The 144,179-nt window shown below is 32.5% G+C and overlaps 10 protein-coding genes and 1 non-coding gene across 15 annotated transcripts; 6 read left to right on the top strand and 5 right to left on the bottom strand.

Moving 5' to 3' along the window:
• The first annotated feature begins 2,214 nt into the window (after window positions 1–2,214).
• Window positions 2,215–15,850, top strand: LOC101221786 (methylcrotonoyl-CoA carboxylase subunit alpha, mitochondrial). The gene is made up of 16 exons (XM_004146921.3): window positions 2,215–2,833; window positions 4,225–4,346; window positions 4,692–4,839; window positions 5,234–5,371; window positions 7,455–7,550; window positions 7,628–7,687; window positions 8,058–8,150; window positions 8,230–8,341; window positions 9,832–9,936; window positions 10,155–10,291; window positions 10,868–11,102; window positions 11,185–11,348; window positions 12,238–12,354; window positions 12,438–12,683; window positions 12,793–12,888; window positions 15,620–15,850. Exons 1-16 carry the CDS (start codon window positions 2,504–2,506, stop codon window positions 15,626–15,628), a joined length of 2,208 nt encoding a protein of 735 aa, XP_004146969.1. The 5' UTR covers window positions 2,215–2,503; the 3' UTR covers window positions 15,629–15,850.
• Window positions 15,851–22,141: 6,291 nt separating this feature from the next.
• On the top strand, window positions 22,142–26,412 carry ATMRK1 (serine/threonine-protein kinase STY13). Its single transcript, XM_004146945.3, has 6 exons — window positions 22,142–23,187; window positions 23,667–23,788; window positions 24,189–24,397; window positions 24,488–24,662; window positions 24,826–24,960; window positions 25,893–26,412. Exons 1-6 carry the CDS (start codon window positions 22,836–22,838, stop codon window positions 26,094–26,096), a joined length of 1,197 nt encoding a protein of 398 aa, XP_004146993.1. The 5' UTR covers window positions 22,142–22,835; the 3' UTR covers window positions 26,097–26,412.
• A 1,285-nt stretch (window positions 26,413–27,697) lies between these two features.
• LOC101221323 (homocysteine S-methyltransferase 2) lies at window positions 27,698–32,411 on the top strand. Its single transcript, XM_004146919.3, has 7 exons — window positions 27,698–28,079; window positions 29,075–29,131; window positions 29,209–29,438; window positions 29,661–29,790; window positions 30,036–30,239; window positions 30,713–30,784; window positions 31,853–32,411. The coding sequence occupies exons 1-7, from the start codon at window positions 27,897–27,899 to the stop codon at window positions 31,991–31,993; spliced, it is 1,017 nt and encodes a 338-aa protein (XP_004146967.1). The 5' UTR covers window positions 27,698–27,896; the 3' UTR covers window positions 31,994–32,411.
• A 715-nt stretch (window positions 32,412–33,126) lies between these two features.
• LOC101221559 (histone-lysine N-methyltransferase, H3 lysine-79 specific) lies at window positions 33,127–35,830 on the bottom strand. The gene is made up of 3 exons (XM_004146920.3): window positions 35,683–35,830; window positions 35,206–35,375; window positions 33,127–33,965 (listed from the first exon to the last, which is right to left on the bottom strand). Exons 2-3 carry the CDS (start codon window positions 35,354–35,356, stop codon window positions 33,538–33,540), a joined length of 579 nt encoding a protein of 192 aa, XP_004146968.1. The 5' UTR covers window positions 35,357–35,375; window positions 35,683–35,830; the 3' UTR covers window positions 33,127–33,537.
• A 721-nt stretch (window positions 35,831–36,551) lies between these two features.
• LOC105436270 (RING-H2 finger protein ATL39) lies at window positions 36,552–37,001 on the bottom strand. The gene has a single exon (XM_011661470.1). It carries the CDS (start codon window positions 36,999–37,001, stop codon window positions 36,552–36,554), a length of 450 nt encoding a protein of 149 aa, XP_011659772.1.
• A 13,586-nt stretch (window positions 37,002–50,587) lies between these two features.
• Window positions 50,588–55,647, top strand: LOC101221082 (type I inositol polyphosphate 5-phosphatase 4). Its single transcript, XM_011660974.2, has 13 exons — window positions 50,588–51,545; window positions 51,654–51,741; window positions 52,163–52,234; window positions 52,400–52,487; window positions 52,560–52,664; window positions 52,765–53,380; window positions 53,477–53,670; window positions 53,787–53,895; window positions 54,006–54,154; window positions 54,252–54,544; window positions 54,629–54,706; window positions 55,050–55,156; window positions 55,252–55,647. Exons 1-10 carry the CDS (start codon window positions 51,516–51,518, stop codon window positions 54,475–54,477), a joined length of 1,677 nt encoding a protein of 558 aa, XP_011659276.1. The 5' UTR covers window positions 50,588–51,515; the 3' UTR covers window positions 54,478–54,544; window positions 54,629–54,706; window positions 55,050–55,156; window positions 55,252–55,647.
• A 15,288-nt stretch (window positions 55,648–70,935) lies between these two features.
• Window positions 70,936–83,153, bottom strand: LOC101207269 (pentatricopeptide repeat-containing protein At1g03100, mitochondrial). 3 transcript variants are annotated; one of them, XM_031889035.1, is made up of 3 exons: window positions 82,731–83,153; window positions 79,623–82,476; window positions 70,936–71,471 (listed from the first exon to the last, which is right to left on the bottom strand). In XM_031889035.1, the coding sequence occupies exon 2, from the start codon at window positions 82,393–82,395 to the stop codon at window positions 80,005–80,007; it is 2,391 nt and encodes a 796-aa protein (XP_031744895.1). In that variant the 5' UTR covers window positions 82,396–82,476; window positions 82,731–83,153; the 3' UTR covers window positions 70,936–71,471; window positions 79,623–80,004. The 3 variants fall into 3 exon arrangements, with proteins under 3 accessions (XP_031744895.1, XP_004146992.1, XP_031744896.1); XM_004146944.3 differs by having other exon boundaries at window positions 82,839–83,153; XM_031889036.1 differs by lacking the exon at window positions 70,936–71,471 and adding an exon at window positions 71,472–71,599 and having other exon boundaries at window positions 82,839–83,153.
• A 2,890-nt stretch (window positions 83,154–86,043) lies between these two features.
• Window positions 86,044–90,170, bottom strand: LOC101207029 (sucrose-binding protein). Its single transcript, XM_011660973.2, has 6 exons — window positions 89,541–90,170; window positions 88,639–88,811; window positions 88,016–88,096; window positions 87,639–87,914; window positions 87,234–87,546; window positions 86,044–86,366 (listed from the first exon to the last, which is right to left on the bottom strand). Exons 1-6 carry the CDS (start codon window positions 90,073–90,075, stop codon window positions 86,212–86,214), a joined length of 1,533 nt encoding a protein of 510 aa, XP_011659275.1. The 5' UTR covers window positions 90,076–90,170; the 3' UTR covers window positions 86,044–86,211.
• Window positions 90,171–94,346: 4,176 nt separating this feature from the next.
• Window positions 94,347–99,249, top strand: LOC101220847. Of its 2 annotated transcripts, XR_970093.2 has the most exons (4): window positions 94,347–94,698; window positions 97,462–97,650; window positions 97,865–98,260; window positions 98,334–99,249. It is a non-coding gene; the product is annotated as an uncharacterized LOC101220847 (transcript). The 2 variants fall into 2 exon arrangements; XR_004218296.1 differs by having other exon boundaries at window positions 94,352–94,698; window positions 97,865–98,621.
• A 623-nt stretch (window positions 99,250–99,872) lies between these two features.
• LOC105436157 (pentatricopeptide repeat-containing protein At3g22470, mitochondrial) lies at window positions 99,873–102,336 on the bottom strand. The gene has a single exon (XM_011660971.2). The coding sequence runs from the start codon at window positions 101,899–101,901 to the stop codon at window positions 100,045–100,047; it is 1,857 nt and encodes a 618-aa protein (XP_011659273.2). The 5' UTR covers window positions 101,902–102,336; the 3' UTR covers window positions 99,873–100,044.
• Window positions 102,337–117,099: 14,763 nt separating this feature from the next.
• Window positions 117,100–139,411, top strand: LOC101220609 (protein SPIRRIG). 2 transcript variants are annotated; one of them, XM_031888454.1, is made up of 20 exons: window positions 117,100–117,567; window positions 117,649–117,946; window positions 119,940–120,009; window positions 120,163–120,248; window positions 121,208–121,343; window positions 121,425–121,481; window positions 121,870–122,046; window positions 124,450–124,641; window positions 124,811–124,876; window positions 127,238–127,352; window positions 127,553–128,730; window positions 128,876–129,572; window positions 129,659–129,761; window positions 129,867–130,981; window positions 131,256–132,906; window positions 133,030–136,077; window positions 136,215–136,523; window positions 136,658–136,964; window positions 137,263–137,409; window positions 137,570–139,411. In XM_031888454.1, exons 2-20 carry the CDS (start codon window positions 117,759–117,761, stop codon window positions 138,743–138,745), a joined length of 10,818 nt encoding a protein of 3,605 aa, XP_031744314.1. In that variant the 5' UTR covers window positions 117,100–117,567; window positions 117,649–117,758; the 3' UTR covers window positions 138,746–139,411. The 2 variants fall into 2 exon arrangements, with proteins under 2 accessions (XP_031744314.1, XP_011659272.1); XM_011660970.2 differs by having other exon boundaries at window positions 117,100–117,946.
• The last annotated feature ends 4,768 nt before the right edge of the window (window positions 139,412–144,179 follow it).

Here is a 144,179-nt window from a genome sequence, read left to right as displayed (position 1 = left end):
AACAAATACAAGTAACCCTTTTAAAGAAAACTAAAACTCAAGCTCCATAACTTCAATGCCTAGCAGATCAGCAACTCACCTCCTCTTAGCAGCTTTCTTGACTCGCTTGCCTGGAAGAGGAAAACTTAAAACATAAGCATAATGCTTAGTAAGTGATATTTTAGGAAGAGATTTTGGAGAATACAAAAATATAATAAAAACTTTCACTTTCAGAAATGTCTCAACGCCTTATCACGTGCTAAACACACATAGACTATTGTGATGATTCTCATTTCACCACCCGTGTCTATGTGAACCCTCGTTCAAGTCCAGTTGCTCGACAATAGACTTGAATACATACCACTCAACGTGTTTGTCCATCCTTCTACCAAATGGACCCACTTAATGCAAGACAACTACTTTTGTGTGAACATAATAGTTAGCTCTTAATATGAATAAGGCTAATAACTTACTCACATACAAGCATTATAAGAAATACTTTTAACTCATAAAATTATTTTCAAACAAACATACTTTTCATATAAATCATAAGTAAAATTACAAGTAATATGGTTTATGTAACAATATAACAAAACTTTGAAAGGAATAGTTAGAAAACTTTGCTTCTTCTTTTACAAGAATCACTCACGAACCTTAAAAGACTTCCTTCCCTTCTACTCCATTCTTATTGCCAGACCTTCCATCTTACCTCTTCTTGCTTGGTCTTTCTTTTGACAAAGTTTTGGTTAGAGCTTATTTGTGACTTTTTTCTTAAGCTTACAAAGTATCTTTATACTAATTCTAGACGAAATTAGTCATCATTAAACTCACATAAGCTTAGTAGCTCCTTTTCTTTATGACTTACACGTGTAGGTTTAATATTTTCTCTATTCATGCTTAACTTTTAACCTTACACGTAACATGTTAACTAATTCAGATTAATGGATCTCTTCAAACTCCCTAACCTCTTTTCCTCACCTAGCTCAAAACTCAGTTTTTCCTCGTGTAGAGCCTAGCCAAAACGCCTAACTACACATTCCCCGCATCATCTAGCTAGAATGCTTGTTTTCTTCAAAGCACCAAAGCTTTAAACTTAATATCTACAGCCTCCTACCTCTCAATCATTGTTCCCAAAGTACGGGTTCATAGTACAAGAACTGTATTGATTGAGGTATGCTCATTTTGACATGTGTATTTGCTACATTGGATAAATAGAAGTGCTACGAGACTTTGTATAACTAAAAATATAGCTAAATTCATAAATGTTTGAAAAAGGAAGTAGTTGTGGAATGTTTCATTGATGACAGAGGAGAAAAAAATCAATGGCACATGGGGGTGAATACAATAGTTGGAAGGTTTGATCATTCCATCATCAATTATACTACAAAAAAAGCGTTTTTAGTTGAAACTTAAGTTAAAAGAAGGCTGTGATCATTTTTTCAATCTCTCATAAATTTATTTCTATATGTATCTCCAATTTTATTTCTCCTACTCATTATTTTAACTATTATTGCCTCTCTTCTTATTTTTCTCCTGGATGTTATACATTTGAAAATCGTAGAAATCATCTTTTGAGATTATGGGAAGAGTTGAAATCATCAATAAAATCTTGTTTGAAAAGATTGGTCTACAGAACTTCCAAATATTAAAATCATTTAAAATTTTAGACTATCTACTATTGTAACAATAAAAAATGTGGTAGACTCATGAAATCTCATTATTCCAATTATACTAATGCATGACCTAAAATGTGTGTATAGCCTATTTTCTCACATACGACCTTTTGGTTTTTAATCACTGTTGTGTTTGTAAAAACGTATATCTAGCTAACTTCTGGCTGTATGGAGATTACTCTAATTTTGGTTAGGGTTTGGTAAACAAGAGTGACAAAATGGGCCGGCCCAAAAGAAAATAAAGCTGTTGGTGGGTTGGCATAGGTTTCCCTTTGTAAATCCTCATCAGATAAGAATAATAATCTGACAGCTCATTAGCTGCCACGTCAGCTTCATCCACATCCACGCCACCCGTAGAAAAGTCAACCAATTTATTATCTGCCACGTCATAAGATGGTGTATGTCCATTCTCAGATATGCTCTTCCATTGTTTTACCAAACACGTGACACATTATCTTTCCTTTCAAAATACTTCTCTATTTCAAGCTTTTAGATTTAACTCTGTTATGCTTCTTTTTCTTTAACAATATAAGCGTACCATGCTTAGTTAACCTTGTGATCTGTTCAAATACAATACAATGCCAAGAAAAAAAGAAACCCATCAACCTAACACCTGAACATCTTTTAATAGTAAAGGGGACGAGAGTTCAATCTCTAGGAGTATTGTGAGTGCTTTTAACAAAATTTTTAAAACGGGAAAAGCGGTATCTTTATTCTTTGTAGTGTAAGATAAGAACGAACTAAATTTGTTTTACATAATCTTCAACTTCCATACGTAAACTAAATTTCCCATTTCTGTTTTTCTCAATTCAATTCTTTTCCGATCCATCTGTTCAACGTCCTGGCCCTCAATGGCCTCCATCATCTTCCGTCGGAAGCTTCCGACCACACCTTACCTTCTCCGATTCAGACTATTCTCACACTCCAATTCCAACACTACCCAGCCTCCTCCGCGCATCAACAAGATTCTCATTGCAAATCGAGGTGAGATAGCATGCAGGATCATCAGGACTGCCAGGAGCTTGGGTATTCAAACTGTCGCGGTTTTCAGTGACGCTGATCGGGATTCACTCCATGTCAAGTCCGCTGATGAGGCTGTGCATATTGGCCCTTCGCCCGCGAGGTTGAGTTACTTGAATGCCCCCTCCATTGTTGATGCTGCCTCCAGAACTGGTGCGCAGGTGTGTATATGGTAGATGGGAAGTTGGAATATATTGGAAATGCTTGAATTTTTAACTTAATCTCAATGTTTTTTTTCCTCTAGTTTTTTTTTTCTTTCTGTTTTTGCTGTATAGAGTTACTGTTGATTTATACTTGAATTTAGTATGCTATTTTTATGTTCAGTACTACTCAAACGGAATTAGGAGAATGTATTTTATTGAAAGCAACTGATATGGTCATTAGAGTCTCGAGAATAACAAAGAGGAAACAATATTCTTGGTAAATGGAGATTTTCACTTCTTGGAAAAAGGTTCTCAGATGAAGCTTTGATCGTTTTAAATAATATTCTGTGTTGGCATAGGGGGAAACTTTGTGTGTGGGGACATCCTCCAGCCAAAGGCAAGGACCTAGTGACTAAAAGTGTGGAGCCTATGCCCTGTTCTTGTTTGATTTTTATTTGTAATTGTGCGTTTTACACTTTTTAGGTACGTAGTTTTTGATTGATTGAGTGAGGGACTGTATAGTTGGGTAGTTTAATTTGTTCACCAATTTATTGATAATATTTGGCAAATTGTGTGCGTACGAATATGCTGCTATAGAAATCCTGATTACCCTAACATAGGTATGAAATCATCTGTGTGTGGCGGCATATGGAGTGCCAAGACTATAAAATGTGGAAGATTTGAAATTTGTGACTTAAGCACTTAAGTCTTCGTGCATATTTTTTATCCAAGCCTATACAACGAAAGCTATAGGCATGTAATCGTCTGTGTTTAATGTTGCCTATCGCTGGCATATTATTGAAAGCACTCAGTGTTTCCAATTGCAAAATACAGGCTTGCAGGAATTAAAAAAAGAGAGGAAATGGTATAGCTGACTTTGTACACGTCCATACTGGGAAACAAAGGAACTTGTGAAATGCAGGATTCACTAACAGACATACTGAAACAAATCCCATAGAAATGATAAACACTAACCACTAACATTTTCTGCATTTTAAAGCTGATAAGTACTGCCTAACAAAACACAACAGCACATATGTGTAATCACTTCTTTCAGACATTTGGCTTCTACCTAGCTTGGCATAGGGATACTTGTGATAGACCAGCGTGTTTTTTCTCCATATACCCTTTTGCGAGGATGGTCAATGTTATAAAATACAACATAATAGTTACTAACATGAATAACTAATATACTATATTTGTGATTGCCTTCTCAATTGATTCATACCAAATAAATTATGTTATTACTAATTAACGCCATTTTTTCTGTGGCAACATCATCTTTACATTGTCTTCATTGTTTATGAATGTCACCAATTACTTAACTCAGATTTTCTGAGATGGCTATGTCCTTATTCTGATTACATAAAGCATGGGTTTAAGAGTGGGCATATTATTTTGGTACATAGGCTATCCACCCTGGCTATGGGTTTTTATCTGAAAGTGCTGATTTTGCACAACTCTGTGGAGATGAAGGCCTTACATTTATAGGCCCACCAATATCTGCAATTCGGCACATGGGCGACAAAAGGTTTGAGAAATTTAATCTCCTTTTCTTGATTTTTTCCATATGCTCACGTGGTAGTAGGAAGTTCTTTAGATAACTGTCTGCAGAACATAACGTTTCCTGTCAAGTTAACTTCATGTTCTTCTTTCTCCTTTCCTTCCTTTCTTTCTCCCTTATTTATTTATGTATATTTTTTTAATTTAATTTTTTATTCTTTTTCCCTAAATAAGTCTATAATGTGTTAAATATGCATCCATTTCTCGCCATGTGAAGGGTCACTGCTTGCTTAGAACCAATTTTCCTTCTCTATTCTTGAGACATAATTGTTCTACTTGCCAATCAACATGTTATTTTACTACTCTTCTTCAGTGCGTCAAAGCGAATAATGGGTGCAGCTGGTGTCCCGCTTGTGCCTGGGTACCATGGTACTGCACAAGATATTGATACTATGAAGTTAGAAGCAGACAAAATTGGGTATCCAATATTGATAAAACCAACTCATGGAGGTGGGGGGAAGGTGGGTTATTTCTTTGAGCTTAGACATTGTAAACTTTTTTATGTCTAAAAAAATCAGAAATTGTGGAAGATTTGCTGTCCATTCATGTTTGAGTGTTTGATTGAGAGTTGGTGAAAATCAAGTAATATGAGGCTGATGACTGAGAGTGTTCCACATGCCTCAGAGACCAAAAATATCAACAATCAACCTTTACGACCACAAAGTGATAATTAGAAACAGTTATATGTGGGAAAATATGTATGCAAGTTCAAACTGCGAACCAAGCTACAAGAATCAATCATCCAAACAATACGATCCTTCCATTTTTATTTCCAGGCTGAGAGTACAGCATTTTTTTTTTCTAATCATGATATTATGTGAGATTTCTTACATGAAATGATGAAATATATTTTAGGGTATGAGGATTGTACATAGCCCAAATGAGTTTATTGATGCTTTCTTGGGAGCTCAACGTGAGGCTGCAGCTTCTTTTGGCATAAGCACAATACTGCTGGAAAAATATATCACCCAGCCAAGGCACATAGAAGTCCAGGTATTGTTCTTTGCTTTGATCGTTTTAAATAATAGTTTCTCGACATTTATCTGCTAATGTAGGAGAGTCTTTGTAATGTCCCCGCACTAATATATGAGTACATGTTTTTTTAATTAGAAACAAACTTTTCATTACCCAAAGATATCCTTCCTCACACCAAAGGTGGGGGAGATGAGATACCATCACACACCAAAAGGTTACGAAAAAGATGCCTAACTGGTGTCAGTTTGGGATAAGCTATAATTACCATACAATTTAGAATTAATAGACCAAGTAGAAGAAAGAGGACTGACTAGGGCCCAAAACACCTCCCTGCTGGACTCATGATTGTTGAAGATTCTTGAATTCCTTTCAAACCAAAATTTCCATATGTTGTCATTTAATGCTACAAATTCTCATCAACGAAGCTTTTTTTGGCTAATATGGTTTGAATGTTGTTGCATCCTTTAAAGACAAAGCTACCGCTTTTGACATCTTTTCAGAACATCTTATTTATATTGCTTTATCTTAGTTGTATAATTTTAAATCTTCTTCATTTTTCTAAGTTATATAGCCTTACTTCTCTTGTAGTTCATTGGAAGTTCTTTTGTAGTTCCTTTAGCATGTTTGCTATTTTTTCATCCCATTCATATATGTTTCTTTAAAAAATAGATGATGAAGAAGAAGAAAGCACATAGTCCACAGGAGAGTTTGACACCCTGGATTTCATGATGAATTCTCTTGTAGCCTCATATCCCACCCTCAGTTGCATATTCTTGACGAGAAGCATGGGAGGATTTGAGTTATAGTATTTTTAGTATCTTTTTTCAGCAAAGATCGAGGAGAGTTTTTTGAATTAGTTTGGGATCTCATTGGTCCTCTAAGTTGATAATGTTGTAGTATGCTCATGGAGTTCCTCCAAATCTAACTTTTTGTGACAGAGAGAGGTTGTTGCCTGTTGCCTGTGGGAAACTGGCCCTTCCATGTTCTATGGAGAAAAGGATGAGCTGTTAAGAATTAGAGCAGTTTTTCTCAATGGAAGTGGTTGTTGTGACAGAGGGAGGTTGTTGGTTGTTTCCCGTGTATTCTTTCATTTTTTCCCCAACTAAAGTGGTTTTCATCAATAAAAGAAATAGAGGAGCAGTTGGTCAAATTTAGTATGGGTTGTACGCATACGGTAGATGGAGTCAGCAGCACTTTTAGTAACCCTGGGGAAGATGATCAAGCTTGTGGGCTGCTTTTATTTTTTGTTCCTTATTTTTCCTAGCATTAGTCTCTATACATTTTGTCAAATCAAGAAGTGAAAGGATGTTTAGGATTGGGAGCTCTTGGAAGAAGGAGCTTTGGGGTGTGACCGTGTGAGTTGGTCTCTTCTTGTGTTGGTGTCTCTCTCTCTGCCTTGGAGTTAGCTTTATAATCATTTCTTTTTCTTTTTCTGGTTTCATTTGCACCTGGTGTTGTTGGGTTGGCCTATTTTCTATTTGGTCTTTTCTTTTGCACCTGGTCTTCCACTTAACAAACTGGTCCTCTTATCAGAAAGTAGGACACTTTTCCTCAATAGTCACAAACTTCCCAAAGTATATCAGCTGACCCACTTAGCAACTTCCCTTGGACTTTAAATTGCAGATACATAATAAATGAGAATGGTAAGCTAGTTTGGTAAGTAGGAAAGGAAACCTTTCTTAATTTGACAAGGCATCTCCATCTCTGTAGACCCAAAAGACATTTTAAAAAGACAACAAAATTTATTATTCATTTTTTTAAGTATGCTTTTGAAGTGGTAAATCGAGGGATAATTTCCACCAATCATTTACTGAAAACAATAGGCCATCAAGACCAATACGTCGACCAATCATTTACCAAAACAATAGGCTATCAAGACCAATAAGTTTCCTATAGGCAAAGTTGCACAACCATGCTTCAAAATCAATAAGATCATGGAACAAGGAGTTTCCTCACATAAGAACCCTCTCATTTAGTCTCTTTCATTTTACATCTATATGAATAAAGAGACCTGTTTCCTTTTCAAAGAAAAAACAAAAATTCGAACTTTCTCCTTTTTGTTTATGCATTGATCTTTAGTCCTCTAATTTTGAAGCTGTAGATTTTTGGGGACACACATGGGAACATTCTGCATCTAAATGAGAGGGATTGCAGTGTGCAAAGAAGACACCAGAAGATAATTGAAGAAGCTCCAGCTGTAATGAGTGTTTTTCTTGGTAATATATTTTCTTTGTATTTTTATTTCAATTGTAACTAAACTATGCATTGGTGCAGCCAAATGTTTTGGATGACTTCCGATCCCATTTGGGTGAAGCTGCTGTTTCCGCAGCTAAGGTGAGATCTAGTTCCTTCACATGTAATGTAATCGTTAGTAACCGAGAAAACAATTCTTAAGATAGTTGGACTGAGCTTTTTTCATGTCTATTTGAAGCATGAGCATCCATTGATTGGCACATGAGAGATGCTCTGATATCTATTGACTACTAAGTATAATAACTAATTTGGGTGCTTCTTTAGTACTTATCAAGGCAGAGGGTGATAAATATTCTTAATTCCCTGGTTTAGAACACCTCTTTTGTTCTCTTTTTCATTTTAATTGTGTAAAAGTCTTGCCATTACAGTAGGTGAGTTTTTTATTATTTTCCCCTTTTTAGGGATTCGAAGTGTACTTTCCTGATATGAATTTTCAATTTGGTGCATAAAGGCAGTTGGTTATTACAGTGCTGGGACAGTGGAGTTCATAGTTGATACCATCTCCGGTCAATTTTATTTCATGGAGATGAATACTCGCCTTCAGGTTCCTTGATTAAGCTTCTCAAATTCCTTTCGCAAATTATAATGGACATTATTTGATGTCAATTAGCTTTTGCATGCAGGTTGAACATCCTGTTACTGAGATGATAGTGGGTCAAGATCTTGTTGAGTGGCAAATCCGTGTTGCAAATGGAGAATCACTTCCCATAACCCAGGCACAAGTGCCCTTATTAGGTAGTCTCCTTTATCTTGAAATGCTGATGCACGAGTCTTCACTAGATTCTGCAATTAGTATTACTATAGCTACGTAAATACGGAGAGGCTAACATTTAGCTTTGCATTTGACCAGTTGACATTTATAATTTTTTAGTTTTTAGATAACTTATTGGACACAAAATTGAAAGTCCAGAGACTCATTAGACATTTTTAAAATTCAGAAATCTATTAGACACTATATTGAAAGTTCAAGGACCTATTAAATACAAATTGTAGGTTAAGGAACTAAATTTGTAATTTAACCTACAAATTTTGTTATGAGAGGTTTTCAATTGCTTTCTAAGTTTCTTTTTTTGGGATACAAATCTATTTTCTAAGGACTATGTTGGAGCATGATTTCATAAAGCATCATGGGTTGACTTAGTATTGTGAGGTCAATAATCAGGAGGAATGAGATCAAACTCTTGTGTTCTCCTATTGAGGATTTAATACTCCGGCAAGTTTTCTTAGGAGTCAAATGTAGTAAGGTTGAGCAGTTATCCCATAAGAGTACACTTGAAGATTAAAAAAAAAGTAATTACTTAAAATTTCTAAAAGACAAATCACACTAAATGTAGAACATTTGTCATTGTTGTGTAATACCCAAGCATATTTGTCCAACAATCCATGAGGATTCATATTTTCTTAATTCGCATATGATTTCATTAGCATCTTGTCGACATTGGCATGACTCTACTTGTTAAAGGTATATACTCTCAACTGAGAGCTTAGAAGTACGAGTCCTCAACCAATGAAGAATTGCCATCCTGTAAAGCGTTGGTTCAAATGATACCTTTAGACTTGAAGCCTAAAACAATTATATTAAAGATAAAATATTTGTATATGCTGCTCGTTAACAGATGTGGAAATGGAGGGATGTAATAGCCCCAGCCATTTGATTATCAATTGACCCAAAAATTTAAACGGATGGGTGAAGACAAATTTAATATTATATCATCTAACATTTCCCTTCACATTTGGGCTTGAAATATGTAGAAAACACAAGTGAAAATAATATTAATCAGGAAGAAAATAATATTGTACGAATTTGAATGTAGGACCTCTTGGACCACATGTTTTGATACCATGTTAAATCATCGATTGACCCACAAGTTAAGTTGATATGAATGAATGCTAATTTAATATTATATCATCTAACACATTAAAGTATTAATCCTGACAAAATGACCAATTGTGGTACCATGTAATTGTTTATTCTCTAGTTTTGGAAGTCTTTGATAAATTTCATGAAACACATACATTTGCAAATAGTACTTCACTTTATTGAATATATGGATTTATTTTTATTTTGTTAATCTTCCAATCATATATATGTGTGTACATATATATATTATTGAAAAATAGAGAACTTTTCGTAAATTTGTAAATTTGTTTCATATAGTTTACTGATATAGCGTATGTGCTCAATATTGTGGATCTTGATGAAGTCAGATTTGTTTTGTTTTTAGGTCATGCTTTTGAAGCCCGCATATATGCAGAAAATGTGCCCAAAGGGTTTCTTCCAGCTACTGGAAGTCTTCACCATTACTGCCCTGTTCCTGTTTCACAGTCTGGTAGAATGTTTTACTTCTCTAGTGTCGCAAACTCAATCTTCAGTTTCTGCAATTAGAAAGTGTTTTTATTGAAACATCCTAGTATATTTCTTAGTAATGTTTGATTGCTTGCTACCTTTTACTTGGAATTTTCGTTTTCACTTTTTGCGTTCCATATTTTCCTTTTTCTTCTTTCCTTTCTTTGTCTTAATCTTTGAAATCAACATCTCTTTTAACAGTTCGAGTTGAAACTGGGGTTGAACAAGGAGATGCTGTTAGTGTGCATTATGATCCTATGATTGCAAAGCTTGTTGTTTGGGGAGAAAATCGTTCTGCTGCCCTAGACAAACTAAAGCACTGTCTAACAAAGTTTGAGGTAAATCTAATCATAATTAGTTTGCTTTGTGGAATTTTGTATTTTGCTATATATTGACAAGATACAAAACTGTTCATTGATATAATGTAAAGAGACTAATGCTCCAAGATTACTATTCAACTTGATTTGAGATGAAATACATTTTTTAGTTGAAAACTTCTCAATGTCACTGCCAGTATTTCAATGAGATAATCAGATAATATTCCAAGCAATTGGCCTGTTAAAGGAAATAAGAACAATTTGGAACTCGAAGCAGTGAAGGTGGTAGACTTGGGTGCCTCAATGGCTGCTACAGTTATCTTATAGCAGCTATTGATCAGGTTCCCTTCATGGCCAAATTTACTTGACATTATCATTTGATTGAATGTAGTTATCTTGGTGACCATCTAATGATTCAATATATCTGCAACTCTTGTAGGTTTATGCCTAAAGCTTTTTTGACTTTGGCTTTTACTTTTAATTGACAGCAGGCTAAAATTGTCTTCCACTCTTCAGTTAGTATTTTGTAGTTATTCTGCAACTCTTCAAAAATCCAAATTCATCCATAATCATTGAGGTCCATCGCTTTTTCATAAGGTTGCAGGTGTCCCAACCAACATAAACTTTCTATTAAAACTTGCAAATCATCACGCATTTGAACGTGGGGACGTGGAAACTCATTTTATTGAGCACTATAAAGATGACCTCTTTGTTGATCCTTCTAATCTTTTGATGGCGAAAGAAGCATATGAAGCTGCTGGATTCAATGCCTCTCTCGCTGCTGCTTGTATTGTCAGCTTGGAGCATTCTAAGCTGGCTGAAAACTTTTCTGGTATTGCAAGTTCTTATCTATTTTTCTGATCTTAATTGCTTTAGAAAGCTGTTCTTAAATTGAAAATTATACATCTTTTCAGGGAATGATTTGCATTCAATATGGTACTCTCCTCCTCCATTTAGAGTCCATCATTGTGCTAGGTGCACAGTAGAATTTGCGTGGGAGAATCAATATGATAGCAGTGGCTCAAAGCCGTTTCCACTTACAATCACCTACCAGCAAGATGGGGGCTTTCTAGTTGAGGTATTTGTACTCTAAGAGGCATGCTCAATTAGTCATGTAATTAAGTTTTTTGTGCTTTTTCCTTCTAATTATTGTATTGTTGTGAAACAAAATACTTTATTTATTTATTTAATTTTTAAGTGAGAACAGCCAAACAGTTTTGGTCCCTGGTAAGGCAACTCGTTAACAATTGCCAGAGTTCCTTCACCAGACTTAAGAGGTTTTGGACAAGTCTTTGGTGACATTGCACATTTCAACGTCTTTTAAGACCATTACCAGAAGATACAAATATATCTATAAGATGATTATACGTGACATCACAAAATATCTTAACTTAGGTTTCAATCTTTGAGTAAGTTAGGAACTTTTTTTGGTGGCTTTGTGTCCTTTGATTAACACAAGGCAGAGTGATTAGGATAATCCATTTAAAATCCCTATTTTCTCATTGACATGCACAATGGGTTGGGAAATATTATATCAAGAGATGAAATTTTCTCTTTTCTATTCTGTGGAAAGTGAAAACCAATTTATGTCTTGAATAATGGAGCTTCCACCATCTTGTTAGCCTTTGGAGGGCTTTGTTCATGAATAAATTATGGATGACAGTAGTTCATTCAAGGGCCGATAGTTATGGATTTTAAGGAGTGATATATGAATATAGGGGTAAAATGTAATTTTATGCACCTATAATTATGGATTGATTGCGAAAGGTTGACTACTTGACTCACATTTGGAACTTGTTCGTGTGGTTTTTCTTTTTGGTGGCTCTCCTATTTGGTTTCAACTTGTATTTATATAGGATCTGTTTTCTCACGTTAACTATTCTCAATGATAGCAGCTCTCTTGTAAAACAAAATAAAAATTATATTTATTTAATTCATGAGGCTGTTTGTTTTCAACATGTGTACAGAGTGGAGAAAGTGGTTCTTCTGCGGTTGAAGTTAAAGTATCCCACCTCGGAAAACATAATTTCAGAGTTGAAGTTGATGGTGTTATCATGGAAGTTCGCTTGGCTATTTACTCAAAAGTAAATGATAAATCTTTTCCTACGTCAATTATTTTTTCTCCACCCCATCTCCTTTTGTATTAACGGAAATTTTTTAAACTCAGGATCAGATAAAGCATGTTCATATATGGCATGGGTCACGTCACCATCACTTTAAACAGAAGTTGGGGATTGATGTAGTAGATGAAGATGAATCACAGCATAAGCCTGGTTTTGAGGCAACATCCAACCATCCTCAGGGAACTGTTGTTGCTCCCATGGCTGGTTTAGTCGTAAAGGTTCTAATGAAAAATGGTGATGAAGTTGGAGAAGGGCAACCCGTGTTGGTCCTTGAAGCAATGAAGATGGAGGTTTGTTGAACTGCCTGTTTTTTTAGTTTATTAATTATTTTAATGTTTTTTTATTTACTTTTATCCAAAAGCATAAGTTGTAATAGTTCCACTCTTGAAATTGCCTCAGCACGTTGTGAAAGCGCCCATAGCAGGACAAATCTATGGCCTACATGTCGCACCAGGTCAGCAGGTTACTGATGGGAGTAGTTTGTTTAGTGTTAAGGTAAGCCATTTACCGTTATAACTATTTCATGGATTATATTTATTATCTTTCGTGGGAAATTTAGATACATACATGTTCATTGTAATGAAATTATGAAACTTTTTTTTTATCCATGAGTGTCTGGGCCAATTTATGCACACCTCGCCTAATCTCACGAAACAACCCTCCTTATCCTACAATATTTGGGTGTTAAGAAAACTCATAGGAAATTAATTCTTAGGTAGGTGGCCACTATGGATTTTACCATAACCTCTTAGTTTGTTATTGAGGCCCTTTTTACAACTAGGCCAACCCATGATGCTTAATGAAATTATGAAACATAATAAGCAATAAGCAGATCGTAACTGATTATGATTACTGTTGGAATCCTTTCCTTATTTTCTAAATACTTTCCTTGTTAGAATTCTAGAATATTTATGGAAAGATTGCGAATATTTTCCTTATTTTCTAAATATTTTCCTTTTTTATTCCCTTGTATACTCTATTTATTCTCTCCTGTACCTATTGTATTATTCATTAGAAAATAATAATAACAAACAATCGTGGTTTTTTTTCCGGTACTCAGGTTTCCACGTAAATTAGTGTGTGCTCTTTGTCTCTCCTTTCAATAATTACCATCCTTATGCAAACCATCCTTCCGAAGGTTATTGCAGCACAATTTTGTATTTCTTGTATGCATGTTATACTGTCGGCCTTTTCTTTTGGTTCCTATCTTCGAAACTTTTTATTCTAAGAACTTCCGTTAAAGAAATATGGAAGGACAACGAGTGGCTAACATGAATTGAACTCCAAATAGATTTGGATTTAAAAATACTCATTCTAAAAGAGATCAATTATATACAACTCTAGCTTCTACCTACTGGTATACTCATCCAGTTGTTATTAACAATGAAGTAGAAAGAGGAGTATAGCAAAAAGCTGATGGGATAGAATAGAAGAACATGGAAATGCAAATCTCCAAGTCCAAACTTTTGAACCATTGAAAAACTTGAAAAGCACAATGTTCCATTCTTTGATTGCAAAGTTTAAAAGAAAATGCTGTTACTTCCCAACTAAAGTTGCCATAACATTATAATTTAAACTAGTCTCCATATAGTTAGACATTCTCAGTGCAGATGGGGAGCCTAGACTTCATTTACTCCTAAAGAGAGCTTGAATTGTATGAAGTTGGGCTTTAGAGGGAAAATTCTGTGGCAATGGATTTCTCAAGGTTGATTGTTGAGTAAACTATTTTGCAACTACCTTAGCTTTGTCCCACACTGTTCACATCAACTTTGTTTTGAATGATTAAAGTCCGCTCACTTTCCTCAAATTTATTTCCAATAAGTTAGTATTACTCCCAGTTGCCATTTTTCTCAAGGGCTTGAATTTCCTCTTGATCTTTCAAAAGCTTGAAACTGTGATTACTTTCATTTTTGGATGAGAAAAAAAATGATAGTTAAGACAAAATCATACATACAAAAGGGGAGATGAGGTATCGCAAAATGCCAAAGATTTACAAAAAATACTCTCAATTAGCTGATATATATAAAAGATTGTTATTAGAAAAGAGATGTGTTGGCAACATTTTACTTATTTGGAAGCCCTCCGTTTAGTTGGGGTGTCCTGATGGGCTTGTTTTTTATGCCCTTCTATTATTTCATGTTTTCTCAATGAAAGTTTGTTTTCATAAAAAAAATTTAGAAAGAGAACACTAGATGTAGAGATCTTGATAAATTCCATACCTTGTCGAGACCATTCATTTTCTCTCTGGTTCCTCTCCACAAATTCCATAAGGTTGCCAATAATAAACATTAGATTTCAAAATATGGCTTTTATTCTTGAAAGTAGATCCCAAATTAAGTTGAAAAATACCCTCGTCATTTCTTTTGAGAAAACACCAACTAAGCCCAAAACACTTTAGAAGTCTTTCCCAAGAGCAAAACAAGAAAATATGGTGTTTTTCTCCACTCATCTGCACACCACACACCAATTTGAAGATATAGAACAATTTGGCCTTCTTCTTTTAATAACACCCCCTGTATTTAACTTCTCTTGTACAAAGACCCGTAGAAAGGGCTCACTTAGAAATTTTAGCCCTCCAAATCAACTTTGATTGATAAATTATCTACAGGAGTCCGGTCAGTGCATACCTTCTCAGTTCTAGGAATTGACCGAAAATTGGCTATCCTTGTTAAGGATTCAAGATTTCAGTCCTTTAAAGCAGATGGAAAGAGCGACACGTTGATTATACATTAAAATATACTATAGAGGGTAAGACTAGTTGTCAATCCCCCTACTATCAAAATCGTCTATCTTTTATGCTTTGTAGCCTACACTAATGTTTTCCCGGGTGGGGGTGGTCAATGGTTCTAATCCTTTTCTCAAAATTGGGGTTGAGGTTGCGAAATAGGCCCATTGTGCTGTTGCCACCAATGTTGGGAATTGATTTGGCTGACTTGCTCAAGGGACCGTTGATTGTGGATTTGGAAATCACATGAATCTATTTTTCTTTATTGTTCATCAATCCATTGTTGTAGATGCACTATGTTGGTTTGAAGGCGTTAGCCTTGACCATTTCCTACAAGGATAGCATTCTGTCAGTATTTTGACCCATTTTTTAAATGTGGCTTAAAAATATTTATGCTCATTTTTGAAATGTTGTTACTACTTTAGAATTGGTCTGTAATATTATTACTTGAGTTAGACTGAGTTTTGATTAGACGTTGAAATGAAATTGTGGTTGGTGCAGAAAAACTGAAATAATGGAGCATCGTCTTTCCTGGCAAGTGGCAATGGCAATGTTTTTAAGGTACGGCACATTCTAGCTTCTTACTGTGACGACGATTGAAAGGGTTCCTCCGTCACCTCAGCTCTTTTCAGTTGAAAGAAATCTTGAATATTATCATTGTGAATAAATAAAAAGTCACCTATCAATTTAATAAAGTAAATTATCACACTCAGCTTCTCTTCAACACATCAATTCTCACTCTTCTCTGACTATTTCCTTAACTTGTCATATTATTGCACATCATCGTGATTCTAATATCGTTTGAGTCTTACCCTTCTTTTAAGGCCATCATGTGACATGTCTATTTAGTTATTTAGTTCTATAGTTTGAAAAACATTTAATAGATGTTTAAGCTTTTAAGATTGTGTTTATTGAGTTTAGCAATGTGAAATATACATTTCTTGAACTTTTTTTTATATTCGTGAGTGTCCAGACCAGCATATGCGCACTTTGACTAATTTTGTGGGACAACTCGTTTGACCCTACAACATTTGGGTGTCTAGAAAGTCAGTTTCTAGGTAGATGACAATCATAAATTAAACACATGACCTCTTAGTTAGATATAAAGTCTATGTCTCTCATTTTAGCCTTAGTGGCCACCATACATATTTCGAACGCTATTTTACTTCTTAGCTAGTACGTGTTTGAGATACTGCTTAACACTGCTTTTTAGTTGTGCTTTTAAATTAGAATCACTCTACCTTTCTTTTCTCACAAACAAGTGCCTTTTTATTACTTATATTTACTTCGTTGTTACTCTGAAGACTTTGACTTGTGTTAGTTTATAACCAGTTCCAAATTAAACAAATATTATTGTTATTTGTTGGTATGGAAAATTGCACTCGTTAGTTATTGTTGCAAATCTTTTGTGGGCTTGTTTGAGCTGCTTCTCTAGATCTAGTCTCGCTTTTTTATTTGACTTGTGTGGAAGTTCCTTGCATCGATATGGTCTCAAACTTAAAACACTTTGATGTCTAAGTTAATAGATATAGTATATTATTTTTTATAATTACATTAAAGTCGGTCAAAACTCTCATTGAAAAAATGTTTACACTTTCCATATGGAGCCTTGGAATGAGGCTATTTATAATGTCATTTTTCTAACATCAGCTCGTGGTTGTGTAACAATGATGTGAACGGTAGTTTGCAGTGCTTGAGGCTAGAAGGCATCAAACCAAGAATTTCTTAGCTATTTTGTGATTGGTAAAAGTAGGTTAGATGGTCAACCTGGAACCCCAAGCTCTAACTTTTTCTTTTTGTGGTATGTACTTTTCCATGTCTGTCTCCTAATTTTTCTTGGGTTCAAACTCAACTCTCACGATTATTAAATTTAAAAGAATGACCAAATGATTCATGATTTATCGAATCTATTCATTTTACTTCCAACATAACTTTTTTGTTGCTGCAGTCCCAAAACCACTCCATCACAATTTTTTTCTTAAAAAAAGAAGAGTTCATATATGACCATATTATTTGTATTATGTATACACTAGAATTATTGAATTTCAATTGAGGAAAAAATCCTATAGACGAGAGAAGGCAACATTGAATAATAATAATAGAGATTTGAATTCAAATCACAAGCAATAATTCAAACTTAAGCTACAACTTTTCAAAGGATCACTCATTTCCATTGACCACAAAACCTAATCTCCAACACTTTCCCCACTTTTATTTTCTCACATCATCTTAATTTGTTGAGTTCTATCCTTGTGATTGGAATCCAATTATCAATATTTTAGATGATAATTGATTTCTTATTTACTAGATTGCATTCCCACTCGTAATTTGTTGTCAAATAATTAAATATCTAAACGTTTTTTTGTTTTTAAATTTTTTGAAATAAGTATGAATAACATGCAGGCCTTATGGGCAGAGAATATTGATTCTGCTTTATGTTTTCAAATTCATTTAGTATAGCAAATATATGATTTTCTAATTTTGTAATCTAAATAAAACTATTTTTTTATATTTTCAATTTATTCAAAATTTGAATTTTAAATTCTGAAATGTGGGATTAGCAAAGAAAGATAAAAACGTTTAAATTTACAATATATATATAAGAAAATTTTATTTAAAGAAAGTAAAAAATACGTTATAAATGACATATTATTACAAAATAGTATTTATTTTAATATTTTCTTCACATATATTCTAGTGAGAAAACAAATTAATAATAGTTTAAGTTTAGCTAAATATTATTGGTAGTTTTATGATTAATAAATATATCATATCAAATATATTTTAAACAATTGTTTAAATCAGAGTCTATTTTCTAAAAGAGGGAATATTTATCTTTGATTGAATCCTTCCTTATCAAACAAATTTTTGTATTTAGATTCTATATCAAACATGTTCTTAATTTCTCTTATTGCATAAACATTCTCGTGGTAAATTTAACTTTTATATAGAAAGTCAATTTAGTTTAGATCGTATAAATTATATATTAAAAGTTTGACAAAAAGACATCGTTTTTATACACCAATTCACTACAAAACATTTATTGCTTTGTTATGCTGACCAAAAGCATACGAAATTTCTGTACATAATATATATATATATTCAACATTTGGTTCAACAAAGTTGATAAAAGTAATAATTAAGGGGAAAAGAAAAGAACAGCAATCTCAAATTTTCAAATGTAATTTTGTCCAAATCATAAATAGGGTTGAGGTGGTTTTAATTGTTTTTTTTTAAAAAAAAATTCATTCAACAATTTACATATCTTCAAATGAATTTTATTTTATAGCAAAAAAACCATACTTTAGAACTTAAATGAATAATGTCTATAACAAAATAATTATGAAGAAGAAATAAAAGTATATATCAACAGTGACAACAATTTTCCTATATATATATATATATATATAAGTATAATTTGGATTAATAATTAGTGATGATTTATTGTTTAAAAACTCAATCTAATTTTAGAAAAACTTGAGATTTGAAGCAACCAAGATGGATATAATTGTAGGTATTGAATTTATATAAGAATTGAAATGGATTGGATTGATGCAACTTTAGGAATAAACTAATATTTATGAATAGTGCATAAAAATAATATAGTGGATTAGAATATGATGAAAGGGGTATGTATTTGAAAGGTTAGGAGATGACTTTTATATTTTAAAAGGATATATATTGTGGAAATTAATAAATTTCATTTTCATCCATTACTTTACAAATGCTTTCAACAATTTTATGGATGACTTTTTGAATTGCTATTTGCTACTAGTGGTAGTGGGTGTGTTTGCTTTTAACCTTTTTCTTTCTTTCTTTCTTTCTTTTCAAAACAAAATTCAATTTATACCTCTAAATATTGCTATTTTGTCCCTCCAAATTCAAACGTTAATAAATTTTAGACAACCCGTTGAACCCTAAAATAGTTAAGCGTTAAGGATAGGATGTTTATTTAGGTAAGTGACTGGAATGGATTGAATTCATGACTATTTAATCCTTTTATTGAGATAAATGTCTTCTTTTTTAATATTTTAAATCTAGAGAAATTGTATCATATGACAAAAACATTTAGAAAAAAGAATAGCTGATAACCCTCTTTTTTGCATATTATTGATATCAAACGGTTATCAAAAGTCTATCGGAAGGTTATCATATGGTTATTGACTTTTTAATTTACTACTTTTGCAATTTAGAAAATGTAATAATATGAATTCTATTATCATAATTTTTTTTTTTTTTTGTTATTTTTGCAAGTGTCCCATAAAACTATATTGTATAAGATTTCTTTAAATGAAGATATCAACGTAATATCTAAAAATGAAATGATGAATAATAATGATTTTTCATTAATACGATGGAGTTTTTCTACATGATGATTTTTAATTGTTAACTTTAAACCTAAATCTAACGGGTATTAAACCTCTCATTTTGAGGCCAATAACAAAAAGACGAGACTAGTTAAACTGTGCTAATTGTTGCTACTATTAGCATATTGATATAATATGAAATTTATCAATCACTCATTTCAACTTAATCTTATTTAATGAAACCTAACATCAAGAGTATAAATTAAAAATAGTATCATATATCCACGTTAAATTGCATGTAATTTAGAGTTTTCCTTTCTATTTCTATTATATTGTTACAAATTTCAAAAAGATATTTTCTTTTTCAAATCAATACTTTTAAATATGAAAAAATATCAGAGTTTATTTACCATGAATCACACTAGATAGATCAAGATAAATAATTATCTTTGTCAATCTGTATTATGATAAACACAGTTAATAGTCTTATATCTTAATTTATTATGCATAATCGAATCTATATAAATTTTAAACTGTGATAAACGAGTGTATTTGAAAGTTTGATTATTTAAAATAATATTTGGAATGGGAATTGAGGAGAAGGAAGAGAAAATGAATTAGAAGTTAAAGAAGGGAAAAAATATGGTTTGAAAAATAATGAAATGTAGAATTTTGGTATTTTGTTCTAAAAGGGAATATGCTCAGCATCTTATTTTATTATCAAATTCCATTTACACCCTTCATTCATTTCCCCTTTTCTTTTCATTTTCATTTTTCCACCTCCAACCTTCCTTTGCTCTCCAATTTAAACATTTTTCAAATTACATTTTCTCAATGTAAGAAAACTATAAGTTAATTGCTACATTTTTTTTTAATAAATTAAAAGTTTGAGTTGACAAAATGTTATTTAATTATAGAAGGGTTGATGATTAGGCCTCATATATAAAAATGATTGTTGAGTCATGCCCCCATTACATTACATTTTATTCTATTTTATTAACAAAAAGCTAGGGGTATGCTTACAAATTACATACATAGTTTTATTTTATATATATATATATATATATATATATATATATATATATATATATATATATATATATATATATATATATATATATATATATATATATATATATATAAATGTGTCACTTTCCCAAAAAAAAAAAAAAGTCTAACCATTATTATTTATTAATAATGACTTTTCTATTTGTTAAATGTTGTTGAAAGAATTGGACATCCTCACAAATAATGCTTATGTAGGTTTTACTATATATGCTAATATCTCTTCAAAATTCTTAGACCATGACTTTCTAGATTCCCCAAATATATAACATTCAAAACCTCCCTTTTGCTCCTTCCCCACACCACAAAATTATTCACATATAAATCCTACTTAGTAAGTTTTTAATTCTTCATTCATGTGCTCGACTTCGTTTGATAACTTAGTAAAACTTTTGATACCTCTAATTGACATTAAATATGAAAGTTAAAAGAACTTAGTAGATAATATATATCACCAAAATGAATAACATAACTCAAATGATGTGGTGGATGTACTATCAATCTCAAAATTGGAGGTTCGATTCTCCTAGTCCACATAACACCTGATAAGACTTTTACCTAACAATTTATCCAGTCTAAATAAAATCAGTTGTTACTGAATATGAGTATGACTTGTTTGACTACATCATAGACTAGAGTTTCAAGTTTGAACAAATTTCTTTTACCTCATGTTATTAATTGAAATAATAAGAATAAGGTGGTGGGTTTAGATATCATTTTGGTCTTTATACTCAATGAATTCTTTAGGGTTAGCTTTTGAACTTTCAAAAGTTACTTTACACACGCTTTTGGATCAATTTTAAATTTAGTATATTGCAAATTTGTTGTTAATTTATAATGTTATTATTATTTAACCAATTTTGAAGAATTAAATTTAAGATATACTAATGTAGGAATTAAAATTAAACCATCCAAAAGTAAAAAGCGACAAAAACAATATTTTCTCGTAAAAATAAGGGGCATATTTAAAAATAGAAAAAAAATAAAATATTTACAAGTTATGAGATTTTATCAATGATAGCAATTTGATAAACTTTTATTACTAGCTATGAACGTTAGTGATAAAAGAATATGATTGACTATCAAATATTATTTGTTATTAAAAATTTGAGGGAAATGATTAAGCGGGTTTGAAATGCAGTAAGGCATCCCATCAAATTATGTATACTTATATTGAAATATTAGAATTAATTTAGAGTTGAAAAGATGAGATGTAATTGGTAAGAAAAGTAAAAGGGAGAGGGAGAGGGAGAGGGAGAGGGTGATTTAAGGAATTTCATAAAAGAAACCAAATGTTGTACGGAACATCCAAGAGGAATAAAAGGAATAAATAAAACAAAGAAAACAAGAATTAAATAAAATACCGTTAAATCCGTTGAAGGCAAGGCGTGGCGTATGCGTTTCATAAGCCCCAATTTTGCCTTCTTTTCTTTTCTTTTCTTTTTCTTTTGGAAACAAAACTTCTTTTCTTTTGCTTAATCCTTTTTTCTAAATTTTAAGGGAAATATAAAATCTCCTCTTTTTTTCCCCCCTTTTTCCATTTTGTCGATTTTGTTATTGTTCTTCCTCAATCTACTTTTATTTTTATTTTTATTTTTATTTTTATTTTTATTTTTATTTTTCCCTTTTTCCGATTCTTTACTCTCCATTTTTTTGCTCTGTGAATTGTTGTCCACAAAAGCTGCCTCTCCCTTTCGCTTTCTTTCACCAATTCAACAATACCCATTTCTCTTTTCTTCTCTATTTCCCTTCTTTGGCTTCTTCATTTCAACCCCTCTTCCATATCTGTGAAGGGGTATTTGCCTCCTTCATTTCTGTTATTCTTTCTTTCTTTTTTATTGTTTTTTCTTACGATTCTGCATATGGGTTGATTTTCTCTAGCCTTCTTTATCGCCAAATTCGCAGAATTTGGTCGAAGATACTCAAATTTTACAGTTCTTAGCTCCTAGATTTGTGGGGGTGGCTGCTGGCTGGAACAGTATTTGCAAGTCCAGTTTTTTTATTTTTCAGTACCATAATATTTTATTAAACGTTTGAGTTCCTTGGTTAACCTTTTTTTATATAAAAGAAACAAAAGAAGGGCTGAGAGATTATTGGTTGTTTGTTTGTTTTTTTTTGTTTTTGTTTTAGTTGATTTCATGGTGGTTTCGTTGAACTGGTAACTTACTGATTTTCTTCTTCTTGTCATCTTCATCAAGGTTTTTTGACCAATTGCTTGGTTTGGTTTTTATTGTCTTCCATGCCTCTGTAAAAGTTCCCCAGTGTTTTCAAAATTTGCTTTGTTATCTTTTATACTCTCTACTTTCAATCCATCTATCTATCTATCAATAAAGCTTTATTAAAACATGGATTTAGCGAATGGGGGCGAGGCCGGCAAGGCTCTGGTGGCTAATCAAGTAGCTGATATTGTTTCTGGTAAATCTAGAAATACCCAAGAGAATGATTTGGGTTCAAAGTTGGGGACAGGAAGCAAAAGCAATAGGGATATGGTGTTTCGTGCTGATAAGATTGATTTCAAGAGTTGGGATATTCAGCTGGAGAAGCACTTGAGCAGGGCTTGGTCAAGGGACAGGGAAGTGCCTGCTAAAAAGGAAGAATGGGAGATTGACTTGTCTAAACTTGATATCAGATATGTTAAAGCTCATGGAACTTACGGTACTATTTACAGAGGAAACTATGACGGCAACGATGTTGCAGGTAATTTCGACCTATTTTTAGAGTATTTTTTCACCATGTCGACAATCGTCGTGATAATTGACCATTTGTTCTTGATTAGATATGGAGCAGTTTTCAGAGGAAACCACGTGTTCTTGATTAGATATGGATTTTTTTCCTTTATCCTTCTTGTTTGCATGTACTAAATAGCCAAATCATCTGCGAAAGTATTATGATATCCTGATATATAACTTTTCGAACCTGACATAGCTAATTATGTTTAATCTGATGGGGTCTACTTATGTCTAACTTGAGTGCAAAACAACGTTGAATGTGGTTCCCATTTAGGTTGTCTGTCCTACAAGAATACTGCTCTAAAAGTTATAGAATTGATAACATTTTGGAAGTACTTTCAGCTCCACACATAAACGTGTCCTGCTTGTTAGCTTATTATTATTGGACAATTTCGTCAAGTTTTGGTTTGTTTTATCGATTTATGACTGATATTCTGCATACTGCAGTGAAAGTGCTTGATTGGGGGGAGGATGGTGTTTCCTCAGTCGCTGAAATTGCTGCTCTTCGAACATCTTTTCGCCAGGAAGTTGCTGTATGGCATAAGCTTGACCATCCCAATGTTGCAAAGGTACAACTTCAAGTATCTTTTACACGTAGAATACGGTATCACACTATGTCAAACAAATCAAACCATTCATTGTTAGTCTAATGATGTTCTTTACATTTTCATCCAACATCATAGGCATGCTTAGAGATTATGCTAACAGGGAAGGCTTTGATTCTTTACATTTGATGCTTGCACTATCCTAAATGTTCAGATTCTCAAGATATAAATTTCGTTTTACATGATTGGTTCTCTTGCCTAACTTTTAGAATAAGAATCCATTCAAGTTGCTCCTGCTGAAATGTCTCACTCTCAAGTCTCAACTAATCTTTGTTGTCTGTTCTGGGGTTTCTGTGTTATAAACTTTGTTTCTTCACTGTGTTTGATATGTGAAGATCAAATAATTATATGAAATTTCTGTTAGTTTTATGGAGCATCAATGGGGACGTCAAACCTTAAAATCCCTCCCAAAAGCTCATCATTCGACAGTAACCAAACTTTTCCTTCAAGGGCTTGCTGCGTTGTTGTTGAGTATCTTCCAGGTGGAACCCTAAAAAGCTTTTTAATCAAAAATAGGAAAAGGAAACTTGCATTTAAGGTTGTGATTCAACTTGCATTGGATCTTTCTAGAGGGTAAGTTAAAGTTATCTTCGACAAATCACTCCAATATGCCAATGTTTTGGATTTCACGTTTTGAGGCAATTGCTTATTTCGATTTTGCAGTTTGAGTTATCTACACTCCAAAAAGATTGTACACCGTGATATTAAAACAGAGAATGTTCTGCTAGATGCTCAGAAGACTCTGAAAATTGTTGACTTTGGCGTTGCTCGAGTCGAAGCACAGAACCCAAAGGATATGACTGGAGAGACTGGCACCCTTGGTTACATGGCCCCCGAGGTTTCCTTTTTCTCTAAAATCAAGTTCTAGAATGTACTATTAAGAGATTATGATTGATGTCTTGATGAATGGTCGTCGTTAACAGATCCAATTCTCATTTGGGTTGCAATTGTTTCCTCTTGTTGTGTGAATAAAGGAATCTAACTAACATTTTTTTCAACAGGTCCTTGATGGTAAGCCTTATAATCGGAAATGTGATGTTTACAGTCTTGGTATATGTTTGTGGGAAACATATTGCTGCGATATGCCTTACCCAGATCTCAGTTTTGCTGAAGTGTCTACTGCAGTTGTGCGGCAGGTATGTTTCTTTTATAAACTTCGCAATTATTTTAGATCTCATTTGATAACCATTTGGTTTTTTAAAATGAAGTCTATTTTTTTATTAATTTCTTATCGAAGTTTGCATCTTTCTTAAGTAAAAGAGTTGAATTATTTGTCAAATTCCAAAATTAAAAAAAAATTCTAAAAACTACTTTGTTTAGTTTTCAAATTTTGGGTTTGTGTTTGAAAACATCGATAAAAAGTAGTTAACAAATCATGAAATTTAAAGGTGAAAGAAGTGTTTGTAGGCTTAATTTTCAAAAAATAAAAACCCAAAATCAAATGGTTACCTTAGTTTTCTTCAAAGCTTGTGACTTCTTATTGTTTATACTAATTATACAAAATGGTGTAATTCAACTTCCAAAATAAATTCTTAATATATCCTCATTTTGAGTATTATTTGGTTGATCTTTTGGAGTGAGGAGGAGGTGTAGCTCGGCCAGTCTGAATTGGCCATTGACTAAAATTGATGGGCTAATCAATAGTTTTTCGTCATAATTGGCAACTAGTCTCATGACCTATTTAGAGAAGACTGTCCTTTTAAGACTTGGATTGGACATTTGATGATCATCGAAATAGACAGAAACATTAGTTTTTGCTTACTAGTTTCCCATCTATGGACCTTTTCTTTTGCTTCATGTATTCAAAGATTTTATTAAATAGAAAATTTCTTAGTGGTTTGCTCAAAGAGATCAAATTATAGGAGGAACTTTAGCTCAAATGTGAAATGGGAGAAAATTCCTTGGTTACGTTCATCTTTTCCCAATGTTTATAAAAAACATTAAACTAGCCTTGTTTGAAATCCATGTTGACAAAATTTGTTAAGATGATGAACAGTGTTGTATTCAAGATAGGGTATTTGGAGTGTGTTCTGAAGTTGAATTCATGCTTAATAATTACTTGCAACAGAATTTACGACCAGATATCCCTAGGTGCTGCCCAAGTTCGTTTGCAAATATCATGAAAAGATGTTGGGACGCAAATCCAGAAAAGCGACCCGACATGGATGAGGTCGTAAAACTGTTGGAAGCCATTGATACAAGTAAAGGGGGTGGCATGATTACTGAAGATCAGATTAGCTGTTTCTGTTTCCGCCCGGCTCGTGGTCCATAAATTTCGACATCTTTGCTACACCATTTACTTGCAGTTGAAGATGGTTCAGAGAAGTCATTGGGATGATCCATCATAATACTCATTGGTTCATACAATACATTTCTCAAGGTCATGGCTTTGGGTTTCATAGTATGAACTTTTGATGCCAAATAGAAATTTAGAATAATCATATGTCAAACCATTCGTTGGTGTAATTATGTTTTATTGCATAGTTTTGCATTCTTATGAATGTTTAGTTACAAGGAACAGCTGATTGGCACACACACACATATATATATATATATTTTTGGGCTCAAACTGATTTGGCATTCTCATACTCATTTTCCTTTTCCTCCTTTGTTAACTCTTTGCTTTCTGGTGGACATAGGTACATATTTGGACTGTTCAGTGCATATCTAGTTAGGTAAAAGGGATAAGAAAAATTAGTGAAAACAATCCTAGCCAATGTTCTTTAATGTTTTTTGGTTTTAGACTCTGGAAAATACACATGTCAGTACATTAAAAAGAGTCTAAAAAGTACTTTCTCCAAACAATGAATTGACTTCAGAAGAAGTGTTATTTTTATTGATTCTTTTAAACCGTAGTTGAAGTCCATTAATATATTTTTAAATAAAGACTTACACGGAGTGATTTCTATGTCCAAATTTGACATTTAGGAATATTTTTTATGTGACTACATTTAGAACTCGAAAACAAGTTGTATAACCTATAGAACATACCCTATTTAAGTAAGATGTGTTACGGGAGTAGTTTGTTTGTTTTCATTCCCTCTTAGAAACAGTTGCATGCTTTCATTGATAATGAATGAAAAAAGGGACACAAAATCGGAAGTTAAAGGGTTTCTATTTTAAATGTTACAAAGATAGTAAATAAATAAATAAAAATCAAAGTTCAAAAAGAAACATGGAAACCATCGTGAAACTCAATCACTAGGATACCTCACGAAAAAGTCATTAGACCGGTTCCAAAACAAAGCACGCACTACAACAAAGTACAAAAAAACGACTTTTCTCTATGAAATGTTGATGGAGAAGGAACTTCCCATTCTTCATATTAATATCATTTCCCTTGTACAATATTTCATTTGTTGTGTTGTGTGCTGCATTTTGATGCTAACTTCCAAGGGTTGTTTATTTAAAGGATTTGACTTGGAAAAATGTATCCACCACTAGGGCTAAGGTCGTCCATTTCATGCCTTAAATCAAACAATTTGGATTCCTCATCAATACTTAATAACAATCATAAATTTGGAAGCCAACCTGTGTATTTCAAATCAAAATCCTTCCAAATTGAAATCAACTACACAATTTTTTCTAAAATATTTCAACCTTTAAATTAGCACACATTGACTTTTTTCTTTGCTAATGGTAAATAATTTCAACATATTCATATTGCTTTTCCATCATAAGAAATACTATTTTTCAAACTTATTTTAAATGATATAATTTGTTTATTTCCAGCATAATTATTTTTTTGATGAGTTCTGTAATAGACATGCTTATAAAATTTCTAAATAAATGGATAGAAGTTGAATTTTTTTGGCTTTTTATTTTGTTAATTTTGTTAGTTATTTAAATTTAATAAAATTGATTCTGGATGTTTCGATTGTGTCATAAATATTTGGATAAAAATTAAAAATCCATTTATGATTAGATGAGTTGGAAGTGTTCCTTCTGACCTTCTCGAATCTTTGATTAGCCTAACGAATCTCTGACGCCTTACTATCAATTTCATACTCAATATTTCCCCCATTCCTTCCATCCTCCATTCTTTCCTTCCACTCATTGATCTTTTTCTGCAATGGCCCATTCTACTTCCCATGCACTGTCATCGGCATTCATGACTCAATTTCTCAGAAATGCCGGTGGAACCGCCATTGTTGATGGTGGTTTGGCCACCGAGCTCGAACGACACGGCGCCGACCTTAACGATCCTCTTTGGAGCGCTAAATGTCTCCTCACTTCCCCTCACCTTATTCACAGAGTATATCTTCAGTTTTTTGGTTTCTTAATTGCTTTTGTAATTCTGTTTTCGTTCAAGGAAAAAATATATATAATGTTGATCTTAGTATAATCAGAATTGCTTTCTCAATTTTTAATTTTTATTCTCTAATTCTTCTCACCATCTATGTTGTTTTGAAAAGTCAATTATAACACTAATCTTTAGGATTTCGCTTTCACTTAATTATAATGATTGATCTCTAGTTTTTTAGGTGGGTGGAGCTTTTTTCTGCTCATATTTCACCCCTTTCATGAAAATAGCTTTAGTTTGTAACCAATTTAATTCTGTTTTCAGTGTTTTGTTTGTTGAATTTACAAATTTGTATTCACCCATTGGGTTTGGCTCACTTTTAGGTTTGTTTGAGAGTGCTGAAAAGTTCTTTTAGTTTTTAGTAAATCACTTTGTTGTTTCGTTCTGTTGCTCTTAAAAGCATTTCATGGTCGCTTTGACTTGATGAATTTTAGTGGAAAGAGTTACAAAAAGGCTTTTTAACATGGTTAACAGCATGTTCAAACGTAGATTTTACTGCCTTCATTGTTGTATGGGGGCAAAAGTAGGAACAAAGTAACAAGACAGATGACACAACTCCTTCTATATGGTGCCTTTTCAGCTTTTTCTTCATTTTCATACTTCATATAAATATATTTAGCATTTTTTATGATGTCATTTGTCAATAAGAACCTTTCTCGTTTTGGCTTTTTTTTTTTTTTTTTTGGGGGGGGGGGGGGGGGGGGGGGGTGTCACTTTGCTTTCTTTTAAAGTATTGATAATTTTCTATGATGTTATTTTATTTGTCAACAAGAACCTTTAGAAGTGGGATATAAAGCTCTTATGGACTGAAACTAATTATAAAGTATGAAATGATAAAAAACAATGCAGTCAAGTAAAATGGTGGTCAATAATAACAATAGCACGTATAAATTATAGTTTGAATTTCAATTGAATTTTACGCATCATTATCGCATTGTGTGGTACAGGTACACATGGATTACCTTGAAGCAGGGGCGGATATTATCATCACGGCATCTTATCAAGTAATTCTCCCATCTGATTTTTCTAATGATGTTTCTATCATAAAAATGTCAAACCAATTGTCATTTTATCTCCCCAGGCCACCATCCAGGGATTTGAGTCCAAAGGATATACAACAGATGAAAGTGAATCCTTGTTAAGAAAGAGTGTGGAGATCGCCTGTACAGCACGGGTTAATTATTATGACAGGTGTAATACAAGTACTCCTGATGAGAGTCCAGATGGTAGAATTTTCAAAAAACGTCAGATACTTATAGCAGCTTCTGTGGGGAGCTATGGAGCATATTTGGCTGATGGGTCTGAGTACAGGTGAGTCGATTTATTATTATTATTATTATTAGTTTTATTTAATCTAAATACTAATTCTAGAGGGATTTTACCTCGATATATGAAGTTTTATTTGGATGTTTCAACAGTAAATGCAACCTTCTATCTATCAATTTTTTATGCCAACTATAACCAACGTAAAAACTTCTGTCTAATTTCAACTCATAAGTGATTGGATGTTCTTTTTGTTTCTACCCTTTGTAGTGGTATTTATGGTGATAGTATGACACTTGAGGCTCTGAAAGAATTCCATAGGAAAAGAGTAAAAGTGCTTGCAGAGTCAGGGGCTGACCTGATTGCATTTGAAACCATTCCCAATAAGCTTGAAGCTAAGGTATTTGATCCTAATGCATCAAAACTAACAACCATGTCATCTTTTAATGGGGGTGCATCGTGAACTTTATATATTTTTCATATCTGGGACCATCTCCTTTCATTGAAATTTTTAAGTGCAACATGCAATTTTTTAAAGATTTTTTTTTTTTTCTGAGATCATGATCACTTTACTGGTACTTTGTCATTGCATGCTGTGTAATTTGGACATTGATTGGTTGATCATGCATGCTGCTATGTGTACAGGCATATGCAGAACTCTTGGAGGAAGAAAATATAAGCCTTCCTGCATGGTTTGCTTTCAACTCAAAGGATGGCATCCATGTGGTTAGTGGTGATTCTTATTCAGAATGTGTTTCGATTGCTGAATCATGCAGAAATACCGTTGCAGTTGGAATTAACTGTACACCACCCAGATTTATTCATGGTCTAATATCTTCCATAAAGAAGGTAAAATATCCCATTTTATTTTTTAATTGAACAATCTCAATTAGACAATGCACTTCTGTCGAAAGTACAACATTTGAGTTTAATGTATTTCATTTGTCTATCACATTTGTTCCAGATAGTTGAATGTTAGAGCCTTTTCAAGGTTAATGCCAAGGGATATATGCAAACTTTTATTGGCTTTTCATTAATTTCTGTATAAAATTAAAAATTGGAAGAAAAGAGAAAAATTTACCATTTTTTTCTGATTATTTGTTTGTTGCATTGATGTCCTTTCCTCTTCCTTTCTTGAGTTTCACTTGTTCTTCACTCGTGAGATAAGTTGAAATGTGTTAATTTCTTTTTATTTTTATAGTTATCTTGTATCTATTGATGGCATGGTGTGAGTTCGTTTTTTTTATATTATTTTGAATGGATACATCCTTAGTTCCTTACCGGGCAAGCAGCAGTGGCGAACTAATTTATTACTCTTTCAGGTCACTACAAAGCCTATAGTGATATATCCAAATAGTGGTGAAAGTTATGATGCTGATCTAAAGGAATGGGTGGTAAGTTCATTTCATAAGTATCGTTATCTCTAGTCTTTTCAGATATTTCTTTAGTTGAAATTATTATATTTCTCCGATGCACTTTCCAAAACTTTTTTTGAAGAACAGATAAGAGATTGGTTTCATTAATTTTTTGCCCTTTACCGTGCCGAGATGCTAACGCATGTCGATCACAAAAACTACTTATCCTCCATCTAATTTTTTTTTAAAAAAAAATTGACCTTCCGAAGAAGGTGAAACAGTGTTTGTGGTTACATAACAAGCCTGTTGGAAAATTTAAATGGAATTACATTTTATAAAGAACACGTAGCCAGGCCAGAGCTGAAAAATGAATCAGGCAAGGTGGAATTTTTGTTCTCCCATTTTTTTTCCCACCCCTGTGATTGAGCTAGTAGTTGCTCAAACAGCTCGCTTGCACCTCAATCGATTCCATTAGACAACCACTTGGTTCTATTTCATTAGTGTCTAAAAACTTGTACGATATTTAATATTTGGTTGGTACCAGATTGCACATTGGCATATACATTGAATGATTTGGTTTGTTTATATGAGTGAAATATAAAATTCTTCTATACTCCAAACAACCGTCCACCCTGTTTGTGTAGAGATCGTTCCTAATAGACCTAAGGCTAATCGTTGATGGTAATTTGTGTACAATGCTAGTAAATGATCTAGATTTGCAATAATCAACAAACATGCATTTGAACTATCAACTTAGTTGAGGTCTGAGGTTCAATCCCACTTCCCATATGTTGACTAAAGGAGTGTGTTCTCTTCCTTAATTTACAATTATAACGAAAATTTATTTTATATATTGAAGTTCAATTGTAATAATATTTCGCTGTTTGAAAGAGTTCTAACATACATAAATAAGTTCCATGAATTCTTCTCTCGTTAAAAATTGATCTTAATTTCATTTCTGAAGGGACAGGTTTGTTATCATTTCCGACAGTCATTCTGTACTAAGTTTAAAACTAGAAATAAGAGGAATGAAATGTTAACTTATCTCTTAACTGTGGTATTTGAAGAATAGCCCTGAAATGTAACTTTTTTTACTACGTGCTGCAGCAAAATACTGGGGTCTCTGATGATGATTTTGTATCTTATGTAAACAAATGGTGTGAGACCGGGGCATCGATATTTGGAGGTTGCTGTCGAACCACTCCAAATACAATCAGAGGAATTTACAGGACCCTTTCAAAGAGATAAGAAAAACCATTCTCTAACATAACGATTTTGGTGCATTTCAAGGAGTAATATTTTCAAGGCAAGTCTAATCTGAGGATGACTCTTGGATTCTTATGTGGCAACTTATCTTTGATCGAATTTTGACGGTAACACTTGGCTGATGAATGTAAGGATTGCATTTTCTGGAGTAGATTACTTATCTCCTTTCCCCCCTCCTCCTTTTGTTGTTCTTAATTTATCGAACCTGCATTGTCCTGATTCATGAGATCATTTTTTTGTACGTATATCATTATCCGGCTTATGTTTCATTGTATGGTGCTAAGGTTTTGGGGGAAACATTGCATGGATGCATGGGTAAAAAAGGGAGTCATTTCAATGAACACACACAGGTTCATTTGAATGTGAAACTATTATCTTATCTGATGGATAGGTTTCAACCTATGATTAGTAAGTTATAAAAGAACCATCTTTTTCTTAACACCTTCTATGAAGAGGATTGAAATTCGGAAGGGGAGTAGGTGGCCACTTGGGTTAGGAAATTCAGGAACTTCTTGTCTTTTTTTAGTGGGTTTGGACCTTTTGTCATTGCTCTCGAATAGTAACTCCCAATGCTTAATTCCTAATAAAGTATTCTGTCAATTGAAGTAAGATGTGAGAAATCCATGGATATGTGATAAATTGACTTTCGACAATACTACGAAGCTTAAGAAATCTTTGCAATTAAACTCTAATATAGACTTTAATTTACTTTAACAACAAAAAAAAGTAACTCAGTATTTGATTAGGCATTTTAGTTTAGTGCACGAGTTAAATTTGAGTTGAAAATAAAGAAAAACAGTGAGCTTGAATATAATTTGTGATACTAAACCAAATTGCAATGATTGATGCATTTAATCGTTAAAAGATGAACGCGTAGTCTGAAAAATATAGGAAAAAGAAAATCAATTTTAATCCCAAGGCTATTTAATAAATATTTTTTTAGTCTATTCTTTCAAGAGTTTTGAATTTAATTTTTTTTATATACAGTAATAAAAATTATTTAAAATACAGCAAAATTTTCATATTTTATCGATGGTATATGTACTGTAATCTTGACCTTTACTTAGAAAGGCATTTTTAAGTTCAAATAAGTTATCACTCCAAAATCAACAAAATTATAGAGAAAAAACAGCCTTAGAGCTAACCCCCTTTTTCTTTTTTTGAGATCATCAAACAATCATCTTCAACCACTAACTTCCTGAGTGTAGCTCCAAAAGAGTTTAAAACCCAAGTTCTTGGTGATAAACAGCTTCTTTCACCGTCATATACAACTGTTGGGTTACTGAAGCTTTTTTATCCATGACCATAAAAAACATCATTCTTGATACAACTGAAACTAAAAATGGTACAAAATCAGCTATACACAATTTTCATATGCACCTTAAATCCATGCAGATGATAGTTGCCTCTACATATGGGGACAAAACCTCAACGAATAACATTTGTAGACATCTTGCAGTGCATCGACTTCGGTTCCTCTCAGCTGCTTTTTTCTGGGTAAATAACAAGTTAGTTGCAATGGATGGTCAGGTATCAAAACCTGAGTAGATGCCGCTCTCCCTCAACATTCTCTTTTCTTCTTCAACATAGTTTTTCCCCCTGCTCGCTTGACCAAGCTCTCTTTTCCTCTTTTCCTTTTGGGAGAAGGAAACATTCTTCTTCTCCTTCTCCTTCTCCCTCTCTTTCTCCTTTTCCTTCTCCTTCTCCTTCCGAGTTTGTGCAGTTAGCAGCTGTTCTCCATTTTCCAATGCAGCCCTTGTTCTCTGTCTCTCTTCATACGACTCTTCGTTTTCTCTGTTTTCCCGAGTTTCCCTGCCATTAGACCATGACCAATCTTGCTTCTCATTCTCCTTTGGAGGTGGTACTTTCAAGACTGATGGACCACCTCTGTAGCCGTGGCGTTGCAATGTATCAAAGTCCACGGCAACACTTTTCCGCTTTCCTCCAGGTTTGACTGAAAACAAGTAGCAGTATACACAACCATGAGAAACCCAATGGCTTTCTTTTTTGGTACTTAGAATAGAGAGATGTAGCAGATATTACGCAGCATATTTTCTCAGTTTTTTATGTTCGAACTACATATTCAATGAGTTGTTCATTGCTCACGTTCAAATCTTCTAGTTCTAGCCCCTTCGTGTTATTTTTCTTCCTTTTTCTTTTTTTCATTTTTTTGAGAAAAAACACTTTCATTGTGAAAAAAAAAAAAAAAAACATACAAAAAACCCAACCCACAAAAGGGAGAGCCTCCTCTATGAAAAGGGACACCAACTATTCAAAATAACACCTATAGAATAGTTACATTTACAAAACAGGCTAAAAGATAGAAGCCTAGAGAAAAACATGATAACGAACAAGAGACCAAGTTTCACTAGGATCCTCTCCACCCCTTCATGCCCATAGTACTTAGAGAAATTAATCAGCCTTAGTGCCTTACAGGAAAGTCAAAGGGTCCCAACTCTTCTTATAAGTATTCACAGACCAAGATTATTCTATTTTTTAAAGCGGAAACAAAAAATTCATTGATATAATGAAAAGAGAGTACTATTCCAAAATACAAGAAATATAATGAAAAGTGACTACTACTCCAAAGTACAAGAACTCCAAAAATAAGACAAATATTGGAGACAAACACAACTAATGAAGAAAACCATAAACTAAATAGCACAAAAATCTTAGAGAGAGAGTCCCACAAGAAACTAAAGACAAACTGAAGCAAAACGTACCAAGCCAAACAAAGAGAAATATCAAACCAAGATTATCTAATGAACCAAAATATGTTATGCATTCACATCTTCGTTTAAGTGAGCCTAGTCCTAACAATTCAACTTCAACGAACTCAGGAAAACTTGAAATACTCATCACTTTAAGGCTCAAAATAATTACCTTTATCTCATATATATATATGACGCCCAACAATTGAATTATGGAAAGCAATATATTCAGAAGAAAAGCTACGGTCATGCACTTCAAACAAAATGTAGCATGTAGGGCAAAATGGCTAGCATTAGAGCCCCCTTGCACCAGTGTATAGCTTACTTTTTTCATTACTTTCTGACACAATACGGATTACTTTATTTACAGAAAATGCAAACCAGAGAGACAAACAATTAAACGGATTCCATGAAGCTTTAGATTACAATTTCATATTCAAGAGCGAGTACTATAAATATTCCCAAAGTAAAGCAAATAATAACCTTCAGTGTCTTTTTCTTTAGAGGAACGGCCAGCTTTAACTCGAAAGCTTGCTTTTGTCTCGCCATTATCTTCATCGCCGTCTGAATCCGACTGTGATAAAGATGAGGAATTGTCCTCTTCATCATCACTCCATGGCATTGCCCTTTTCATGGCAAAGCAAGTTGAGAATCTGAAGAAAATTATAGTTCATTCAAATCAATCAGCCAGTATCCAAATAAAGAAAAAGAAAAACCCAGCCCCACAATCACAATACTCAATTGAAAAGACCCAGAATCAGGAAAATAATTGAATTGAAGTCAACTGCAGTACACAGAAGAGAGCGAGTTGCTTCATGAAACCAGGGCAAAACTTAGCAAAATAGAGTTCTTTTGTAAAGCTGAAAAGCATAAACTGGGAAAGAGGAAAGGGTTGGTGCAATTTGAAAATCGTATAAATTACAAGAATCATGGAGAAAGATAGAAGGAAGCGAGTATTACCAAGTGGAAATTGGAAGAGCGAAGCTGGCGAAGGGATTGTGAGAATTTGGGAAAGGAAAGTGAAGCCCTTTTCTGAGTTCATTGGGCTCACGCTTTCCTTCTTATTTTTTCTTCAAATAATAAACTATATATATATATATTAAAAAAAAGACCATATACTAAACTATTGAAAACTTTCATAAATTTTTTACTCAATTTACAAAGTTTATGAGCATTTTCTTCAACAATTTAACCTATTAATTATCAAGTTTGTAAATGCTTGTAGATTTCAGTTTTAGGAAAATGTAGATGAAATATCTATAACATGTCCATGTACTTTTTCTAAAAGTTTTAAGAGTAAAAAAACTAAATTAATATTAAATATGTTATGCTTTTTAAACTATTTATAATAATTAATAAATAAAATATTTTATGATTTTTAAACTTTTTAAACTATATAACATGTCCATATCTATCTATTTATTTGTGACATATCCGTCGGTTTAACATAAAATTAGTTTTCTTACCATAAAATTAAATAGGTATTCTCTTCTTTAGTGGTAAGTGGAAATGTTAATGTATAGATGAAACTTTACTCAAATAAAGCTTATGAAAATGTTGAATTTTTGTTGAATCATATAATATTTTCAATAGTTTTGTGATTTATACTTACCATCAAATAAAATTTTTCAATTTTGTAGATACTATCATAAATGAAGTTCTATCTAATAAATAATTTGCTTTAAGATTGTCTAATTAACATCGTTTCATTCAATTTAACTCAATGTAGCTGCAAAACATTAGGAAATAGAACATAAAAGAACTCTATATATATAGTATTTACTACTTTGCTTGCTTCATTGTGTTCACAAAGTTGATTAGCATCGAGATTAAATTTGGTTGATGAAAGGGGTCGGTAAAGATGAAGAAGAAGCCATGGCATTTCCACCGTGATCAACGACTACCACACAAACGGAGGTACGACAAATTGGACAATGGCCATCCACCTTAAACCATCGGTCAATGCAGTCTTTATGAAACACATGACCACACGTCTTCATCTTTCTACACTTCTCTCCTTCCTCAATTTCACAAAGGCAAATCGCACATTCTTGTTCGTCGCCTTCAACTCCGTTGTAATGAAAGATTGGTGCTTCAATGTCCAGATTCTCCGGCAACTCTTCCCCGTCAGATTTGGCGGATCGTTTTCTACATAAAATGAGAATGAATGAAAATAGCACAATGAGAAGAAGCATGGGGACCGTTAGCAAATCCATAATGAAGCCAGGAAGTAGGATCAGTGAGTGCAACGACGGTATAGGCGACGGTGACAACGGCATGAGGGACGGTAAAATATTTGGAGATGACATTTTATTAATTGTAATTCAGCTTGAAATTAATTTTGTGAATAATGAGGAGGGTGATTTTTGAATTTATAGGTTTTGGAAAAGATGAATTAAATTAGTTTCCCAATGGGAAATGGGGAATTATATCAGTTTCCTAATGGAAAATGGAAATGAAAATTGTTAGAATTTAATTAATACATAAATCCAATGTGCACTTTTTATATCCTAATTCTTTTTCTAAAGGGTTTTTTTCAAAAACTATTTACACTTTATAAAAGTTAGTCATAGTCACACTTTTTGCTATAAAATATAGAGATAACTGTGAGAATGACAAAATTTAATATAAAAAACTTAAAAATATCAAGTTTGAAAAATATTAAGAATTTTGGCAAAATTGGTGGTTACATAATTTTTTCGATTTTTTTACTATGATAATAGATCTTTTCATATAGAATGTATTTGTCAAATAACACACCATCTTTGCAAACTACAATTAGTTTTGAAAAATATTGACTAATTTGGATTAACAAGATTTTTCCTATATCCCTAAATATATGTCTATAATTCATAACAAATTTTTGGATTTTTAGTATTTAAATCAAATTAATTAACATTTATTTATTTAATTCAGGTTTAATAAAGATTTTGCCTACAAAATTGCTAAAAGAATTTCAACCGTTCCTCGTTCATTAGATTTCATAATATTTTGAATTCAAATATTATGAAATATAATCCCTAAAACAATAACAATCTTTGCTTCATTATTTTCATATGATAATAAAGTACCTATGGTTAATAAAAAAAATGGTTACCAGAATTTCAACCATTTCCAAATCATTATATTTCATAATATTTTGTTTTCAAATATTACATCATATCCTTAATGGCAAACATAAATTAAACATTTCGTATTATTTATATTTCAAATTATTTATAAAAAAAAATCAAATAATACATAATATGTATGGTTAATAATAATTTAAAAACAAAGTTTTATCATCACTACAATCGTGCTAATTATGATTATACACTTATTTTGATTGATTTTTATTAAAAAAATAATTAATTGTGTCTCTTGTATCGGATAATTATTTTTCGCATCGTGTTTTTTAATTACACTAATATTCATATTTATTTTAATTAGACGTTTTATTTTGTATGTGACGTTTTATTTTCAATCATCATTGTTATGCATGTGCAATCAAGAAGTATAATACGTGTGTTATATCTCTTTATGTAGGATAATGCGTGTTTTACTTGTATTTACATGATACAAACAATGAGACCAAATATTATATCATATAGTATATTTACAAACTTTTGAAAAATATTAACTAATTTAAGATATTTTCGAGATTGACAACCTCATTAGATTGACAACCTCAAAAATATTAACTTAAATATATGCCTACAATTCATAACAAAATTTTGAATTTTTTATATTGAAATCAAATTAATTAACATTTATTTATTTAATTCATAAAACTCATGTTTAATAAATATTTCTCTTAAAAAATATTGTTAAAAGTTTTTCTAACTATTCCTCTCTCATTAGATTTTATAGTATTTTGAATTTAAATATTGTGAAATCTAATTCATAGTTATTTTAATTTATATTTCAAATTGTACACTTATTTTGATTAATTTTTATTTTTAAAAAAAATTAATTTATTGTGTCTCTTTTATTAAAAAATGTGTATTTTGCTAACAAAATTTAGGGAATGTTAACTAAATTTGCTATTGACTATTTTCAAATTTGTTATATTTTAAACAATTTATTAAATAACACCTAATATATATAGCTTTTAATAAAATTTTGAATTTAAATTTTAGGATTTAATTATGTCTGAGTGGCTTTTTTGAAATTATTTAAATCTTCTTCTTTTCGGTTTTATTAGAGAAAAGAAAATAAAGAGATTTGAGAGAAACAGCCAACAAGAGATAAACACAATATAAAAGATAATTTTTTTATTGCAAGAGAAAAGAGCTCAAATGAATCTCGAATGTATGAAGAACTCACCGATTTGAGTGAACGAATTCACCGATGCATATCTTGCATATAAGTTTTCAATTCTATGGTATAATTTCATGATTTCATCTTTATTGTAATATCAACAATGGTCCCATTTTCAACTTGAAGCTTTCGACTATGGCTGTTCGATAGGTGTAAAGTCAAACCCTTTTATTGAATGTGTCTCAATTTTGCAATTACCCATTTCAAATGAATTGCATCTTTTAGACATATTTGTTCTGTTTAGGGTAGAGATAAATTCTTTTTAATTTTTTTTCTTTAAAGAACTAGTAATAACACGTTAAATGTCAAAGCTTTATCAAAATTTTAAACTATGCTTTTTAAAAAAAATTATAATATTTATTTTTATATATAATTATAACTTATTTTTAATTTTTGTAGAGTTGTTTAGAGTTAAAAAAACATCATAGAAATTGTGTTGATAAATTATTTGTTTAATAGATATATTAGGTAGGGTAATATACACCATAAATCAAACATTTTTAAGGATATTTTCTTTTGATCATGTTCTTATAAAGTATATTTTTCACAAAATACAAAAATAAAGTAAATTATCTTTATATTTTTCATACATGGTACAAAATACAAAAATAAAGTAAATTATTAGAACAATACATTTTTAAATAGAAAAAAGGTTTGTTGTAAGTATGTGTATGTGTTTTTTTTACGTATTGTTAATAATTTTTTTTATACTAATAATTATAAGTTATTAATTATCTATTTTTCTTAAAAACAACCCATAATTTATGAAATACAAGAAAAATAAATCCTAGAATCATCCATTCAGCTTCACGTGCAATTTTTAAATCAAACTGCTATAAGTAGTTGAAATGCAATCACCATGAGTAGCAATTAATTGACATCATCAATAATAAAAGTCCTTTGCTCACTATTTTTTGAGTACAAACTTTTAAATAAGTTGTTTTTGATATTACTCTAATGACTATTGTGTATATACTTACCTTAATCAACAATGCTCCAATACGAAAATCCCTATTAATTTTGCCAGCTAGAGACCTTTGGTAATGAATTTACCATAAAACTAAAAAGTAAATTGAAACACAAAATTAAACTTAAGGGTATAATGAAAAAGAAAAAATGTATCCACATTCAGGCTTTTATATATACTATAGATAATGAACACGTCATGACTAAGCCAATTTGAATAGTAAAAGAAAAGATTTAAACATCTAACTTTCTAACAGAGAATATAATATTATCTTATTAATTATGTTTAAATCGTACTATTACTAGTAAAAAAATTGAGATCAAACCTTAGACTTTTTCGAGTTAAAAAGCATACTATTCTTCTGAACTTTTTCAAAAAGAAAATAAACATCAATTAAAATATATTTGAATTTTGAAGTTGCAAATTTGTAGAGTAGCATAGAATATTGTGAAATGGTTTTGCTACTTTTAATGTTGGGCCTGTTCCAACTAGGCTTTAATATAGCCCATTTGGCCCACAACAAATTTAGCTTTTCCATTTCTTGATTAATCACATTAATCCTGCTAATTATTGTGACAAATATGAGATCTTTTTTTCCCTTTCGAAATACACTAAGTATTGTTTCTAAGAAGTAAGAATGATGTAACACACTTAAATATATAATTATAAGATAAGGTTTTATTATTATTTTTTCCCCTAAAGGTCGTATTAGTTTTTTAAATTGCTTGATTAGTAATGTTTTATATTTTATAATCTTTAGTGTATAGTTAAATATATACATATATATAAATTTGTTTTTAATTAAAAATATGACACTTTATTTTTAAATTTAACGACTATTCAAATTTTAATGTTTTTTCTTTAAAAAAATTCAAGATATGTATTGTGCATTCTTCTAACAAAAAAGAAAAAAGAAACTTTTATTTATGATTTGAGAAACAAAATTGAAAACAAAAACTAGAAACTTGATATTTGTTTGCCTTGTGAAATTTCATAGAAGTGAAAAATAAGAACAATTATATCAAAAGCACATTTTAAATTCTTTTGCACTTTGGTAAAATAACTATAATGTGAGCATAAAATGAATCAACCATAATTATTACAATATTTGTGTTTTCTTTTAGAAGTTTAGCAGAGGTTTAAAGATAATTGATAACAATTTATGCAAGTGTAAATTAAAAAAACGTTTGAAAAAGAAAAGAGAGAACTGTATCCCAAATGGCAATCAATTTAGGTTTGAACAAATTAAATGTGGATTTGTTATAAGATATTAAAGGCACATGAAATTTGGCTATATATGTGAAAGTGATTGAAAATTGACACTGACAGAGATGCATGTAACAATCAAACCTTGTATTTATGTACATTTATATATCAATTTTCAAAATGTACCCAAATCATTTGGTTCTAAATAAAGACAAACTAAATTAAATGCAACTTATTTTTTATTTCAAAATTTATATACACCCTTCAACAACAACAACAGATAAAAATATATAAACTCAACACTTCAAACTTCAAAAAGTTTTTGAGTTATACACATGTGCATATTATTTTGATAGTAATTATTTAAAATAGTAAATGACATATTTTCACAACAACATGTCATTTCTACCTTAAGGATAGTTACATTTGTTTAAATACAGTAAATCTCTCATTTTGTTAAGCAAACCCGATTATGTATATGTGTGTATATACAATACCCCTAATATGAATACCTAAATCTTTGTCCTTTCTTCTTTTGTCTCTCCCATCAACTACTTCATAGGTAAGATATAAAATATAACTTAGTTTATAAAATGGTAAAAGAAAAATATGAATTTGATCTCTAGTAAGAAATAGTGTTGATGGTTTGAATTGTTAAATTGAGAAAAAGAAAGAAAGAAAGAAAGAAAGGATGAATATTATTCAAGAGGGGGGCATTAAATGAAAGATGATGGACAATACCTGTTATGATTTGATAGGGGACATGGGTGGTGATGCAGGTTTTATGACATTGAATTGGTATCGAGATAGGGACAGAATTTTTGCTATGGTCAATGGACTTTCCCTCTATATATATCATTACCTATTTATTTCTTCTTATTTCTTTTTCCTTTTTATATTTCTATCCATTTATACTTTATACTAAATATATTTCCTTTTCATTTTTTCTCTCCTTGGTGAAACCCCTCACATCAATACCATCAAAACAAAATCATTTTCTTTTCTCTCAACAAAAATACCAAAATAAATCAATTCTTGTTTTTTTTCCCTTTTCCATTCTAATCCCTTTTTTTTTCACTCTCTACCTATTAATACTTGCAATTTTCTTTAGAAAATTTATTTAAAACGATAAAATTATTGAAATACAACAACAAACCATTTATTTTTTTTTAATTTTTATTTATGTTCTCGTGTTAACCCTCCTTCTAAGTTTTGTATTTGTGTGGTAATTATAAAAGAATAATAAGAAAAAAAGCTAAAAACAAAAGCTTTTAATTATGATTTGTTAATTGAAAATTCAAAACATGTCATACGACAAATTTCCTTCTAATTCCAACTAAATTCAACTATTTTAATGAGTTTTTAAAATTTTATTATGATTTAACATGCTCACTTTATCTTTATCACTAATAAATTATTTTGTTTTAGTTGTTTAAATTTGACAAGTAAAACTATTTTAATTCTTAATTTGATCGTTCCTACTTAATAGAAACTCAATTTAGTTTGGTGATTCGTAAATAATCAACAATTTGATAGAGTTACAAATGCTTGTGCACGTAAACATTTATTGATAATTAGTTAAATGGATAAAGAAAAACTTGTGTCAATTTTGTATATAATAATTTATTAACCAAATTAATGTCAACTATAGCTAAAAGAAAATAAATATGTCATGCTAACTAGAACAATTTGTTGACGTTTTGCAGTCATCAATTATAAACAACATTTTCAACCAAAGCTTATTTATCCATGCTTTTCAAATGACGTAATGTAAAGAATTAATAATTTTTTGACTGTAAATACATTAACTTTCTTTTTGTTTACATGTTACGACAATTATCATGAAAGTTAATTAGCATAGATTGTTTTTCAATTTGCAATTATTTTTAAGAAAAACGTTAAACTTTTCAAAATCAAATTTGATAATAGTGGTTTAGATTTGGTTGTTTAAAGGATAATAATTAACATGTGAAAATAGCTTGAGATGAGTAGTTTGCAAAAAATGTATATATATTAATAAAAAAACAATATATAAAAAAGTTTGATGGGATTGTTTTTTAAAATTTAGAAACTAAAATAGTTATTTTAGGAACAAAGGAAACGTTTTCAAAATCTTGGATTAGCATAACTTAAAAGCTAAAGTTTTATTAAAATTTAACTAAATTTTATTTTATTAACATATTTTTGACGTGAGATATATATTGTCGCTAACCCAATACATAGTATACAACTTAATTACCTATCAACAAAATTACATCAAAATACTAAAACATAAAATATAATTTCAATTTCAATATGATTTATAACTATAATCAATACTATTTCTTTATAATTTTTACTATTTACATTATTTTTTACTATTTATTTTTTTTTGAAAGTAAAACAATTTAGGGATATTAGCGGAATGGATAATTTTTAAAGAAAGGAAAAAGAAAAGGATTAAGTCACCTCAGGGGTAAATACGTGAATTGGTGCATTGATGGTGGAGAAATAGAAGAAGCACATAAAAGGGTTACGGGGATTGTACGGTCCATTGGGCCGGATATGATATGAGGTCCAATAATTGACTATATAATAATAATAATAATAAGGGGAATTGTTATTATCGGAATTTGAAAATTTTCTACAAAATCTGACGTGGCGATTTGTTTTGAACATGGACCATAACATCCAATTCTACAAACTTTTGCACACCTTTATTTGTAATAGTAATAAATGAAGAAAATTATATATACTTTAAGGAAATACAAAATTTATTTCAAATGATTTAATTTATAGCAATAATGCAAAAATAGAAAGAAAAAAACACACACACACATATATATATATATATATCTATAAGCACAATCCAATATAAGTGGTCAAAAAATCCAGTATGTCACAAATCCCATCTCAAAAGGGGGGGGAAAATCACAAATTACCTAAAAGAAAAAGACAACAATAGAAAAATATATCTAAGATGGCTGTAAAACTATTTTATTTATTTTTACATCACAAATGTTGAGGTTATTTCTAAATTCAAGCTAAAAGAGTACAATGAATTCTCTTTTTTAAAACATAGCCTTAGAATAGCTGTATATTATTTATTTTAAATTTTGGAGCAATAATATCCAACAATAATATATGATTACACAATTCATATATATATATATATTAAAGGGAAAAGGAGTATTATAAAAAAAAAAAAAAGTTGTAGGGAGTTAATACAGTAAAGTGACACATGAGATATGGTTTCATTTCCCTTCAATTTTTTATTCTTATAATTTTAGAAGTTTTAATTATATATATATAACTCAAATTTTCTAGTCTCGTAACATCATAGAATAAACATAATATAATGAGGCTAGGCGAGATGAAAGATAAATTGAAACTTAACACCCGTCCAACCTAATATATATTGAATATATCAACTAAAAAGAGTCAATAAATTAACTTTAATATCAAATTAAACATATTAGTTTAAATTCTTAGTATCCTACCAAATAAATTGAATCGATATCAATTGTGGAATCAATCAAAATTTTTAATTAACTCTTATAATAATCCAATTGAAATTAAAAGCATAGATAAAATGGTATATAATATTTAGTGTATTTATTTATCACAATGAAAAAACATAAATAAGTATTATTATTATTATAACAAACATTAAATTTGAAAGAGGAATGTCACAAGAAGATAAAAAGAGGGGTAGAAGAAGGTCTCCATCAAAAGCAACATCAACCAAAACCAAAGGGGGTGCTTTGGAAATACCCTAAAAAAATATCCATATTCTAAATATAATGGTGATGAAAGGGACTTGAGCATAAAGCCCATTCACAAACATCAAAAAAACAAAATTATAATGAATAATAATAACATATATACATTTTTTAAAAAAATGCTCCAATTAATTTGATAATTTCTATGTGTTAAAGCTGATCAAAAAGCAAAAGGGAACAGAAAGAATACAAAATTCAAAGTCCCAAAAGAATAGGAATTGGGAGAGAAGAGATAATGAAGATGAAGAAGATATATGTATATATATATATTTATTCATTTATACTTTCTTTGTTACAAAGTATCAATCAAAGCATCGTATTTTCAACACATTAATTCCCTTAATCTCTGTCCTAAAATATATTCCCCTTTTCTGCTTTAAATTAGTAACTCTAAATCACCCCTTTGTTGTTCTTTTTTCTAATAAATAAAACGAGATTACATTTACCACTAATTTGAAATTAAACAATATATATATTATCACGTCATGCTTGAAAATATTTCTTTAAATTTTTCGTCAAATTAAAATAAATTAACTCAACATCTTTTTTAAGATCAAAGTTTCATTTTTCATCCATATATACAATTGTTGCACTGTTCAAATACTTTCAATCATATTTTGTCAAGATAGATGGTGTTTTTTTTTTTTTCATTTTAAAAGAACAATATTGACAATAATGATAAGTTCCACTACAAACATTATTCTATACTATTGATTATATATATGTATGTATATAGACTTATAATTATATTATTTGAATTAAATCCCTTTCTTATGTGAAGTAGATTGATTTTAACAATCAAATTATGGTTCTTTTTCCGAATAACATTGTCTTGGTTTTAGTTATATTTTACCAATAAAATGCTAAACATCAAATGAAACATTTATAGAATGAAATGTTTTAGTCATTCTAGATTATGTTTCAAGTTGGCCAAAATATTAGAAATTGAAAGAGATTGGAAAACAAAGTTAGGGAATGATGTGAAAATTAGATGGGAAGTTGGATTTTGATTAAAAGAAATAGAAATTTGGTAAGCAAAATAACGAAGAGCTGCATGGTTGGATTAGAAAAGTAGTGAATAAAAGAATATCAATCCTCACCTCTAACCAACAGATTATTATTACATATTTCATATGTTTAAACAAAAGATGATTATCTTTTAGTTAAAATTTCATATCATAATTAAAGAGAAGGAAGAGAATAATTAAACAACATGGAAATTTTCTTCTCGTCCAGCTCTATCAATTAATGGTAACTAAATATAGATTTGGTGAAGGAAGAGGAGAACATTTTTTAAAAAATGAACAGTTTTTTTTTCTCTCTAGACAACAAAAAAAAAAAAAAAAAAAATTGAGAAGAAAAAAGCTTAGAAAGAAAGAAACAATAATGGAAAGAAAAACTAAGAAGTGAATGATATATAATGGAATAAAAAGGGTATGGTTGAAACTTTTGGGAGATCCTATTTTAATGCAAAATGATGAATCATAAAAACCTCTCATCACAAGAAAATGAAAGATTCATATTACTTTGTGTGTTAGTGTGTTGTACTTTCTTTTTTTATTATATATATATGGCTTTTTGTACAATAATATAATATAATATAATATATATTATATATATAAAAATAAAAAAATAAAAAGAAAAGAAAAAGAAGAGGTACTCTCGATCTGTGAATATTGCGTAAGCCATATGATATATTGATTTGGACATTTGCCTTATAAAATGGGTCCTTCCCAATTCACCCATTTGTGTTTGTGTTCTTGTTGTGATGAAAAAGAGAGAGAAATGGACAACTCAACTATCAACCAAGACTTGATCAATTCATGAAAACGACTATATTATTTTTAACATATACCATACCATTATTATGTCTAATATCACTAATTTGATGGTAGTTGATGACAGAAACCTAAACTAATTCCTAAAAATTACTTGATATATATAAACACATTTGGAACGTTTTGAATTGGGTATCACAACTAGTGGTTTATTATGGTTATTGGATACAAATTCTATTATCTACAAATATAGTAGGCTACGTAAACATTTTACTAGGCGTGAGTATCCAAAAAATTAAGCCAATTGACCAAACCAACTAAACTGAAGATGGTTGGATGGAAAGATAAGAACGAGTTTAGTTATGTATTGGTTTGAAAAAAAATACAAAACTGACAACATTTTAAAGAAGTTTCAAAGACTTAAACCGACCTAAACCAACATATAGACTAACCAATAGCTGATTTGTACTCCTCTGTAGTTAAGGTCGGTTTGAATATTTACTAAACTAACTATAGTCGGTTTGATTGAAAAACTAACTCTGATCAATCGATACTCTGTCCTACATTTTGTTACTAAACTATTGTTAAAGTGAACTTAGCTCAACAATAATTAACATGAGCTTATTTTCTAGGAATTGAATAATGCTTGATTCTTTATCTATGGAGTGTTCGGGTTATACTAAAATAAAAAAGATGAAAATTCATGTACATATTTTATATTATTTCTCCTTGTAAACGAATCTAACATCTAAATCAGTCAAGATATTTGTTCGAAAAGTTAGCATATTCCTAATAAATTATTTAGGGTGTCACAAAGGGAAAATAAATCTCAGAGTGAATCATTTTAGGTTAATTTGAATAAATGGTGGGTCGAATTACTCAATATATATATTAAGTTTGTTAAGTATATGAAGATATATGAAACATTATCTTTAGTGTGGCGCATGCAGTTGTTGGGTATTAAACTTTAACTAATATAACAAATATGTTTTTGTAAATCCAAACATGGATCATGAGTCTTAGAAACAATTCTAAACTAATGAATTAATTAACAATATATTTAATTAATTAACCTTAAATACATCCAATCTCATTTTAGTTAGAAATGCCTAAGGCTTAGGCCTAAGACAAAAGTTAAGATATTGGGTGAACCTTTGTCCAAGAAAATTTAACAATGCTTAAAGGGTGTAAATACCCATATACGTTAATTATATGATAAGAATGTGTCGATAGTGATAGCATAACTTTGTCACCACATGCACATTGTTTATCCAGCCGGATGGATGAGTGTGTGTATGTAATGTAACCATGTTTTTCTATTCATATGTACTACTGTTACGAACACTTCTCTTGATTCTAGTCCATATTTTGGTGAATGTATGCATGAACCTGAAGATTGTGTTAATCTTGGAGAGCAAACGAACATAGAGATTAACACCACGATCGAGTCGTAATTGGTTCATCCAAGACCCATCTATTCATTTCGACATCTCTTCTTATAATTTGGAAGACAACTTTGTACGATGCAATATTTTTTTAAAAAAGAAAGATAAGAAAGGGATTAAGTCTTTAATGATAATTCGGCCCACTTCAAATCTTATACAATGTTTTAATTAGTTAAAGAAAAACTACAGAATTAGCCAAAATCAAACAAAATAAAAGGCAAAAGTGAACATATTATCCTATATATCAGTCTCTCTCAAGGTAATGAGGTGCCACCTAAGTGTTTGACAACCTACACTTTTGGAGATTTTGGTATAAAAATATAGTGGAACCTTCATAAAAGTATATATATTTATAAATCAGTTTGTTGGGTGGTTCCCCCACTTAGTGGATAACAAAATTAAATAGATTTTTAGGTTTGAAGTGCCAATTTAATTTCTTGCTGTCAACCCCATTTTTTTAATATGTCCAAGAAGAAGAAAGAAAACCCATTTGATTAATACTAATTCTAAAAGAAAAGTATAAAGATAAACAATTGAGCATTCTAATTGATCACAAAAGAGCCTTGAAATAATGAAAGCTAAGATTGAGCTTAGGGACCAAGACACAGTCTCCCACATGTAGCATGTGTATTTTTGGAATAGTCAATTAAGATCAAGCAAGCCTCTAAAAAGGACCTTATTATATATATATATATATATATATATATATATATATATATATATATATATATATATATATATATATATTATATCCTTAAAAATTGGATATATATATATAGTTTTGTTATAGGGCCACTTGAATACTTGAAAGTATATTTTAATAAGAAAAGAAAAATCCTAGAAGGCAAGCATTTGTGGGGGAGAGTGAAAAGGATGGTGATGAGATTAAGGTAGGGAACCCTAATTAGTGCCCTAAACAAGATCCTACATCTATGTTAACATTTTAATTTAAATAAACAAGAAAGTTCACTTTTACCCATATGGGGTGTTTTTCTTTTCTTTTTTAATATATTGTTTAGAGAGAACAATGATCCTTGAATTAGGACTCATTGCAATGGTCCAATTGGACATAAGTCTTAGATTTGAGTCAAAATGGCTCCAAAGTGAATTCCATGTTACAAGACATAGTATTGTGTTTCATTCAAAAAGTAGAAAACACAATGTTTTTATTTTAAGGAACTATGTATCTTTGATGTTTCTTTTTTCCTTCTAAAGCCCCTTCCCCCAATCAAAAAATATTACTTTTTTTTTTCTTTCCCTCACAAAACTCCAAAAATATCTATTATTTATGGTTACCAAAAAAAAGAAAAAAAAACATTCTTCATTTGAAGCTTAAAATGTATAAGAAAGCAAAGGTAAATTCATCAATTTTTTAGAAGAAATGGTAAAGGAATTGCACTCATTTCAATTTCAACCTACAGGGAAAAAAACGCAAGAGGGAATAATTTGTAAATGAAAAATATATTTATGATTTTTAGTTATATCATACGAAATATATTTCAACTTTGTCACTCCTTTTTTTTTTCTTTAAAAAACAAGGTAGCCATAAATATGTTTGGAGTACAAAATATTTAAAACTTTGGATGAAAATTGAGATATAAAATGGTTTTGGAAGTCACTTACCAACAAATATCTTAATCACTACACTATTTTAGGTTATGTTATGCACTTCTAAGCCTTGATCTATGTTTGGAATTTGAATTTTTATTCCAAGGATCGTTTGGATCTTTTTTCTATTTTTTTTTATGAAAACTCAACGATGATGTAATAAAATAGTTTTTAAATTAACGTTGAAGTTCAATGATATTTCATTAATTTAGCAAAAATTATATACATGATAAGTCAATCTAACCACAACTCATTACATAATGCACTATTTTTCTAAAGGTCTAAAGTTTAATTTCCAATTTACTATGATTGAGTCGGTTGAGTTTCTTGAGGCAATTGTCATGTTTAAAGGTTTCTTAAGAGTTTTTGAAGCGGACATATCCTCTTTTTGGATAAAAATTGATTCACAAATAGTTTGGTTGAAAAATGAGAATAAAATTTATGTGTTCTTGAACTCGATTTGTTTAATTGTAAGAATAACTATGTTGTTCATGATTTAGCTATGGTATAGCTTGAAGACGAAAAAAAAAGAAAAGAAAAGAAAGTTGGATCCGTAATGTTGAAAATTGAGTGGTGAAAGGGAAAAAGAGTTTATGATGTAATATTAATTGACAAAGAGTTTTGCAAAAGGAAAGGAAAGGAAAGGAAGAGAAGAGGGAGGGAGCAATTGCTTTATTTATTTTTGGTTTGATATTGTTATTTGAAGTTGATGTTTTTTCCATAACTCCGTTGGTTGGTAATGAGGAATGGTGGAATTACAAAATACTCTGTTTTTTCTTTGGGGCAGAGAATGAGCATGTTTCTACACTAACCCCAGATACTGACCGCGGGCAGCTTTTCAGATAGAGAGAGAGGAGCAAAGAAAATGGCTTCATGAGACAAGCCGTCAGATGGGTTCGGGCAATGCTGGCTCGACCGGGTACCCTATAGATCCACAGCACTTCCCCAAGTCCCCAAATTGAGTCTCCCTTGAATTTTGAGCACCAAAAGGAAAAAAAAACACTTCCCTTCCCTTCTCCCTTTATTGCCTTCAAATTCCTCATTTTACTCTGTACCCACAATGGGATTTTGTTAGATACATACTTCTTCTTCTTCATTTCTACTCTATTTATCTACATTCCTTCTTTTTGCTTCTCTTTCAATCTCATTCTACCCTTTCACCCTTCCCCCATTTGGATTTTGCCTTTCTATTTTCTTATCTCCTTTCTTTTTTACTCTGTTTTTCCCTTATTACTTCTGGGAGTATTCGGAAAATTTGAACCCCCATTTGGTTGATTCCCCTTTGTGGGTGGTTTTGGGTTATGACTTCCTGTTTGGGAGGTGGGAAAATCAGAATGCCAAGAAACAGAGATTTTCCTTGTTCACCCCTTTTCTTCTCTCTCTCTTGCTCCCTTGATAGAACAGAGGATTGCCCATTTGATTATATGTTTTCATTTATTTGGACTTGATTGTTGTACACCAAGGGGTTTGTGTTTTTTTTTTTTTTTTCCCTTCTGAAATCGGTTTGAGCATTATTGAATAGGGGAACTTCTTCACCTCCAGCATTTTTTTTTTTTTTATTCTTCTCTTGGATTTGGAAATAGAGATTAGTACTTCTTTTTTCCTCATTGAGATTCCTCATTCTTTTCCACTTTGGAAAGGACAAATTTAGGGGCCGATAGTTTAAAAGCAATTGGTAATTTTCTAGTTGTTGCTCTGAATCTGGGGTCTATATGAATTTTGTGGAACGATGAGAGATGAGAATTCAAAGAAAAGCAAGGTTAGAGAAATGCTTTGTTGTTTGCTTCTTGTGTGTTCTTTTTTTGTGTAATGTGCATTCTATTGTTGGTCTGAAATTTTCTTATATGCTCTCCTGTTCTTACTAAAGCTCTCATGGCCTAAAACACTGGTTAAGAAGTGGTTCAACTTGAAGAACAAGGCCGAGGATTTTGTATCGGATGATATCGCTTATAGAGGTGAGTGTTCCTTGTGTTTGTTCAAATTTCTTAATGATTCGGATACGTCAATTGGTTTTCTGGGATTTTCTCATCTTCTGTAACTTGTTCTTAACCTGAATTAGATTCTTCTTCTAAAGCCCGAATGATAAACTTGTATTAGTCTGCTTCTTGTCACTGTTTTGTCTCGTATACCAATTATTTTTGGTCATTAATGGAGTGTTCTGTTTAGGTGTCGCCCAACAAGAGATTTATAATTTGTTTTCTTCCTCTTGCTGTTTGTTTTTTTCTTTTGGACAGAGAAAAACAAAAAGACCAAAAATTGAGTTATATATTTTTTTCGTTATGGATGGATTTGGATGCGTGCGTTTGATGATGATGATTAACTAGGAAGTAAAAGCTTAGCTTTAACATTCTTTTGTTGTTGGTGTTTCTTTTTCAGGTGGTGGTGATGAAGAATGGAGAAACAACTGTTCAAAGAGGGAGACGTGCACTGTCAAGAAAAGCAAAACAGGTTGGTTCAGTTTCAGACATCTCTCCATTGCTCTCTTTTGGACCACAGCAGCCTTAAAAACTCCAAAACAATGGACAAACTAATATGCTTTAATCATTCCTCGTTTTCTGTTCCCAAATTATTTTTCACTAATCCTTTTCATCATCTCCCAAATTACGTCCACAGACAGATCCAACAAACGACATCAAGATCGAACTCGGAGAGGCAAGATCGACCTTGATGCTACACTAGTTACTGATGTGCAAAACTACAGGTTTGTCTTGGTTGTTGTTATTGTTGTTTGTTGGGTTTGTTCTTTCTTTGCTTATCTGTTCCATGTGGGCAGGATTTTTGTTTCTACTTGGAATGTGGCTGGTAAATCTCCACCTAACTGTTTGAATCTTGAAGACTGGCTTCATGCTTCCCCACCGGCTGATATCTATGTTCTCGGGTATTTACTGATATCTTATATGCAATCTCTTTCTGGTTATGTCTGATTACAAAAGTTTGGAAATAGTAAAGGAGAAGCGTAATGTTGTTTACTTTTGTAGGTTTCAAGAAATTGTTCCTTTGAATGCTGGTAATGTTTTGGGTACAGAAGACAATGGTCCAGCCAAGAAATGGTTGGCTTTGATTAGGAAGACTTTGAACAGTCTTCCTGGCACTAGTGGGAGTTGTCACACACCTTCTCCTATCCCCGATCCCGTTGTGGAATTAGAAGCAGATTTCGAAGGATCAACGAGGCAGAAGGCTTCGTCGTTTTTTCATCGGAGATCATTTCAATCACTGAGCCGCAGCATGAGAATGGAGAATGACATGTCAGTGCCACAACCACGACTTGATCGACGGTTCAGTGTCTGTGATCGGGTTATGTTTGGGCATCAGCCGGGTGACCATGATCCTAGTTACAGATGGGGGTCCTCAGACGATGAGAATGGGGATTCACCCGTTGCCTCACACTATTCACCTTTTTCTTATAATGGTTTTCTTCCCATGGAGGATAGAGATCATAGACATTCAGGACACTCGAGGTACTGTTTAGTTGCAAGCAAACAAATGGTCGGCATATTCTTAACTGTATGGGCGAGGAATGATCTCCGAGATGATATCCGAAACATGAAAGTATCTTGTGTAGGTAGAGGATTAATGGGTTATCTTGGTAATAAGGTAATAAATTCTTTTGGTTTTATATATCAAACTTGAGGAGCCATAATGTAAAATGAAGGAAATAAATTGTAATCTGGTTTCTTTATTGTTTTGCAGGGATCAATTTCAATTAGTATGTCTTTGCACCAAACAAGTTTCTGCTTCATCTGCACTCATCTGACCTCTGGTCAAAAGGAGGGCGATGAACTTCGGAGGAATTCCGATGTCATGGAGATTCTCAGAAAAACAAGGTTTCCTAGAGTTCACGGCATGGGGGACGAGAACTCTCCTCAGACAATTTTAGAGCATGAGTAAGAATTCTGATCTGATCATTGAACAAACATTTCATAAAATGTATTAACTTCGGTTGCTAGTACAACATCATTAGCCTTTTCTCTAAATGTTTGTCATTGGTGTCCTTTCCCAGTCGAATTATTTGGCTTGGGGACTTGAATTATCGAATTGCATTGTCATATCGATCTGCAAAGGCTCTTGTCGAGATGCAAAATTGGAAGGCATTGTTAGAAAACGATCAGGCATGCTTCAAATCTCCTTTTAAAAGCAAAACATAATCCATCAAAATTCATGTTGTCATTTATACAATGACGATCACTTGATCTAAGATTGTAATATTTTGTTCGTTCAGTTACGACTTGAGCAGAGACGGGGCAATGTCTTCGAAGGATGGAACGAAGGAAAGATATACTTTCCTCCCACGTACAAATATTCAAATAATTCAGATCGATATGCAGGAGATGTAAGGCATCCAAAAGAGAAGAGAAGAACTCCTGCTTGGTAAAACGATAGTATATATCGTGTTTACATATTCACAAAACCATATGACGTATACCCTATCTGAAAATGCTGATTCTAACCTTGATTATTTGTGAAGGTGCGATCGTATTCTATGGTACGGAAGAGGCCTTCACCAAATGTCCTATGTACGTGGAGAATCAAGATTTTCTGATCATAGACCAGTGTACTGCATATTCTTAGCCGAAGTTGAAGCAATAAACCACAGCCGCATCAAGAAAAGTATGAGCTATTCAAGTTCCAGAATCGAAGTGGAAGAGCTGTTGCCATGTATGTATAGACACCCTGAAATGAACTTCTTCTGAGGGATATTCTTGCCGCATCATGCTTTACTAAGCCAACCACTTATGATCAAATGTCTTACACTAGAAGGTAATCATCCAGATCCTTAGTATATCTATTTCTTTCATACTTACTTTCTCCCAAATATAATCATACTTCCATTGCCATTACCAGGTCTCCTTCAGATTTCAACCGTTGTACTCGACTTCCTCATAAATCCAACTAAAACTCATCCTCTCAAAGTAAAGAAAGGTAATCCCATTACCTCCCGTATTTGAAAAGCACGTCAGTTTTGTCACTTTTGTGCAAATCTAGACAATTTGGGTTTGTGCATAATGTACTTATTTATGATGTTGATTTTAGAGATCAAACATGACATCTATTCTTGAGTAAATGGTGTAGTAACTTTAAATTTCAAACTACCCAATTCAAAATCTGATATAGTTGACTACCAACCTTGGAAAACAGAACAAGAACCAAGCATTTATTCTGAACCAACTGCTACAAAAGTTGTCTTGTTTCAAAAACAAGTTTAGGTTTGGATGTGTTGGTTGGCTTTATTCTTATTTGCAAATTGGTCCCCCAAATTTTGCAGGCTCTTTCTCTCTCTGTGTGCTGCAGGAATGGTAAAAGAAAAAGAATAACTTGCTTCTTTTACACAGCAATGGCAGCTCTCTGAAAATCTGCAAGATCAAGAAGAAGGTCCATTATGAGCTTTCTCTCATTCTCTAAGTATGACAACAATTTTTTACCATTTTATAATTTGTTCTTTGTTTTTTTCACTCTTCACTGTGCAGGTGGTAGGTACAGACTGCAAATTTTTTCATCAGTAAGATTCAAACTGATATGTTGGACAAAATAAGCAAATTTTTTTTGGGTCTAAATGTGTAGGGTAGGAAATCCAATTTGTAATTTGGTGGTGGTAATGTGGAGGGAAGATTTGAGGATTTTTTAAATGTATTTTAGTTCTAGTGATGATTCTTGTCTGATTTTGGGGAAATAAAACTGATATATTGAACAAAATAGCTACTTTTTTTTTAAAAAAAATATTTTTCTTTTGTTTCTTTGTTGGTTTGATTAAACTGTAGAAAAGTTGAAAAGAAGTGGAGAAGTGACAGAAACTAATGGCTAAATGCAAAGTGTAAAGAAATTTCTTAATGATATAAAAGCATTTTTATGTTGAGGTTCTGATATATTCTTTTTCTTTTTCTTTCTTTTTTCTGTCTTTTTATTTTCTTCTATAAATGGTTAATTATATTTTTATTTGTTCGTATATTTTCTTTTCTTCTTGCTCTTTATAAAGAAATCAATGAGAAAAGAGATAATAGTTTATTTTTGCTTTATCTTTTGTTCAAGTAATTGGTTTGAACCCTATTTTGTCCTTTGAAAGTCTATTCATTTTTTTTTTTGGAGAAAACATATTCTTTTTCTTCATTATCATTAATTTTAAATATTCCATTAATCACAAATCTCATTTTCAAAGTGATTTAAGTATTGTAATAAATATGAAAACAACAACGTGAATATCTATTCTTCATACAAGAAACATGCAAGTAGTGATTGAATTTCAAATATCGGTAACAAAAATAGAAACCACACTTAACACACAAACCTTACAAAGATTTCAAATCTATTCTCTCAGCTAGTTTGAAACTCTCATAAACAACAGAAGTCTTACAAATAATAAAGTAAGTATTGGATTGAAATAATGTTTATACTCTAATCTTAAGGGTGTGAAAAGGTAAAACTTTATAATAATTCTTTTATGTTTCTTATATTCCAACTCGTGACATGTTTGAAATTAAAGTTCACCATGAGAGAGATCTACATGTGCCTTTATTCTACCAAATTTATTGGGATTCTGTTGGACCCATTTTTTTAAAATTTTTAAAGTTTTGGGGTTTAAATTTTAATTATTTGAGGTGAAAAAAAAGAAGAGTACAACGTATTTAAACCACCTCTCGTAGTTTATGCTACTTTGGACTTAAATTTTATAATAGGGATTCACATAGGTGCTTTTAAAGTGCAATGATGTGTGCATTCATTCAAGTCACCTTCACTAAAATAAAATGAGATGAGTATATAGAGGAATGAACAAAATGATCTTAGTTTAATGACATTTGACATAAAAACATTTTTAAATGTTGAAGATTTGATTTAGAAAATCGGTTAGGTGCAACGTTCATTTAGCTAGTATTCTTCGATAAGGTTTAAAGTCTGAGCAACATTTCATCACTGATCTATATAAGAACAAAAGCTTGTATATCCATACCCAATGAGGAGATATGGGTACAATATAAACATTGTGCTAATTAAAACTACTTAGTGTGGTGGATGCACGCTTAGAACTCATTTGTAACCTAACGAATGGGCTAACTTAACACTCTCCACAAGAGTCATTGCTAAGGATCGTCCAAAAACATATTTGTTGAGTTTATATCGACATGTCTATAGTCCCCGTGGGGCGACTCTCACACCAATGTAAAGAAATACAAACTAATCTTGGACAGTCTTGTCCAATGAAATAAGATTGGTGTTGGGAGGAATATTATTATTAGAGAAGAAAAAATAGATTAGAGAATGAAAAGCAGCAGCAGTGAATTCCAAAGTAAATGGGTGTAAGTGTAAAAGAAGAAATTAAAAGCATATATTGAAAGAGAATTAGTAGAGTAATTTTTGTTAAAAGAAGAAGAAAGAAATGGAAAAGTTGTAATGGTGGAGATGTGTATAGGTTATGTCATAAATGGTTGACCCTCAGGCCTCAATTAAATCCCCAACACCCAAACACCGTCCATCAACATAATAATATTAACAAATAACTAAATCCCAATATAAAATGAATATGTTTTACCTTTCTCTATTTTCAAAGGAATATAAAATACGTGGTGCGTTTCCATTGGTGGAAGCAGTTGAGTAAAGTTCTGATGACTCATACTCTTTTTCTTTTTTCTTTTTTTAATTAACCAAATCCACATCAAACGGCTTTTCTTTCTTCCCTTCGCTTTTCTCCGTGGGCGTTATTTTCATTTTGCAAATTCCCTTTTTTTTCTAAATTACACACTATATTTATTTTTTTAATTATTTATTATTATATCCATAAATACAGCAGCTCAATTTACAATATGTCAAAAGTTCAATTCTAATCAATTTTATTTGTTTGAGTAATCTTTTTGGTAGGAAGGATAAATAGTTTGTTTTTTAATTTTTGAAAAAAATTAATAAATAAAAAATTTCACGAAATAAAATAAATATTAGATTACAAGAATTAGAAAAACAAGAAGACCTTTAAACTTATTTATAAATTTGTTAAAAAAACCAGAAAAAAGAAAAGAAAAGAAAAGCAAAAAGACAATCTTCATTAAAAGAATAACCATGGATAATTATTGATTTTGTTCATATAAACAAAAGGCTTAATTGTTTGGATAATATTAATTATGATGATTACATTACTTACAATGCACCTTCCTCTAATCTTTGTTAACTTACTAAAATTTAATTCACCGAAATCAATCAACTCATAATTATTGCTTATTTAATTTCATAGTTTGTTCCAAATTGGACTTAATTAAATTAATTATATTCCTAAAACAACCAAACATCACTTTAATTAATTTAAGTTACTTAAAGTAATTTGGTCTCTCCTTAGAAAAAAGAAGCTTCAAAAAAGCTATGTTGGACTGCCAAGTGGCATCTTATCAACATATTACACATATATTTTGTCTACCCATACTATATATATATATGTATATATATATTTACTATATTCTCTCAGACAAAATCGAAATAATTATATTAATTTGCTGACAGATTCTTTCAAAATAATAATTCATTCAAACATTTTTTCTAAAAATTAAATTGTGGGGTCCAGTGTTCTAAGTAATTTTATAGTGATAAGATATATTATATATGTTATTTCTACTCTTTTATACCAATAATCTCTTTTCACTTCTATAATTCATTTCACTACAATCATGGTATTCAATTTTATCCAATTATCTCAAATTACTTCCACATTTTTACAATATATCATAAAAGAATCTACAACATACTAATTAAGCATCAAACTAAAACGAGAAGATGAGCTATATCATTTTTATTATATAGAGTTGTTTAATTTTGAGATAGTCTCAGTTTGTCCTTGTATTGAAAAAATAATATTCTTCTTATAGGGGTTTAGGGAGGGTTAAGTAGCATAATATAGCAGAAAAAGAACTGATAGTTAAATTAAAATAAAGTAATTATCAAATACTACATTATAAGAGATGACTCAAAAAGCCAAGAGGGGATTTCAGCTTTGTTATGTTTTTGATTTTTTTAAAACAAAACTCACACTCTTTCTCAGCTTTTGTAGTGTGTTTTGAGTAGATCTTGTCTCTCTCTTTTATTTTCTTTTTCTTTTTCTTTCACAAGATCCCATCTTGTTTCCCATACAACAATTTTCACCTTTTTTGTTTTGGCTATTTTAATGATTATATAATTGTTTTGGTTTGTAATTAATTGCTTTTTAATCTACCCTTAGTTGTGATAATTTAATTTCTTTTCTCATATTTGCATTATATTACTCTTATTCCCTGCTAAGTTAATTATTCTCTCTTAGGGCTTAGATTTCGTTTTAGTTCACAAAATGTTGGTTTTAACTTCAAATAAGTATCTTTTCATTTTGTTTTATTTAGCCTTTAAACTTTTAAATTTACAACTTTAATCTCTAGATTTTTTTGGAAAAAAACCCAAAATATTAAAAGGAATCCATATTAAAACAAAACACTGTTTCGATAGTTTTCTGTGTGATTCATTAATGTAATTCTCATTCTTTCTTCTCTTCCTCTCACAATTTCTCATAAAATTAGTATACGGAATGACAACCAAAAGATGTTAACAAAAAGAGACAATAAAGATCAATCAACATGTAAAATGAGATTAACAAAAGTGAAAATGAAATATCAACATGCTTATGCAACAAACAATAATTCGGTAATTTCACCTAGATTATAATTAGGTAAAACTTTTGGAAGTTAAAAAAAAAAGGTATACACAGTGCATAAAATATTATGTTACTGTACAATACAGTAGTATTTAGTCAAGTGTGTGTCAACTTTTATTGATAGCAATATATGATTTTCCTAAGAAATTATTATGAAATATAAAATCAACCAATGAGGCATAAGGCCTTTTTAGGACAGATTTAGAATAAAAATAAAGGCATCAACTTTGGGAAAGGCAAGAGGGAGAGAGAAAGGAAGAGGCAGAAAAATCCAAGTGGGGTTTAGGGTTTGTTGGTTGCCATTTTATGAAGCAAAGAAAGAAAAGGGTATGGGCTCTGCATAAAAAGTTCTGAGATTCAAACAGATTATTATAATTATGAATTAAAGAAGAAGGAGAAGAAGAAGAACATGAAGCCAAAAAGGAAAAGAAACACATAAGAAGAACTAAGAAGATTAGAAGAAATTTCAATTCCCAAAAATTCAAATACTATCTATCCATCCAATCACTATTCTTGTTGTTTGACCCATCTTCTCTCTTTTTATGTTACCTTACTTTTCTTATTGTGGTTGGAATCCCAATTTTAATTACTCTATACCCATGATGTGTAAAATCAACTTTTTCTTCTTCTTTACCCTTCACTAGGGTTGTTTAAGTCAAGGGTGTTAGGGATGATTTTGTTCTAGTAGGGTCAAAAGTAGTACCTACAAAACCCAAAACTTACCTATACTAGAGATTATGCCAAGGATGAGCCAACACAAAATGTAGCCATGTTCTGACTCAAGGATAATATTGTCTCGGGACCAAATTAACGAACAAGGCGTGTGCCTAATGCATGACCCCACCAAAAGAAAATAACATTTTCTATAATGTGGATCTACGACTTATGAAACTCTTAAAAGGATAACCTAAATCATCTATTTTATAAATAAATAAATAAATATATATATATATATATCATTATAGTTCTAGAAAAAGTAGGTCGTTTCTCACCTTCAATATAATTCTTCGGGTTTTTGTACTTTCTCATTTTAAATTTAACCATAAAAATGTACGTGACAAGCATGAGACTAATATCGACTTTTACGTATATTTTTCTCTATCTTTAAACAAATTTTGGTAATTTAAATTTCAAACTCTTTTTACTCTCCACGTGAACATAGATTCTTTATATACTTTCCTTTCGATGTAGGATGGGCAAGTATGATCATGATTCAAAACATCCATTAAACCATGCAAGTATTGAATAACAAACATTCATGGATTAATATTATTCCTTTGGCAAAGGCAATTTTATTTCTTTCACTGTATTGATAAAATAATATAAAGGTAATTGGAATAGTTAGCATTTTAACGGTAATAAGTAAATGCAAAATACAAAATTTAATTATTTTAAATATAAAAAAATCTATCGAATGAAATTCTTTATTAGTAATATATTATCTACCATGGACAAACTTTAGAATTAGAACATTGCGTTATGTTTGCTAATTATTAGTGACATATAATTATTGCTACACTTACAATTTTGCCAATTTCTTAACCTAACGAGGCTTTTGCAAAAAAAATGCAAAAAAAATTATGATAATAAAATGTATGTCAACATTTTCTAAATTTGCACATGTAGCAAATTTAAATGTGAAGATTCTCCGGTAGTCTTATTACTGTCTAATAGCCCTCTAATAACTTATGATTACGGTCTAATATACTAATTTTGTCATATTCGTAATATACAAAAAAAAATTGGTGTAATTAGCCGTTTTTCCTAAATGTTTTGGTCGCAATTTTTCTAATATAATTATTTAAATCTTAAAATTAAGATAGACATTTTTTTTAAATGTGTAAGAAGAATGACCAATAAATATAGTTGGTTTTAGAAAGTCAAGAGATAAAATTAATTTTTTCCTTATAAATTTAGAGACGTAATACATTGTAGGAAGGATGAAAATGGAAAATCCAAATTTAAAATTTTGGCCTTAAAAAGGGTCAATTTTCCTTATAAGAGTAAATGTAACCAATAATTTTAGTGGCTGCAAGTTGAAACTTTGATTGTTTAAATTAAGTTAAACATTCTTCATAAGAAAAGCTTAACTATATGTATGTGTGTTTATTAAGCTTTAAAAGTACAAAAGCATTGCATTTTCAAATTGAGTTTCTTTATGAAATTTTCAAAAAAATAAAAATAAATAAGGATGGTTTAAAATAGAAGAAAATAATTAAATCTAAGATTAAAATTTTGAAGATGTTGATATTCAATATTTCAATTTTATAAACTAAGTTATTAATATAGTTATTAACATTATTATTCATATTAGACTAACAATTGTGATATTATCATTTACGAATATTTATAAAAATATATATATATTGGATATATGTATAGATATTTTATTTATCATATTATTCTACATTATGTCATGAAATATAAAAGTCTTTATTTTTTAAAAGATATAGTTAATTATGATACAATAATAAAAGGGATGTACTTGGAGTAGTACTTACTACCCATACAACACAATAATAAATTACAAACGGAAAATAAACATATTCTTCAAATAAACCAAAACTTACCCAAAACCAAAAACCTCTTTATATTTAATATCAACATTGATGACCATTTTTCTGATATTACACAAACGTACTGTTTTGTCCATTTCTTTTTTCCTTTTTTTTTTTCCCTAAACCTCTTTGTTAGATTATATATATATGACGTGGGGAAGGATTGGACGCACGAGGTTTGCTTACTCTGTCACCACAGCTATTACGTCATGCAGTGTGGAAGATACCTTAACCATTTTAGATCTTTATTTTTATTTTTATGTAAAATCATATTTATGATTTTTTCAAATCGTCAATATTTGTTTTCGGTAAATTTACAAATTTGAACAATTTTATTTATTTATTTATTGTTTAGAATGATGAGGTGACCCTTCATTAATTTAGTACGAATTAGCATAAGAGATTACTATTATTAGAAAAATTAGCTTTAAAGAACAAAGAAATAAAGCATTAATTTTGATATAAAATGAGTCATTTCAGTTTTCATTTATGAAAAATAAGCTCAGTTTTCTAGTTAAAATATTTACAATTTTGATTTTTTCCTAAATTAGGAACTCAGTTTTTAAATTCAAATTTTAAGGGGTACTTTTTCAATTTGCTTATTTTTTTTAAAAAGGAAATTGGTAAATATCTTTTTTTTTAAATTTTTTTTTGTTTGATTTAATAAATCTACAATTTTAGAAATTTAAAAACATTCTAATCCAAACTATACATTCCAATTTCATTAGGGTTTTCAAACACATATTAAAAGTTTAAGCTAGTAAATATTATGGAAATGTTTTCACACAACACTAAGAGTTGAACCATTTACTTCTTTTAACAATGATTTTTTTATAAATAATTTTCTAAACAAAAGAAAGAAAAAGAAAACTTCTGTTATTATTTGCTATAATCCTCTCTCAGTTGTGAAAAACTTAATAGGTAAGTCTTCCGTTTACAATGGAATCAAAACCAAAAGTTTAAAGACTGAAGTTCAAACTTTATGTAAAGAGTAAAAGGTAAATAGATAGATATGTAGACCATCCAAAGCATAATAGAAATTAAATCTAAAGTTTAGCAGTCATTCCATTTGATACCTAGTATTAGCCTAATAGGTTATGAGTTTATAGGGTAATAATAATAATAATAATAATAATAGGTATATACAGGACCCACGTATGAAAAGAGGTAGGATTTTTCATTTGAGGATATTGAAATATATAGGGTATGGAAAGAGAGAGAGATATCCAATAAATAGCAATAGTCTTTTATGGTTAAGAGTAATGTGTCTGATGATTCTGAGGAAGCAGCAGAAAAGTAGTCAGTGTACTAAAACTCTATCCCTCCCACCAACTGAAATGGATTCTTACAACTCCAAAACAAATTTATTAAATTTGGCAACAATGGAGATTGGTTAGCCTTTGGTTATGCTGAAATTGAATGCAGCAGGCACATTTTTTTGGGAGGAAGAGTTAATAATAACCCTATGAATTCACTTCACTACTGTAAGTTTGGCTCAGCAAAAGGCTCATTTAACATAGCAGAAGAAGCACAGAACACAACTGCCATATATATATATATATATATATATATAGAAATGGGGTACTGCTACAATTCTGACACTGTTCACGCACGCTTCAAAATTTACACCAATGGCAATCATCATCAATGCTATCATCTCTTTTCCTTCCCACCAAGAACAACAAATTCAAAATCAACCCCCCTCTCCCTCCTTTTTTTTTTCCCTTCTAGATTTGACACCGGATTTCTCTATGGAAATAAGAAAGTTGGAGAGTGTTACCGATTATAAAGCTGTTGAAAAGAGAATCTGATGCGAATGTGTAGTCCATCATCAATTAAAAGTAGAAAAGGTAGTAAATATACAAGTAAACGATGATAATATATACAAGTAAGAATTAATATTTATTTTCACAAACAATATCTCTGTTATTGTAAAAAGTCTTTTAATTTGAATGAGATGGAAAGCAAAAGCAGGTTAGTGTGTGTTGACAAAAACAGGCAAAGGTTTAAGAGAAGAGGGGAAGATAAGAAAGCTGGAAAAAGATTAATGGAGACATAACTAGGAAAGGTTGCTAAGATGATGGGTGGTGGTGATGGTGAGTAGTAATTAAATTTAACCATATCAAGAAGTAGCTATTCAGTATCAGTGGTGGGTTTAACTTGTGAAACAAGGGATGTCAGAAGATGAAAGGGGGGATTGTGGGGACGATCAATTATGAGTCAAAACAAATGAACATGAGCAGAGAAGCCAATTGGGAAAACAAAGGGAAAAATACCTTACGAAAAATTATATAAATATAGCAGTTTTTGAAGAGACCTATTATTGAAATATTTTAGGTTTACACATTATTTACCAAACTTATTCTTTTTTTCATTTCAATTAAATGTTTGAATTTGAGTTTTCTTTTCTATTTCAATTGTAGTAACATTCAATTTTTTTATTTAATATTATTTTACTTTTTCCCTCTAATGAAAAAACCTATCCTCATTCAATTTTTTTTTAATGAATAAATTGATTTAATTTTATTATTATTCAAACTTATTAAGAAAAATGTGTTATTTTGTAATCTTAAATTTAAGAAAAAAAATTTAACTTCTTTTTTAAAAAAATTAATTTATTTTTACGTTAATTTTTTAATTTACTTCTACGTTAGTTATCTGACGTGATAGATTTGTAATAATCAACCATTAATCAAAGTTTCATCATTCGAGTGTATAATTTTATGTTAGTAATTCATTTGGTTTATATTAATTAATTAATGTCATTTCCTATAGATATTTAGGGTTGTAATTCATTCGTTTTGTATTAGTTGAAAGCGGTAATTTTTTAGTAATTGTATGTGATTGAAAAATCATTAAATATAAAGTAGAATGTCTAATACAATAATTCAACAATTTTCATTCAATGAATTTTTTTAAAAAAAAATTAATATGTTCCACAACTTGGACATCGCTTGATTTCTAATTGATTGTCTTCGTCCTGAATTATTTATTGCTCCTAGTTTCTCTTGATTCTCTTATTGTTGTTGGTCCTTTGTTGGGAAGCTTGTAGGCGCTTTATAGTACAAATATTCGTTATTTTCTCCACTACCGTGCATGTGTCTATGAATGTATAAAGATGATGGATTAGTCTCTAAATTATAGGGATCGATTGGTCATGAATTTTAATGTCTTTATCGGTATAAAAATAATTTTTTTTATTAATTAAACATTAAGGGCATAAGAAAAAAAAGTAAGCAAAAGTCCATTTTAACCAATTATAAATAATTTACAATTTTATACTAAAATTGTAGAATGTTTTTTTCTTTTTTTCTGTGTAACAATGAAAAGTACACTATATATTTTGAACATTTACAATGGAAAAATTCCAAGTACAAATTCATGCTCGCAACCATCAAAGTCCATCTTTTCAAATTCATCATGAGTCTGTGTTCTAAAATCTCTATATTCATTATGTTAGCCACCATTTCTTCATTCTTACATATTGGTGCGGTACAATGGATTATGGATCAACATTAACATATTTTTCAAATGCTCATGGTTATGCATTTAAGTTTATACCTAAATATACTCTACTAACAGTCACATACAAATGCACTATGTTCGGAAACGACAGTGCAATAGTAAACATAGTGTTCACTGCTTGTTCATTTAGAATAGTTATGACATAAACCTTATTCTGATAATTTTAAATTAAGACGTCTATATATTATCTCTATCTAGTTTGAATTTATATGTAAACCAAGTGATAACCCCACTATTTCAGTGAATTGTTCGAACCACATTTATACTAACTTCACATCAAAGTTGGTTATAATCAACTCCAATCATATGCTCATTTATAAACAATATAAATGTTACATGTTTGTCTAGAAAATGACAAACAAATATACATAATTAAATATTAAAAGACACTAGACTAATTTTTTACAAAAAAAAATATAAATTAAATTGAGAATAAAAAATAAATACTTCTTAGATTGAAGTAACTAAAATTTGAAAGTAATTAAAGTAATAGTTATATTAAACCATTTTTTTCTAATTAATTATGGAAAATATCACTCTCTTCGAGACCATGTAAATCTAACACGAACCTATTAACTTTTTTTTTCTAAAAGAAAATAATACTTATTTTTTTTTAATTATTAACTTTTTGTACATCTATCAAATACTAGCACAAAACTTTTAAATAAATACACATATCAAACTATAACATAATACACATATCAAAACACTCAACTATAAAAAATAATAGCTCATGAATGATATCATAATATTAACACAAATCTACTAAATAAATATAAAGAACGTATTAATGTCATATACTAAAAATTATAGTAATTTGATAAACAACAAAATAGAACTTCTAGAACCAAATCCTAATATGATTTGATTTAGTAAGTTGAAGAAAAAAACTTACAAATTGAATAACAACGTAATTCTATACTTCAAAGTGATTTTTTTTCCTTTTGTTATTAATCTAAAAGGAAACAGAACCGCAAGAAGAAAAACGATATGTGAGAATATATATTGTTATATATATATATTTACAAAAGGATTTAGTTTGTCGAAAATATACCCACAAATATTTCAAGACGAGAGTGGAAGGGTTTTCAACGAAGGAATGAAAGCTTGAAATAGTGGTAGAAGCTAATTTTCGAATTATAGAAGAGAAGGAAGGGAAGTGATTTTCGGGGAGGTATCGAGAGCAATATGAGGAGAAGGATTTTCAAAGGGATCTCGAGAGGTGATAAATGGAAGGGATTTAAGGGGTTTTGAAGGGAAAACGGCGAGTTGAGCCTCACCCTACCCCCTACTGAAATGGCACCACGACGTCCGACATAGCATGCATACTATTTGCATTTGTGGTCAAACTTTGAAAATGTAAGAGGTAGGTCGAGCATTCAACGTTCGACTTTATTTATTTATTTTGTTCAAATAATTAGGGCGGGTGTTCAGAACTCGACCTCTTAAGAATTTTTTGTTTCTGAAAGAAAGAGTGCGAGTCTTCCTAAGTAGTTTAAAACCAACAATATTCTGTAAACTTATTTTAATAATGTTATTTTAAAAAATATTGTAAAAAATAAGATGAGGGAAAATATTCACAAAAATAGGTGTCCACGACTTCGCTGAGTTGTTCACCAAAGACGTGGAATGTGTCCACGACTTCCATGAGAGGTCCCATTCACACTTTTTATTCTTTTTTTTTTTCTTTATATATATAAAATCACGGCAAATATTTCAATCCTAAAATTTTATTTGTGAATTGGATTATTTTCTTATCAACACATTTCTTCATGTGACATTTTTTTAAAATAAAAGAATAAATTAAAATATTTATAAGTTATATCAAAATTTTGGATTCTATCACCGTTAGTCTTATATCACTATATCATATCAATGACTATTAGTAATAGAAGTTGTTATAAGTTGTAAATATTTTGTAAAATCTACTACTTTTAAAAATACCCCTTTTTTTATTCTTTTTATTTTTAAATTTTACATATTTCAATCTCACATTTTCAATTTTTCTTATTAAATTCAACCTTTTGGTTTAATTTTAATTATTTCGTTATTAACAAACTTCTATATTCTTTTTTTTCCCTTTATCTATCTATATATATATATATATATTAAATATGAGCATTTTAAAAAATAGCAAAATAAATTAAAATATTTACAAGCTCTGCAAAATTTTGAATTTTATCAATGATAAGATAAAAAACTGATATATATTTCTATTAATGCCACTGATAGAAGGATATCAGTATCTATTATGGAGAAATTTTAAAAATTTTGTTATATGTTATAAATATTTTGTCAAATTTTCTACTTTTGACAATTCTCCAATTAAATATCCTAATTTTGAATTTTGTTAATTTAATAAAAAAAAATATATTTAACAATATCTTTTAATTAAACATTATTTTGTAGGAATAGGTAATTAGATGTTGATTTTTCAAAAGGTTAATTCATGAGTTGATGATAGTGAAGTCAACATATGTATTCATTCAGCATTAGGTCAATGGTGGATTTTACAAAATATTTACAATTTATAGCAAATTCTATCATTGATATGCTATATTGATAGAATACGATCACTTATAGAATCCAAAATTTCGCTATAACTTGTAAATATTTTAATTTATTTCGTTATTTTTTTTAAATACCATTTAAATTAATTCACTTTAATTTATGCTAGTTAAATGATTAAATTAATTCCCATTAATTAATCAGAAAAACTATAACAAGTTTTCTACAAAGAAAAAAACTATTCACATGAATGCACAACAGTGATTTGGTTAGTACGTGTATCTATTCAACATTGTTTATTTTATATCTATAGTTTAATAAGAAAAAATTTAAAGAATTTTTTAAAAAAAAGTTCATAACCAAGATTCTTAAGAAGAAATAATCAAATATGTTAATTTAATAATTAAGGAATGTTATTATTGGGAGGTTGAGATTTAAGAATTTATATATATATATAACTACAACTTTACTGTCCTATTTTTATCACCAATTTTGACAATATTTTTAAAAAAACATTATTAAAAGAAAAGTTAATATTTTGGTAATAAGTACTAAAAAGAGAAATAATAAAAGAAAAAGAAAAGGTAATTGGTTGTGTGGGTAAATGACCTCACTCTCACCGCAAACACTGCAAAAAAATCAAAGAGATTTGTTTGTATGTCTTTGTTTGCCAGCTTAAGCATGGAGTAAAAGAGAGCCTAACGAGGTAAGTCCTTGATTTGGTTCAGTGATTCAGTCCGATCCACTCGTCATTTCATTTACAAATGTTTTATCTTTTTCTTTTTCTTTTTCTTTTCTTTTCTTTTCTTCTCATTTCTTGGGATGGAGTTTGGTGTCCAGGACAAGGCAACCTTAAGATTCCAAAGCTGTATGTCACACTCCCTTTTGTTGTTTTTCTCTTTTTTCTTCACCTCTGAAAGTGTTTTTTAGATTTTCGAGAAAGGAATGAATCTGACTGAGACTAAAGAATTCTACTTCTACTTCCCTACTGCCAATAAGTCTTCAAGTTAATATATTTTATTAGTACGTCAATTTTAGTTGTATATGAATGGTTTTCAATTTTCATTTCATAGAAACTAGTGCTTTTTAAGGTTGATCATATTCAAGTGCAAGCTTGATACCTTAACTTGGGCCCTTATTTTACATCACATCAAACTGTGGGAAAAGTCTCTTCACCTAAGTTACTCGGCAATGGAAATCTCCCAGGTCATAATCTGTTCATTTCAGGGAAGCTTTGAGAGCCCATTCAACCAACTTAAACTCAAAACCATTTTCAACTGGACATTAGCATTAGACAGCGCAAGGTATCACAATACCACCATTCTCACCTCGATAGCTCATCCTAGACACTACCTGAATAAAAGGAGAATAGTGTCTGTCTATCCAGAAAAATTGGCACCACTGAAGTAGAATCTTTACATTTACTACTTGGCATGTAAGCATCATCTTAAAAAGCAAAACCAAAGTGGAAATAAAAGGAGTAGATATTCACATTGTAAAAAAGAATTTCAATATATATCGTTAGGCCTCTACACAACCAATATCTAAAAAGATCACTTTTGAGACGTTATGCCTTTTTTTTTATTTTTCAATGACAATGACTCGTAGTCGAGAACCATGGGTTAGGTCATCTGATCAAGCTCACAGGGACCATGACTTTGTTTTCAAAAAGCTAACTCATGGCCATTTGTTACTACTGCATGGATCTAGTGGTGGGATAACATTAATCTTTGGTAGTCATGTCTAATTTCCCTTGCTCCGTTATCCGTTATTCTCTTTTGAACGTGTCCTCCAGTTTCTCAGTTGTCGTTATAACTGCTCAAACACTTTCTTGAAAGGTGGTCACTTGGCAGTTTCTACAGGGAAGGTCCACCTAATGTTAACTTAAAGCTAAGAAAAATTGGGCCATTCGTGAAAACTTGAGAATTGTTCCTACCTGGTTCCAAATTGTGTTTGATGGAACCAATCATCAAAGGTAAGGAACTCCATAAAACAATTCTCTAAAGAAACCCCAATCCTCCAATCAGGGCTACAAAATGAATTAGGGAATGTAATGACAAAAGAGTTGAAACTTGTATGTGTAATAGAGTGACTTAGCTCAAGTCAATTGACTCTATATGTGAAAGGTTGAGCAAGATTGGCTCTATTAAGGTGAGTGTCCAGGCAAGATTCACTCCTAGAACCACATCATCAAACAAAGAGACCTAAGTTGGATTCACTCCTACATCCAAGTAAAAATAGAGACCTAAAGTTGGACAAGGCCACTAATAAAGTGTTTTCCACAGTTTAACTCTTTGAAACAGTTTCAAGGGAAGAGTTGTACGGGTTAAGAAGAATACCGCAAGATTTGTATAGGTCTAGGATTCGCACTAGGTGACCATGTGGGGGAGGTGAGAAGCTTTTCCAAATGATAGTAACTAGAAGTCTTACAATTTAGAGGTTTCTTACAAATGAGAAGCTTTTCCAAATGATAACAAGTCTTACAATTGATGGACAAAATTATAAAAGGAAGATAAAGTCTCCCAACCATCATGGAAGAATCACAATGAAGCTTCCCATGAGGAAAATGAAGTATAGAGGCTGAAAGCCCTAAAAGGATCAATGATCAAAGGACAAAAGTTTCGCACCAAAGAGCATCAAACCACGATCCTAGATAACATAGTCTTCTAGAGAGAACCCTAAGAGAACCTAAAAGGTTCAAGAAAAAATCTCTATTATTCAGGACATCAAACTAAGTAAAATTTCAAAAGATGTATCATGACCATCAGAGATTGTCCAACTAATACCAAGAAAAACGTGGTGGCTTTAATTGTCTTCCATCACTCAATTTTTTTTTTATAGTCCAACTTTCAACAAGAGAAAAACGGCAGAATATAAGGTCATACAAAAAATCAAGCTTGCTAAAAATATGGCATCACAATTTTGGGAATACTCATATCAATGTGGACAATAATCTGAACTATTACAAATGTTATTTTATAAAAAAAAAAACGTTTCCACTGTTTTTGGAATAATCATATTCATGTAGACAATAATCCTAACTATTACAATTTATTTGATCACATCACACTTTTAACAAATTAATCCCACAAGGCCACATGGCAATTTGACGATTCTAAAACAATCTTGTGCAACATAAGAATCTAAAAGCAGATAATTAGTCCGATCACTGCAAGACAGTCTCAAATGCCGATCCTAGTCTCAGGCTAAGTAGCTGGCACACTTTACAGTTTGCAGTAAATGACCGAGAAACTACTAACCAGTACCTTGTTAATCACCGTGGAGAAACCCCAGGACCATTCAGGAAGTGGAATAAATTGAACAACGCTCATAGATTGGATAGACTACATTAACAAAGCTGAATGGAGGAGTATCCACTTCTTGATCGACTATCTTGCTATCTTCTTATCGTGGAGCACAAAAGTGTTCCTCCAAAGTTCAAATACTGCATTTTGCCACCAAGGTACAGTTTACCACTTTTACATCAAGAAGAAACTTGGTAACAAAAGCCACACCGATATATGATCACCACATGCAGAAACTCATGGACAGTAATATGATAAAAAGCAACTTCTGATGAAATTAACTCTAATTAGAATCACAATCACAAAACGTAAAAGGGAAAGAGAAGTACATGTATTTAACTCCACCATAAAACGTAAGCAATCTCTTGTTTAGAAAACAAAATCAAAACATGGAAGCTGATGTAGGAAGTTATAACTAATAGTTAGTTATCAATTAGTTAGTTAAATCTTTGCTTAAGCTCTTGATTTCCAACCAACCTTTAGTTAGTTATTAGGTTGTTAAGTTGATTTAACTTTCTGTTGGTTTGTTATAACCAACTTCCCTCATGTATAAATAGGTCTCTAAGACCTTCTTTACAGAAATAATAAAAGATAAAAGAAATTTTCAACATTATTTAGTGCTAGTTTTACATTGGTATCAGAGCGACAATCCGGCGCATATTCTTTCTCAGATCAATTTTTTTCATGGATGCAGTAGCTTCCTCTTCATCAAAAGCTATGGAAATTAGACTGACCAGTGTAGAAAATCTGTAGGTCAAATTCAAGGAGAATTAGGAGAAATCCATTCAATGGTAGGAGAGATTTTACAGAACCTAACCATAACTTCTAAAACCCACAAAGAACCTGCCAAAATAGCTCCCATTAAAAGAAAACAAATCCAAGACAGGCAGATTCAGGCGATGACATGGCTACTAACATCAATTTTCCTCTAAATGAAGGCAGAACCCTCGCAAGAAACTTAGGAAAACACATGAATGTAGAAGATCCTTATCAAGAATTCCAAATGAAAAATAACACAATCCAAGAAACTTATATCAAGCAAGATTCCAACCTCAAGATCACCACCCGGGAGGGGTTTCAATGCCTGGAGTCCGACTCTTCAAGTGAGGGTGACAACTATTACCATCCTACCCAAGGTCGTAGGGGTTTAATCCAAGAAGACACAATCCTCGTCATGAAATCACTGAATATAAAATGAAGAGTCGGACTCCAGGCATTGAAATCACTGAATATAAACTTAGGAAAACACATGAATGTAGAAGATCCTTATCAAGAATTCCAAATGAAAAATAACACAATCCAAGAAACTTATATCAAGCAAGATTCCAACCTCAAGATCACCACCCGGGAGGGGTTTCAATGCCTGGAGTCCGACTCTTCAAGTGAGGGTGACAACTATTACCATCCTACCCAAGGTCGTAGGGGTTTAATCCAAGAAGACACAATCCTCGTCATGAAATCACTGAATATAAAATGAAGATTAACTTACCCAACTTTGATGACTGGATGGATAATGAAGAATTCCTGGATTGGGCTTCAAAGATAGATTTTTTTTTTTAATATGCCAATATTTCAGATGATAAGAAGGTCAAGTTAGTGGCCTTCAAATTTCAGAGAAGTGTTTCAGTTTGGTGGGACCAATTAGAGATCAATCGTCAATACTATGACAAGACTCCCATACGATTTTAGCCAAAACTTCTGAAATTAATGAAGAAACGGTTCCTTCCGATCAATTATCAACAACGGTTCTATAATCAATACCAACTTTGTAAACAAGGGGATCGTTCCATCTTCGATTATACAGAAGAATTCCATCATTTAGGGGCCCAAAACAACCTACCAAAATCCGAACAACAACTAGTTTCAAGATTTGTGCTAGGCCTTACGAGATGAGATTAAAGAAGTGGTCAAGTTACACCCTGTAGCCTACCTTTTTGATGGAATCTCCTAAGCAACTACAATAGAAGAAGCTGCTGCCACAAAAAAATGTCAAAACCTATCAAAGAAGACAGCCTTGGAATCGCCAAACACAACCTTTTCGAAAGAATCTTAGAGATACCCCCTTGCATGCCCATCAAACTACCCCTAACCTTCATCAATCAAAGACAGTCCATGGTACCAAAAAATCTATCATTCTTAAAACCCATGATACAGCCCCAATCAAGAGAACTACTAACCGGTATCAAAGGACTACAATTGGCAAATGCTACCATTGTGGACAGCAAGGACACCTTTCCAACGAATGCCCTTAAAGCAAAACCACTGCTCTTCAAGAAACCAACATTGAGGACGAATCTGAAGACAACACTTATCAAGATGAACCTGAATTTTTGGAACCAGATGGTGGTGACCAGCTTTCTTGTGTGCTTCAACGTGTCCTTATCACTCCAAAAACTGAAAATCATTCTCAAAAACATTCCCTTTTCCACACTCGGTGCACAATCAATGGGAAAGTTTGTCATGTGGCAGCACAGAAAATATTGTTTCCAAGAAATTGGTAAATGCCCTCAAACTCATAGCCGACCCACACCCCAACCCTTATAAAGTCAATTGGATAACAAAGAAAGGAGAGACTACTGTTAAACAAATTTGCACTCTCTCTCCATTGGTAACCTCTATCAGGTTCAGCTTGTTTGTGATATGCTAGAAATGGATGTTTATCACTTACTTCTCAGCCGCCCTTGGCAATATGACAACAATGTTATGCATAATGGCCACAACAATACTTATGAATTTGCTTGGATGGGCAAAAAAGTTCTTCTTCCCCTCGGTTCTTCCATTACTCCGCAAAAGTTACACTGTAACCTTTGTTACCAAAGAAAAATTTTCCCCCTCACATCTCAATCAAGATCTACACCCTCAAGTTCCCTTTTAGATGAACCTACTGCCTTACCTCCACTTCGAAACATCCAACATCAAATTGACCTTATCCCAGGTAGTACTTTACCAAACCTACCCCACTATGGAATGAGCCCCAATGAACGCAAAGCTCTCCACAATGAAATCCAAAACCTTTTAGACAAATGTAACGACCCTACTCTTTATACTGAGCTAAAGTTATTACCAGTAAAACAAATAAAACTTTTCTGTTTAAAATAAAAGAAAATACTAAGTTTTAAAAAAAACACTTCAATTATTTGTTCATAAAATATAAGTAACGTATGAAAAGAAAATAATAAATAAAATATTAGATAAAATACTAGTTCGGGCCCTATTCAAAATAAAAGAAAATATTTAAAAGTACTCATGAGTTACGAAAATAAAATGGATGAGTTGCGAAAATAAAATGCTGAAACTTATGTACTGAAACAAAAAAAATGCGGAAGAAAACTTAAATTGTTCCCTATGGCGAACTAAGTCACTTCTTGTCATTCGCCAGCTTGATTTTACCTCTACCTTTGCCTGAAAAATTAAACATAGAAAATAATGAGTATAAATTTATACTCAGCAAGGGACCCACTAGGTATCTGCTAACTTCTCGTTAGAGTCCTATAAGAAAGTACCACATAACTGGTGTAATCCCGAATGCACGCTATCCAGTGATCCCATAGGGACATATCTGGGCTCTCGGTGAACCTGAAGGAATCACCCTAAAGGAGAGTCGGGGGATCCGAATTCCAAATCATGGTCAGAATCCTGGTCTTGGGGCGTTACAGATGGTATCAAAGCGAGCCTAGTAAGATGTGGTTCGGGGACGAACCAAGCGGAAGTTGGTGGGCATGTAATCCCCAAGATTAGGAGGGAGATATGAATGAACCGGTATCACATCTGAATGAGAGAGATCCTGAGGATGTTAAGAAAGACTTAAAAGAATTAAAAAGTTAATACAACAAGGTGCACCTTCCTTTTCGGTGGCTCAATCATAGGAACTCCAAAGTTAAGCGTACTTAGCTTCGAGCAATTCTATGTTGGGTGACCTTTTAGGGATTTTCCTAGGATGCATGTAAGTGAGGACAAAACATGCTGAAAGGACTTCGTGTTGGTTTGTGGGGATGACTTTCATACTAATAAGCCTTTAAGACAGTAAGAATGATGTTGCAGGTTGCAGGGGAATATCAGAGATCCTGGTCCGAATCCTGGGCAATTTTAGCTTTACTTGCACCCGAAAAAGATGGTTCTTGGAAACTTTGTGTGGACAGTCGACCCATTAATAAAATTACCATTAAATACCACTTCCCAATTCCTAGACTATCGGACCTTCTAGACCAATTAGGGAGAGCCTCAATATTTTCCAAAATAGATCTTAGAGGTGGCTATCACCAAATTTGAATCCGGTCCGAGGACGAATGGAAAACAACCTTCGAAACGAATAGGGCTTTTCGAATGGTTAGTCATGCCATTTGGTTTATCCAACGCCCCTAGTACCTTCATGCGCCTCATGAATAAAATATTATTACCTTTTCTTAATAAATTTGTTGTTTACTACAACGATATTCTTGTCTATAGTCAAAACCATGAATCTCATGTTGAACATTTGATTACTATATTTACCACTTTACAGGAAAACACGTTGTATATCAACATAAAGAAAATGCTCCTTTTTCCAACACCAATTATACTTCCTAGGTTTCATTATAAGCTCTAAAGGCATTAGTTTAGATCATCACAAAATAAAAGCCATAGTTGACTGGCCACAACCTAAATCTCTAAAGGAAATCCAAAGTTTCTTAGGTTTAGCTTCCTTTTATAGACAATTTATTAATGATTTTAGCACCATTGCTGCCCCTCTAACATCTTGTCTAAAATCTAAACAACCTTTTCTTGGGGAGATGCTCAAACCACAAGTTTTAACCAATCAAAAAACAGTTTTAAGTTCTACCCCTATTTTAGGATTTCTAGATTTCCAACAACCCTTCAAAGCCACTGTAGATGTCTCAGGAATTGGTATTGGGGCTGTCTTCAGCCAAGATAAACATCCTATTGAATACTTCAGTGAAAAACTAAGTCCATCTAGGCAGAAATTGTACAGTTACGAACAAGGATTGTATTCCCTAGTTCGTGCTTTAAAACAATGGGAACACTATCTCCTTAGCGAAGAATTTATACTTACTAATCACTTTTCTCTAATGTTTCTCCAATCTCAAAAGTTCATTAGTCGTATGCATGCTCAATGGCTTCAATTCCTACAACGTTTTGATTTCGTCATCAAACACACCCCAGGTATTGTAATAAAGTGGCAGATGCTCTAAGCCGAAAAGGTACTCTTCTAACACTACTTAAAGGTGAAATAATTGCTTCTTCTCATATTAAAGATTTATATCCAACTGATATTGAATTCAAAGATATTTGGTCTAAATGTACCAACCATCTCCCGGCTAATGATTTTCATATTTTTTATGGTTACCTTTTCAAAAATAACTCCTTATGCATCCACACACTTCCCTTCAATAATCCCTCCTGAAGGAAGCTCATGGTAGTGGTTTGTCTGGCCACTTTTGAAGAGACAAAACTTTCACCCTACTCACTCAAAAATTCCTTTGGCCACAGCTAAAGAAAGATATTGCTAATTTTGTTAAAAGATGTTTCATATGCCAAAACTCTAAAGGATCTAGTTCAAACCAAGGCCTTTATTGTCCACTCCCTATCTCCACTAATATCTGGGATAGGATGACCTTTCTCTGGACTTGTTCTTGGCTTACCTAGAACCCAATGTGGTTATGATTCTATTTCGATAGTTGTTGACCGATTTAGCAAAATGGCGCCCTTTTTAGCTTGTAAAAAGACCAATGATGCTTTGAATGCTGCTAATCTTTTCTCTAGGGAAATTGTTCAATTACATGGCATACCTAAGAGTATTGTCTCGGATCGGGATGTCAAATTTATGAGTTATTTTTGGCACTCCCTATGGAAACAATTCAGCACAACCCTACTATTTAACTCTACTAGCCATCCCCAAACGGACGGCCAAACAGAAGAGACCAACCGAACACTTGGCAACCTCCTTTGCTGCCTATGTGGTAACAAACCCCACCAATGGGATCTCAACCTCGCTCAAGCAGAATTTACCTTCAATAACATGACCAACTGATCCACAGGCAAATCCCCTTTTGAAATTGTCTACACTCAAGTACCCCACCTTACTCTTGACCTTGCACACTTGCTTGTTCCCGTTGATCTTAGTGCTGAAGCAACTCTCATGGCCAACCGAATCAAAAGAATTCATGAAGAAGTTTGCTAACACTTAGAAGCTTCCAATGCTTCCTACAAACTTAAAGCGTATGTACACAGTAGGCCAACCACTTCCGAAATTATTTTAAAAATCTTTTTTTTTTTTTTGGGGGGGGGGGGGGGGGGGGGGGGGGGGCGCTTGGTTTGGGCGGTTTAAAAAATAAAAACAAGGCCCTCCTTGCTAAATGGGGTTGGAGGTTTTTGAAAGAAGACTCTGCATTGTGGCGTCAAGTAATTAAAAGTATACATGGCTGTAAAAAATTTGATTGGCAAACTCTAAACAAATCATGAATGGGAAAAGGTGGTTGAGTTGGCAACTTTCAAAACAGGGAACGGAAGGAGAGTAGCTTTCTGGACAGATTCATGGATAGGTGATCTCCCTCTTAAATTTCAGTTTCCAAATATTTTCAGATTAGCTCAGCAGCCCAATGATTCAGTTGCTGCCCACTGGGAAATAAGATTGCTAAAAGATGAAGAAATTCAAGATTTCCAATATCTTTTAACACTCATATCTCATAAAGATCTAACGGATTTGGATGATAGGAGAGTTTGGTCATTAGAATCCTCAGGCCATTTTTCAGTTAAGTCCCTTTCAAAGCACCTTTCTCCCTCTTCACCTTTGGAAAAGGATTACTTTAAAACACTTTGGAGTCCAAGGAGAATAAATTTCTTGGTTTGGATTATGGCAGTGGGTTCTCTAAACTGTTCCGAGACTATGCAAAGGAAGCTTCCCAATACGTGTTTGCTGCCTACAGTGTGCCCCCTTTGCTTGGAAAACAGTGAGCTATTAATTCACTTATTCATTTTTTTGTCCCTTCTCATCTAATTGTTGGTTTAGCATATTTTCTATGCTCAAATCAGTTTGGGTCTTTGATGGTTCGTTTAGCGCCAATGTGCGCCAATTACTGAAGGGGCCTTATTTATAAAAAAAAAACCTTTTCTAATTTGGGTTAATTTGATAAAAGCGCTTCTAGCTGAGATTTGCTTTGAATGTAACCAATGCATCTTCCATGATAAAAAAAGGGATTGGGTTGACATCGTAGAGATTTCTAAAAGAAACACAGCAGCTTGGTGTTCTTCAAAATGGAGAATTCAAAGATTACTCCATTCAAGACATCTGCCTCAATTAGACCGCCTTCATCTGATGAGATTCAATGTATTTTCCCCCGATTGCCAGGTCAAAATTAGTGCTTTTGTAGTTTGGATGGGTTTTATATGTATTTTTGCCGTTATGTTTTTACTTTTCAGTCTTGCTTTTGTCTACCGTAGGTAGCTTTTGTTGTTATTTTGGTTGTTACTTTGGTCTTTTCATGACCTTAGTATTGTTCTTATACTTTGGTCTTTTTTTTTGTATTTTGGATATGATGAGGGTACTATGGGGGTGTCGACCTAGTTGAGATGTCCGGGTGCACCTACTGATCCTATTTCTCTCTCTCTCCCCCATTTTTTGGCTTCTCAATTATTCTCATTGTATAGCTCTCTTGTACATTGAGTTTATTAATAATAAAGAAGCTTGTCTCCTTTTCAAAAAAAATGATCCATCTAAAGAAGCAACGCCTGCCTTCTAGACGAGATTCAAAACTAACTTGGCCCTTTTCCTATTTTAGCCAAGTTGGGACAGAATGCCAACCAGATAGATCTCCCTCCAACCATGAAGATTAGTTCCACCTTCAACGTTGCTAACATCTATCCCTACCACACCCAGATCAGTTTCAACTTTCCTAATCAAACTCAAGGTCAAGTTTGTTTATGTTGATTAGGTGGAGTTGATGTAGTAAGTTATAACTAACTGTTAGCTATAAATTAGTTAGTTTAATCTTTGCTTAAGTTCTTGATTTTCAACCAACCGTTAGTTGGTTATTAGGTTGTTAAGTTAGTTTTACTTTACAGAAATAATAAAAGATAAAGAAATTTTCAGTATTCTTGAGTGCTAGTGTTACATCAGAAGCCTAGTTAGTTCTACCAACCTCAAATTGAACTTGAATTAAAATTTTGACTTCATAATAGAACTGATCAATTTTTTCCTTAGACACTCTAAGCTCATTCACCACAATTAGCAGGTTCAGGTTGGTCACAGAGATTAATCAATGATGGACAAAATGGGAAGAACTAGAAACACAAACCTTCATCAATACAAGAAAGCGATTGCTTTTTAAACAATCTTTTTTCTTCCGAAAGTACCATTCATTGAGAAAGTTCCTTGCAGTGCCTGCTTGGTCTCCAGAAGCAACAAAATCAGAATTCCTGCCAAGTTCAATCTTGCCCTACCACCTCCATATCTGATGTCTTCAGAACTTTTTCATTAATGGATTGAGCTTCTTGGAGATGGGAAAATCATGATAGCTGATGGGTAAATCAAGATAGCTGAGAATATCAATCCAATAATGTTGTAGAGTTGAATGTCATCAAAAAGAGATTGTTGACTACATCCTTATTGGACTCAAAAGCTCGAGGGTCCAGATGATGTGAGGGCATTTGAAAGAAGACCTGGATATTTTAAGAAAATCAATCCAAACCAACCCACTTCTTAAAAGCCAAGGTTGTTTCTCTCTTCCTTAGTTGGGCTTCTGTTTGGAACTTGGGAGCCTTGCCCTTGTAAAGTGTTCTATGGTACTTCAAGAACAAGGTCCTATATTTGTACTTGTCAATGAACATTTTATCTTTCTCCATCACCTCCACAACTTCATTTGCTCGAGCAAAAAACCCACCCCTCACAAATGTATACAGCACAGAATCAAGAAGTTCTTGATCAAACTTCAAGAATGAAGCTGATGCAATACTTTTCATTTCCCCCCACAGTTCTGTTACTTCCACATATTTCCCACCGATGGCAGCATATCCAGTTACCATAGAGTGGAAGGTCTGAGCATTCGGACAATGTCCAAGGCTTCTCATTTTCTTCAGGGCCTTCTCAGCATCTTGCATCAGTCTCTTCTTACAGAAGAAATGTATAACGTTGTTCCAATCATGAAGTCCATAATCCACTCTTTGCCCATCTTTTATCTCTTGTAAGAGTTTTGCCATCAATCCAGCTTCATCATTCTCTGCACTCTTCTCAACCAATCTTCTAAATTCTTGATGTCCAGATCTCGGTATCTTAGCTTCTTTCATCTCTTGAAAAAATTTGAGTGCCCCCTTGTTGTCATTCTGGAGCACTCTAGAATTGATCAATGCATCATAACAGCTTGAATCAAGCTGTATTCCTGCCTTCCGAGCATCTCGCAAGAGAGATGCAACCTCTCTAGTTCGATTGGCTTTACAATACGCTTTTAACAGAGAACCATATACTGAAGAACCAGTCCTAACACCAGCCAGGTGCATCTCATCAAGAAGGTCGTGCGCTTGATCTAACCACCCAAGTGAAATGCATGCATTAATGACATGAACCAGCACTGAATCATCGTTAGATACTGGTGACTCTTCCCTTTCTGCCTTGATAAGAAACTGAGCTAAATCTTTGGTCTTGCCAGCTTCCAGAAAAGCCCTAACTAGTTTTACAAGAATAGCTTCAGTTGGCTGGAGAATACCACGTTCAGTTGTAACCAATTCAACTTGCAATTGCAGTTTCGTAAGCAAGGTTCGAAGAATTTCCTTGGCTTCAATATCAAGTTTCAGAAAATTTTTATCCAGAACAAAATCGTCAAAGAAAATGGACTTACCATTTGATATCTTATCTTTCAATCCATCATTTTGGCAAATAAAGTTTTTCTCAGAATCTTTTCCAGATGATGGTTTTATGTGATTTTCTGCAGTATTACATGCCAAGGTAGCTGTAGCCACTGAATTTTTTGCTATTTTTGCTTTCCTCAGCATGCCCAAGACCATATTAGATGCAGATTCAAGATCTCCAAATTTCAGGTGACATGTTAGTAAGCAACTATAAAACTGCCGAAATTGAACATCACTTAGGTTATGGGCTTCATCTATGTGTCTCTGTAACTTCTTTAATTCTTCTCTCCGCCCATTTCTTTCGTATATATGAACCATTACCATCAATAAGTTGGTATCTACTTTGACACCAATTCGAGGCATCATATCAAGGAGTTCTTCTGCCTTTCTAGTTGTCCCAAACAAGACACAACCCGACAAAGCAATGTTAAAAGCAGTAGAATTAGGCTTCATAGCAATCAAAGGGGCATTACATTTTTTACGTGGATCCACCCTGCCATCTTGAAACAAGTAGCCTATTTCAAGAATCAATTCAGCAGCAAGAAAAGCCCCAGGACCAGTTTGTGACATGTGAGCCAAAATTGCAGACCAAGCAGCTACAGGGAGTAAGTGTTCCATTTTTATCAAATTTCTTAGAATCGTTGATGCGGGAATTGGTAGTCCCAATTTTGCAAGACTATAAGACAAATAGATTAGAGGGTCCTTCTCTAGCAAGTTCTGCTTCCCTTCTGCAAATGCCTGTTCCACCAAATCATAGGCCTTCTCAAGCCACTGAATTTCCAGAGTTTCCGCAAAACATGTTAGCAGTTTATTAACAACAGATTTTCTAGGAAATCCTTCCATCTGCATATGCTGTTGGTACAACTTCCACGTATCATTCAATCTTTGCTCTTCAATGGCAGTTTGTATATCCATACTTAGTTTTGCAGGATCCCGAGCCTGAACCAAAATCCTTTCAGACAGTGTAGATAATAACTTGATGTCAATGATGCATTTATTTTTGAGTCCCAGCACAATGGGTTCTACATTTGAGCTTGATGTTGAGGAAACAAATGCTCTGAAAGACTGACAGTTGGAATTAAGCGTGCATTTACAGACCCCAAAGATGCTGTGATTAGCACCATGAACTAAGCAATACAAAGCAGAAGGTGAATACACAGCAGGCCTGAAACTTGACTTCATGATCAAATGTAGCATCTTACAGTTACAACCACGGAGAAAACGCATGATCCAAAGTTCAAATGCACCAAAAAGTCTTTATACTTTGTAACGGATATGTTCACAGAAACTGGCAACAAATCTTCCCAACTGCGCATGCAAGAGCTAAGTTATTCAGTGATCGACCCTTGACAGTGACAGTACAGTAGAAGAAGAGACCGTTTTATTACAATTTGCAAATGAGAATGCTATGTTGCTAATACAAATTACGTACTTTTAATTCTTATTTTATTAAAAATTATGGTATTGTCAAAATACGCTTTCTACCCACTTTCCTTCAATGTCAAATCCCTGTTTAATTTGTTTAAACTCTTAAAGTTTGTAGGGTTCATTTTTTCACTAACCATCAATCAAGTAGACAATACAGCAAACGGTCTCCAAAAACCAAACAGATGAAAACCCAGAAGAGAGAAGGCAAAGAAAATAAAATAAAGGAGCAATTGCAAAAGCACCTTTTGGTAAGTCCACAGAGAATCAACCTTTGTAGAGAAAGAAGAAGAAGAAGCATTTAACCAAACACCATTATGTTGTGGAGCTCAAGAGTGACGGAAGGTTCAAAGAGAAGCGGTCACCATGGAAGAAAATTGAGGGTGGGCCGAAACCATAATTACAGAAGAAAAAATTGGGCCTTTGACGTGCTGCCGATTCAACCTTTCTGGTGAAGCCTCGAAGAAGAAGAAGACAAACAACCCTTGTGTCATTTTGGGGGAATTTTTGTTTTACAAGAAATTACTCTCTCTCTCTCTCTCCTTTTCTCCCTCCAAATTTGAGGTCATTCCATTTTTACTCCAAATATATGATTTTGGCGAAATAGTAGATTTGATGCAATATACCACCATTTTAGATATTATCAATAATAATAAACATACATACGCTCCAATTAGTTCGTCGATTTCTATCCTTTGATAGAATCTAAAATTTTATTATAGTTCATAAATATTTTAATTTATTTTACTATTTTTAAAAATGTCAAGTCTATACCTTTTATACACACGCATCACTCTAATACGAGCTTAATTTGGTTACTCAAGTCACTATGTTTTTTCTTTTGCTAAATCAATTTGTTTTTAGGAATGACTAAGAGTTAGTCGAAAAATTGAACAATCGAAACTGATTGAACCAAAGGTCGGAGGGTGCTTTTCACAAAATATTGGTTTGTACAAAGTCAATTAAAAATTGATCGACGTTTGAAGGAACCGACCAAATCTAACTGAGATATTAATATTACGTATTTTTCTTAAATATATAATAATCTAAGACAATAATAAAACATTTGCAAAAATAGTGAATGTTGATTGATAAAATGTTTTTAAATGTCAAGTTTGTCATTTAGTAACTATCATCGATAGAAGCTATCACTGATAGTTGATATCAATTATAGCAGCTATCAATCATAATTTTCAATTTAAGAAAACAGGAAAGAAACACTTGTAATAGTGACAAATAAAACTGATAGCATCAGTGATAGCTATTATTGGCGATAACTTTTAATTTGAGAAATTGGGGTAGAAGTGCCTAAAATGGTGGTTGCGCATGAATTTTTTAATCTTTTACCAATTTTTGGGACATATATTCGATTGTTTTTGTACTTGTTCTATATATTTTATTACTTTTGTTTTCGATGTCATTTATGCAAGTGGTCATTTTTCTTAATAAATCAATAAAGTAGGGGGACAAATCTTTGACCTTTAGAGAGGATGGCTATGTCAAACTAAGTTTATATTAGCCTACATTAAATCTACGGAAGTGACAAAGACTTATCTTTTATGAGTTGAAACAACCTAGCCATTTGATGGTCTATGATTGTTTCAAACAACAAAGTCCTTTGTTAGATGACATTTAACTCTTTTTTGTTCTTTTAAAGAGATTGAACTGAATATACGAAAGAAATCAGATAACTTTGAAATTCATAATTGTATGTTAGTTTCTCTCGACAACATTGAAGCTTTTCGTTAATTGCTTTAAACTTCCTTTTCCACGAAATTATAATACCATATTGCTCACTTTTATGGTATAATGCATATGCTCAACCTATGTTTCTAGTGTCTAGTTTGAAAACCACCCTTCATAAATCATTATTATTATATCTACTAATTTCATAGCCCTTTAGTTAACTTATTTTTTTTATTATTTGTATATTTACTAAAGAAAATATTGTCTTATCTAATTTGTGTTTTATACATTTATTACAATATTAACTTCTATTTTTCTTTCATTTATATGTATGCACACATCTTCCATACATTTGAAAAAGAAAAGACTATATATTTATATAAAGTAGTATTTATAAATCTAATTTTAAAAAACTCATTAGTAAATGAAATTAATAAATCATTTATCATCCATAGAAATAACAACATTTACGTTGCTCATGTCAAGACAAATAAATAAATTTTGATATACACTCATATATAATACATGTGTGTTGAGAAGATAAGCATGTCAATATTCTTCGCTCTTTATCATGGAATTACAATGACTAGCATTATAACCGTTCACTTAGACAGTTTAATGTATTGATAAACCATTTTGTGGTTTGAGGCTTCTCATTATAGAAATTAAATAAATTATATATCATATTGATAAAACTTGAGTATTCAATGACATTGATAGACAGTTACCGTTTGTAACCACTACCATCGTTGTAGTTGTAGGATTTGGATATTGTATAAGAAAAAGAAAGAAAACAATGACTATAAATGGCTATATGGCAATTATATTTGCTCCAAATAAAATTGAAACAAACACACTGTGAATATTATATAAGAAAAGTTGTTGCACTTTGGTGGAACTAAACGTTGTAGTAGAAAAACCTACAAAACAGAAGTATGTTAACAAAATGGCCAAATCACATATTTCGCTTTCTTTGAGACGTTTTGCAGTTCTGTTCGAATGTACAAAAAAATGTGAAGTACCATAGATAAAACAACCTCTAGTTTGTCGATAGGTATTGCATTAGAACCAATCGATATATCAACACTTGCTAGATACTTAGTTCCTCGAAAAACAACATTACAACAAAACAAAAAGGAAAGGAGATAACACAAGGTAAAAATAGGTAAAAAATGAAATTAAAGAAATTTGTTTTTCGTTACGATATATTGAAATGAAAAGAAAGTATATACTATATATAGTGGAACAAAACATAACACATTGAAATGAGAACGATTCTAATCGTCATAACGGTCGAAACGGTCCAATAATGGTTGAAACTTATTTATAACGGTAAAAAAAAAACTAATCAATCAAATTAAGGAATTTGAAAGATTGGATATAATCAAAACTACCAAAAACCTTAAGTGTTAAAAGAAACGAGGAATCGAAAGTTAAACAAAAAATGAGAATTTGAAATGTAATAACGACGAAAAGAAAATTGAATTAAGAAGTACGAAGATAAAATAAAATTGATATTACAATAAGCCCCGAACTTTTCAAGTTGAGTTAAAAACTAAAATGAATTTGATTTCCTCAAACAATGAACTTCAAAACAATGAACCCAAATAGCATCTAATATATAACTCTCTCTGTGTTTCAATCAATCTCGTAATAGAAATGAACTAAACATATTGAAACTCTGGATGTGTTTTTTTCTTTTGTTTCTGTCGTCTCCTCCATTTTTTGCTTATTAATATTCAAATGACAACTTCTCAAAAACCATGAACAATAGCAGAAAGAAGCTCACTTTATTTGTGCAAAAGGCCTGTACAAGAGGAGTAGCTGCAGCCTAAGGCTATAACTAGATTAAGTGTTTTTACATTACTTTTTTTTTTACATTTCTATGTCCCTAGGTCTTTGGTGGGTTCTCTTTAAGTACAACTTCACAGTTCAGGCATCAGCCCATTCATGTTCTTGTTGGTTTGGTCCAGGGAAGAAAAACTCCTCCTCTTGCTGCTTGAACATTCTTTCAACTTCTCTTCCTGGTGTGTTGAATCCCAACTCTCTTGCAATACTCTCCATCTTGTTCACTATGTTCTCTTTTCCTGTTGTTAGAAGATAAATCAAGATTTTAGAAATGAACGAAATTGGTGAGAACCAGCTTAGCAAAGACTTTGAAAGAGTTTGACTACTTAGCGTCAAAGAAAGCATATAAGATATTGAGTTGAGCTTGATATGAGCTCAGACACCCACACTTTTACTAGTCTCTAAATTAATTTGGATTCAAATTTAGTTGTCGCACTCCTTCGAAAGGTAGCGGAGGTGTGCAAAGATTTTCCCCACCCAGAAGAAGATTGCCCTTTAAGATCAAAGAGGATAGAGAACTTTGAGTGCAAGACTCACTTGTCAAGCAAGGGATAAAAGCCGATCTTACTGATCGGGAAGCTCTATTACACGCGTGTCTACAAACGAAAAGGTGAGCAAAGATTTTCTCGAGCAGAAAGGGGATAGCTCTTGAGTATAAGGAGAGGAAAAGGACTTGACTACAAGACCCACCAATCGAGCAATAGTGATGATCCAAAAACTTCCAATGATATAAAACCAGTAAAACTCTACTTGGACTTGTTTATGGTAGGCTTTCCTCTGTATAGTAATCCTTAACTTTCTTCTTGGATAGGCTTTCCTCTTCCTTGGTCTTTTTCTTCCTAGGCTATCTACACTACATAAGACTAAACAACCCAAAACCACCAAAACCAGAACTCTATTACAATATAATCAAACGGAGGTGTGCAAGAATTTTCTCGAACTGAAAGGATCGCCCTTGAGTGCAAAGTGGGAAAGAAAACTCGACTGCACCGCAGTTGAGTAGGGACAGAAGTCAAACTTAATGATCCGAGAACTCTATTACATTGCGAACATCTAAGAGATGTTCTTGATGTTGTTAAAAGATGTTGATCAGACTGATTCTATACCTGCTAGAAAATACTTGGTGTTGCCATAGGCATTGACTTCAAAGCAAACAATCTGGAGGCTGTGATTAGGTGAGGCAAAGACTGAAAAAGGATGACCTGCCGGAACCACGAACACCACCCCACGGCTCAGCCTCCCTCTAATCTTCTGGTAAGTCCTCTCCCCTTTCCGTTCTTCCTCCCGCTCCGACCACCGACCACTTCTCCTAGAAGATGATGAAAGATGTGGACATGCCATTTGGAAACCCCCTTGGCCATCCAGCACCACAGCTATCTTCATGGATTTGGAGTTATAGTGAGGAGCCACCATTGAACCCTTCAAAGATGAAACACACAGCAAAATTTAATAAGCAACTGACAAATGAGTTTCATACATATGGTCACCCATGAAGTAGAAGTAAATTATACTTCGGTAATGTTGGCAAAGGCGATTGCGACACCAAGGTCCCGAAGCTGGCTAAATTCATCAGGATAGGCTTCGAAGAGACGACCAAACTTATTTGACTGGCATGGATGTTGCTTGAGCAGATTGAAAGGACGCTCAGTTTCACCTTCTGAGAAGGGCCAGATCTTGGGGATGATTTCTTCATGTCGGCTAAGCGATCGGATCTGTTCTCTAGAAGCCTTGATTATGGTCCCTGGTTTTTGTTGTTTGAAAAATCTCTCCAACTTATCTCTTGGAATCTGTTTGACAGGCGAGAAAGTTTGTAGGAAGACAAAGAAAAATAAGCATATACATAACCAAACACACTGTTTAAGCAGTTCGGGAAGGACTTTTTTATAACCTTGAAGGCTGCTTCAAGCAAGTCCCAGCTGAATGCTGTGTAGAATGATTCTGGGTTTTCACCACCAGCTGGCTGGAAAGTCTGTTTGAAACATTCATTCTCAGATGAATTCAACAAAATAAAAGGACCGATTTGGAAAAGCATAGTGAAGTAAATCTATTACTCTAGACCTTATGTTATTTCGGTTTCGAAAGTATTCTTATACTCTAAATTTGTTACTAACGTTGGATGATAATTAGAACAACAACAGTTAGTAGTATAGAAATTAAGACCTAGAGGCAGAGCATGAACAGTTCCATGCCACTATCACACTCATTCAAGTATCAATTTTCATCAAACATTCTAACCCACTTATACTCCAAGGGACGTTTCGCCCAACTTCTAACGTTTAATGAGTAAATGTATCTTTGTCTCATTCTCTACTTTTTCACTTTTATCTGATAGCTCCATCTTGCCCTCTTTCTTTATCACACATTTATCGACTGATTTCATCCTATAATTCTACACCAAAACACAAGCATCCCAACTCCAGACTTGTCCCAAAAAGTAGTTTGGAAATGACTTTGCAACATGTAATATCACAACTTTAGAAAGAAAAACAGGGAGAAGTTTGAGGGATTTGCCTGAAAGTGTCCAGGAACAGAAGTGGATTGGAGAAGCTTGACAATCTTGAGCTTCCGATGTTCGTCCTTGTTTATGAAATAAAAGGGAGCTCCAGATGGAATTCTGAACACATCTCCACATTTCAATTCAAAGCTTCCTCTCTTTTCCTTAATCACTGTTATTGTACCTCGTCCTGCAACCAACCATAACCAAACACAAAGTTCCAAATGTCATTTTCACAAATATCTTATGAAGGATTAAAATATTCTAGATTTCAATACTAAATACTACGGATATATGTCTTTGGTGATACCAACAGAAAGACGGATGTTACTGTAGATAAAATATTTCTAAATGTTACATTCAAATAATCATCTATTTTAGTGTTTCACGTTAGATATTAGTATATATCTAATTTATAAGGTAATGTGAAGATTTTATGTTTTGAAGATTTTGAACCACGTGGTCAATTATATATATACATATATATATTGGAGCAAAAGTAATTAGAAAACAAATATTAATTGAATTTTTTTCAAAATGCCAGGTGGCAGCATTCTATTGAATTAGATATGTGGATGCATTTTTATCAATATAAGAAAAAAAGGGTAAGTTTTATCGACATATAAAAAGTAAATCATTTCTACAACCATAAAATTAAATTTCTACCAACACATCGATCATGTTTCCATGAAATATTTTCATCATATCCGAAAAAATCCAAAAAAATAAACATCAAGATATCAATAAATCACTAATATAAATAGCAAACAAATGTTTACTTGCTTGAAAAAAAATAAAATATTTATTTGCTAATTAATTTATTTTTATTTGTTTTAAAAATTGTTCCATAGAAATCAATAGTAATTCCATCAAAGACACTTTTGAGGAAGTTAAAAAGAGAGAAGGAAAACGGCATTACCTTGAGCAACAAACAAAATGATTTCAGCATCGAAATGAGTAGGAACAACGAAAGTGGAAGGATTAGCCTCCACAATCGAAACTCTAAAATTCTCGATTCCTCGAAGAAGATGGGATCGTTGAGTGAATTTCTGAAGAACCTTAATTTTCCCTTCCCCTGTTTCAATCTGACCTACGAAATGTTCATCATCAAACACATACGGATTCTCCACCTCCTCCTCCTCTTCTTCTTCTTCTTCGCTTTCATAATTCCTTCCTTTTTCCTTCTTCATCTTATAATACTCATCGCAACTTCTTTCGCAATCGCGTTTCTGCTGTTCGTCAAACTGCCGCTGGACTTTGCACTGATGCTTACACTGCTTCAGTTCAGGATCTTTGGAAGCGAGAGCGAGACAGACAGCGGTGATAAGAAAGAGGAGAAGAAGATGGAGGTTGAGGTTGATCTTGATTTTGAAAGCCATTGTGCTTGTTGTTGTTGAAGAGAGAAGTGAATAAATGGAAAATTGGAGATTATATGAAGGGATGTGCAGCGTCATGCGTGAAGACTGCTGTCCTGTTTACGTGTCCGTTAATGGACGAACTTTAGAGCTCCGTAATCACATTTCGAATTTTCTCCATGGATGAGACACACACACACATTTTGCCCTTTATTCTTTTTTAATGACTTATCTAAAGCTTAACCTTATTTGTTGAAAATAAATTTAATACAATACTTCACACATTTTCTCACTAAAATCAATATTAAACAAGGGAGGATGTAACATTCCACGAGCATGAATACAACAATAGACCACATGTAATCTCATAAGTATCATACCAAATCCCATCAATCCAATCGCTATTTACATTCCATTGGTGAAAATGATAAATTTAAAACGATACTTAACATTATCTATTGAGAAAATTACTTTGCTAGTCTTAGTCTTAGTTTTGACGAATATGTAATTTTCAAACAAATTATTTTGGTCTATAAGTTTTTAAAAAATAGGCTTGAAAAGGTATCTCCCAAAAAAATAGTTTTGTTAAATGCAACTTTTGTGGACCTCGAGAGTTTGAACTTTTTGTTACTACCGATTAATCAATTTACGTTGATAGATGAGACAACTACTGACGCACTTGTGCGTCGTGAGATGCATTTCTCCCAACATCTGCATATAGGGTGTTGGGAAATGAAAGATAACTTCCGACATTATTTAATGGCATCGGAAAATAGAAGAGCATTCCCAACACACAATCAATCGGATATCATAAGTTTTAATGACACCAAATTGAAGTTTCTTTTCATCACCAACCTTGCCACCAAAAAAAAGCCCTTTTAACAAAGGCACCATATATGTTTTCATATCTAGCCTTGGTCCAACTAGAAGCATTTTATTATAAAGCTTCATTGCTTCTTCCACCTTCAGGGTTTTACAAAACCCATAGATTAACACAGTGTAACTAATCACATCAAATTCATACAGATTCATATCCTTTACTTGACATAGTAACGAACGAGTCACCAACCTTAAGAAACCACTCCATCTGTGAATTATAAGTAAACAAATCTGGAGCCATACCTCTTTAAATCATGACCTCAAGCAACTCCTTAGCCTTGATAACATTTCCTTCTTTGAAATGCATATCAATCAATGCATTAAATATGATCACATTTGGTTGAACACCTTGATCCACCATTTCATTGATCAAACGTTTCGCCTCCTCCCACTTTCCAGCCAAGCAAAATCCATGAATCAAAGAGGTAAATGAAATGACACAAGGAATCATTTTCGGAGATTCATTTTCTAAAAAATTTCTTTTGCCTCGTCTTCACGCCCAATCTTACAAAGCTCATCTATGATGATACTATAGGAAATAACATCAAGCTTACAATTAATCCCATATCCACAAGTGTCATTGAGAATTTCTTGATGCAATTTGAGTACAATGTTAACATTCCCGGTCGACAAAGCCCCTTGATTAAAGTCCTATACGTAAACACATCAGGACTACAACCTAATACGTAACCAAGGTATTATATGTGACTGTATCAGGAACGTAACCTCTCCTCATATCCCGACCATGGCTGCAAGACCTTGGCTAACTCAGTTCACATTACAAAGGCAATTAATCAAAATATTGAGTGTGCAGCAATCAGGCGAAAGTCCAGCAAGGTGCATTTTATGGAAGAGAGAGAGCACTAGAAAGTAATGCTTAATCTTAGTAAGTCCGCCAAGTAACTGATCATTGAAAGAAGATATGGGAAGGGTAGGATTTGAATGCAGCATAAGGTGAAAGAAACGTAATGCTTGAGTTGGAGTAATGTTACCTGTCTTGCAATTGTGTAGGAAAATGGGAAGTCGGTGGTGTTGAAACGAAAACGGTGTATTGAAGTTTTCGGCTGATGCACGTAGAAATTTAGAATGATTAGCAGAGGAAATTTGGAGATTTGATGATTGAATGGTTGGAGAGTGAATGAATAGAGAAGAAGAGAGGCTAGATTGCATTTGGAAGAAATTGCAAGAATAGAAGAAGTGGAAGCTACGGTCTTGGTCTTGGTCTTGGAAGCTATGTTTAATGAACGAGGAAATGTGGATTTGAATTGTGGAGTGATAATTTATTTGAGAATCCCTTTATGTGACCTATTGAAGGCTGAAGCCATACATGTAAATTAAAAAAGATTTTATATGTTAAATGGTACAAGGTGGAACGCAATAACAGATCACATGAACTGATACCGTCAGTTCAAAAACAAATTTAATATAATATCTTTCACTTTTAATTGAAAGAAATACTTAACATGTGAATTTAGTTTTCAAATTTTAAAATAGATTATTAGTCCACAAAATTTTAAAAAATAGCTTAAAAATGTATCTCTGTATAAAATTCACAATACAATAAATTGGAAGAAAAGAGTTTGAACTCTTGTGTTTGTTGTTGTACCCATTTATCGATCCACCCTCTTTAAACGTTCAAAAACCAATGGATTGTAAGAAAATATAAATATCAACATTTACCGACAAATCAATCTAACTTTAAATTGGTACAAAAGAAAAAAAAAAAAGGAGCAAATGAAATCAACAATTAACTTTAAATAGCAATTACATCTCAAATCATAACAACTATTTATGCTAAAATGGAATCATTATTTTTTTTTTTTTTTTTTTTTGGTATGGAATTGGAGAAACAAACATCTTTTCCTACAATACTATCTATTTATTTCCCACGAATGTTAACAATTTGATTGTTCTGAAACCCACTACAACAAATGATTGACTTACCTAAGTACTTCTTTTTTGGACAAATTATTGATGAGGCGTAATTGAAGTGTCTTGATTTAAAAGGCAATGAACCTAATTAGAGGAGGGGCAGAATAGGAATAGTTGTGTTCTTCTTTTTCTTGTCCAAATAGTTGTAACCTTTGTTCTTATTAACCTAAAGAGGGAAGGCATCATACCAATAATGAACATTACCTCCTTTTAAAGATTTTAAGACGTATGATAGGTATACAAAATCGTTTTCATTTTTTTATAAAAAAATAAAATATTTATTATACACACCTGACTAACTAATAATATTTCTTTATGCATAAAAAAAGTAGTATGATATTTGTATATCCATCATTTATAAATGTTCAATTAACCAATGGTCGCTGAGAGACGGTGCAAGAAAAAAGAGTTGCATCAAACGTGGAACTTCAAAGTCTTAATATTATAACTAAATTAAAGGTCTACGTATGGAAATTGGGTGAGCTTTCAAAAGAATATTCAATATCAACCTCGACGCTCTTGGACTAAAAATCTTGGAAGCAAGTTTAGACATTCTCGATATTTTTCATCTTTGCAAAACATGTCAGTGACTATGGTGCAAATGCTAGCATCGGGTGACACATCCCTTTGAACCATCTTATGGAGTCGTTTAATCACGTCCTTTGATTTATTACTCTTGCAGAAACCACGCATAGGGGTATTATAAGTAATTATGTTAGAAGTACAACCATTTTCTTCAGTATTTTCAAACAAAATATTTACCGTATCTACTTGTCCCACTTTACAAAACTCATGGATTTTAATTTTATAAGTCACAACATCTGGTTGAAGCCCTTCTTGGGATAATTTTTCAAAAAGCTCCCAAGCAGTTTCAACTTTTCCTGCTTTACATCCATGAGACAATTATAGCTTTCAATGTCGAATTTGAAGTTGTATGATTTTAGCGCATTAAAAAGTTTCATCCCTTCAAATAAACAACCATTCTTACATAGTCCATCTAATAAAATACCATATATATGAGAATCTGCAGAAATACCATAAGCTTTCATGACACCAAATAGCTTTCTTGCATCACCAACCTTGTCTGTCCGAAAAAGTATCCTGTTAATAAGGTAGTATATGTTTTCAGCATTTCATTGTAAAGGTCCATTGCTTCTTCCACCTTCCAAGTTTTACAATACCCCTTAATTTTTTTGAGAAGATTGGTTTAGATGAGAGATAAATGGGAAAATAATTATTGATAACACAGGTAAATAAGGAAAGAATATATAATTATACCAAATTTTATACTATACCTTTATACAAAAAATTCTATTGCTGTTGTATTTCCATCAATTTTCCCGGATTGTACCTAAAACTAGGGGTCTAATTGGGTTGGATCGAGTCGGTTTTCCTTCAAAATCGATTCTAAATGTATGCATTTTTCACCGTTATGGATTGACCTGATCGAATTCAGTAAAAATGGATCGGGTCGGGTCGTTTTTCTTTTGATTTTTTTTCTTCAGTCAGATGGGGATTACTGATTGCAGTATAACTAATTCTCAATACTGAATTAAAAACGCTCCTTTTGGACACTATCTCTTGAACCACTCCTCCGGTTTTTCACCTTCATATTTAGGCTAAAACCCCAAAACTCCCTCCAGTTTTCCCTCTCTTTCTCTGATCTTCATAACCCATATTCCCAATCACTCCATCTTCGCTTCCTCTTCTCTTCTGCTTTCCTCTATGTCGAGTTCTCGACCTCCTAACTCCTCTGGACACCTTCCTCATCAGATCACGCACTCTCTTAAACGCCAACTCCCTTTATCTTCTATGAAACCACCATTTGCATCTCCTGGGGACTATCACCGCTTCGCTCCCGACTCTCGACTCGCCGATCAAGAACCTGATGCTATCGTACTCAAATCTCCAGTGAGTTTGTTTTTCTTGTTTTTATTTTACATGCATATTTCGTTCATTACTTGTGTTTCGATAACTCATTTGGTTCTTTTGGTCATTGGGTATGTTGATCAGCTGCAATGTACAGTTGTTCATTTTAGTCTTTATGCACTCGAAGAATTACCATTGTTAACCAATATTAGTGGTTGCCAAGCTGGAAGATACCCCCAATTTTTCCTATAGATAGGCAAGACGAGTTGATAGCCACAATGTTAGAACCTTGATGCAAATAGATGACACTCGGTGAGATTGATTTTGTGAGTTGTGAGTACTTTTCTAGGAATAATATGTTCAATCAGTGGTGAAGAATGTTCTTCTTCAACAGTAAGTTCTCAATTATGATTATAGTACTTTACCGATTCTGGATACTAATAAATGATGAAGATAACTACCTCAAAGGATAATATCATAATGGTGTTAGCTGACTTGATCAAGTCGTGCAGTCTTATTTTGAGTTGATATTGTCTATCTTGGATATGGACATCACTTAAATTATTGTGGTTCAGTAGTAAAAAGAGCCAGCAAGAAAGACATCCCATTTCATTGGTTGTAGGTGCTCATTCAATTCTTCAAAGGGCAGCATCTCCTGATCATCCATGGTCAATAATTTTTGTATCGTTAGGCTATTATCATATGTTATGTAAGATTCTTCTGAGAACTTGATTGAATTGCTTTTGTGCATGGTTTGAATAACACAGGCTCTAGTACTCATTATGGTGTACTGTATAGTTTCAAGAGTATCCTGTTAAATTCTAGACATTTGTGGAATGCCTGGGATGTGAATCATTTGAATAGTTGAATGTCTCAAACTATTACACTCTAATAAAAAAAAAGTATGAGTGATATTTTATTTTTATTTATTTGTTTGTACTAAATTATGTTTTTTTCATTTGAGGTTTTTGCTACTGTCTAAAATGTGGAAAAAGATGAATCACCTTCTATATTCACTCAACAGCAACAGAATTATTGAGTTAATGAGAACATAACAGAGGATTTTTCTATGAGAACTGAACTGTCGAGCACTGCCTAATAATTTGTTTATATCTTCAAATATGATGTTTATGTTTTATCATTTCTCCTCTATTTACGCTTCTCTTGTTTCTTCCCCTTCTTTCCCTTTATGTCTGGGGATGTTCGCTCTTAAAAATTTTGAATCTGAAGAATGTTTAGAGGTTGTTTGGAAATTGTTCTAAATGTAATCTTTTTTTATTGTTTCTAAATTTTTTTTTTTAAACATATTAATTCTAGATAACTGCTTTAGAAGGATTTTTTTGGTCTTCTTTTTAGTGTTCCAAATGATCCATTCCATTAAAAAGATATTTGTTCAAAATCATGAATTTATTAGTAATGATTTGTTGCATCACTTTTGCTAGTCCCTCGATCACAGTTGTCAATATGATAGTTTTGAAAACTAAATGAGAAAACTTTTATCAAGATAGTTTTCCAAACCACCCTATAGCCCTTGAGAAGGATGTTTTAACTTCGATATTTGCTTGTAGAATATGCACTCTTTAAAGATCTTATTCGCAAATATACCCTTGTTTTCCTATGCGATGATGGCAATTCAATTTTTATGAACAATTGAACATGTCATTTTACCTAATTTAACCTTAATAGAAAACTAGATAAGTAGTAGCACTAACAGGCTTAATAGCAATCATGGGAATCTTTAAGTATTTGTGGTTGTTGTACATTGGGTAGTTTTGATGTTGTGGTACTTTAGGGCATTTATAAAAAATTCTTATGTGGGAAGGTTGGTCGAGTGAAAATTCCCGTTGGTGGAGTATTTGCATTTCTCAACCCTGATCCTTCTCATTTATTAGTTTTTACATTTAAAAAAAGGGGTAGTCTCAGCGTTAATCAAATTAATAACTCTTGAGCTCAGCGACAAATGATCCTCCCATACATTGTTAAAGATTTTATTGTTTATTGATCATCCATTCAGAGACAAGTCTAGAAGATCTTTTCTGCCCACGCTTTCTTAGCAACTCTTTGGAGGTTTGGGAGGGGGGATTCTTAAGGTTAAAATAGGTCTTTCTGGGTCTTTTGGATTTCATTTGTTTTGAGAGCTTCCTTTTGGACTACTAAAACTAAAACCTTTAGTAAATGGTTTGTTCCCTTGAGTTACGCCAGTTTATGAATGCTTTTACCAAATCTTTGAATGTTATTTGTTTGAAAGGCTTTCTTTTGCTTTGGTTGGGAGGATTTGATGTAACTTACGAAGAACATGGACGATTGGTTCTTAAAGCTTGGAAGCAGTTATAAAGCTCAAGATTATTAACAAAGTTGTGCAGCTGCTCGATAATCCCACATGCTTTGGGTTCCATGGATGTAACAGATGTTTTTCATCTTTTTAGATGATTTGCTAGGTGGGAATTACTCTAGGCTAAACAGACAACAATTTGTATCTGAGAAGCCTCCATTAGATATTAATAAAGCAACTGAGATCGTAAATGTATTACAGGATAAAATTTTCTAGACTTATAGTCTGCGTGGTGGTAGGTGCTGTATTTTTTTTTCCCTTTTTCTTCTTTTCTTTTCTTTTCTTTTCTTTTCTTTTCTTTGGTCTCTAAAGTAATAAGTGAAATTATTTCTTTACCCAGTTTGTATGGCACTATATTTTGTTTCTTATTAGACCTCTATAGTAATAATCGTTTTCTTACTTTACGTATCAATACAGTATTAGGTGCTTATGTTACTATGTTTGTTTTGGTAATCTTGGATCCTGTCTATCAGCAATTGAAGCGGAAGAGTGAGGTAGCAGATTATGAAGCCGAGTCAACTGATAGAGCAATTGGTCCTAGATTCGTGAGGTAGTTAACCGTCCCCATCAAACACCTGTATCTGTCAAAGGAGGAAAGGGAGGCAAATCAAGGCTTACAAAATACAGTAGATCAGGGCCACAGACTCCCATTTCAAATGTTGGTAAGTTGTACATCATACATGCTGGTCCCCTTGGTTTCATGTTAAAAACTCTATGTAAAATACCTTCTTCAATTTTTGTTTCTGAGTGAATGAGTAAGGTGAAGCTCCTTTGCTAAAGAAATTGCATTATTTGTCATTTAGACAAAAATTTTGACTTCTTCCACTCTTTCATTCACAAAGCTATTTCATTCATGAGAAAATGTTTAAGTTTCAGGTTCATCTTCTACAAACAATCTCACTCCAGCTGGTCCATGCCGTTACGATAGTTCTCTTAGTAGCTTGTTACTCCTGAAGACTTTGTTGTAGCTGTCATATATTTCCTACTATTGTATGTTCCTAATTTTAGTGGTTTTCGTCTAGGTTTCTTGACAAAGAAGTTCATTAATCTGATTAAACAAGCAGAAGATGGTATTCTTGATCTAAATAAAGCAGCTGACACGTTGGAGGTTTCTGTGTTTCTAGAACATTACAGACCTCCATTGTGAAGTTCAAGAAGCTGACATTTATTTTTGCTTTAATAGGTACAAAAAAGACGAATATATGATTTAACAAATGCCCTCAAGGGAATTGTTCTCACAGGAAAGAAGCTTAAGAACAGAATTCAGTGGAAGTATGTACCATGCCATAAAATTTTTTTTTGGACTTCCATGGAATAATATTAATTAGCATCGCCTTTTTTATAGACTCCCTATCATGCACTAGTAGAAGGAAGAAGGGAATAATTGAAGCACGTGCTAAAGAAGAGAGTTAGTTAGTCTGTTAGTTAAAGAGGCAGTTAATATTGTTAGTATATTGTTAGTATAAATAAATGATATGTTAGGAGGGATAGGCTTGTGTGCACCTTTGAGAGATAAGGTAATAGAGGAGTAGTGGTATCCGAATTGAGATCTTCTCAATTTGACAGTTTCATTCTATTGTTTGTAAGAGATTGTTACTTAATACTATCAATAAAGCATTACCAATGAATCCAAGTTCGGGTCCCATCATATTGGTATTAGAGCTTGTTCATTCTAGGCAAACTATGTAAGATGGTGAAACAAGTGAAAGAGAGGTTTAAAATCATAGAACAAGAAATCTCGAGCATGAAGATCGGCAACAGCTATTGGAACTCGAAACCAAGGTGACGGAACATATGGAGAAGATCGATTTTAGAATGAAAAGAATATACAACAACTGATTCTGAAATATATTGAAAGTATGATGAAAGAGCAATCTCCATCGACACCAAAATCGGAAGGATCAACGAGTAAAATGAAAGCGAAGATGTTCGAGTTAAGCGAAGAACCGAAATTGAACGATAAAGAGGATGGCGAGAAGAACAATGGCCGGAATAAATTCAAGAAGGTAGAAATGTCGGTATTCAATGGCGAAGACCCGAATTCCTGGTTGTTTCATGCTGATAGATATTTCCATATTCACAAACCAAATTCTTGGACCAACGTTGAACTAGTTTAGAGCATAGGAAGAGCCGGAAAATTTCACAGGTTGGTCGAATTTAAAAGAAAGATTGCTGGTGTGATTTCGATCGGTGAGAGAAGGCTTTATATGCTGTCAATTTTTTAGAATCATGCAAGAAACTACAGTGGAAGAGTATTGAAACTTGTTTGACAAATTAATGGCACCATTATCGGACCTATAGGATCGAATAGTTGAAGAAACATGTACAATCCACCGCATGGAAATAAAAATAAAGTATAAAATAGAAGATGTAGAATCCACCGCATGAAAATTATGGACATGTACACGACTTCACTTATTTTTGTCAATAATTTTGCATTCATCCATTTTTGACATAGTTTCAAATTTTACATTATTTTAAAAATAAAATTTAGTTTTGCATCTATCGTATTTTTTACCTAAGTTTCAAAGGTCTCATTAATTTTTTTTTTTTAAAAATCTAAAAGTTAAAAGAAAAAAAATCCTTCCTTTGTCACATTTGTTATGCCAATGGTTTAACAATATGGGCCAAACATGATGTCAAGCCCACCTAATACCAAAGCAAGAGGTCGAACACCCCTATAAGTCATAAGAATTATCTAAACCTTACCTCTAATTGTTAGGTGTGGTTTGGTTATCAAGTGAAACATTTTTATTTAATTGAAGAAGCTCTCATATTAAGTACTAATTGCAATATCATTTATTTGGAGTTTCTGAAATCATTTTCAATGCATCATCACATTTTATAGCTTCTATTCCACTACTTTGGAGAAAGCACTAACTAGTTTATGAGCAAAAAGATTCACAAATGTTCGATCAACCATGGTCCCTTAAAGAGGATGTGCAAGAATTAAAGCTGCATCAAACGTGGAACCTCAAAATCTTAATATTAGAACTAAACTAAAGGCCAAAGTTTGCAAATTGGGTGGCCTTTCAAGAAAATATTCAATCTCAATCTCAATGCCTTTGGACTGGAAATTTTGGAAGCAAGTCTACAAATTTTTTATATTTTTCATCTTTACAGAGCATGTCAACGACTATGGTGCAACTGGCAGCATTTGGTGACACGTCCTTTTGAACCATCTTATGGAGAAGTTTAATCACCTCCTCTAATTTATTACCTTCGCAGAAACCACAAAGAAGGGTATTATAAGCAATTATGTCAGGAGTACAACCATTTTCTTCCATCTTTTCAAACAAAATATTTGCATTATCTACTTGTCCCACTTTACAAAACCCATGGATCATAATGTTATAAGTGACAACATCTGGTTGAAGCCCTTCTTGGGATAGTTTTTCAAAAAGCTCCCACGCAGTCTCAAGTTTTCCTGCTTTACATAGGCCATCAATTAGACAACTGTAGTTTTCGATGTTCAATTTGAAGTTGTATGATTTGAGCTCATTAAAAAGTTCCATTGCTTCAAATAAACAATCATTCTTACACAGCCCATCTAAGAAAATACCATATATTTGAGAATTTGCCGAAACACCATAAGTTTTCATGACACCAAATAGCTTCTTTGCATCACCAACCTTGCCTTTCTGAAAAAGTCCTTTTAACAAGGTACCATATGTTGTCACATTTGGTCTCTTTCCCACTTGAAGCATTTCATTGTAAAGGTTCATTGCTTCTTTCACCTTCCAAGTTTTACAATACCCGTTAATAAGTGTAGTGTAGCTAATCTCATCAGGTTCTAATCCTTTGCTTGGCATACTAAGGAACAGTTCTCTGGCACTATTCAAATCACCAACCATACAAAACCCATCAATCAGTGAATTATAAGTAATCAAATTAGGAACGATACCTCTCTGAATCATGACCTCAAGCAACTTCTTAGCCTCAGTGACCTTTCCTTCCTTGCAAAGCGTATCAATCAACACACTAAATGTGACCATATCTGGTTGAACACCTTGATCCACCATCTCATCGAACAAATGTTTAGACTGATCCCACTTTCCAGCACAACAAAATCCATGAATCAAGGTGCTATATGAAATGACATCGGGAATCATTCCCTGAGCTTTCATTTCCTCAAAAAGTTCTTTTGCCTCGTCTTCACGTCCAACCTTACAAAGCCCATCTATGATGATACTATAGGTAATAACACCAGGTTTACAATTAACCCCATATTGACTAGCGTCATTGAGCATTTCTTTATGCAACTTAAGTGCAATGTTAACATTCCCGGTTTGGCATAGCCCCTTTATCAAAGTCCCATAAGTAACCGCATTCGGCGTACAACCTAATTTTTGCATTCTCAGAAATAACCGGGTGGCTTCACTAATCCTATGCTCCATACACAATCCCTTAATCAAGGTCGTATATGTGACTACATTGGGAATATAACCTCTCCTTAAAATCCCCGCCATGGCCGCAAGAGCTTCGCTAACCCGATTGACATTACAAAGGCAATTCGCCAATATACTTAGCGTGAAGAGATCAGGGGAAAGTCCAGCAAGGCGCATTTCATTATAGAGAGAAAATAGTTGGGAGTAATGGTTAATCTTAGCAAGGCCACCAAGTAAGCGATTGAAAGAAGAAATGGGGGGGATAGGATGTGAACGCATCATTAGGTCAAAGAAATGAAATGCTTGAATTGCAGTAATGTTACCTGTCTTGCAATTGCGGAGGAACAATGAAAGAGGGTGATGAAACGAAATCTCTTCGCGATTGAAAGCAGCAGGTAATATAGGATTAGGATGATGAGTAGAGGAAGTTTGGGGAATCGAAGATGGAATAGTGGAAGAGTGAGTAGATAGAGGGGAGAGGTTAGGTTTGAAAGAAGGGGAAGGGAGGAGGGTCTTGGAAGGCATTTTTGAGATGAGAGATTCTTAGCCCTGAAGACAAATAGGGAGTATTTGCGGTGAGGTAGGGTTTTAGCAAGGAAGTGAAAGGGATGAGTGAAGAGCAGGGCGAGGTGCATGACTCCCTTCCTCACCCTCCGATGCTGACTCTGGATATAGTAAATCCAATCGAAGACGGATCCTGGGTCGTATGCTCCTCGTGTGGCCCTTTGTGCTGGGGAGAGCGGGTGGCGCTGTTTCTTTCACATAATAGAGGTAGTTGATTAGAGTGACTTCGGATTCTTCTTTTCGTTCAGCAGAAGGCGTTTGTAGGGAAAGCTTCATAGTGATTCCACTGAAATACCAAACCATCAAATCAACACTCTAAATCTCATAACTTCTAATCCGTACAAAGAACCTAACCCGACCCGGTGAAGGAAAAGGATACCTTTCAGGGAGATTTTGAGTCATCTTTCTAATCCTCTTCGTAAACCCTTTTTTAAGTGAATGTGTGTTTTAAGGTCAAAATACAGAGAGGAAAGAGGACAAATGGGTGTTTGCATCCAGTTCGTTTTGTTTGTATTCTTTTTGTTACAATACATTAGTTGATGGAATGGATTATTGTAATGGAAATCAACATTTTAGACTTTTTCTTTTTTTTTTCTTTTTGGATATAGATAGAAGCTGCAAATAATATTTTTTATAATATAGGTAATTATCTTTTGTCCGTTGAACTGTGTTTATATTTGTACTAAAAACTTTGCTTATATTAGCTTTTCTCTTCTTTTGTGATTGACCTAATTTTCTCTTTTGGTTTCTTCTCATTATACAATAAATTTTGATTTTGATGTAAGTTCAAATCAAAAAATGGATGCACAATGTCGGTTTCTTAAAGAACAATCTTAATATCATTTTAAACCAACATTATTAACATATTTAACGAGAGTACGATGTCCATTTAGAACCAACATTGTAGCTATCCATCTATTCTCTTTTCCCTTTAGTAAAAGTTCCTCTCTTTCATTTGTCTATCTTTCATCTCTCTTTCTCACATAATTTCCACTCTCTTCTAAAACCCTCTTTCTTCATGTGTATATTTTCTACTTTTGTAGATTGATGTGTTTGTCCTCCCTAATTCAATATCGAGTCTAATGGCAGCACTTTATTAACTTTAGGGACTAGCTAGATTGATCAAATTCAAATTTAAGAGTGCAAATGTAACAAGCTCTATTGTCACACCCTGATCCGCAAGACAACCAAAACGCATAAAGTAGTGCGAATATGATGCGAATTAGCTTAAAATTTGTTAATTGGTTTTATAGCTAATTTTATTCTCACATCCTTTAAACTATTAACAAAAACAAAAAATGCAACAGAAGTCAACCTTAAACGCCAAATGATAAATAACTTAATCAAAACATACACTTTATTAATAATAGGCGTTTAATAATATTATACAATTATAACACTTTGACCAAACATAACAACCCTTAAACACCTGGTGGCTTTCTCAACTGGTCGCAAGCCCTTCAACCGTCTTCCATTATACTTGTGTGATATGGTATGGAATACACTTTGCTTATTGTATGACCTGACATTGGAAGATGCATTATGCCTAATAGAATTGATTAAACTTGCTAAATGCTTTGAGTTTATTCCACATAGCCGCAATTTGACAAAAGAGTGTAGTAAATGCTTGAGCTGAAGAAAAAAGTACAAAGATGTAATAATTAAACATACATATTAGTTTTGTGAGATGCTTATTGTATATGCAAGATGCATACCATGTGATATGAATTACAATGAAAGAATTGAAAGAAGAAAAAAAAGATGATTTCTATATGAAATTATGAAAAATCATGATTTGTGAAAGTCGTTGTTGATAAAATTAAGATGATTTAATTTAAACTCAATACTTTACTGATTAAGTCATGTATTATTTACCACATGAGTTGATGAAATGATTATAGCACGAGAAGGCAACTTTAATTTAACAAAAATATTGATAAAAGACCCCACTCACCAGACGTTTTTGTCTAACCTTTCAAATATTTTGTTTTAATCTCTCTCAAGTAACGAATGACCATCTAGTGTTGAACTTGCAGCCTTGAACACTTGTTGAGCCATCCGTGAAATTCACCCTTTCAGTAGTGGTCATTGTCATTATAAAATCGGATAAGTGTTATTTTGAATTGTACATAGTTTTTTTAAAGAAACCTTGTATTAAGTTCTAAAATATACTCAATGATTTGAGTTATCAAATAAATTTTCTTATTTCATTAAGTTCACATCTCGCGTTTAAGTCTATTGATTGCATTTAATTTCGCTTACTAGGCATTTTACGTGTTAACTCGCATAAATGTCTAGGTGGTCACATCACCACTTGATTGCATAGTAATTTTTGGAGTCGGGTGTGACAATTAGACCATTAAAACTTTCAGTGTCGAATTTCATGTTGTATGAGTTTAGCTCATTGAAAAGTTCTATCACTTCAAATAAACAATCTTTCTTACACAGCCCATGAAAGAAAGTAACACATACATATGAATTTTGGGAATATCATGAGTTTTAATGACACCAAACAGTTTCTTTGCATCGCCAATCTTGTCAGCAAGAAAACCATTTTAACAAGGCACCATATGTTTTCATATTTGGCCTTTGTCCAACTAGCACGAAGCATTTTATTATAAACCTCCATTGCTTCTTCCACCTTCAGGGTTTTACAATACCCATAGATTAACACGGTGTAATAACTAATTACATCATATTTATATACAAATTCATATCCTTTACTTGACATACTAACAAACAACTCCTTGGCAGTACTACTCAGGTCACCACCCTTACAAAAAACCACTCAATCAGTGAATTATAAGTTAACATAAATCAAGAACAATACCTCTTTGAATCATGACCTGAAGCAACTCCTTAGCCTTGATAACATTTTCAATCAACACATTTAATTTGGTTGACTACACCTTGATCCACCATCTTATTGAACAAAATCCATGAATCAAAGAGGTAAACGAAAAGGACATAAGGAATCATTTTCGGAGATTTCATTTCCTCACAACGTAACCAAGGCATTATATGTGACTGCAAGACCTTGGGTAACTCAATTCACATTGCAAAGGCAATTAATCAAAATATTGAGGGTGCAGCAATGAGGCGAAAGTCCAGGAAGGTGCATTTTATGAAAGAGAGAGAACAGTAGAGAGTAATGGTTAATGTTAGATAATTAGTCCGCCAAGTAACTGATCATTGAAAGAAGATATGGGAAGGGGTAGGATTTGAATGCAGCATAAGGTGAAAGAAACGTAATGCTTGAGTTGGAGCAATTGTGTAGGAAAATGGGAAGCCGGTGGTGTTGAAACGGAAACGGTGTATTTAGGAACTTAGGATGATTAATTGAGAGAGAAAATAAAAGAAATGCATAGAAATTATAAGAAAAAAGAAAAGGAAGAAAAGTGTGAAAATGAGAGGGAAAGGGAATTTGAAAAGTCAAAACTCGATAGAAATTAGAATTTGGATAAAATTACACATCTTGTTGGGACCCACTTTAACGCGCTTCTTAACTGTGGGACCCCCTTCTTCTTTCTCTCTTTCTCTCTTTCTCTCTTCTTCAATCAATCCCCCGTTTTTCTCTCACTTTTTTTTAGAAAGAAAGTCCCTTTCCCTTTCCCTTTTCCTCCCCTCCCAAATACATAAATAAACAATACACTCAATTGGAAAATTTCATATATCTACCCAATCCGCCGTAGTAATAAAACGAAAAAACTAATGAAATTGATTATTCTTTTAAAAAAATTCATTTATCATTCTTTCTCATCGTCTTTCTTCTTTATTCTTTTCCTCATCAATGGTTTTTTTTTCTTTTTACGCTCATTTTCTATTCTTCTCCTTTATTTCTTTTCTCTTTTTCTCCAATTTTTTTCTTCATCTCTTTCTGTATTCTTTCTTTCCTTGGTTGTTTAAGATTATGGAGCAAATATAAAATATGGTGAAGAAAAAAATAGTTGGAATGGGTTGCCAAATGTAAAACCGTCAAAAAATAGTCAAATTTAAAATTGTTTTCCAAAATATAAACGATACAAAATCTTGAAAAATTGTTGAGATTTGCTTCTTTCTATACTCAAAAATCTTCAAAAAAAAAAATCATTCATTTTCTATCTAAATTTAAATAATCATGTGATACATCTAAAAATAGCCAAATCTAAACTATCTTATTCCAAATATAGTATGGGTCAGTTTTTTTATTTTCAAATATAAATATTTTGTTTATATTTCTTGAAAGATCTCTCTATCCTACGTCACCAAGTAATAGGTTTGAGGGAAAGGAAATATGTAATTAATCTAATTATAGTTAATTAAGTTCCAACTTTTATTTACCAACAATCCTTTTCTTTTCTATAGAGTAAACAATATAAATATATATATAAATAATGGATTTTCTTTTCGATTAAAGTGAATCATTGTCATAAAAGATTGTTTGAAATAACATTTTGGGAATGATTCGTGTAAATTAACTATATTGAAAATAAAATTACGACTAAAAACATAAGAAAATTAGAAGAAGAACAAAAGAGGAAATTTTTATAAACATAACAAAACGACCAAATATTTACTACATGTGTAACAAAATCAGTCATCTATTGTTTTTAAATATTCGAGGTTTTTCATTATTTTTTATCTTATTTCTTTCTTTTGCCATTTTTCTTTTTATTTTCATGTCTTTTTCTCTTCTTCTACAATTTTTCCTTTTATTTGGTTGTTCAAGACCATGTACCCAATATAAAGATTTTAATACATTATATTGGACAAAAATCATTCGTATATTGGCACACGTTTAGTTTTGGTACAACCAAATTTGATAAATATAAAAGATGTTGAAAAAAAATCTTTTGAATATTGGTACATGATCGTTAGGAAAAGAAATAATCAAATCTAAACAATCGTGTACTGAAGAATTTTGAAAAAAAAAACTAGATTCGACTACTTTTTGCAACCAAATATAATACGTATGCTTGACCTTTTTCAATTTTCGAAATTGTTCTAAAATGTTTTGACGTTTTATTATATTTTTTAAAATACAAAAAACACACACATACACCAAGTTCTGGCTAGAAAAAGTAAGATTTTGGGGGAGAAAAAAACCCCTCAAACCAAACAATTCCTAACTGTTTCGTACACCAACTAACAATTATTAAAGTTAAATAAGCACATGAGAAGTTGGTATTTTTAGAAAATTATTTGGAGAAGGAATAAAGATCTTCACTTTCCAAAACATATTAAAGGGTGTTTTCTAGATATTTAAAGGTACTGAAATGAGGGGCCAATGCTAGTGATAGCAATTCAAAAGTTAGACTTCAATTCAAAAAGATTTTGTAGATTGAAGTTTCAATAATGACAACTCTAAATTAATCGAGGGCATAAAAGGAAGGTGTAAAATTATATAATGTTTATTAACCTATTTTTCCATTAATCTTCTTTAATTCCCCCCATTAATCTCTCTCTCTCTGCCTCCTTAACTAAATCACTGCACTTACATTATCAACCTTTACATTTTCTTTTTTCTTAAGACATTAGATAAAACGTACGTGAGTAGTAGATTTGATGCTTTGTTCATTAAACTATATCTAAATTTGCATGGCTAACCCATGTTTCAAATTTTGTTTTGATATGAATTATAAAAAGAAAAACATATGACCTACTTTTCGTCCTTCGTATAGTTTGTAACAATTAAATTAATATGCGTTTAACAACGTGTAATGAAATTTGGTATAATCGTAATGGAGTTTTGTTGATGATACAATCGCAATAGGTTTGAATCACAAATGTAATTTGAATACTTTTTATCGCATTTATTTATAACGTTAATGATAAAAGATACTGAGTTATATAAGTAATTTACAAACATAAATTAATTGATAACTCTTTATATCTTAGTTAGATTACACATTTTGATTACATATTTGAAGGTGAACCCTATAGTTTGTAACGATTATAGAATGCAAGTAATCAACGACAAACATTAACTTAATTGTTATTTACATATTTATAAACCAAAAGTAATTTTAGCGTAAATATATTTTATAATGGTGTTCATAACTAACAAAAACGATATTTCAATAGCTTTTTGTTGCAATAATAAAAACACACAAATTAGCCAAATAGAGTAATTAAATACAGAGACATGTTTATCGTAATTATTTAGTTTTTAATAACCGTCTTATAAATACTATTTTTCTCTACAAAGCACCGACACAAATATAGATACATATATGATATATAAGAAAACATTGTTTTCTTTAAAAGAATCTAGGATATAGGAATATTTAATATAAAGATACTAAATATAATTCACTCAATCTAAAAAAGAAAATCATAAAAGGTCATATTAATAACAATAAGGACAGAAAACAATACAATGGAGAAACCAATGTCAAGATTATGAGAGTACAATAATCAATCAAATGCAATAGAAAAGAAACATAAATTGACCACATAAGAGAGAAGATTAAAGAAAAAATACGAAGATAAATTAATAACTTTTTAGTTAAATTGTTGAAGTTATTCAAGAGGGTATTTTACAGTAGTTTGTAGGAACTCAAACGTGATGATGTTCAGTTGATTCTAAGATTTGATCTTTTATTTATTTTTATCCTCTTAGTTTTGGATGAAGGAATAATCGACACTTTAAATAGATTGTTTAGTTTTGAGTTGAAAATATCATATGAGTTCTCTCTCACTAGAAAACGACACGAGAATAGATACGTTGAATCTATCATTTGTCTCAATATAAGAATAGATAGTCAAATCACATATTATATATGTGAGAAATATGAATACATATTTAATACAATTTTTATGTACGTCCTTAGTAGATTTTTCCTTCTAAAAGAACTTGGTCATTGCCTGGTGTTTAGAAGAGTTTTGAAGCTAAATTTAAAGAAGTCTTAAAAAACGAGCTCAACTCAATTTCTAACTTGAAAAGATATATTACGATGCTTGGTAATTATATTGCATTTTTGTGATCAATGATTTTGTATCTCGAAGGTTTAAAATATGGGCTATATTATAATTTATTTTTTTAGTCAACACTAAAAACTTAAGTGATAAGAATTTAACGAAAGTTAAAGTTACAATTAAAAATATAGATCTTGAAAGTTAGTATCAAATTTAAAGATATGGATCTTGAAAGACTAAAAATATAACATTTTAAAACTATATTTTTTAAAAAAAATTAAAAAAAGTATACTAAAAACGTGGAGACAAAAATATAATTCCCCTCTTAAATTATTATGAGCTAACTATTTCCTTTTTTTTCTTATGAGTTTAGGAATCCCTTCATTCAACCCAAACGTTGGAACCTAAAAGTATAGAAAAAATTTATTCAAATGTAGCCATGTGAATTAATAATTTTTAATTATAAATAAATGGTAGACTTTTATAGTTAGGAGTCAATAATTACTAAATTGGTGGTGGGTGGAATGAGTGAAGATATTATTATTGTTATTATTATTATTTATAGGATTGAGTTGGACTTCTTCTAATTGTGTGTGCTTGTGATTATATATGATGTTTATCCTTAGAAAAATTCAACTCTCATTTAATTTTCTATTAAAAATATATATAATTTACTTTCCTCAAATGAAATCAAAAGGTAAAAACAAATGTAAATCACTCAACACTTCGTAGTGTTTCGTTTGGTAATCATTTTGTTGGAAGAAAAAATAACTTTACAACTTTACAAATTTTATTTTTGATTTTTGAATTTGACAAATAATCCAACCGTTATACTTGTAAAAATGTAAATCACAGGGTTCAATTTTCAAATGCTAAAAAACGGAGTTATCAAACAAAATTTTAACTTTTAGATCTTATTCATATTTTTTAAAAAGAAATAATAGAGAATTTATAATATATTTAATAATGAGTTAATCTATTTTGATTGAAAAAGAGAAATAAAGGTGGGTTTGGTGATTATTCTTTTATTTCTTATATCTATGAAATTATAAAACAGTAGATGAAAGTTTTATTTGAAATATTATTCTTTAAAAAAATACATCAATTATATTTGTCTTGCATTTTCTAAGTACCAATATTACATTTTTTTTTCTCCACTCCTTAGCATCCAATCTTTATCTTGAAGGATTTGTTTCTCTTTTGTGTTTTCTTAAACTATTCTTTAGTTTAGTCCTACTTTATTTTAATTTTAAAAAATATATGCTTTTATTTGTAAGCTACATACATTTATCAACATCTAAAATCTAAAAACAACAAATAAACTATATTATTAAAAAATATATATATCCTTAAAACGGTTTGCTTCATATACTTTTAAAAGTAGTACTATTAATTACTTTGTTTTAGAACTATGGTTGGTGCAACATTTATGTAAAATTTTATACATACATAAATCGAGATGTGAAAGAACATGACAATGATCCAAAACGGTATGATGAATTGATGATCTCATTCTTTATATAGGTCATCGTTTCATACCATAATTATGTGTCATTTAAAAAAATATATAAATAATTTTTAAAATTGTAACATTCCAAGACAATATTGATATTTTTTAAAACATAAAAATATTTTAAAACAAATTAAATAACAAAATTTAAGAATAACTCCTACAAATATATATATATATATATATATATATATATATAAATTAAGTAGCAAATCCAAAATTTGATATCGTTGAGTTATATTTTAAAATCGAATGACAATCAAAAGAGAATTAAGTAACTTATCTATCTTAATAAAGACATAGAGTCTTTTTAGTTTTTTCATTGTAAAATATTCTAAACGTAATGTTTTCCATTATTTTTTATAGATTTTTTGAGCATCACTCATCAATAATATTATAATGTTGAACTGGTGTGTATTGGTGACTAAAATAAATCATATCTAGATTTTAATTTATAATTTATAACCACGGTAATATTGGGAATATACATTAAATAGCAATTAATAATCATCAAAGATCAACATAACCAACTACTAAAGAACATCTACATTGTCATGTTTGAAAAATCAACATCTTTGATATGTTTAGTTAAAAAATCAAGTTTCAAAGTTTTTTACTACCAACAAATGTGTACTCAATCATTCTTTAATGCTTTTATTTTGATTGTATATTACTAAAATAAGAACATGGTGCAAATTTGAAAATTTTGTTATAATACATATGGATGAGAACAAGTCATGTTGACAAAACTTATATGCTAGTTTGTGAGTATAACAGTTTACAACGGGAGACATAACAAAATCTCACAATTTCGGTGTTACATAAAATTATTAAAAATATATTAGACACAAATTAAAATTTTAGAGACGTATGGAGTTTAATAAAAAAGAGGAAGAAAAAAGGAGCATTGCAATTGCATATTGAAAAATAGTGTTGAAAGCGGAGAGGGCGAGATTTAAAGCAGAGTTGGGGGGGCAATTTTGACTATTCATTATTTGGAGCGTTGCTTAAACGACCCGTTCCCTTTTTCTTTTACTTTTATTTTATTTTCTTCAAGTGGTGGTCTTAAGACTCCTAAATAAACTCAATTTGTGTTGCAAATTTACCTAATACATTATTATTATTACTTTCAAAGAAATACTTTATTTTTTATTTATTAAATACTATTTTACCATTGTTGGTTGTCAATTCAATCCATCCATTTCTAGTCTACTTTCATTGTTTCTCCATCTCAATTAATTTGTTTAATCAACCAAAAAGTTGGGTAAACTTTTGCATAAATGTTGACCTTTTACTTTTGTTTTTATTTATTCCTTTTATAGAATCTTAAATGAATGACATATTATTCAATCACATGACCTTATGAAAAATAAAACAAAATATTATATTATTCATTTCTTTATTTTCAATACAACATTCTACTTTTACAATTTAAAAATTAGTAATATACACTATATTATTTATTTATTTATTTATTTTTGCTATTTCTACAAAACTTCTTTTATAATTATGATAGTGATTTATTTAAATTTACTTATGATAAATGGGAAAATAATATATATATATATATAGATAGATAGATATTTTGCTTACACATACCTTAAGTTAAGGTCCCACGTCATAGTCAAATTTCACCTAATCTACCACCACGTATGCCACCTTGTAATTTGTAAATTGTCTTAATCCATTATCTTATATTTCATTTAATTAATATCTTATCCAGATAATAATTATTATTATTATTAAATTAGAAGAGAAAAAAACCACAGAAACAAAACTTTATGTAATTGGACTGTTGTGTTTTGAATATATACCATTTACCAAATTGGTTGTCCTAAGATTGAAACTTGCAAGTACTAAATAATATCTCACACCCATAATTAATTTTTACGTTAGTTAAAAGTGATCGTAACTATAAATTATCTACGTTAGAAGATATTGTGTTTAGAGTTTTCATTTTCATATTAGTATATAGAGATAAAGAACACTAATAAATTGTAATATTCTTTGAGGAAAAAAGAAGGAAAAAAAGTAAAATATCTTTTTTATTACTGCTTTTCTGAGGATTGCCACACAGGGTTATTTTATTTTAACAATGTGCAAAATAAGGATTTAAACATGCAATCTTTTGGTTGATCTATTATATAATGTAAAAATTATTAAGTTGTTTTGTGTCGACAAATTTAAAATTAAATAAATTATTTATTCTTCTTCTTGAAAGGAAAAAATATCTCTTAATTCATTTTTTTATCAAGCATATCTCAATTTCAAGTTTTTTATAAAACAAAATCAAAATAAGAAATGATTTTTGTTGATGTGAAATATAAGTAAAAAGTAGAAAGGGGTTTTACTTGCTTTATACTTCATAGTATATTAACTCATACTCATCATTATTCTACTATAAAGTTTGTGCATATCTATCCACAATAATAAATGAAAGATAAAATTTACCATTATTATGGTTAATTTTTTTAATATAACCAAATAAATCAAAATATCAATAAATATAATAAAAATTCATTCGTGATAAGATGTCTTAAACTATGATTTTTTATTTTTTATTTTTGTCTTTGTAAATACTTCTCAGTAATTTTACCATTTAAAGTAATTTATTGATTTATTATATAGGATTTGAATTGAATTAAAAATAAAATATGTTTTCAAAATTAATTTTTTTAAACTTTTTTTCTAAAAATAGTTTAAAATACACCCAACAATCTATTCTTTTATGGCTTTTAAATATTATAGTTTTTAAAATAATATATTTATAAATTAAATAATTAAAAATTCAATCCAAACACACTATTATTTTACAAAAAAATAAAAAATAATATAAATAAATAATTGTTCTACTCTCCAACCTAAAATATCGTATGTGAATTTTAGATTTATATTTTTTATAAGTAAATATAATTAATTTATAACTTTTATTAATTATTTTTAAATATAGTAAAATGAACTAAAAATATTTATAAAATATAACAAAGTTTTAAAATTTGTCTACCATCAATTTTGTTATTTATAATAATTTTTAATTACGGTGTCTATTATTTGGTATCCAAAATCCTAACCAACAATAAGAAAAAACTATATTGATATTAAATTTTAGAGGTTTTTACAAAAAATAGCAAAAATGTTTAGGGTTCGCAATACTTTTAAAATTTGTAAAAGTAGCAAATTTAAAAATGATAATCCATTCAATAACCGTATGATATCATTAATTAGCCATATTCATAATATAGAGAAAAAATGTTATGAACTGTTTTTTTTTTAATCTGATGCAATTTATCTAAATTTTATGGATAGTTCTTAAACATTTACAAAATAAATTTTTCAAATAAATCAAAAGAGTGTTTGATAACGCACATTCAAATCACTAGTCAATAAATTAAATGTTTAATTAATTCACCCCTCTAAACACAACCATTATGCTATTAAAATTGATATTGTTGAATTATTAAAATTGTACGATTTGTAAATGAATTTTAAAAATGATAAACCTTCATTTTAAGTATTTTAAAATTAATTATAAACGTGACTTAAATCTATAACGTTGAATAACGTAAAAAGACTATAATAAAAATTTCAATATTTTTCATTTAACTTTTTTTTTTTAATTACACTATCAATCATAATGTTTTACCGAGTATAACTACCCTTCAAAATTTTTTAAAAATATCATTAAAGAAAATTTGATTTTTCTTGAAGAAAAAGTAATAAAAACATATTTAAACACAGCCCATATGCCAAATAATTATCAACTCTAAGTATATACTTTTCTCGAGTCAAAATAAATAGTTTCAAAATAATCCAAAAATACTTCAAGTGGTAATGATATTAGTAATTTTATATAGTTGGTTTCAATTTTCATTTCGTGTATATTGTTATATTCTAAAAAATAAGCTAAATTTTCCTATCTAAATGGTCAAATATAAACAAATTTGTTTTATTATAATTCAAATTGGTTACATATAAATATAAATTGACCTCTAAGTTACAAATAACTTTACATGACATAATAATAAGTTGGCCATAAGATTAGTGATTAATATGTGCTTCTAAATATTAATATATCTGAATATGTTAATGGTAATATTTTAAAAATAACATGAGGAAAAACACTCTCATAGTATATACGTAGACGTTCTACGTTCACACTTTTTTATTTTAACTAGTTTCTAAGTTTCAAAATATTTTAATTTTATTTAAATTTGTTTCTAAATTTAACTACGTCACATTTTTAGTCCAAGTTGTTTTTGTTAAATGCCCGCTTTCAATAATTGACACCAATATTTTTTAATTATTTTGAAATAATTATGAGGTATAATTTTAAGTTTACTTTTAAAAACAATAAAACTAATTAACTCATTACAATTCGTATAATTATTAACTTAGGTTAGCACCAAATACACTAAACGAGTATTTAGTAAAGCTAAAAATACGAATCTTAAAATTTATCGATCAAATTGAAATATAACCGACAATTGAATATTCTAAAACAGTGTGACGAAAGTGAACCAAAACTCAAAACTTCAATAGAAATTAGCCTTAAAATAATTTCTGTTACTATTTATAATTGTCCGGATTTTTTTTTTAATTTGTAGTTAAATCAATGTTGATAAAGTATATTAGAAACATAATTGAAATACTGGCTATTATTTTTTTTTATATATAATATGGATGAAAATATATCTAACTTTTGATGTGAATATTACTTATCATGAAACTATTACACTTCTGCAGACAATAAATACAATCAATCACTTTATTATATTGCCAAAACAGAGTAACTGTGATTAGTTCAATTAATTTACTATGTTAGTTAATGCTGTCTTAATCAATATAAAAACTCTCAACTTTATATATGAAATTCATGTAATTAATTTTTTAATTGTATAGTGCATGAGATATGTGGATGAAGCATGAAAAAGGAAGGAGAAAATATATGAAATAAAGAAAGCTACAATTTCAATACACATCCCTTTTGTCATTTAGAAGCAATTTAAAAGGTTACATAAAAGATCATTGTATGATATAAGAACAATACACAACACAATATCTAGAAAGTATAAAGATGAATGTTAGAGAATATATACGTATTCCGTTATAAATTTTCAAAACACAATTTCATGAAAATTGCTATTATGAACTAAAATAACATATTTTAACTCATTTAATTTTGGATTTAATGATCTAAACTTTCAACAATATCATTTGTTAGAGATTATACGAGTTGTTAATAAAAATTAACCCATAAAAAAATTCAATTAATAAATTAAGTTTGTTTTATTGAAGAGTATCTAACACATATTCACATATTTAAATTTATCAAGGCAATGATTATCAATAGTAAACTATTTTTTTAAAGAAGAGATTCATCCATAACATTTTTTTAAAGGAGTATATATTCGTACTAAATTTTATTTTAATTCTTAAATTTTGTATTTGTTTTATTTTGGTTATAGGCTTTTTAAAATATACGTTAAAACTTACATTATTGATCTCGACTGCGTTTAGATTTTGTTGACTCCAAAGGAGTTTTTTATATTTTGATGATTAGACTATAGATTTATCATGTTAATTAAATTGATAAATAACCAATACATATTGTTAATTTATTACACATAAACATAATCAATCCATTTTAATCAAACAAACCCAAAAACTAATTTTGTTAGTTTTTTTTTCTCTAAAACTCAAATCTCTTCGTGACTCCCCCAACCTTTATTGATTAAAATTTTTAAAAAATTGAAACAAATCAAGAGAACATCGGAGTAGAATAAAAAATAAAGTAGAAGCGATATGTATTTATGATAAAATCCACGACAAGATAAAACAAACTAGAAAAATGAGTAAAACATATGTATAAAATAAAATATACAAAACGGTAGATAAATATTCCCACAACAAATCATAAAAAAATTAAAGAGAAAGAGAAAAAAACCACCTCAATAAATCATAAAATATTTAAAACTCGAGTCACAAAATTTTATGTATTGAATGAAATTGCATATAACATACAAGCTAAGAAAGTGAGATAGAATGTCAACGCATCAAAATAGTAATAATAAAAAACTCGAACACAAATGACATTTTGATGTTTTTTTTTATGGAAAACAACAATTTACTATATAACAGTTAACAAATCTTATTATTTGATAAATGAGGTAATGAAATGTTAAAAATGACAGAAACATGATTTATAAGGGTGGAAAAGGACAGAAACATGATTTATAAGGGTGGATAATTACATTAATTATTGTTGAACATATTTTTACCAAAGGATGAATAATGATAAAATGTAGTTATCATTTTGTATATTTAGAGAAAAAAGATATTGAGAGAGAGAGAGAGAGAAATAAAAAGAAAAAGAAAAAGTGTATGAGGTGAAATGATTTGAACATATGGACATATGAGTATCGTAGATTTGAAGGTACCCTAAGGGGGTATTTATTTTGGGAAAAAAGACCTCAAACAAAATAAATCAATCAATTTAAGAATTCTCAAAATAAAGAAAGAAAGGGAAAAATAGTTTTATAAAAAAGATCAAAGGAAGGTTTTCCGATAGGAAATCACAGAAATGCCCCTATAAGAGAAAGAAGGAAGCGGGGCCCAGTTGGGGAAAAGAGGCCCCCACGTCTCCAGCGTAAATCTTGGACTGCCACGTGGCTTAATCCTAGACGTGGAATCCACGTTGACGCAGTCGATCGAGTTTCAGTGTTGGAATGTAAAGAGATTGAAATCGAGAAAATTAAAAAAAAAGAAAAATGGTGTTTAGAAAAAGAAAGAGAGGAGGAAGAAGGTGAAAAAAGAAAAAAAAGGAAACAAAAAAGGATATAGAGAAGAGCGAGAAACAAGGCGCGGAGTGGCCGTCCAAAAACAAAAAATCACAGAAGAAAAGAAAAAAAGGAGAGAGATTTTGCAAGTGGTGGCTGTGGATTTTGGCTGTGGCTGTGGCTCTTTCATTTTTTTCTTTTCTTTTCTTTTCTTTCTCTAACGGAAGTCCGCGTGTTCTGTTACTACCCTTGATTGTTTAAGGGATATCATTTCATTTCTGGGAAACAAGATAGATTATTATTGGATTGTTATTCTTTTTTTTTTTTTTTTCTTTTCCTTCTTCTTATTTCTTAGAAGCAGTGGAAATCGGAATCAAGATAGCTTTTTTGTTTTGTTATAGATCTTGTCGTGTGAATTTTGATCGATTGAGACATTTTGAGGAGGTGGGTTGATTTTGATTTTTGTTAAACTTGTTGATTTTGTGAGGCATTTTGAGGAATTTGGAGCTGGTGGGGTCATTTCAGGATATCCTTCTAGGTTGGCCTAGAAGGGTTCCGATCTGGTGAGCGAGGAAGCACCCGGCGGCGGATGAAAACGGAGGACTCACATGTTTTAAGGATCCTAAAGCAAAACGATGAAATGGGTTACATTGCTTAAGGACATCAAAGAGAAGGTCGGGTTAACTCCGTCTCATTCTGCTGGTTCTGCTCCCTCTGCCTCTGCCTCTTCCTCTTCCTCTTCTTCCATACTCGCTTCCTCTGCCCGAGATAATCATGTGCCGTACTCAGCTCGTCGCCCTGACTCTGCTTCATCTCCTGCAAGGTCCACCTCCATTCTTTATTTCTTTCTAAATTTAATCTGCCCATTTGCTGTTTAAGCTTTCAATTTGCTCCATATCTTTTTTTATTACGTGGGTTACTTTTTATATTTATTTCGTGGGTTTTGGATGGGAATGGTGAATTGAGTTTAAAATTCATCTGTATTGTAGACAGGACAGTGCTTAGTATCTTTGATTTAATGTTGGTTTTCCTGTTCGTGGCCTTCTTCTGTGTTGCTTGTGTCGACGGCGATTGAAATTTTCACTTGATTCTTGGTGTGGTTGCTTCACACTTGTTTGACTAGTGTAGAATCAAGAATGTACCTTTGTGCCATACCATTTCAATTTTTTTGGCAGTTTGGGCATTGTTAAAGTTGCAGTCTATGAATTCTATTCTCTATGGAAGTTTTTAAATAATGTTTGTGGTTGTTAATGGTATTCCTGTGATGCCCCAATATCTATACCATTGTTGCTGCTGAAATGTTTGTGTGGTTTTCATGTGAGGTATCACATTTCTTATGGAGTTCATGTTAGCTGAAAATTAAGAAAGTGCATCTCCATTCATGTGTCAAAAACCACTCTTTTGTATATTACCAAAAATTAAAATGAAAAATACTTTAGAAGACTTCTTTTCTTTCTGGCTGACTCCCATTATTACCTTCTTTTTGGTTGTTGTTTTTGTGGTTGAGAAACAAAAAAGTTCTGCTTCCTCCTATTTTTCTTTTTTGAAAAGAGAAGGAAAGAAGAGAAAATATGAAAACGTGTTAGGTGATAAACTCAAAGTTTACCGGTTTCTGCTTGCTTTTATAAAAGCAGTCGAACCAATCAAAAACTTTGGAGCTTTCACTTATATAATGCTAAACTTCAATCGTTAGGCTAAATGGGATGGGAAGAAGTTATATAAAAAGTTAGTGTATATCAGAATGGTCGAAACAGATTTGTGCATCATTTGACACTGGTGTATGCAAATTTTAAAAAAAGTCATGCAAAAGAATCACTGAGATTTGTTCTTTGGTTACAGTGAGATTGGCAGTTTTAGTATTTGGAGTAGACGGTTATGTTTATTAAAACTGATATCAATCATCATGGACTGTTAATGCTGAGTTTGACAATAGAAATGTTGGTCAATAGAACATGTCTTCTTAGGAGTGAAGCAAAAACTATGATATGTTAGGACTAGTATTATTTCTAACTTTGATTTGTACCAGTTAGAGATGTCCTAAAAGGTCTGAGATGTGTGATCATTTGATGTTTCCTGGTTGTCTTAACTCTCCTGTGGCAGAATTGTGATTTTTGTTCTCCAATTATTACTGGGGTAGAGCCGTAGGGGTATCACCAGTTTACTTCTTGTTTTGAAAAAGCTTCTTGGAGCATTGCCTATCAGTTGACTTCGGTTGATATTCAGATGAAGTTTGTGATTCCCTTTCTATTTTATTTAGTATAACAAAGAGGCTTAGATATACAGTGTTATGCCAAAAAACCTGTCCTGTCATTCTTTACCTCCAAACAAGGTCACTTCTCGTAGATGGTCCATTTTATTGTTTGAGGTGCCTAACTGGATGGCTAAGAAGTTGAGTTTCTTTGCCTTTTGGTGAAAAGCAGGAGAATTGATGTAATGTGTAGGAATTGGAGGATGCTTTTACTACATTCGAGTTCTACTCGTAAAGTTTTCCTAGTACTTGTTTGTATTTCTTGGTGGAGATAGTTTGAGAATAGGCGCCATTTTTGGTTTGTTGCAACCGTTTTCATGGTAGATTTTGTGATTTTATGCTTATTCCCCCACCCCATATATTTTGAGGTCAATGTTGCATTTAAATATGGGACTGAATATATTTTGGGGGGAGTTCATCAGTGCTTTTCCCTCGCACTTCAGTTAACTAATAAAAAATCAGTTAGAAATATGGTCTATGGCTTCTATTAATACTTTTTCAATTCTTCATGCTAATTGAATTTGCCAAAACAATCTAACTGTTAATGGTACCTTTTATTTTCTAGCAGAAACAGACATGAACTGGAATTGGACTTCAAGCGATATTGGGAAGAATTTCGGTCATCCAGCTCTGAAAAGGTGACTGACATCTGTATTAATTAAATTGGCTTTTTATGCCATTGGTTTTCCTTCTCTCTGTCACTCATATCCTCACTCATATGCACTCGCTCATAAGATAATTTACTGGTTTTGATAGACCACTGATATATCTATTCTTCATCAATCATGCAGGAAAAAGAGGCGGCCTTGAATATGACCGTGGATACTTTTTGTAGATTAGTGAAGCAACATGCTAATGTAGCTCAATTAGTTACTTTGTATGGCCTCCACTCTTGCCCTGCTCTCATGAAAACCTCCGTTGATATTTCTTTTTTGCGTTTACATTTTGATCGATAAATCTTTTTCTGTTTTTTTTCTTAGTATCCAATTTAAATACACATCAATGAGAGACTATATGATAATTTTTTTGAATGTCATGATGGACCTGTTGCTCTTATTTGTAACCTGCTATATTTGGTGATAGTGATATTGAAATTGCCCTGGCATCTCTTGAAGAAAAGATAGTTTATTTTATATTTTTTCGTCTAAGTACCAGCATGCTTGAAATTTATGCATAAAACTCAACCACCACGAATGATTGTGTACTCCAAATGTGTGGCTGGAGTCACTATCAAAAGTTATGTCAGATTGCCTCCTCAGGTTCATGTATGCCTTGGATATAAGAATGTAATTACAAATGGTTCATCTACCTAAACTGTGAGAACTTGGTGAAATAGATACTACAGAGGGATTTTTATTTTTAGCTTCTTTTACTGTTTAGACGCCATATGATGTAATCAAATTCTTGTCTTAATTCCATAAGATTAAAGTATTTGCTCAAAATTTTATCAATTCATTTATGGAGATTCCCTGAGATTGTTGTTTTGTCTTAGATTTTGGATTGATTATTAGGAGATTTCACTTCTACTATATAATGCTGACTTGTAGACATTTGATATTGAATTGAGTGAACAATCTATTGAGGGATTTGAGCATGGGATCAGTTTCTTTGATTACTAACATTTACCTTAAATTTGGAAACCCAAGTTCTAAGATAAATGGTAATCTAATTTTTTCCTTGCATGGTTTAATAATTTTCTAAAAGAAACATAGCTTTGAGGCATGTTATTGTACGTGTAATGAGTGTTGGTCTCTGACTGAGACATTTCTTTAATGACAAATAATCTTCTTTCTTTTGAGGTTATTGACTGACTTTGAGAATTTTGATGCATTACAGGATAGTTGAAACACATATATTCTCTTTTGTTGTGGGAAGAGCTTTTGTTACAGATATTGAGAAGCTAAAAATCAGCAGTAAAAGAAGGTCTTTGGATGTAATAAAAGTACTAAAGTATTTTACAGAAGTTGCCGAGGTTTGCTATACAATGATTTGCTGTCTTGTCCAAATTACCTATGAAGCTTGTTATTCACTTAAATCTTAATTTTTTCTGCAGGATGTTATTTGTCCAGGTGCAAATCTGTTAACTGCAGTTGAAGTCCTTATATCTGGGGTATATTCCTTACACTTTGGGAGATTCTGTTTGAAGTTCAGTATTTTTATTTTATTTTATTAATTTATTTTACATAAAAATTGATGCGATCTTTTTCTTTCTTATCGTTCATTCTAGTTTCCTTATATATTACTCTGAATATGTGTTTCTTTCTCATTTTGTTGATAAACTATCAACCTTCATTGACAAGAAGAAGATTTATGTAATAAATTTGAAGTACTAAACATATTCAAAGATGTTTTGTAGACGATGATTCAATCATATTTACTTATCATGAAACTATTACTTTCATGAAATGAAGAGGTGTTAAATTTGATGGCTGTTTCTTTTATGCTATAACACCAAGCAGTGGAAAGCCCTTCCTTACTTTTTAGACAATCTTCTGCAGCCTATTGATAAGCAATCCCTTCTTGATTCGGGTATATTCTGCTGTCTCATCCATATTCTCAATGCCCTCCTGGATCCTGATGAAGCCAGTCAGAGGGAAAAGACAGCTAGTTATGAAGAAAAATCAGTCTTAGGTGAAGATCTCAATGGTCATGGTGGACAAGGACGCCGGCTCGAGGTAACTTCTATTTTTTATCATTGAGAGTCTGAGACACAGGCTCATATACATCAGCAGACATATTCCTTAGTTTATTTTTTGTACTTTTATTTTAAATTTGGCCATGTGCTTTATGCATGGGCAGATGAACCTGATCTAAGGATGTTTCTTTCTCTCTATCTCTGCCCCTTTTTCTTCTTTTCTTTTTTATTTCAGCTTAGAACATCCAACAGTGTTTCCATAATGATATATATTTGGTATTTGATGATTATTAGATTTTTAATTTGAAAGATGTTGGAAGTTAAATTTTTTTCATAGCTGTGTTTAACATTTTCCAAATTTTGATATTCATATTCTCATTTCGGATCAGAGACTATTTATTGGACAAGAAGAAAACACAAAAGGAAGGTGATTGGTGAAGAAAGTATGACCTCCCATGTGAGAGGAAATGATGGCACGTTTTTTGTTTTGAAATGGAACAATCCTCTAAAGTTTAGAGCCTTGATGTTATTCAGTGAGTTGAGCTCTTTAAAATTGAAGAAAACCCTTGAAAATGAGTTAGTACTTCCAGAGTAGATTTTTTAAGTGGATAACTTGCACCCGAGTATAGAACCTGGTCAAGAACATGGGCTGTCATTTCCTTTTTATTTTTTATTTTGACAAGATGTGAAACTTCTTTTATGTGTAAATCCATGTTTGGATCCCTCTCCCTCTAGGGAATTTGTTTTTGATAGATGTGATATGGTGGAGTAAGGTTCCTAAGAATGTTAGGTTTTTTATTTGGCAAGTCTTACTTGGTCGAGTTAACACCGTTGATTGGCTTGTTAAGAGGACATTGCTGTTAATGTGTGTCCTGTGTTGGAAGGCGGAGGAAGACCTTGATCATCTCTTTTGAGATTGCCAGTATGTGTGTCCTGTGTGTAGCTCTTTTCTGCAGGATTTCGGTTTTAACTTTGTTGGCCAAAGGAGTGTTCGTGCTATGGTTGAGGAGTTCCTCTTCCATCCGCCCTTTAGAGAAAAAGGGTGTTTTTTGTGGCTTGTTGGGGTGTGCATTTGGAATGTTTGGGGGAGAGAAATGATAGGGTATTTTGTGGTAGAGAGAGGGACCATATTGAGGTTTGGGCTTTGATTAGATTTCATTTGTCCCTTTGGTCTTTGGGTTTGAAGACCTTTTGTATCTATTCCTTAGCTAACATTTTTTTTGGAAAGATAGTTGGTGCGAGGTTCAACCTCTCTCACAGAAATTCCCAGGTGTTTTCTCCTTATCTCTGAATTAAGGATGCTTCTGTTGCTAATTGCTGGTGTACCTAGTCATTCTTGGAATTTGGGCCTTAGAAAAAATGTGTCGGATAGTGAATGTGACAATGTAGCTGCTGTGTTGGAAATTCTTCACTTTTGGGCTCCAACTGGGGATTGTGATAGTGTCAGTTGGAAGCTCAATGCTTCTGGAAATTTTACTACAAAATCGACCTTTCTTAATTTAACCAAAAGATCTCCCACTATTGCCTCCCCCATGGTTTGCATCATCTGGAAGATTAAAATCCCAAAGAAGGTTAAGTTCTTTTTATGGTCCCTAGTTTATAGAAGCCTTAGCATACGTGATAAACTCCAAATTTTTTTTCAGCATTCTGCTCTCAGTCCCTCTATGTGTTGCCTTTGTTCTAATAGTGACGAGTTCTTGGACCACTTATTTTTGCACTGTGACTTTGTTATGAAAGGTTGATCTCTGCTGTTCAGAACTTTCAATTTGGACTTTTGTCTCCCTAGCAAGGTTGATGGTTGGATGCTTTGAAGGGCTCAATAGGAAAGCTTTTCGTTCGGAAGGAAATATTCTGTGGAGATGTGCTCTTGATCTCTTTTGTGGTGGCATTTGGAGTGAGAGAAATAGTAGAACTTTTGAGGACAGATATAATTCTTTTTTGATTCCTTTTGGACTTTGGTTCAACAAACAGCTTCGAGTTTACCAACTACACCAAACACTTTTGTTAATCTATGATTTTCAACAACTGGAAGACCCTTATTTATTAGTTTGTTTTCTTGGGAAGGGCCCTCCGTCCCTTGGTGTTAGGCTTTTCTCTTTCGTTCTCTTGAATATATCCGTTTCTTATCCAAAAAAGTCTTCTATTGAGTAATAATTACAAAATCCTGGGGTAAATAGACTATAATTATGAAAAGGAAGGGACAACTTGCTTCAAGTAATAGCTAAAAGAGAAGTAGATTCAATAAACTATACATTCATTTTAAGCCATCTTTAAGTGTACACTAATGGTAACCATCACAATAAAACTACGAGATAGTTGGAGACTGGTCGAGTCAATAACCATGGCCTTTATGTTCCTTTGTAAAGTTTTATATTTCTTCATTCTTGCTTGATTTTGTTTTGTGATTTTGCTAACCTTACTCATTTTCATGTTTCTCATTTAGGTCGAGGGTAGTGTTGTTCATATCATGAAGGCTCTAGCCAGCCATCCTTCAGCTGCCCAGAGTTTGATTGAGGATGATTCCCTTCAGATGCTTTTTCAGATGGTTGCAAATGGGTCCTTGACAGTTTTCTCTCAGTATAAGGAAGGTCTTGTTCCATTGCACAATATTCAACTTCATAGACATGCTATGCAGGTAAAACTAATTGAATATTGCTGCCTTTTATGCTGTTTATGTTAATCATAACGGGAAATTCACCATGGATATTTCTATTTTTGGGAGCCTAGTTTCTCACACGCGTCTTTCTTATCGTTTAGATATTATATTCAGATGTGCCTTTTCTTCTTTCTGCTAAACTTTTCAGATTCTTAATCTTCTGCTGGTCAATGATAGTGGAAGCACTGCCAAATATATACGCAAACATCACTTGGTATGTATTCTGCATGATATACAAACATTTTAGTTCTTTAATATTAGTCTTGTAGTTATTGAAATATGCACATCTTACTTTGTATCCAGAAAGAATACTCATTTTCTTTTGCACATGTTCCTAAAAGGTAGAATCCCAAACATTTTCTTGAGCTTTGTATCTGACCATAATAATGGGCAAGGGAGTCTAACTTCGAAAAAAGTGGAAATGAAATTGATAAGCTTCCTTGGTTGTGATAATGTAAACACTTAGTTGAATCAATGAGGTTTCTGAAGCTTTGTCTCGGGGTGGCTTGGCCCTGAATTGTATTAGAAAGAAGAAAGATACATCTTGGGAAAATTGCCTCGGAGATTTCCAAGAGAGCAACATGAATTAAGGCAAGAGGTGATGGATAGCATTTACAGGCTATTAAATCTTGGTTGGTTTTTGTAATCCGCCTTTAGGTGTTCGGAGTTTTAACCCTTTGTTTCTCCTAGAAAAAAATAGATTTTGGTTGTTTTCTAATTCTTTAAAATCAAGTTTTGCAAGAAGCACATGATGGAATATCTTGGTGAAAAAAAGAATGACGTTTTCTCTAGGTTTACCTCTTTAGAGCTGCAAGTATAGACAACAAGAAGGTTTCAAGTGACCTAGTGGAGTCTCGCTCCAAATTGATGATGAGTGCCTGTTCAAAATGCAAACTCTCCTGCTCTTTTTTATGGGCAGGGATGTGTCTCTTTCTCTGATCCTTGAATTTTTTTAAAATCATTAATTTGAGGTAAGAATTAAAGAGGAGGCTCTCTATTGGGCGTTCATAGCACAATCCTTTCCTAATTTAACCAAGAGATCCCCCCTCCATTGCTGCTCCCTTGATTCGCCACATATGGAAGAATAAAATCCCCAAAAAGGTGAAATTCTTCTTATGGTTGCTTGCCTATAGAAGTCTTAACACTCATGAGAAACTCCAAAAAAAGAAAATTCCAGCACACTATGCTCAGCCCCTCGATGTGCTTGCCTTTGTTTCAAAGAAGATGAGACCCTATACCACTTATTTTTGCATTGTCTCTTTACTAAGAAAGCTTGGAATACTTTGTTAAGAATTTTTGTCATTGATGTGGAGCTTTGTCTTCCTAGTAAGGTTGATAGTTGGATGCTGGAAGGGCTAAACATTAGAGGTTATAGTCTGAAAGGAAACATCTTGTGGAGATGTGCTATCCAGTCCCTTTTGTAGTGCATTTGGAAAGAGAGAAATTGTAGAATTTTTTAAGACATGTATAATTCTTTTGATTCTTTTGGGACTGTGTTGCAACACACCCTTCTTGGTGGAGTACAAATTACACCAAACACTTTTGTAATTACAGCCTTTCTATGATTTTCTACAAGGCCCTCGTTCTTTAGTTTTTGTTGGGGAGGGCCCTCTTGTCCCTTGCCCTTAGGTTGTTCTCTTTTGTTCTACGAGTATACATGTTTCTTATCCAAAAAAATAATACCATCCTTTCCTAGGGCTGTGGAGCAAGGAAGTGTATTTTCTTCGATATTTTTAATTTCCATGGAAGAAATTAAAGTACATGATGGAAGGGAAGGGTATTGGATGATACATCAATCATAAAATCTTACAAAAAAAGAAGGATTCCAACGATTAAAGAGGCCTTTAGTTAGGAGTTGGAACAATCAATCGAAGAGGAGACACAAGAGAGGCTAGCTCCTCAATTTATTGATTGTACTGCCCTATGGGAATGTATGTCAAAAGAATGAGGCCCTTCCTATGTGGAAATGATGGAGATCAGAGGACTTTGAAAGGCGATTGTCTCTCCTGGATTCTTTGGCCTATTTGTTTTGTGGTTTGTTGGATAGGTGCTGAGAATATTTCTCACTTAGTTTCCAATATTCTTTTAGTGCTGATTTGTGGGTTTGTGTATAACAAGTTTCTGGTACTTCTTGGGTTTTTTACGCTTAAGTAAATAACAAAATTCTCGTACTTTAAAGTAGATATGGTCTCAAAAAAAAAAAAAAAAAAAAAAAAGAAAAAAAGCCGAAGTTCTTATGGATCTATGTGATAGAAGCTTTGTTCTGGGGAATTGGGGATAAAAGGAGTTTGAAAACCCACAAATCAGTATTAGCACTTCAAAAACTATTCTTGAATGTTTTGGTGGATATGGTTTCAAACTGAGTTTTTCATGCTACAAGGTTGGATGCGGGATGAGAAAAACTGGATGCCCAAAACTAACTTTAGACATTCAGCTTGAGTTTGGCCAGCCCAAAGTTTTCTGTTCAACAATTGTTTCTTTGAGCTTTTATTTCCTTTTTTATTTACGTTTCATCCATTGACTTAGATTTTCTAGTTTATCAGATGCATGTGACTTATGTTGATTCGATGTGCAGATAAAAATTCTTTTAATGGCAGTTAAGGATTACAACCCTAACTGTGGTGACTCTGCTTATACCATGGGGATAGTGGACTTGCTACTTGAGTGCGTGAGGCTGTCTTATAGGCCTGGTAAGTAATTTGTCTTTTAGCTATTAACTTGAGCAATTTAATAACCATAATGAGAGATTTGATGCATCAGTGGTATCAATGCCAGGACAGTTGCTCTCTTAATGAATCAACATTTCTAAATCTCTGGTAATATTTATTACTCTGGCTAGAGCATGTTTAACACTTTCAAGTGCTGCTTTTGTTGCAATTTTGACTTGCAGAGGCCAACGGTATAAGTCTCAGGGAGGATATACACAATGCTCATGGTTATCACTTTCTTGTCCAGTTTGCATTGATTCTTTCGAAATTGGCAAGGAGTCAAGCTTCTCAGTCTGTAAAATCAAGTCTGCCGCAAGATTACATTCAAGCTACAGATGTCTCCCAAATAAATGATGAAGAAAAGCAAGATTATATAGATCAAGATGTCCCTTCCCTGCAACTTTCCCCTACATTGTCAAGGTTGCTTGATGTTCTGGTAAATCTAGCCCAAACTGGTCCACAGGAATCTGATTGCTCATCTACTGGAAAAAGATCTAAATCTACTCATTCCAAGAGCATTGACCATAGCAGAAGCAGAACATCCTCCTCTGATCGGCTTACTGATGATATCTGGGAGGAAGGCAATAATAAAGTCAAAGATCTAGAAGCTGTCCAAATGTTGCAAGATATTTTCCTGAAAGCAGATAACAGAGAATTACAAGCAGAGGTTTTAAATAGAATGTTCAAAATATTTTCAAGTCATTTGGAAAATTACAAGTTGTGCCAGCAGTTACGAACAGTTCCTCTTCTCATACTGAATATGGCTGGCTTTCCATCATCCTTACAAGAAATTATTTTGAAAATTCTTGAATATGCTGTCACTGTTGTGAATTGTGTACCCGAGCAGGAGTTGCTTTCACTATGTTGTTTGTTGCAGCAGCCAATAATGTCAGAATTAAAGCACACCATACTTTCCTTTTTTGTAAAACTGTTGTCATTTGACCATCATTATAAGAAAGTCCTGCGAGAAGTTGGTGTGCTGGAGGTTTTGTTGGATGATTTGAAGCAGCATAAGTTTCTTCAGAGTCCTGACCAGGCTGGTGGGAACTTTCACCAGCTAGAAAGAAAATCCAGCACCAGCAGCTTCAAGAAGCATTTGGACAATAAGGATACAATTCTTTCTTCACCCAAGTTGTTGGAGTCTGGGGGCTCTGGAAAGTTTCCTATTTTTGAAGTTCAGAGTACTACTACCGTTGCATGGGATTGTATCGCCTCTTTACTGAAGAAAGCTGAAGCCAGCCAAACATCATTTCGATCATCTAATGGTGTGGCCATCGTCCTTCCATTTTTGGTGTCTAATGTACATCGTCAAGGGGTTCTCCGGTTGTTGTCATGTTTGATCATAGAAGATACTGCCCAGGTACTATCTTCTTAACTAGTTGCAATGAGCGGCCATTTGGACATAAATCTCATTCCGTGCCTTTATCATGTTTAAATTTTTTACAATTAGTTTTGCCTAAAGATGTGTTTATACTGCACAATTTGATTTTCCCCCTTCCCACCAGGCCCATCCCGAAGAATTAAGTGCCATTGTTGAAATTTTGAAAAGTGGAATGGTCACCAGCATTTCAGGGTCTCAGTATGGACTTCACAATGAGGCAAAATGTGAAACAATGGGGACCTTGTGGCGTATTCTGGGAGTTAATAATTCTGCACAGAGGGTCTTTGGTGAAGTGACTGGATTTTCTCTTTTGCTTACTACACTTCATAGTTTCCAAAGTGGAGGGGACTCATATCAGTGTTCAATTGAGGATCGGGTCAAGGTATTTAAGTACCTAATGCGTGTTGTGACAGCTGGAGTTTGTGATAATGCCTTGAACAGGACGAAACTGCACACAGTTATTTTGTCTCAAACATTTAATGATCTTCTGTCTGAGTCTGGCCTGATATGTGTGGAGTTTGAAAGGAGAGTCATACAGTTACTGTTGGAACTCTCTCTTGAGATGGTTCTACCACCATACTTGAAATTTGAAGACGCCCCTTCACCAGATTCTGTGGAGAACAATTCATCCAGTTTTCATCTGATAACTCCATCGGGTTCCTTTCATCCTAATAAAGAACGTGTATACAATGCTGGAGCTATTAGGGTTCTCATTCGTTTGCTATTGCTCTTTACTCCCAAGGTACAGTTAGAAGTTCTTGACATCATTGAAAAGCTTGCTTGTGCTGGCCCCTTTAATCAAGAGAATCTCACCTCAGTAGGTACGTATTAATCATACTACTACCCTCTAAAATTAATCAGACCTAGTTTATGTTCTTTAAATTTGACATGCTTTTGGAATCTTAAGGCTGTGTGGAACTTCTATTGGAGACCATTCGTCCTTTCCTATTGGGATCATCTCCACTACTTGCATATACACTGAAGATAGTGGAAGTTCTTGGGGCATATAGGTTGAAATTTATCACTCGTTACTTTTTCATATTATACGGCTAGTTCGGTTTAGTTTTTGCACCTTTTTTATATGGTTAGAGTAATCTCTATATTCCTCTTGATAGGTTATCTGCATCAGAACTTCAAATGCTTATTAGATTTGCTCTCCAAATGAGATTGCTGAAGTCAGGCCATATTCTTATTGATATGATGGAAAGGTTGGTTCATATGGAAGATATGGCATCGGAAAGTCTTTCTTTGGCACCATTTATAGAGATGGATATGAGTAAGATTGGGCATGCTTCTATTCAAGTGTCTCTCGGAGAAAGATCATGGCCTCCGGCTGCTGGTTACTCTTTTGTTTGCTGGTTCCAATTCCACAATTTCCTTAAATCTCCAGGAAAGGAATATGAACCCTCAAAAGTAGGTCCTTCAAAGAGGTGGTCTGCAAAAAATGCTCAGTCTCAGGAGCAACAAATTCTCCGTATATTTTCTGTTGGTGCTGCAAGCAATGACAATACATTTTATGCTGAGCTTTATCTGCAAGAGGATGGTATTCTAACCCTTGCCACTAGCAACTCTTCCTCCTTATCATTTTCTGGCATTGATCTTGAGGAAGGCAGATGGCATCACCTTGCAGTTGTTCACAGCAAACCAAATGCTCTAGCTGGACTGTTCCAAGCTAGTATTGCTTATGTGTATCTTAATGGAAAGTTGAAACACACTGGGAAACTAGGCTACGCACCTTCTCCTATCGGAAAATCTTTACAGGTCAACATTGGTACCCCTGTTGCATGTGCTAAGGTTAGTGACATGCATTGGAAGCTCCGTTCCTGCTATCTTTTCGAAGAGGTGCTTACTCCAGGCTGCATATGTTTCATGTACATACTTGGTAGAGGATATAGAGGGATTTTTCAAGACACAGATCTTTTGCATTTTGTGCCAAACCAGGCTTGTGGTGGTGGTAGCATGGCTATTTTAGATTCATTAGATGCTGACTTAGCTTTGACCCATAACATGCAGAAGCATGAGGGTGCAAGCAAATTGGGGGATACAAGGGGAGATGGTAGTGGGATAGTTTGGGACATGGAGAGACTAGGAAATCTCTCCTTGCAACTCTCAGGCAAGAAACTAATATTTGCATTTGATGGAACATCCGCTGAAGCCATGCGAGGATCTGGAGTTTTATCAATGCTCAATCTAGTAGATCCCATGTCAGCCGCTGCTTCTCCTATTGGGGGTAAGACACAAATTTAGATAAACTAAATTTTGCATTGAAGTTCAATTTTTTTGTATGGCTTATTGTGAAATCAATTGGCTTTTGTATTGATGAAGAAATAACATCATTGCAAGATTTTGTGGGTAAGTAATCAAGTTGATGAACATAGGTTTTCCTTTAAGCTTATATTTAGCTGTGGCTTGTACTGAGAATAATTAACTGTTGTATTGATGAAGATAATAACATAATTGCAAGATTATGTTAACTTTTTTTTTCTTTGGCATGTTTTCTTCAGGTATTCCTCGTTTTGGTCGCCTTCATGGAGATGTTTATGTCTGTAAGCAATGTGTAATTGGTGACACCATACGCCCAGTTGGTGGGATGACTGTTATCCTTGCCCTTGTTGAAGCTTCTGAGACGAGGGAGATGCTGCACATGGCCCTAACGTTACTTGCATGTGCACTTCATCAAAATCCACAGAATGTGAGAGACATGCAGACCTATAGGGGATATCATTTACTGGCTCTTTTTCTACACCGGCGGATGTCACTATTTGACATGCAGTCACTAGAAATCTTTTTCCAGATTGCAGCATGTGAAGCTTCATTTGCCGAGCCAAAAAAGTTGGAAAGTGTTCAAACAAATTTCTCACCTATTAATGCTTTTCAGGAGACGAGTTATGATGAGCTTAGTTTATCCAAATTACGTGATGAAATTTCCTCAATCGGATCACATGGTGACTTCGATGATTTTTCTGCTCAAAAGGATTCATTTAGCCATATTTCAGAGCTGGAAAATCCTGAAATATCAGGTGAAACTTCAAATTGTGTTGTATTGTCAAATCCAGATATGGTTGAGCATGTCTTGCTTGACTGGACATTGTGGGTAACAGCCCCCGTTGCAATTCAAATTGCTCTCCTGGGTTTCCTCGAGCATCTCGTCTCAATGCACTGGTATAGGAACCACAACCTTACAGTTCTTCGAAGAATCAACCTTGTTCAACATTTATTAGTGACTTTGCAGCGAGGGGACGTTGAGGTTCCTGTGTTGGAGAAATTAGTTGTCTTGCTTGGAGTCATTTTAGAAGATGGTTTTTTGGTTTCTGAATTGGAACTTGTAGTCAAGTTTGTGATCATGACATTTGATCCGCCTCAACTGACACCGAGGCGTCCAATTTTACGAGAATCCATGGGGAAGCATGTGATTGTGAGAAATATGTTGTTGGAAATGCTTATTGATTTGCAAGTGACCATAAAATCAGAAGATTTGCTAGAGCAATGGCATAAAATCGTTTCATCTAAGTTGATAACATATTTTCTTGATGAAGCTGTTCATCCTTCAAGCATGAGATGGATCATGACACTTCTTGGGGTATGTCTTACTTCTTCACCAACATTTGCACTTAAGTTCCGTACAAGTGGAGGTTATCAAGGTTTGGTGCGTGTCCTTCCCAGTTTCTATGATTCCCCTGATATATATTATATCCTTTTCTGCCTGATATTTGGAAAGCCAGTTTATCCTAGACTACCTGAAGTGCGGATGCTAGACTTTCATGCCCTTATGCCAAGTGATGGAAGTTTTGTGGAACTGAAATTTGTGGAACTTCTGGAACCTGTAATTGCAATGGCAAAATCCACATTTGATAGGCTAAGTGTTCAGACAATGCTTGCGCACCAAAGTGGTAACCTTTCTCAGGCTAGTGCTGGTCTTGTGGCTGAACTTGCAGAAGGGAATGCAGACAATGCGGGAGAGCTTCAAGGTGAAGCTCTGATGCATAAGACCTATGCTGCTCGTCTAATGGGTGGGGAGGCGTCGGCCCCTGCTGCTGCAACCTCTGTCCTTCGGTTTATGGTTGATCTGGCAAAAATGTGTCATCCCTTTTCTGCAGTTTGCAGACGGACAGATTTTCTTGAAAGCTGTGTCGGCCTTTACTTTTCTTGTGTCAGGTCTGTCTTTGGATGCTTTTCTCAATTGTATTTACTTTGCATAACTTTTGGTTAAAATAATTTGGACAGTCTCATTGAATGATGTGTTTACTGACTAGAGTTTCCTTTCTCACCACCCTACAGGGCTGCTTATGCTGTGAGGATGGCTAAGGAGCTATCAGTAAAGACTGAGGAAAAGAATTCAAATGATGGTGATGATGCTAATAGTTCACAGAACACCTTTACTAGCATGCCACAGGAACAGGATTTGTCTGTGAAAACATCCATTAGTGTTGGAAGTTTCCCTCAGGGACAGGCAAGCACTAGCTCTGATGACACTGCTGCACCTCAAAATGAGTCTAGTCATAAAGACGAGAATAATACTATTCCATCCCCTCAAATGTCAAGAAAATCAGAGCACGATTTTCAGGTTGCTGAGAGCTTAGAAGGTGAAAATATTGACCAGGAGTCTGTCACATCCAGTACAAATGAGTTTAGCATCAGAACAAGAAAAGACGCTCCGGAACCCTTGCAACCAATAGATTCTCATAGCTCTGCTTCTCTAAATCTAATTGATTCTCCCATCCTGTCAGAGAAATCTAATTATCGGGTCCCCCTCACACCCTCATCATCTCCAGTTGTTGCTTTAACATCTTGGCTTGGGAATTCAAGTAACAGTGAAATAAAATCTTCTTCAGCTGCTCCACCATCTGTGGAATCCTTTGCATCAGCTGCAGAGTTTGATCCAACAACAGATCTGAAGTCAACTTCTCAAGGACATCCAGCTGCAAATACTTTCTTTTCAGTTAGCCCTAAACAACTTCTTGAAATGGATGATTCTGGTTATGGAGGTGGTCCTTGTTCTGCCGGTGCTACTGCTGTCTTGGATTTTATGGCTGAAGTTCTTTCAGATATTTTGACTGAGCAGATTAAGGCAGCACCAGTCATAGAGAGCATCTTGGAAAATGTTCCTTTATATGTTGATACAGAATCGATGTTAGTCTTTCAGGGTTTGTGCCTTACCAGATTGATGAATTTCCTTGAAAGGCGCCTCCTGCGGGATGATGAAGAAGATGAAAAAAAACTGGACAAAGCTCGCTGGTCTGCAAATTTAGATGCATTTTGCTGGATGATTGTTGATCGTGTATACATGGGTGCCTTTCCTCAACCTGCTAGTGTGCTAAAAACTCTTGAATTCTTGCTTTCTATGTTGCAACTGTCAAACAAGGATGGCCGTATAGAAGTATCTCCTTCTGGAAAAGGACTTTTATCAATTGGTAGAGGAAGCAAGCAACTTGATGCTTATGTACATTCAATTTTGAAGAATACCAGTCGAATGATATTGTATTGCTTCCTCCCATCGTTCTTGATATCAATTGGAGAAGATGGTCTTCTTTCATGCTTGGGCTTGCTAATGGAACCCAAGAAAAGATCATTTACTTCAACATATCATGTTGATTCTGGAATTGATATTTGCACAGTCTTACAGTTATTAGTTGCTCATAGAAGAATTATCTTCTGTCCAAGCAATGTTGATACCGATCTTAATTGCTGTCTTTGTGTCAATTTAATTACTCTGCTTCGTGACTCCAGGCAATATGTTCAGAATATGGCAGTTGATGTTGTCAGGTACCTTCTGGTGCATCGAAGGGCTGCCTTAGAGGATTTGCTTGTCTCCAAACCAAACCAAGGACAGTCTATGGATGTCTTACATGGAGGTTTTGACAAATTGCTGACTGAAAGCTTGTCTGATTTCTTTGACTGGCTTCAGCCTTCTGAACAGATAGTAAAAAAAGTATTGGAACAGTGTGCTGCCTTAATGTGGGTGCAGTATATTACTGGATCTGCAAAATTTCCTGGAGTGAGGATAAAGGCAATGGAGGGTCGACGTAAGAAGGAGATGGGGAGAAGATCTCGAGATATTTCTAAATTGGATATGAGACACTGGGAGCAAGTTAATGAGCAGAGGTATGCTCTGGATTTACTTCGGGACTCTATGTCTACTGAGTTAAGAGTACTTCGTCAGGATAAGTATGGATGGGTTCTCCATGCTGAGAGTGAATGGAAAAGTCATCTCCAGCAACTTGTTCATGAGCGCAGTATATTTCCAATATCTATATCTTCTGTGTCAGAAGATCCTGAATGGCAGCTCTGTCCTATAGAGGGTCCATACAGAATGCGCAAGAAACTAGAGCGTACTAAATTGAAGCTAGATACCATTCAAAATGCTCTTGATGGAAAGTTTGAACTAAAAGAAGCAGAGCTGATAAAAGGAGGAAATGGCCTTGATACTTCTGATGGAGATTCAGAATCCTACTTTCATCTTTTAAACGATAATGCCAAACAGAACGATTCAGATAGTGACCTGTTTGAGGAACCTATGTTTCATGAATCAGATGATGTCAGGGATGAAGCATCTGTGAAAAATGGATGGAATGATGATAGAGCTAGCAGTGCAAATGATGCAAGTCTTCACTCTGCACTCGAGTATGGTGCCAAGTCTAGTGCTGTTTCTATTCCATTGGCAGAGAGCATACAGGGAAGATCTGACCTGGGATCTCCTAGACAATCATCTTCTGCTAAAATTGATGAGGTAAAAGTTAGCGATGATAAATATGATAAAGAACTACATGATGACGGTGAATACCTCATCAGACCATATTTGGAGCCTTTTGAAAAAATACGATTTCGCTATAACTGTGAGCGAGTCATTGGCCTTGACAAACATGATGGTATCTTTCTAATTGGTGAACTTTGTCTGTATGTGATCGAGAATTTTTACATCAATGACTCTAGATGCATTTGTGAAAAAGAATGTGAAGATGAACTTTCAGTTATTGATCAGGCTTTGGGTGTAAAGAAGGATTGTATGGGCAGTATGGACTTTCAGTCCAAGTCAACTTCATCTTGGGGGGTTGCAGCTAAGTCATGGTCTGGAGGAAGAGCATGGGCCTATAGTGGTGGTGCTTGGGGAAAGGAGAAAGTAGGCAGCAGTGGTAACCTACCTCATCCTTGGCGTATGTGGAAGCTTGACAGTGTTCATGAGATTTTGAAGCGAGATTATCAGCTTCGACCAGTTGCTGTTGAAATATTCAGCATGGATGGATGCAATGACCTCCTGGTGTTCCATAAAAAGGAGAGAGAAGAAGTCTTCAAAAATCTTGTTGCCATGAATCTTCCAAGAAACAGCATGTATGGAATACAGTCTTCATGCATATCTTCTCTAAATCCTTCACTGCTATAATTTGTGCCTTGTCTAGTTATTACTTGTAATGCGAAGTTACTATCTTAATCAGAACTTTTCTGACACAAACATATTATTCTCTCAGGCTGGACACTACTATCTCTGGATCAACCAAACAAGAGAGCAATGAGGGCAGTCGTCTTTTTAAGATAATGGCCAAATCATTTTCAAAGAGGTGGCAAAATGGTGAAATAAGCAATTTTCAATACCTCATGCATCTCAATACATTGGCAGGGCGAGGATACAGTGATCTTACACAGTATCCGGTGTTCCCTTGGGTTCTTGCTGATTATGAAAGTGAAAACCTAGACTTGACTGATCCAAAAACATTTCGCATGCTTGCTAAACCAATGGGTTGTCAGACACCTGAGGGGGAAGAGGAGTTTAAGAAAAGGTCAGCCCTCTTGTTTGTTTTTTTATTCTACTTTTGAGGAGAGCTTTTATTCAGTGTGATCCGTTCCATGTAGGTACTATATAATGTGATTTGCATTAGGTTTTTATGTTGAACTTGTTTTTTAACTTCTTCAGATATGAGAGTTGGGATGATCCAGAGGTTCCAAAATTTCACTATGGTTCTCATTATTCTAGTGCTGGAATTGTTCTCTTTTATTTGCTGCGGCTCCCACCATTTAGTGCAGAGAATCAGAAGCTTCAAGGTGGGCAGTTTGATCATGCTGATCGTCTTTTCAATAGCATTAGAGATACTTGGTTAAGTGCAGCTGGAAAGGGAAACACATCAGACGTGAAGGAGCTCATTCCAGAATTCTTTTACATGCCGGAATTCCTCGAAAATAAGTTCAACCTTGACTTGGGAGAGAAACAATCTGGAGAAAAGGTTTCTACAATTTTTATTTATTATTCTTTATTCTAATGTCTTTTATGATTAATTCAGTAGCACACTCTTTAAATTTGCTTACATATTATGGTCTGTTAGCGGATTGGGGTTAGGCTGTGCGCCATGTGGGATAATGGGAAGGGAGTTGGACCAAAAATTTTAATCCAAATACTTGCAGAGATAGAAGGGGAGCAATAATGAACTGAAAAACAACTGCTGTACTAAGAAAGCATTTAACAATCTTACAAATTATCCCTTCACCAGATTGTTTATCATTGGACGTGGTTTTCTTTGGCAGGTTGGTGACGTTTTCTTACCTCCATGGGCCAATGGCAGTGCTAGGGAGTTCATCAGGAAACATAGAGAAGCATTGGAGTCTGACTTTGTTTCGGAAAATTTGCATCATTGGATAGACCTCATCTTTGGAAATAAACAGAGAGGGAAGGTGGGTTTTGAAGTTGACAGCCTCTGCTCTTCAATCTATGTCGTTTAGTTTTGCTGAAAAAGATTTTCAATTTAGTTTCACCTGTTGCAAGTGCCAAGTGGTGTTGGTTTTCTTCTGTTGTAGGAAAACTTCTAACTGTTGGATATTTTGTATTTGACAGGCAGCAGAGGAAGCTACGAACGTGTTCTATCATTACACATACGAGGGGAGCGTGGATATAGATTCAGTGACTGATCCTGCAATGAAAGCCTCCATTCTAGCACAGATTAATCACTTTGGCCAGACACCCAAACAATTGTTCCTTAAGCCCCATGTCAAAAGGCGGGTTGACAAAAAGTTTCCTCATCCACTCAAGCATTCAAATCTTCTTGTCCCGCATGAGATTCGTAAGAGCTTGTCATCAGTAACACAGATTATCACTTTAAATGAGAAAATTCTTGTGGCAGGAGCTAATACGTTGCTTAAACCAAGATCATATACTAAGTATGTTGCATGGGGATTCCCAGACCGAAGTTTGAGATTTTTGAGCTATGATCAGGACAGACTCCTATCTACTCATGAAAATCTTCATGAGGGCAACCAAATCCAGTGTGCTGGTGTTAGCCATGATGGTTGCACTCTGGTAACTGGTGCTGACGATGGGTTGGTTTGGGTTTGGAGAATTACCAAACAAGCACCCCGGCTTGTTAGGAGATTGCAGTTGGAGAAGGCACTTTCTGCTCACACAGCGAAAATCACATGCCTTTATGTCAGTCAGCCTTACATGCTGATTGCGAGTGGATCGGATGATTGTACAGTCATTATATGGGATCTGAGCTCCCTGGTTTTTGTCAGGCAGCTTCCTAAGTTCCCTACTGCAGTTTCAGCAATTTATGTTAATGACTTGACTGGGGAGATTGTGACAGCAGCTGGAATTCTTCTTGCAGTATGGAGCATCAATGGGGATTGCCTTGCAATGGTTAACACATCCCAGTTGCCCTCAGATTCCATTCTTTCAATAACGAGCGGTACATTTTCTGATTGGATGGATACAAATTGGTATGCAACAGGTCATCAGAGTGGTGCTGTCAAGGTGTGGCAAATGGTTCATTGCTCCAACCCTGCTTCTCAGATCAAATCTACTGGTAGTAGCGTGGTTGGTCTGAATCTCGACAATAAGGTATCGGAGTACCGATTGGTTCTTCACAAAGTACTGAAATTTCACAAGCATCCAGTGACTGCGCTTCACCTAACAAGTGACTTAAAACAGTTACTGAGTGGTGATTCCAATGGCCATCTTGTTTCATGGACACTGGCAGGGGATAACTTGAAAGCAGCTTCAATGAATCTGAGGTGAAGTGACGATCAGAATTAGTGCAAATATCTCAAACTTTCAAGTTGATGTTTGATTAACTCATTATGGGAAACTGTTGACGGGTCTCGTCATTGTCCTTACTGAGGAAGGGAACGAGAACCAATTTCACGGTCAAATCAAATGTCAGAAGTAAAATGACCGCAGGGCTGGCCTGGTAGTGAAACACGATGACTTCCGAGCAAGACTGGGCTTCTCAACAGCATGAGACTAACATCTGAGACGTGAAGAACATAACATGAATGCTACTGCATTATACTTAACAAATTGGTGAAGAGTATGAAGCAGGTCTAATTGGCAGCAGGCTGTAGGATTGTGATTGGACACGGTTTGTTGTATTTTTCGGGCGAAACTTAGGATGTTCTCGATTTTAAGCGAGAATGTAAGATTTTCCCCATAGTTCTTTGTTTTGTTGGGTGTAAATAAATTGATTGAGGGTATGAGTGTATATAGGAGATGGGGTATGGGAGAGAGCTGAGGACGGTGTCTGTGTTGGGGAGGATGTAATGGCCTCATTGTATTCATTTTGGTTAAGTTCTCTTTGCACGGTGCAATTGAACTTTGTTTTTTTTTATGTCAATTGTCATGATATATACAAAGACAAAACACTTTTCCTTCTTTATGTTTTATACTTCTGGGTAGTATTTTTTTTTTATCACGGCTATGTTTTATACTTTCATCTATTAGATTTATTTCTTTTGTTGTCTATTTTTGTAAAGTGTTTTTTCTTCTTTTAAAAAAATTATTTTTGTTTATTGAATTTGGCTAAAAATTCATAAACTTTTTAGAAAAGACAAAAACTATGGTAAACGTCGATGATAAAACAAAAACAACTTTTTAAAGGTAGGAATACATCAAGCAACTACACAACCTACTACTCCTTCAACTCTTCATGAAGAACGGAAAACATTACCTAGAAAAACATCTTCTAAGATCAATGAACGGTTTTTGGATGTTCTGGAGTAAGATGAACATCTTTGTTTTCCTCTCGAGGAATGTGGCAAACGTGCAAACAATTGACAATGTTTGTAAGAACAAAAATAAAAAATGAACTCCAATCTCAAGAAAAGACAATTCCTCCTGATGTAAAGCTTAATAGCCTCCAAAGCGTTTGAATCAACCTAAAACAAAGGATTGATTCTAGACTACTCGCAATCGCTTTCAACCTCTCTGCTAAAGCTTCAGTTTCAAACATACTGACACTCCAGCCATTTTCCGCAGGTTGTAAAATAAACTAGGGAAGAAGAGATTGAATATTCATAAACTTCAAATTTTATGTCTATTTAAGTTTTAAAATTTAAACGATCTTTTGGACAAAAATTTTAAACTTCTTGATCCTATTCGATAGTTATGAAAGTTGAACCAAATAAATACAAATTTGAAGATTAAAATTTCGAACTTATAATTTAATCCCGCGAAAATTATGTTTTTCGAAATGATAATCGAACATTTTAGAAAATGAAACTATTAAGGGCTTAAATTTCTCTCAAAGATGTTAATTTCACATGGTTTTAGCAAAATTGTAGATAGCAACTTTAAAAATGACAAAAGGCGGCAAAAATAAGAAAAATAGCAAAGGCAACACAAGTTCTTTCAGCATGCTTTGTTCTCACCCACATGCATTATATGACAACTTCTAGGAGGTCATCCAACATAGAATTGGTCCAAGCTAAGCACACTTAACTTTGGAGTTTCTATGATTAAGCCATCAAAAAGGAAGATGCATCTTGTTGGTATAGGTAGTAACATTTAATTTTTTTAAGTATTTCTTAACCTCACTTTCATGTCCTAATTTCATGTCCTCAAGATCCCTCTCATTCAGATTTGATGTCAGTTCATTCATGTCCCCTTTCTAAACTTGAAACGTTACATGTCCACCAGCTTCCGCTTGGTTCATCCTCAAACCATACCTTATTGGGAGAGGCACAACTTGGTGGAAGTCCATAGAGAGGATGTTAGATGGGGATGTAAGTCAGATTACCTGAGAACAATTCAAGGAGAACTTTTATGCTAAATTCTTCTCTGCTACCCTGAAAGATGCCAAGCGTTAAAGTTTCTAAAATTGAAGCAAGGTCAAATGACTGCGGAGCAATATGATCAGAAATTTGACATGCTATCCTGTTTTGCTCCTGAGTTAGTAAAGACAGAGTCGATAAATTTTTCAAAGGCTTTCAGTTGGAACTCTGGAGTTTCGTTCGAGCTTTTAGACTAGCTACCCAAGTTGACGCATTGCGCCTGACAGTGGATATGCGTATGCATGAGAGGGTTGATCTGTCCAAGACTTTAGAGAAGGGGTCAACCTCAGGTTAGAAGAGGAAGACTGAGCAACAACATGCTGACATTACTTTTAGAGTTTCGAGTTTAGATGACACTTTCCATCGTCACCTGCAAGAGGTCACTAAGGCAGTGGGGATCACGAGGGAGTTACCTACTTGTCGTGCTTGTGGAAAACATCATCTAGGTCGTTACAAAGCATTAGGAACTCAAGCGAACGAAAGAAGAATGAGGAAAACAAACTTTTTTTCGACAGAGGACGAAGCTGGAACTGTTTTGATGAAGATTTGTATTATTTATATTAATAATAAGAAAACATTTTTAATTTTTATATTAATGACATTATAATATTTATTTTTTGTGTTTTGAAGATTTGTATATAATATAATGAAAATATCAATTCACTCATCATATCATCAAACCCACGAAAACGTTGAAATAACAATAGAAGTATTAACATATCAACATATCGATGAAAATTTAACGGTTAGTGAATTATAGTTCAATTTCTTATTCTTTCTAATTTTTTATTTTGAACTTTTGAAAATGGTTGGTTGATGTAAGTCTAGTTGTTTAAATGTTAATGGAATTTCCAAACTTAAAATGGCTATTAATTTTGGATATCTAATTACACTAAGCTAGTAGTTAAATTATTACTTACTATAGTAAATGTTTAAAACAGTATTTGAACTTTGAAAGGTGTAATATAGATAGGAAGCTTTCGCCAATAATCATATTTTAAAACAAAACATTTTATTATTTCTTTATTTTATTTTAATTTAATTTTAGCTATCAATTTCATCAGATTAATTCTCAAATCTTTAATTTCTATCATCCATTTTATAATATTAAAATACACAGTTGCACGTGCCGAGACATTTCCTTCTTTTAAATAATATTGAACAGAGGAACGTTCAACAATTTTAAAAAAACATAATACGATAACTAAAGAAACTATTAGTTTATTAAACTAATACATTTTTAATATTGGGATGGAGGATAAACTTTCAATCTCAAAAGAGGGAGTGAATGGTTGAGAAGAGATAAACTCACTTAGTCATTACGTACATTTTTTTTGTTTTGTTTTGTTTTCTTTAAGTGAATTTTCAACTTTTTGAAATTAACAAATGTTTTGTTGTTTTTATTGAAATCACTCTATAAAGTGCAAATGCAACCTATAATTATTGTCTAGGTAGGAAGATAAATTTCAACATATAATATTGTTTGCTTTTGAGTCCTTGTTAACGGTCATTGTAAAATTGAGCCATTGAAAACCATAAAAACTAATAAAATAAAATTAATAAATTACACAAACTCAAATTTAAGTCTAGCTTACAATGCTAAATCAACAGTGAGCATCAAAATTGATAAAACTCTATAATTTTTTTTAACTAAAGTTTGAATTTTGTATATATGTATTGATTATTAATAAAGTAAATGGGCGAGAAAAAACTCTATAAAATTAAATTAATAAATGACATAAAGTCTAACTTATGACGTGAAATCAACAATAAGTATCAAAATGGACAAAAATCTATAAGTTTTTTTTTAAACTAAAATTTGAATTTTGTATTTATATGTTGATTATTAATAGGGTAAAAGAGAGAGGAAAAAGTATTATATTGTGATAACATTTCATGTAACTTAATTTATTAAATTATAAACAATAAATTATGAATATGAAATGTATATTGTTGTTTTTAATTACAATTACTTTCAACACCTCTAAAAATTCTTCATTTTGGTTTTATATCTTTTAACTTCCTTTCAAATTCCAAGTATTTGGAAAAGATTCTAAATCTTTTTATTTGAATAATGTTAATCATCAAACTTGCAAATTTGTCGCAATGTATTAGTAACATAATATAATAGATTAAATAAAATTAAATAAACTATGGTAAATCTAACATTTGTTTACATAGTTTTTTATTTTAAAAAATCAATGATTGACATAATACAAATCGAATCTACAAACTTGTCATGATGTATTGGTAACAATAATTTAAATAAAAATTAAACAAACTATGATAAATCTAAAGTTCATGTAACACATGGTTTGATTCTCCTCGTAAAAAATTGAATGATTGACATATATACTACAAATGAATCAACTTAGCGTAGAAATGAAAAATTGATTTGTTAACCAAATGCATATCACTATTTATAGAAAATGCAAATGGGACAGTAGATATGTTACTTTTTTAATTGGATATATGGTTGATGGAATTTGAAAGGAGAAATAAACAATATTTATAAAAAATTTAAATATTCGTAACCATTATCTTAAATTTTTATGAGGATAAAAGATTTTCAAACTCGTTCATTTCAAATTTTGAATTGACCACAAACCTATTATTGAATAAGAAATTTTGAGACCAATCACAAATTGTCACATCATTTATTAAATCAATGATGAAAAGTACAAATAGTTAAATTTGGGACTAATTAAAATTGACATGTGCCCAAATTAAAGAATTGAAAAACATAAATTGACCATTATAATATTGCCACATGTTTTCATCTTAATCGTTGGATTAAGTTAATCATTTTGGTTTAATTAAATATTATTTACTTTGGACTAAGTTTAATTAAGCCTAAAAATAAGCTTAATTGAGCTGAAAGACTAAATAAAACCTAAATCCATATGGTTGAGTCTATAAGTATGGTCCATGGACCAATCAAGTTCAAATCCATAAAGACTACCAGTGAAATCTATAAATAGAGGAATTCTCCTCATTTGTAGGGGTTGAAAAATTTTGACTCTAGAAGGTCGAGAGAAAATTCTCTCAAGAGCTGGAAGACTCCCTAACTCCTGAAGTCGACCATTCTCGAAGATTGAAGCTTCTTTGAAGATACAAGCTTACTCCCTAACTCCTGAAGTCGACCATTCTCGAAGATTGAAGCTTCTTTGAAGATACAAGCTTTCTTCCAAGGCTCCAACTTCAAGAACATCACGTGCTCCGCTTCCTTCTTTCTCAATTGACATTGTTTCAATTTTGTACCACATACATGTGTTCTTCAAGTATTCCTTTAAATTTCATAGTATTAACCTATTGCAATTCAACACAAAAGTATATATTAGTATAAACGAAGTAATACATAAAACAAAATATAGTGAATAAAAAGATAAAAGAAAACAAACCTA

Source organism: Cucumis sativus, chromosome 7, assembly GCF_000004075.3.
Source record: "Cucumis sativus cultivar 9930 chromosome 7, Cucumber_9930_V3, whole genome shotgun sequence".
In the NCBI taxonomy this organism is placed as follows: Eukaryota; Viridiplantae; Streptophyta; class Magnoliopsida; order Cucurbitales; family Cucurbitaceae; genus Cucumis; species Cucumis sativus.
This window is presented reverse-complemented; position numbering and strand designations above follow the sequence as displayed.

Excerpts from the sequence above, each read along its gene's own strand:
- LOC101221786 (XM_004146921.3), top strand. The coding sequence starts at position 2,504 with ATGGCCTCCATCATCTTCCGTCGGAAGCTTCCGACCACACCTTACCTT. Across the intron at positions 5,372-7,454 it reads CAAGGCACATAGAAGTCCAG|ATTTTTGGGGACACACATGG; the intron begins GTATTGTTCTTT and ends TTGAAGCTGTAG. Across the intron at positions 7,688-8,057 it reads CTGCTGTTTCCGCAGCTAAG|GCAGTTGGTTATTACAGTGC; the intron begins GTGAGATCTAGT and ends TGGTGCATAAAG.
- ATMRK1 (XM_004146945.3), top strand. The coding sequence starts at position 22,836 with ATGGATTTAGCGAATGGGGGCGAGGCCGGCAAGGCTCTGGTGGCTAAT. Across the intron at positions 23,188-23,666 it reads TGACGGCAACGATGTTGCAG|TGAAAGTGCTTGATTGGGGG; the intron begins GTAATTTCGACC and ends TGCATACTGCAG. Across the intron at positions 24,961-25,892 it reads CTACTGCAGTTGTGCGGCAG|AATTTACGACCAGATATCCC; the intron begins GTATGTTTCTTT and ends TACTTGCAACAG.
- LOC101221323 (XM_004146919.3), top strand. The coding sequence starts at position 27,897 with ATGGCCCATTCTACTTCCCATGCACTGTCATCGGCATTCATGACTCAA. Across the intron at positions 29,791-30,035 it reads CCAATAAGCTTGAAGCTAAG|GCATATGCAGAACTCTTGGA; the intron begins GTATTTGATCCT and ends CTATGTGTACAG. Across the intron at positions 30,785-31,852 it reads CTGATCTAAAGGAATGGGTG|CAAAATACTGGGGTCTCTGA; the intron begins GTAAGTTCATTT and ends TACGTGCTGCAG.
- LOC101221559 (XM_004146920.3), bottom strand. The coding sequence starts at position 35,356 with ATGAAAAGGGCAATGCCATGGAGTGATGATGAAGAGGACAATTCCTCA. Across the intron at positions 33,966-35,205 it reads TAAAGAAAAAGACACTGAAG|TCAAACCTGGAGGAAAGCGG; the intron begins GTTATTATTTGC and ends ACTTGTTTTCAG.
- LOC105436270 (XM_011661470.1), bottom strand. The coding sequence starts at position 37,001 with ATGCCGTTGTCACCGTCGCCTATACCGTCGTTGCACTCACTGATCCTA.
- LOC101221082 (XM_011660974.2), top strand. The coding sequence starts at position 51,516 with ATGAGAGATGAGAATTCAAAGAAAAGCAAG. Across the intron at positions 52,235-52,399 it reads TGTCAAGAAAAGCAAAACAG|ACAGATCCAACAAACGACAT; the intron begins GTTGGTTCAGTT and ends TTACGTCCACAG. Across the intron at positions 53,896-54,005 it reads CATTGTTAGAAAACGATCAG|TTACGACTTGAGCAGAGACG; the intron begins GCATGCTTCAAA and ends TTGTTCGTTCAG.
- LOC101207269 (XM_031889035.1), bottom strand. The coding sequence starts at position 82,395 with ATGCGTTTTCTCCGTGGTTGTAACTGTAAGATGCTACATTTGATCATG.
- LOC101207029 (XM_011660973.2), bottom strand. The coding sequence starts at position 90,075 with ATGACGCTGCACATCCCTTCATATAATCTCCAATTTTCCATTTATTCA. Across the intron at positions 88,812-89,540 it reads CATTTTGTTTGTTGCTCAAG|GACGAGGTACAATAACAGTG; the intron begins GTAATGCCGTTT and ends GGTTGGTTGCAG. Across the intron at positions 87,915-88,015 it reads TGCTTGAAGCAGCCTTCAAG|ATTCCAAGAGATAAGTTGGA; the intron begins GTTATAAAAAAG and ends CCTGTCAAACAG.
- LOC105436157 (XM_011660971.2), bottom strand. The coding sequence starts at position 101,901 with ATGCCTTCCAAGACCCTCCTCCCTTCCCCTTCTTTCAAACCTAACCTC.
- LOC101220609 (XM_031888454.1), top strand. The coding sequence starts at position 117,759 with ATGAAATGGGTTACATTGCTTAAGGACATCAAAGAGAAGGTCGGGTTA. Across the intron at positions 120,010-120,162 it reads GGTCATCCAGCTCTGAAAAG|GAAAAAGAGGCGGCCTTGAA; the intron begins GTGACTGACATC and ends TCAATCATGCAG. Across the intron at positions 136,524-136,657 it reads GAAGAGGAGTTTAAGAAAAG|ATATGAGAGTTGGGATGATC; the intron begins GTCAGCCCTCTT and ends TAACTTCTTCAG.